Raw genomic sequence first — 144,179 nt, 5'->3', positions numbered from 1 at the left:
GTATTTAAGTTGTACATTTTTATATTATATTTATAAGAATCATAGGAAATATAATTTACTAGGTCGGTAGAGCAGTAGCCATATATTTATTAGAAGCGATTGCAAAAGGACTCAAAAAACATACCTTACACATCATCGGTCATTCTCTTGGCTGTCATGTAGCCGCATCAGTCGCAAGAACAACTCAAATTTATGGCTTAACATTGCCGAGGTAAATCTGACTTGACTCATCAAATTATATCTCATTGAATAATTATTGTATTATTTATTTCAGAATAACTGGCTTAGATTGTGCTTTTCCTGCATTTTATCCAGCTTTTTTAAGCAGAAGATTGAGTGTATCTCAAGCAGAATTCGTAGATACTATTCACACTGATTCAGGAGTGTACGGACAACCGGTTAGTTTTGCACATGTTGATTTTTGGCCTAACGGTGGCATCAGGCAGCAACCTGGGTGTACCAATGTTGATATTTTAAAAACTATTGGAGCGAATTCAATGAAGCAAGGTTTGTTAGTTGATATAAAAAAATTGTGTACAATGTTAAGTTGAAGAAATATTTTTGTAGAGTTTTGCAGTCATCAACGTTCATGCGAGTATTACGCAGAGTCTGTACTCAATCAAGATAGTTTTCCAGCAATGAAGTGCAGTAATTACGACTATTTTAAGAAAAATCGTTGTGATCAAAAAGCTGTTGCTAATATGGGATATGGTGCCACTAAAGAGTGTGTTTTTAACATTATTAATTTTATATTTTTTCTGCCACAAAGATAATATAAATTGATTCAAATGTGAATGTTGATTTAAAAATTTATTAGTTTTCTAGCGTGTCTACCAAACCTTGAGGCTTGTTTGCTTCATCAGAAATTTTACATTTAAATTTTAAATGTAAAATTTATTTGTTGCATGTTCTTTGAAAACCTTGACAACCTTGACAGCATCATGCATAACGACTTTCAGTGCATGTTCCAAATGTTTCACAAGTAGTGCCTGGTGATGCTATGAATTACTACTGTCATCCGTAGTCTCATCAAGCTGAATAGCAAAATATTTATTAAATTCTTTCATTTACAACTTTTGTAGACAAGGGCGCTGAATTTTGTGTCATGATTTCTTTCTGACAACACATAATCTTTACCATTTTCAAAGCTGCTGCTTAAACTAATTCCTCGTCAATAGTATATGGTTTCTTGTTTTAAGCAATCAACCAGGCCACTTCAAAACATTACCTTTGATGTAGCATGTTGATCGAATTTATTATTATTTAATATTAAGTTGCCGTCAGGTCTTTGCCTTTTGACAGACATTTCCATATTTACAAAGTATTTCTGCGATTTTAAAGACAGATGTGGGTGAAAATTATCTTAGTGTTTCTTCAATTGACTGCAGTCATTACTTTCAAGTAAACAACACACTATGGTTTCATTATTCCTTTGTCTTCTATTTTTGTAAACCCATAATTGAGGAACTCTTCCTGGTATATTATTTTTCTAGTTGATGTCATCTGAAGGGCAAATTTAACTTTTCACACCGCCATTTTCTAACTCAAGGCGGATTATTGCTCACAATATACGGGTCTGTTTCTCTATAGACTTGTTTAGTGATTCTAAACAATTTCCTTTAACTTTTTATGTAATTTTATTTATGGCCATTGAATCCTCATTACTCCCAAGAATTTAATTTTTACCCCATTTTGGGGTAATTTACACCGGTTCGCCGACCCCTGCGCTAAACTATACGTTAAGATAATTAAAAAAAAAACTTACAACAAAAAATATAACAATTTTGTAGTGATTTCTAATACATAAATAAATTTAGTATGTATTATACTAAATACAATTTAAAAACGAGACCTTATATTAAAAATAATTGGAAATCATAATGTACTTTTACATGTAATCCAAATTATCTTATCTTTAGGCTAAATAATTGCTGCAATTAATAATTATAAATTAAATATTTATTTTTAGTTTGAGAGGCAATTATTACCTTGTAACGAATGGTAAAACTCCATTTGGGAAAGGAAAAAATGGCATTAAAGGACCTAAATAAAATAAATGTGTATTATCTGAACATAAATTATCAAATTATGTAATAAAATTAGAATTTTCTTTCACTAATATTTGTATTTTTAAACAATTATTACATAATATACAGTCCTATCATATACAGTTTTTTTTGTACAATTTATAACGATAATATTATACTATAATAATAATACATAAAATTAAAATTTACAACTTCATTTATAATATTGCAATAAATATCATATTAAACTGAAAATAAAAAAAATATATATTTCATAGCAATATTGCAATAAGCTAAATAAGTACATACAATATAAAACAACCTCTAACAATATAATAAATGCCATTTAATCAATAAAAACAATTTAATAAATTAAAGTATAGCGATAAATAGTAAATGTTAAGAAAAGTATTGTCATTGGTGTACTTATTTATTTACAACTGTTTATATAAATATTTTACGTATTATTATCTATTACAATTAGTGATATATTATAATTCAATACACGATTTAATAGACTTGAACCGTTATACACATGTAAGTATGTCTATTAAACTATTGTAAAATTTATAGTCTTATCAGTCAATAGAGGCGTTCATATGACTATTATATTTTTAATAATAACAAAATGCTAAAAATTACAAAATTATATATAATACATTGAAAAAAATATAAATATAAAACATACATTATAATATATTATAAATGAAGTATTCATAATAATTTCTATTAACAAAATCTTTTTTTTATGTACAGTCAAAGCGTTTTCCATTCCCATTTATTAATTTTACAATTTTAATAAAGTTGCTCTTAAGTGCTCTATTGAACATAATATGATAAAAACATATTTATGTCGTTTATATTATACATACTTAAGTTATATGAAATTATATTCCATATGAAATCAACCAAAATATTGCTTTCAATCACAGTGAGTGCTTTGAGCAATAAAACATCAATAATTTATCAACTATGTTATTTCTATCATCAAGATATGAATATAAGTTTATTAGTAAGATTTACAGATGAAAAAGTTACAAGAGGAAGTAGAAAAATATTGTTAAATATACCCGACGTACGAAAATATAATGTTTATTGCATATAAAAACAATTTATATGTCTTAATGAGAATTAGCTTAATAAATAATCGATACTCGATGATTATTACGATTTGGAATATATAATGTACACACATATGTAAAGGATAAGGCATGAATATTGCTACACACATATTTTTTTTTAATTCAAGAATTGTAATATTTTTAACATAAAAATAATTGCTTTAGATGTGCTATACACATTTTTAAATGAAAGCCTTTCATCTAATCAAAAGCATTGTTAACGTGGTCTTAAGGTAGAGTATTGCTTAAGAATGGTGTTAGTAGTTAATGGATGTTAGGTTAGTATTTATTGCATTACTTTAAAATATATAGGTACACTTATTGCTTACAATGTCTCTGTATTTATTAATAGTCAAGAGCAGTAAGATCTGTCGATTTTAAGGACCAAATATGCAACAGAATTTCTTCTTGAGAAAGAGACTATAAGAACACATGAAAGTATTGTTCGGCCAATTGTTACACGTTGAATCACTTATAGTGAGAAGAGAGTAACACAAGATCCCATTTAAATTTTGAGTCATATTAAGAACCGATCTTAAGGATCTGTTTCAAAATCTTAGGGTTGCTTTGCGACAGTTTGATGTAATATAATTTTAATCTGTTCGTTGGAAGTACATAATACCGTATTTTGTAAATCTATGTTAATAGGAATATAATAATCAGTATGTAGTATATTGTATGATATTTCATCTATTACTCTGTTCTATGACATTTTATATGAAATACATATTGTGTTAAAAATGTATATTATTTATTTTTGCCACTAGGCGTCAATTTTCTATGACGGCCCTTGTATTTTTTTTAATCAAATGTATTATCTGTTTCTGGCGAACGAAGATAAATCTTGTTGAATTATAGCATTTGATTTTTGGAACATGTTTTAACAAGAACTATTGTTTATATATCAAATTTAATTTTGAGCACCGTAGAGACGAAGTAATTTACCTCATAGTAGATTTATTAATTTACTTTTTCACTTGGGTTCCAAAATCTTGAATTAATAAATCGTTTGGAACTATAAATAATAAAATATGTTTAATGAGCAACAACTCTCGTTTGGCGAGCACACAGTGTATTACAGTTTGCAGTTTCTAGTAAGTATTGAGATTTTTATGATTAAATATAAAATAATACACATTTATTTAATTAATGATGTTAACTATAAATATCTGTTTATTGAAGCAGCAAAAACACCCGTGAGGTGAGCTTTGGCGGCATGAATGTTGTTTGCGGCACGAATAATGTTTTAAAAATGTTAGGTTTTATTTTATTTTATATTTACTTGCAAACTATTTTATAATATTCATCTATTCAAGTCAAACAAAATATTTGGTTTCCTACTTTAAATTAATTAAGTTAATTTTTGCAAAAGGTGAATTTCAAATTTAAGATATTAACTAAAAATAAAACCAATGATAATTTATCGTCTTTAAAAATCTCAATTTAATAATAATCTACTAAACATATTTTTCCAGTTTTTCATATTTGTAGAATATAATCATCAATTTTTGGTAATGAATGTAGATTTAATATGGAGTGTTATGTAGTATTAAGATTAGCCACTAAATTGACTGTTAAGACCAAGATGTAAGTATGATTGTTAAGGTTAAGAAAGGAGATCAAATACCAAATAGCATGGCGGTCGGGATCGACCGCCTAAAATATATAAATATTTATACGACATCATTGACTTAGATTTCGTTGCCCTCGGGAGTGATTTGTTGATTTACTCACATATTATTTTTATCGACACTATAATGCTAGCGGTAATAAAAATGAAATTTAATATGGAGCATTTTCAACGAAAGAAAGTACTGCGATTTAATAAGTTTTATTATGAATTGAAATTTTAGTGTTTAAAAAAAGGTTTGGTACGTTTGGCCGCGTATCGCAAATTTTCGTGATGTTTCACCAATAAATTATCATTTTCTTAAGATAATGGATGTGTAATCGATTGGATAGAGTTTTGTGATATAGTATTTATTAATAATTATTATAATTTAAAATAAAATAAATTTATTTAGCTGCGTAGCAATAAATCTCAAATCATAATATATTAAAGTTATCATTAATTGTATCTAATATACTAAATATAATTTGGTTGTAGATCTTACTCTATGATATTATTAAAATACTGCAAATTGTGACGAATGCAGTTCGAACCATAACAGTCACTGATCCAAACCTTTCGAGGCTCGCCTAATTGTCCTCATAATCACATGGACCGAGCAGTTAGGGGTCAAACTAAGTGAAGTATTAGTAGAATTGATTGTGTAGGAAAAGATTATATTTAGGTTCATAACAACCAAAGGAATAAGAACTTATGGTATGTTGTAAAGTAAAGTTGTATTTTCACATTCATTGTTATTGAATAATCGCATGCGCGTACCTCCATGAGCCAGAAACGGCGCATGAGCCGCAGTTTGCCAACCACTAATCTAGGTCATTAGTTCTGTTGATTGAAAAATAACACGTATCACTAATTATTGTGAGAATAGATTAAAAAATAAATCACGGAACCTGACCACAATAACAATGATAATGAACGACTTGGTTATTTTATGATAAGAATAATAAAATTCGTACATTTAAAAACAATTACTTTGTATGTTCAACATTTTTTTTAAAATTATGTTTTTGTAGCAATATTCATGCCTAGCCTTTATAATTATCTATATTATATCATTTTTAAATACATATATACATTATTATTTATTTTATTAGAAGGTATGAAATATGAGCTTACTATCACAGAAGGTATTTTGAACATGAGGTGTATATGTGAACCACTAACTTTTGTGTTTCAGAGAGAGGAAAACCGTTTACTATATATCATGTCACAGAATAACGTCAGATGAAGTCTGATATCTCACTCGCTTTTTGGTGTTTGCGAATTTGCCACAAGCGCCCGGATGAAACGAGCCGTCTTGGCTTTTGTCGGAGGCGGTTCCGCATTCTCCGCCGTCGTCGTAGTACTCGTCGGTGCTGAGGATCGTCTCCTCGGTTATTGTCTTTATGGAAGATTTAGACGACGACGGGTGAAACTCGCACTGTTCGTGGGATCACGATATTTTCATTTGCCGACTTGTCTTTTTGCCACGACAGGACGTCTGAACCGGATGAGCGTGACGTCACATGCTGCACAGCTCGTGCTGTGACACTGATGTGTAGCTGACTGTTGAGCTGTTGTTGGATGCTGCCATCATTGTCGATACTGGATACTGAAACACAAACGGGCTCATTAATGATCTATATGTTTTGATATTGTACGATTACAAATTGGAATACAGAAGTAGGTATTATAGCATAATTGGATTAGGAAATGAGAGAAGATCAATTTACTACATAGGAGATAACAGTTTCCACATGTGCTTGAATAATATAATAGGTAAACAAACACAAAGCGTTATAGTTATTATATGATGTACACATATTTGATTTGATTATATATCCTTTTGCAGATGTTATTATAGATCAGTAAAATTGCTCGTCAACAATTCATCACTGCATTTTTTAATATATGGGGAAAAAAATTATTCGTGCAGGACTTTTAATGACATCGTAATTTATACCAGTGTTACCCAAAGTGTGGTCCATGGACCGGCACAAGTCCATGATTCAAAATAAAACGGTTATAACATTTAAAAGTTCTCGTTTGAGTAACTTTACGAATTATTTTCAAAGACATTTTATTATCATGTACTCAAAATATAATATTCACCTAAGTTTTATCATTTAAATAATACTTTAAGCATATTGTATTGTAAATTAACTATAAAAATAATTATATTCCTTGAGATGTATAATTGTTTGGATGGAATTTCCATAAATTAATGTAAGATACAATTTGCGGTTAGGTATTAGATTTTTATTTCCATTGCTTTTTTAATAAGACGTTTACTGACTACATTAATAAATTAACTTTTTTTTCAGAATTTCTGTTCCAAACTATAATATTGCTTATATACATATCTTTAACTGTCATTATATAATACCATTATAGCAAAATATAATGGTAAAAAATTAGGTTATATATTATTTTATCAAATAATCCATTTTTTGTTTTAAGAATTAATCAATTTAGCAAATGAACTCGTCATATGTAGGAATTCCCAGAATACCGTTATCATCGAGATAAAAACAGGCAATACCGGTATTACTGTTATTGTCATTATTATTATTATTTTAATTAATTGTTAATGAAAAAAAAAACGAAAAAATAATTTGGGTACCGCTCGCATGTTTCATAATGTTTACCGATTAGCAAAATCAAAGCATTCGAATACCTTGGCAATTATTGTTTCGATATATTAAATATTTTAATTCTGTCATTATTCCTTTTAATGTTTACAATGTTTACATCCATCAGGTATAATTATGTTTTATTGAAATATTTTTGTTTGATTTTGAATTGTTTTTATTACATAAAAATTAAATTGCAGCTAACACTACATTGTCATGTTTAGTATCTTTAAATGTTGTTTAGTCGGCTTATTTGAAAAAATGTCCATTCATTTACAGATAAACTAAATGCTTTGTTGCTAAGTTTATGATGTAATATATTTTTGAATTATATGCTTGAGAATTTTGCGAAAATATCCAAGGATTCAAGAGTCGGAACATTTTCTTTAAATATATTGAATACAGATGTAGTAATTATTTTCGTCTTCTTGTTTTTTTTAATATAATAAACACACAGGTTAAGTTTAGACTTTGGTTGCTTACATATATGACCAATTATCTGTCTGCCTATTTATAAATATTTTGTGTTTCAATCAATAAGAAGCGTTTAAACAATCTTCCTTACATTTAGGTACTTCTAAAAATACTTTATACTTTGATCCTTTATGGTTTTATGTACGAGTAACAATAAAAATCAATAAGATGACTCAGTACAAAAGTATTTTTGTCGCATTTACTTCTTCATTTCCATTCATTCATTCATTACATTGTCGAAAAAAAACATTCTCAAAAATGCGGTCGGCAAATCATTTATTTTTTTGACCGCGCCTCCAAAGTTTTTATACCAGAGGCCAGAGCACCACTAGCCAAATTATTGCAATAAAATATATTCCTATATCACTCATAATTTTTTTTCAGTTAAAATTATCCGAACGAATCATATGAGAAAAGAGTGCGTGCAAAGTAATATATCATATATAAAAATAAAAATAAATATATCATATATAAAAATAAATCATTAGTGATTGTAAAATCAATAATATTATATGATATGCTAACGGAAGTTCAAATGACACCTTTTATTAACTTGTTCAATTCATAAATAAATAATAGTATATTTTCAATTTCCTACCGGGAATAACTGACTATATATTTTAATAATATGTATAGTATAAATATTAGATAAAAAACTGATTTGTTTTATTTGACTCAATTTCGGTGAAAATTTATTTTAATACTGTTATGCAATTTTCTATTATAACAGCTTTGAAATACGCATGGTAGATATTTTAAATTCATAAGTATGGCTACTCAAGGATTTAGTTATATTAGCATTAAAATAATGGTCCGGTATTTTTTTTGTTAATCTTGTAGATTATAGACTAAGAATTTGCTTGTTAATTGAAATTTTCATCTAAAAATAAATTTTAATCAGATTTCGGGGGTAAGAATAATTTGCATATAAATTATACTTGTACTTTTAAAGCAGGCCTTTGTTTGACGTGATCGATTTTAATTTTGTAAAGTTCTATTAGTAAATATTTATAATCAAAACGAGTCATATCGAATCAAAATATTCTGATTTTTGATGTCATGTTTTATTCTTATTAAAAGGAATAAAATGCAAAATATCTTATGTTATGAATTAATTATATGAACTATTTTATTAACTATTGATTAAAAAGGTTGAAAATCATGGGTAAGGCGGAATAAAAAATCTATATTCTTTTATTGATACCGAATACTTTGCGCACAATTAAACAGAAGACCGAAAAGGTCAAATAAGAAGCTTAATGTGAGCCGGATTGACGAAACTAAGAAACGCCACTATGCTTGATTGGATTTATAGTTATATAGTATATAGGCGATACATATACAAACTATACATGAATATATACGCACGTCGATACAAAAGTTTTATAATTTTATTATGTATGTATACAAATTGATATGATGGCGGTCGTAAATAAAAATTTATGTATTCCGGTAGATTTAACCCCACCGCAATAAACTCATCGGGTATTTATGTAATGGCAATCCCACTTTGCTTAGAGTACACTTCCAACCGCCAGTGATTTATACATAATCGCCATAAAAATCACCGGATTCTTTTCAAGTTATTTGTTGAACGACCTGACCGCTGTTTACATATTTTTGTCAGAAAGGTTTGATTCAATTATAAATTAAACCAATAAAGTCAATTTAGCAACATCTATGTATAGAAAAATTCATTAATAAAATGTCGCCACACTTTTGACACGAATGCAAATATCATATATAAAAGACTAAAGTATGTAGCATATAATAGTAATATATTGCTGGAAACATTGGGTTTGATATAAAAAAAGCTCACAAAAATAGCTCATAGATATTAACCATATTTTTTTGTATTGCTGCTGCTAATTTTACAAGTAGTTTTTTGTAAATAACTACGATGAAATTTTAATTTTAGGAATACGCAATTATAGCAACTGACAGATTATTATTTTTGGTAGTAATTATGAGTAAAGAATTATTGACTAATATGTAGTGGTAAATAAAATTACCGAGGCATTTATTTATTTATTGTACATATTCCGTTGCAACATGACATACATTAAAGACAGACAGGTAAAGGCATTAACAACTATTAAATAAGTAGTGAGACATCTGATTACGATCTATATTATTTATTATAAACTATTATCATAGCTTACACTCAATAGATTGCACTATTTAATTTAATTATTCGTCATCCGTGAGAATATGAAAATCTAGAAAAACCTAATTTGTGATAATCGATTGAAATTAATAATATATAATAATCACTAATTTCGATCTTACAGATATGATAGAAATTAAAAAACATCAGAGTCTATATGAGATTCGAACCAAGGTCTTTCAGGTATTAGTTACCGTTTATCACGCTGGAATAAATAAGAGTTATTGAGAATTTTATTTGTTTAATAGATAGTTTAATATTAGAAGTCTATTCTTGATTTTTGAATTTCTAGATTTAACGAAGATTTACTGTATATATTTAGTGCGCATTAAATGAAAATAACGGAGAGGGAAAGTAGGAGGGGGCGAAATAGATAATTCAATTTAAAATTTATTAATAATTCGCTACCAGGGAATCCGCCCTAAGGGAATTTGCTCTTTGGGTGCTTCGCTATCGAGGAATCTGCCCTCCAGGTACTTTGCCTTTAAGGTCTACTCTCCATGGGCTTTTACCCTCATATATTGTCTACCCTTAGGACGTTTCTTTATTAAAAAGCATATTCGTTAAGTTTTTCAATAAAAAGTTTTTTGGCAATTTAATTACAATCACTAAATAATGTTCTTTGCAATATATGATATTTAATTTTTATGGCAATTATTGGGTACCAATAAATAATTTAAGACGTTCATTTAAAATAAAATACAATAATTGACCTTTTGTCAAATTTGTTTGAAAGGTATAAATAGGGTTAAAACTTAATATAAAAAAATATATTTTTCGAAAAATATTGTACCTAGAGGTTGGTAAATTTTGATATATTATAACTAAATATAAGTAGCACAAGACTACATGTTTTAATTTAATTTTTTACAACTAAGGGTAATTCAAAAATTATTTAGTATTTACTGTAACTGATAAACTATATATTATAACAGCTGACAACTACAACAGCAGTTTACACATACAAAAAAATTTTATTCCAAAAATAATTATTAACTACAGAAATTATACAAAAACTCGTTACGAATAGAAGCAAATGCTCCTAGATTTTTTTTGCAACTTAATTGAAAGCATTTGGAAATATTAAAATACCATTTTTGTTAATAGGCATTTTAAAAAAAAAATAGTATTAAATATATCAGCGTTCCGAGTGTTTGAGACAGAAGTTCTAGTTACTAGTGAGTAATATAAATGTCTAGACAAATAATAACTTATTTAATTATACGCGGTTTGATTTACCCATTCGGATTTTGTAGAAAAGGCTTACAAAGGGACTTATGACCACAATAAAGAAACAATGAACCACCTTTTTTGTTTGCGAGATAAATAAAGCGTTTCAATTACTATTGATCCTAATTGAAGTAGTATTAAAAAATGTGTGTGTATATATGTATATATAAATATACATATACATATATATGTACAAAAAAGGCAAATGCAGACTATACGTTGAAAACGATCGACTCGAAATTCTTGGAATTTTCACTCGTAACATAGAATTATCATTAGATATTTATGGTGGGCGATTCGCAGAATTTACGGCTATTGATTGATGTTTTGTATGGAATGAAGCTTGATTTCGTTATAATGAATTCATACCCAAGTATGCTCACTGCATGTCAGTGATTGTCTCTTAGGAGGCAGCATTCTAAAAAGAAAATAAAACATAGTTGTTTAAGGATTTATTGCAGGTTTTTTCAATAAATTATAATGGATCTGGATATTGTTTTAATATAAAATTTAAAACGTTAAAAATGAATTACTTTTAAACTATATTTCATAGAATTGAGTTTCCAATATGTGAAGTGTTTCGTATTGTCATGCACGATCGCATCGGGTTCACAATTCGATTAGGTTTGAGGTTGGAAATGTGTTTTCATTCTATTGGGTTATTATATAAATCTTGTTGTTTATTCAGTCAGCTGTAAAGTGATATATAAGTATATTAAATTATATTATTATAATCATATAAAATAAATATGATAAAATATTTTTGAAAATAATTTGAAAGCAAAAAATATTTGAAAAAACGAAATATTATGTTTATATATATTTATCGAATATATATTTATTTACAATGGAACAAACTCATTACATTTTTAAAATTTGAAGGAATCGCTAAGTTTTAATACATATGTATACTGTATAAACAATTACATATAGTGTTATTATATGGATAAAAATGAGCTGCTAGCTCAACTGTTTTTACTTCTGCGTTTCATTGGCAAAATACTACTTTTTTAAATTAAAAAAAAAAAAAAAAAAAAAAAAAATTGATTAAAAATTTTAGTTGGTTCAAAATTTTAAACAAAAAAAAACGATAAAAATTTAAATTTTCAAAAAAATTTTTTTTTTTAAAAATTAAAAAAAATTTTTGAACAAAACAAACGGCCAAAAATTATATTTGTAACAAAAATAACGGGCATTTTTTTTTAAATCTGTTAAAAGAGCCGCGTGTTTGCTATACCCAATGTAAGGAAAGCCGCATTTGTGACACAATGTTAGAAATTGAGCGCCACTTTCATAATTGCGTCTTGTTATTATGCGCAATTTAAACTTTCGCCCCTAAAGATTATTACCGTCGGCGCTGTGCAAACTTTTGCGCAAAATGCGCCGAGCAAGTTAATACGCTCGCGCTTCAATGATAAAAAATGTATTATCATCCCTAACTTTCCGGGTAACAAAATGTGATAATTTGCTTTTGGCTCGGTTTTGTTTATGCGCTACTAATGAAAAAATACATATTTATGAATGTTAAAATTGCTAATACCCACAGGCAAATAAATCAATACTAATTACACAAAATCTCAGAAAATATAAATTTATTAAATAATTAAAATAATTATAAAATATGTCTCTAGGGATTGTATTCGGTTTTAAATAATGTGTCATGATATACATAATATAAACAGCAATTTTACAATTTAACATTTAAAGACATAATCAAAAAACAGTAATGGCACACACCAAAAATGATCGAGCACCATCCCACATATTTTTCTCCAGCTTCCCATAGCTATTGTGCTTAGCAAGCTCGTTGATAAGCTGAATGGCTCGTGCAAGAAAAGCGTTCTCAAGTTCTGACGTCCTGACAGGACAAGAATAACATATAGGACATTCTAAAGCGTGCAGCCGAAAGTCAACAAACAGCGACACCGCAACTTTAAGAAGTGTTTCATTAAGTATACGCTTTGTACTCCCTCTTGTAGAGGTATTTCAGAAATTTTATTTGAATTATTTTTAACAACAAGGAGTACTTCACTTCACTCGGATCACAGACAGTGGAGCCGTATTCGAGGACGCAACGAATTAGCGTATCGTACAGAACACGAATCGTCAATAAATTATTGAAGTGACACGTGATGTGCATAAGACCCCCAAATCAGCGACGAAAGTATTTCTACTTAAAACACCTCCGCCTAAATTGTTAAAAAGAAGCTGGAAAATGTGACAACGTGACACTTGGCTATGTTAAACGGTAGTCGATTGTCTAATAACCACCTCCACAGCGGCTTCAGATCTATTTAAAAAGAGTGAATCTGAATTTGTGCGAATACTCTGAAACACTTTCAGGTCATCACCTTAAAATAAATATACCGAGTTATTAATTGGAAAATGTATGTCGTTAATAAAATGCAAAAAGAGCAAAGGACCTAGATTAGAACCCTGTTGTACTAGAAAATGAGCGAAATACTCATCAGAGCGATGATTGCCATAGCTCAATCATTGACGGCGGCGACTTAAATAACCTGAAAAAAAATCTAAGAACTTTAACTTTACTTTAACTTTCAAAGAACTAGCTGATGACAAATTTTGTAGAATGCTTTTTTGAATCTGGTATAGACTACATTGACCTGAATTCTACAATCAAGAGATTTTGTCACCGCCTTCGAAAAGCACAAGTGGTTAGTGACCGTGGAACGACGCGGACGAAACCCGTGTTGTTAATTTACTTGCGATTGACGACAGTGATTGCGAATTTATCTGTGAAAAATTATATCAAACAATTTTAGCAGGTGCCGAAAGAACGGTGACTGATCTGAAGTTTTTGATACAGGATTTATCATTCTAATGTGGATCAGGGTGGTTTCGCACATCTACATTTTAAGCGACAAACTGAAAACGAATCAAAGGGGAAAAAGAAGATTAACATGACAGCTCTTCACATTGTTAATGCATAGAAACAGTTTTTAACTAAATATTGTCACTTGAAAGTTCATAGTAGGTGTGGGTGAAAAAACGAAAAGTTTTAGAGAAAGGAGTTTTATATAGAAAAAAACAAATGCATGAAAACTATCTGCTGAATAAAAACATCACATTGTTGTTCTTAAAGATTAATATTTTCAGTTTCAGCTCAATAATAACTTTCACTTTACATTTAACTCATCTTTGATAATTGCTGCTAAGTTAAAAATGTACTTATTTGTTGTTCTGATATTTATATAAAGTCAATTATATATGTACATTTTAATTCCTAATTACGAATCATAGTTAAGCATTTTATAGTAACTTCTATGTAAAAAATAAGTTTGTAAAAGTGGTTTTGCAAACATAACTAGCGCTCCTGACAATTTAAAAAATAATAAATAAATCCTTGAAATGAATTCAAGTCTAGTATTTTTTTACTGAAAAGAACATGAAAACGACAATATAGAGCAGAGCCTTCCAAGCTTTCCAATTTGTGTATATGTGTTACGCACACTAACTTAGAACGCGGTAGATATTTAATTGTGTATAATTTAAATATCACATAATTCGTTGCAATATCGTTGCTCTTAAATCTCAAACACTATCGTCACTGATATTATTTTTTAAATTAATTCATATCAGGAGGTCCAATCCGCGGCTCGTATATCAATATTATTAAAATATAAATTAATATTAAGATTTCAAAAGTTTTCAATAATTTTTAATAAAACTAGTGAAATGAAAATCCAACAAAAGCGCGTTATATAAAAAAGACTAATCGATATTTTTGTTGTAAAAATCAAGCAATTTTTGCAATGTAATTAAACATAATTTTTAATTTATTTTCAACATTTAATAAGCTGCAATGTCGTACATTAAAAATAAGGAAAAATATTACGTTTTAACAACTATTTAAAAAAAAAATGTTTTATTCATTAGTAAAGGTAAGTTATGTGAGAGCAAATTTAATTTCTAAGCCAATTAAATCTGTTTACTGACAATGAATGTCTGAAAAGTGTAGCAGAAATAATTTACTTTCCAGGACAAGCGACCCAGAAGATTGAAAAGTATGTACACCCCTGGCTTAGTGAAAAAAATGTTTGTTGTAATTTCTAAGTCATTAATTATTAGTATGCAAAAAAATTACAGCTGTAATTTAAGCCATTGCTATAATAATTAAATACTTAACGTAAGGTTATCATTATTGGATACCTCTGAATTAAATCGTATTAAGATATTATGGGTAATAGATCCTATATACATTTTGCTTGTATACTGAAAAAGCAATCATAAAATTAAATACGTTATCAACCAACCTCTTACTTATGTGAATTATGTCTTTGAGACACGCCGAATTTAAAATAAAAAAACTATACCCTGATTAAACCCTGTAAAAAATTACATTTCTTTTCAAAGTAGATTTTTACAAAAAATGCTTAGACTCAATTCACCCGTGTTCGGATAACTTTATCTATTAGGCTTCCAAGTCGGGATTAATCAACTGATTTTTTAGCCCCCTAGTCGCACTACGGCTAGCGATGGGTCTAAAAATATGCTTTGAGGCCCGCTGAGGATCACTGTTCTAAAGGAACCATTTTTAATAAAAATGATGTGTAAATTGTTATTTTTTTGTTAATGCTAAACAGTAATGTTTTTGAGTTATGATGTTATTTAAATAGGGTGTCTTATCATAGCGGCGCAGGACAAAATTAGGCCGACAAAACAGTGCTGACTAAGTAGTGCAGGAACAAAACAGCGCAATAAAAAACATTGCAACGCATATATGTATATGTACAAACAAATAGAAAATAGAATTTTCTTTTGTCATAGAGCCGTTTATCCACATACAATTTATTTTATAATAATAAGTTGATTATCTAATATTTCAAACTGTGAGATTTTTGGCAAAAAGAGATGCCAATTTATACACAAGTATATGTTGCTTAGATACTCTATTCATGATTGTTTTTATATACCATTTTGTCATTCCACCCGTAAAGTGCTTTTACAACCAATCTCCTAATCTCAAATGAACTTATAGTATTAATACTAATCCGTCGATCAATATATTATATATCTGCGGGTAAGATATTGCAAAATTCCTAATCGATCAGCCCTTGTACGTGCAAAAATTTACACCTTTCGGCCACTTCCTTTTTATCATATTCATAAAGTGCGGGTTGGGTCAAAAGTGCGGCGATTGGATACGGACCGGACCTCTAAATCCATGGGTCCGGCAATTTTGCGAGTGGCCAGCCGTCACGTAGCGTAGAGGTCCAGGTGAAAATGATGGAGATTTGAAATATCTCCAGGGCAATATCCAGCCGGAGTCGGAGGAGGTTCGTGTCAGAGGGGGTCGTCATAATTCAGAAGCGCCGACGTGGAGCGCTGCCAGTTGCGCGCAAACTCTCTCTCTGCGGTCGACTTCTAAATTGCATTGCTGACATATCCTCTTTTAAAGTGCTCAATTTAATTGAAAACGTTCCTTACACACGTGCCATAAATCCAATTTCACTGAACTAACTCTCGGCTTGTGTGACTTTTTCCTTCCCACACCGATGCTGAACAAATCGACCGAATCGAATCGAATTTATTTATCCATACTTCCAAGTAAATTAACAGACTGTTTAATATTATTACTTGTTAACAAATTAATGGCCTAATATTTATATATAATAGTTATAAATTAACATTAAAAATAATATTCCGCGTTCGTATACAATTATATATACATACATATAGAGAAATCTCGGGTGATTTCTATAACAACAAGGCACTACTCTTGCGTGGCTTCTTTTCAACATGGCTCTCGAATAGGTCACCCAATATTCGAAAATAACTAGCGGGAAAAAAGTGAGTGCAATTACTGGTATATGTCGAGTGCCGATGCTATTTTCATACTTGGTAGTTCCAGGTCAGCAGCTGTAAATAATTCCAGGCCTTAGAAATGTGATATTAAATCAATACAATAAAATATACCATTAATAAAAAGAGATTTATATCAAAATGATTTACAAATCTACAGTATTCACATTGTCAGAGTTGACCAATTTTTATATATATATATACATAAATATATATGAAGATTTAAATAAATTAAAAATGTAATGTGAAACTGGTTCTAGCAAACGAGTGCAAGATATGAACATTAAGCACCAGCAAGGCAAGGTTCTGAGCAATGGTCTTAGATCAACTTGACGGTGTCAATATATTAACTAACTATATCAGTTTTATCGTAAATCGGGCGCTTTAAAATGTATACAATTGCTCTGATGAGCCGGACATTTGCCCCGCTTAAACGATTTGAAGCCGTTTAAGCGGTTAACTTTGAACGAGTTTGGGGATTGATCGCTACTGATTTGGTTGAACAGAGTTCCTCCGAACGCAACAGACACTAAGCTTAGCGTTTCATTTATTTAAAAAAATAAATAATACTTTACACGTATGTTTAGCCTTGTAAAATAAGAAAGCAGTTTATTGACTCAATAATTAGAGAAAATTTAAAATAAATAACTGACAACTGAAGCATTTTAAAAATTTTATTTTTTGAGTGCTTCAAACGGGAAAAAATAACGGCAAGTAACGTGTCGTTGTCAACTGAGAATAGAGTAGCAAATATATTGCAATACAGTTACTGTTTTTGATGATTTGATTTTCATCTTCAAAATGTATGTTTAAATAAACAGGGATATTTATATTAATATAAACAGGAGTATTGAATAACTTTCCTATAAGCACAGCTATCTGACTTTTTAACCATCTATCGGATAGTATTGATTTGCTCTCATCCAGATTCTCTCAGTGGATGGACGCATTGAGGTCTAGCCATTATTGTATAGAATTTAATCTTATTATTTCTGTGAAAATATTTATTTTATTAATATGAATGGGTTTTTTCTTTGCATTGCTGTATAGCTACCATTCCCTACACATATATTAAAATAAATTATTAAAAATGTTTATATAATTTGTAAATGTTTGCCGAATAATGTTCAAAACCGATGTATACTCTCACGCATCTCCAGATACACGTGTGAATCACGTTAAGAAGAATATTCCCGTTTTATCGGTTTCGTTCGGTGGAGGATGTCTTGGCGCGCTCAGGCAGCCAACTTGGTTTTCGTCCTTTTGGTTCTTCATCATCAAAGTGCCCATCCGAATGTATGCAAATTGGCTGAAATTCACGCTCGATCGTCTATCACACAAACCGCAGATGACGCCAGAGCCTACCCAAAGCCCTTGTATACGTGAGAGCCTCCGAATACATGTCCCGTCACGTGATGTTTGTGTATATTATAAACCTAATATATAAACTCCATTACGAACATTTACTAGCATATATATAAACACGTATGTTATGTAATTCATAGTGTAATGGGGCATTTGAAACAAGGGCATACCTTTCACTGATAAAACATGCAGGTTAAATACAAAATATGTTACGATACATCAATATTAAATTGATAGGATTTTTTTGCTTCATCCTGTATAACTAAAAGTGAAAATAAATCACTATAATTAAATCCACATGACATATATTTGTCATACAAGATTAGCCGGAATCTTTTTCTTTCTCTTCATCCTCAATCATTTAGGATTAGGCTCACAGCTGAACAGCTTAATCCAAACAAATCTAATAATAAATATCATTGTTACACATACAGCTATTAGAATGTTGTGCATAATCTGAACTAACATTTTATTAGATTTTTCTTATTTATTAATTTAAAACAACGTGTTTTCAGTGAATATGTACATACACTGAAATAAAAGCATTGTTTTAAAATTAACACAGGATTTTAATTTGCCGTCATTTGTGCAGTAAATGTTGCCAAACCTGAAAAAAAAAAACTTGACAGCTGAGAGTTTGGGGTTAGTAAAAATAGAGCGTTACACAATATCTCAAAAATAATGAAAGTTTGGCGGTCGCAATTCGAAAATTTAATACAAAATATGGTCGGAATAGTGTTTTAAGTTCGTCAACTGTGATAAGATTATTTGAAAAATTCAGAGAGACTGGATCAGTTAAAGACGCTAAACACACTGGTCGTCAAAAAACAAGTCGTTCAAATGTCAATATCGAAGCAGTGCGTGAGAGTGTTGGTGAAAATCCCGGAACATCAATTCAGCGTCGTGGACAAGAATTGAAAATTTCAAGAAGCTCTTTACAGCGTATACTCATAAAATATCTGTGTCTCCATGCTTACAAAATTCAATTAACGGAACAACTGAAGCCTAATTATCATGCACAGCGAAGAGAGCTCATTGAATTTAATTTCGTTCGTTAATTTTGGGACACCCTATACATACTACTGAAATGTGTTTTCAGAACTGTTTGGTACAATGTCTGCAAGCACATGCTAAAATATTATATTATCGGAAAATTCAGATCAAATACCTAATATTACAGTTACTAATATAAATTCATTAAATATTTTCTTTTATGTGTTGTATTTTTTAAAAGTTTAAAAAGTAATAAAGTCAACAATAATTTGCAAACAAATTTTAGCACAAAAAGAGCTGCGTCAAAAATAACAGTTCCTTTAAATAACAATGTTTACTGTCGAAGTACTTCATAGAAAGTGGGTGCTTTTGAAGGTAATGTTCCGCTCCTTTTATTTACTGTATGTATAAAAAAGGGCTAAAGGAACTTAGCCTGAAATTCATCAGTACATACACCTCAATCTAGTTTGGTTCAAATTTATTATTTGAGATCGGTTTTTACTTTTTTTATGAATATATTATTGATATGAATTTTTCCAGAGTCATGCCTCTTAAGAAGAACGGGCCCCAGGATTTTGGCTCGTATCCCTCCCGCTCTTGGCAGGCCTGACTTGAAGATGTGCTTTCACAAATACACTCGACTTGAGAGAATCATATTCCAGCATACCTTGTAGGACTTTTGTGGAAAATAAAAATGAATAATATTTATATTCCCTCATTTACAGGTGTCTCAAAAACCCTTTTGGATCTCTTCTGTCAAATATAAGTCGGTTGCATTATTTGGCAACCAGAATATGAGAAGCATGCTCGTGGTTATTGCGTACTAAGTGATTATACAAAATACACAGTGCCCTCGAGCTTCACAATTAATACGCGTATCGCCAGACAACTTTAAGGTTTTATTGCATGTATTTTTTATATGTTGATAAAATCTGTAGTTATTTTTAAATAGGACACCTAAATCCGTTAAAACTCCTGTGCAATTTAGTATACGGGTATGTAATTAAAAATCAAATTTTAGTACTATTTTTGCTCTAAAATATTTCATAGGATGACCACACATATTGAGTTTCAACATAAATATAGAGGTTTTTACAGTTCATAATGGAATATATTTTAAGAAATACTTTAAGGTCATCGGCAAAAAGTAAAAAAAATGAAAAAATGATCAAAAATAAACAGAATAAACATATATGTATTTTTGATGTAGAAATGTATTCAGACGACTTGTGTTGTCTATTTTAAACATATTGATTTGAGAGGTATAATATAAAATAAAAATTTAGTGGTAAGACTCAAACCTATTTATTAAAAAAAAAAAATTAAAATAAGAGTAGATAACATCTACTTGATTGCCTATATCAAGATTATTGTCACATAATTGAAAAAAATAGCAGATTCGTTGCTATCAATCTCGATACACAAAATCTATGCTGTTGATCTTCGATATAGCTTGAAACATATTTATAAAGAATGCTATAGAATACTTTGGGTGGTATAATCGATACAAGCCTATAATTCTCTATTATTGCTTTATTTATATTTTTATGTATAGGAGTCACATTCGTAATATTATTTGTTTTTAACAATACGTGCAAAACAAACAAAGCGGATGTGTGATAATGTCTTGTATTTTTTTAAGCATTAAGCATACAAGCTAAAACGAAATTAGCACCTGTCATTTTTTAATCAATTATGTATATAAACATCAGCTATTTTTTGGGTAAGAAACACTGAAATATATCTCACATTTTTAGCAATAACGCCACAAATATAAAAAGTATTTTTTTTGGATTAGCAATGAGTATATAATAGTTATATTACACAATAAAATAATGCATAATAATGTGATTATGCTGTTGTATCTGTTGTTTTAAATCAAAATAATTTTCAAAGAGCAGTAGTTTAACTATTTAGATGGGACAAAATGAGTCCTAAATTTAGAGCTATTTTAGCACCATTTAAACCTAGATTTTATTTAAAATATATAAACATAATATACGTTCATTCCAGTATACATACATACAGAGAATTTATTTTTCTGTTGACAACAGAAGTTATCCAAGAAACAGATTTTTATGACCTGTTATTTATACATATTTAAATACACATATTCTACCGTCGAAATTTCCCTCATGTATAGCAAAGTTATAATTGTAAAAATAAAATTTTAAGCTGGTAAAACTACTTGCTTGTTTTATTTATTTACATCAACTTTCGCTACATATTATAAGTTATATTATTTGTGGTTGATTCGGTTAAAAATTGCCGAAACTTTTGCGTCATGTTTTGCAGATACGGTTATATCGCTGTGTGGTTTTAGATTTAAATCTTGTTAATCAGAATATGGTATTAATTTAACACCGACGGGATTGTGGCTGAAGTGCGAAATGTTACTCGTTTTATTATATTTGCGAGATTTAGCTCTATATAGTACATATGAATATATTATTAGTTCATAAATATAAAATAAATATTAAATTTTAAAACCAGTCCAACTGATTAAAATAAAAAGGATATTCCAATTTGCTACACATGTATGAATACTTTCAGTTGGACAATAATGTATGGAAAATAGGCTCACATAAAGCTATCGCGGGACATGTACAACACACAAAAGGCAGATATAGTATAATACAATACAAACAGCACAATCAGGGAAGTCATAGATGTAAAGTTTATACGAGTATATTTATACTTGAGTTACAATAATAATAATTTTACACAAAACACAGAAGCGCTAAATTAATAATAGTATGAATAGAAGAGGGGTCTAACTATACAATGGTTTTCAAATCAGCCATACGACGGACGTCACAACCTAAACTGTCAAAATTTTAAGTTTTGTACATGCTCGCGAATAAAAAATCGTTTACCACATAAATATGAATATGTGTTGTTTTTATAGGCGAACGTTATACAGGATGGTACATTAGGAAGTTTACATTTAAAATTTCGATATCAAAAAGTCATTATTTAAAATTAATTTAATTGACATACTTTTTAGTAAAAATCTGAAAAATCAAGTAAAAATGTGTCGTTTAAATGTTATCATTGAAAATCTGTTTTTTGTTATATTATATTGTAGTATGATTTTAATTCTGTACACTGAGAGCTATTATTTTTTTCCAACAATGTTTGAGACGTTGCATTATTTGATTGAAATTATACCCATTTACAAAGTACTATAAACAAACATTCATTGTTTATTTATCGTCATAATTGAACGTTAGCGCACGGTCTTTCATTCCACACAGAAGTCCAGATTTAACAGCAGCATTATTGTCCCCAATTTCTTTGTATACATTTCGTATTTTTATAACAGGAGTAAGTAGTTATTATGGTATAAATATATACATTTATTACTGTGCTATACTGTATATTTTTTTGTATGGTTACTCGTTAACTTTTACTTTTAAACTCATATTCAGAATTTTTAAAGCCGGATAATCTTTTTTGGCCCCCAAAATCGACATGTTTCATTCATTTTCTTCAGACTACCTTTTTTTCAGCTCCCAAGTCGAAACATCTAAATGCGTGGATTTGCCTAATATATGTATATTTGGTGAGTCAATGTGCGCTTTTGGCATTGCTCCATTCTTTTTTTGCATTGAATTGTTATTCATCCATGAAACAGTACATACATATCTTTTTTATAGTAACTATATGTAATTTCTATACCAAATATGGTTCCATGTGTACGCTGTGTATCAATCGTAAGGCATGTTCCAGAGCAATTGAAGTAAAATCTACAATATATTAAACAGTTGATAATTTTTTTGTGTTATCATTGCATTTATCACTATATTAATAATATTATTTTAGGAAAATATTCTAGATTAATATATATGTAATTAGATGTTAATTTATTGTGACTGAAATATATTAATAAAATTTATTTCAATTGCTTTTATTTAATGCCAATAAATTTTCTAGCTTTATAACGATGGTTCTTAAACTGAAACAATTTTCTTAATACAATTTTGACGATATACACTTCTTATAATTCATGCCTACACTTTGGAGTGTGTTTGCATTTTTGTTTCAGTATTCACAGCGAGCTATTAGAATTATTCTGGCGTATTTTTGTGAATTGTTTGATGATTTTAAGGTTGAAGTCAAAGGGGTGTGACTTTGCAGCCAAATAGAAGCTGGAAAAGCTGGTAACAGTTGATTTTATAAACATATATAAATATATAATGTATATATGCCGTTATCTGGTGGTGGAGTTGAAACGGCATGTCTTGTAAATCAGATTCTTGTCTTTTTGAACGATCCGCTGATGTTTCTCGTGTCGATGCCGTCACCTGGCTCGTCTCTGTTGCTGTAACTCTGAGACGTTTCTCTACTCTGTGATCACATCTTTTATAGTTTTGGCGAATTGAATTCATCGCTTCTTTGACACATCCTGAAATGTATTCACACCTTAACGGTATAGATGAAATCCGACTATCAGAAATCAAAGAATCGAAGAACAATTGTAATGTGCGCAGAATGTATTATCTAGTGCGCGTCCTTTCCAAACAAAGAGTTGTTTTTTCAAGGTACTTGTGGAGAAAAACGTTTTGGTACAAATATGCTATTAGTCGGTCTGTGCAATATTTCCAATTATTAATATTTCTCATACATCGTATGTGTGGCCTCTGTTTAAATTTGTTCGAATCGTCGCGTCGTGAGAGTGATCTCTCAATTACAGGTGGTTAAAACATTTTTTTGCACTTGAAAGATCACTGAGCTTTTTCTATTCTATGTTTATTAGTAAGCACGTGAAAACGAATAATAATTAAATATCGCTGTACTTTATTTTCTTTTATATGTGCTTGTCTTCTTATATAAATACAAATGTAACAATTTATAATTCTCTCAGAGTTTGTCTATACCTCCGCTGAAAAAGCATAACCCGCGTATTAGGGATTCAGTGGGTACAATTCCAACACATGGTTTAACAAGATGGTGCAACATGTTACACATAGTGTATTTATCCGTTGTGATTACATGTCCAAAAAAATTGTTAGAAAAACATAATATAATTCTTAGAAGTACAGATTTAATACTACACGAATTGTGTTTTTAAAGAAATATATGATATGTCAATATAATTAATATAATAATATTTTTTACTATTGATTTTTAAAATGTAAACTAATAAATATATCATATTGTATTATACAAAATAAACAAATACATATACAATCAAAATAGGCATTTTGGTCCCAAAGAAAGGCATTGGATGAGGTACGATCGACATAACAGTTTGAAGACACGAGTGCTGGATAAATGCTGGTTATTTGGTGTTCAGGCAAGACTTTATAATTTGGTTTTGGTTTTAGTGCTCCGTGCTAGATCAAACACACCTATTGATAGAATGTATTTTTTGACTTGCCATAACACGTACCTTTCGTGGGTGATAAATTTTTAATTAAACATTGCCGCTCGTCGAGTGCCGTTCAAGATTAATACCTTCTTGGGATAATGGGGGAGAGAGCGACGCAACGCCACTCGATCGATATGCTTAAATTGATATTGCTACGTCGTTTGAAAAAAGTAAGCTGGGATTCTGCCGTAAACTGCTAGATGAAGGTTTGTTCGCAGGAATTATGTCGAATTTGCTGTATTCCGTGGAGGGAACAGTTCGAGTAGTAACGCGAAGAGAAGCGCTGAAAGTAACAACAGTAATAATTAAATAGAAAATTTGATCACTCGTCCAGACACGAGGAATGCGAGAGAGGTATTGTGATCGATTGTAAAATGACATCATCAGATTCTTTATTATAAAACATATACATTTATATCAGAAAAAAACATTTACATATTTGAAGTAACATATATTGTATAATTTTGAGTAATATATTTGTTCGAGCCATTTTAGGGTTTATTTATGTCAATACATAAATAATTTAAAACTTATGTGACTAGTTATGTAAACTAGTACGCATCCTAAACAATTGATATATTACTTCAAATATTTTAACTACAATGTTAACTATATTAACTGTTAAGTTTTATACTCTATTTGCGTTACCATAGTCAGTTCGAGAGCTATCCATTTCATCATTATTCATAATTTAGAAAGAGATGGGAAGTTTTAGTTTACGCCTCTACTATTAGCTCTAAAGCACAAGATATGGATATATGTTCTATATATTTATCATTACTCCGGCTCATTTTTTGAACACATTTATGAAAAATATTTTTTTTATAAATGTGTTCAAAAAATAAACCGGAGTAATAATAAATATATCCATGGTATATCCTTACTCCGAATTAATTTTTGAACAAATTTATAAAAAAAATTTTTTTTATAAATGTGTTAAAAAAATAAACCGGAGTAATGATAAGTATATCGAACGATTGTCCGTATAATGTGCTTTAGAGCTAATAGTATGGCGCATACTAAAATATGAATAATGATGAAATGGATAGCTTTCGAACTGACTGTGTTAACGCAAATTGAGTGTAGGTGTATTATTTTTACATACATGATTTACTGTTAGGTTAGTTTTCTGTATTATATATGCTCATAAAATAATTGCATTAAATGACAATATAAAAAAATACTGGTACTAAATATTTTTAACTTGTTTTTGTTACAAATATGAAGCTAATAAATTACTAAATATCTATCTATAGTTTACAATCAGACTTGTTTTTTTGATAAAGTCGATTGCATTTTTTAAGAACAGAAAAAAATATAATTTTATAGTTTGTCAAGCTAAATAATAATATTATATGATAGAAAAACACACTGAATTCATTTAAGTTTTAATTTTTCAGTTTTAAAATAATTTAAAAAAATATGTTACAGTGAATGTGTATTACCAGTGAAAATATTTATTCAATAGATTTTCACTAAAAACATTTTTATCAGTAGATAAAGATTTCTACTAGTGAAAATATATTTTTTTTTAAAATCATTTACTGCTCTTAATCAGACGTAAAACGCGTGAAGAAAGCGACTTATGTGGTGGTATTCACCTGACAGTTGCGAATGCCTCTTGTTCATTTCCTAATGTCATTAGCGAATTTTGTTTCAAGAAATAGCAAAAAAAAATAGCTAAAATGATCCGAACGCAAGTGTACAGGATCATCCACGTAGTGAATAAACATAGTTTCACTAATATTACCCAGTAAAATTAAGCATACATTTCAACTGGCCTAGTTAGTAAAATTATACTTATGCTAGTGAAAATGTAACTTGATTGAATAATACACATTCACTGTAACAGTTGCTGTTTAAACCCAAACCTAATGAAAGTTAAATTTGTAGCTAAAAATTCAAGTGCAAAATAAAATAATTTATCACTGCAATCAAACAAATTAAAATTTTGTACTACAAAATAAAAAGTGTAGCGATTTAGATACAAACAATCTAACTTTTTTTATTTTTCTATATTTTTTATCAAAATCAGCTTTAAACTTAAGCAAAGTAAAACAATACACTTTAACGAATGTAAAATGAACAATATAGATAATGATCAGCGTATAATTTTAAATATAAATTCACTAATGAGTGTTATTTGAGGCGCAATCAATATATCAAAATAAATTTACGGATAACTAACCAAACTGAAAATAAAACATCCATGAAAAAGTAATGTAACTTAACAGTTATTTGCTTCAGTTAAATATTATCCTGCTATATTAGGTAAAATCTGGCGAGTCATCACAATATCTCTCGTTATTAATGCTGTATTGAAATATGACGTTTTCGCACCATATATCAATAAAAAATATTTTTCGAAAACATAAAACAAACATTGCAAAAAAAGCGGCTGTAAAAAATGAAACATGAAATAGTAAATATAAATCGATTCTGTTGTATTTGCTGCAGCGTGACGATTGGAGCTGAAATTGATGAATTGCATTGAAGTTTCGCCGGATGTTCTGATGAATTGCAAAGCGGATTGAATCGATGAAATGATTCGATGTCCGAACGAACGACTTTTTGCTGCAAAACGTTGCCATTATTGTCAAACTTGGAAGGCGTGCTCGTGGAGTTGGAAATGTTGAATATTAAAGTAAATTTGTATCAAAATTCTCAAACGTACATATACATATTAATACTAAAAATATCTAAATATATATTAGCTATATTTATTCAGAATTTTTAATAAAAACGTTCTAGGAAATAATATTTTTAAATCATTTGAAATTTATTCACAGAAAGTATTATTTTTTTATTGTGCTTTTTAATAATTATTATTACTGTAGAAATTTATAAAAAATGTTTGAATGAATTCGTAATACGATATAAGACTTGTACAAAATAAAAGAGCTTTGTTTAATTCACGGAATTCACTAGGCTGTTATTATTAACGTAATTTACAAAGTAGGAGATTTTTTTATATCTAATAATACTAATGATATTGCTAATATTGAAGAATGTATAAAATAATACATTAATAAATATTGTGTTAATAAAAATCATATATTTCAAGGAAACGTTAAATTAGATATTAGCTCTCTATATTCTATTCTCAAAGAGTTTCTTAGCAATTTTTTTTAATAATATTATAGGAAACAAATAAACGAAAACTAATGAAGTTTTGTAAAATATTTTTGAAATTATCGCTTTAGTAAAAATACAACGATTATATTTGTTTAAGTGATTATTAGCTTTTGATTTTTACTCTAATTAGAAAAGATATAAAAACAATAAAATGGAATATCGTTTAAAAATAGCGCCGAAAATATTTAATAATAAAAAATAATACTAGGATTTATTTAACTTTTAGATAATAATATATTATTTCTGTCAGAAATATGAGACACAACTTCTAAAGGCTTGCATAGTAGTTAAAAAAATTTAAATGAGTAAAATATATATAGGCATTTTAAGTTTATTTTCTTTGTACATATAAATATAAGACAAAAACACATTCAGCACAAAAATTATATGAATATAAAGGGTTGAAAAGTGAGTCATGATTTCCGGAATTAAAAAATGTATAGAACATAATCCATATAATATATCTACAATATTGCAAAATTAATTTACTCAGTCAAAGCAATTATCATTTAAAAATAGCTTTTTAGTTACAGTACCAATAGAAAAAACATCCGCTGCTTCAGCACGGCGATGCACCGGCTTACACCGTATTTAAAAAACCAACTTAATAAAATAAAATTTCAGTTCATTAAAGAGTAAATCTTAGAGTATGAACCAAAGTTTTTATATAAATAATTTTATATTGCAGCATATGAGAGAATTTAAATTTTCCGACCCCATTTACGATCTTAACTACGACTAATTTCAAAACGAAACGACCTACGCGACAGATGATACCGTTCTTACTTCGGCTATAACTCTAGATAGTTAGTTCTGTTGGAACGTTTAATAATTACTACGGTAGAACATGTTATAATATATGTATATATACTATTTCGTATGTGAAAGCCATAAAATTAAGCTCAATCGGTTAGATTTAATTAAAACAACAGTCACTAACCACAAATATTTGGTGTCATGAATGGTTAAAATGATATAAATATAAATAACAAATTTATCAACACACCCAGACAAAATTATGCACGTATTTTTAATATATTCTGCAATTTCTTAAATATAAATTTGTATATGGGTTGATATTTATATTTTGTATACCGGCTGAAGCCATAAATCATGTCTTTTTGTGAGGTTGTCATTTGATAATCACTTATGTCACGTCGGTTGAACTAACGTGACATTTTTTCCCCTATATTCGTATACGGCATAATATGTCAATAATATATTCAATGAGAATATATATATATTGCTTATAAAACTATCTTTATATTTACTACTACAATTTAAAAAAACTGTGCTTATATTGTACAAACGATGGGCTAATATTTAACTAAATTATCTTTTTACTATCTATCACGGTCAATATTAAAAATCAATCACAAAATATTTTGTCAGGATAAAAAACATAATATCTTAATAAAAATATATTATTGGTGAATAAAATTACATATTATTTAAGTCACAGTCTGCAGCCTAAATATTATTGTATAGTATAATTTTATTTTTATACATATATTTTAAAGTTATTTTTTTAAAATATGATTAATTTTTTTTGATTTATTATATATTTAGCTATATTTATTAGATTTTTTGTTAGTTTTCCTAATTATTATATATTAAATAAGTTAGTATATAATTTGTAAGCCCATTTGACACTGACCTTGCAAATAAGCTTTATTGATACTATAATATAAAATATTATAGCAAACTTCGCCGAAGTAATAAAATTTTACGATTTTCTCAAATTTATAACCAGACGAAAATCGAGGGTTGAGAATGTTATTATACGTTCAACATTATAAAAAAATGATCACCAACATAATCTGCATTTCTCGGGAGTTAAATAATGCATACATGTAATTGTCAAGCAATACATGAATTTTGTTAAGGAAATAAATTATGTGGTTGATGTGTATGCAAATCTATGAAGTCTGAAATTAAATTTTGATTCGCCGTTTTGTTTGACGGAATGACAAATGGGATTTGGTATAGAACGCCTGGGCAAATATATAATACACATATGTGTATACTACATGTCTAAATCATAAAGTTTTAGCCTCTTTTTATGTATCACATACATACTTTTATGTTTTGGCATACGTTGAATTCTGTCAGCGAAAATTGCTCCAGTCGAACGACAAAACTTTGATTAGATTTATGATTTATGTTTCAGAATTGTCATTCAAATGCGTAGAAACGTAACTGTTTTTCTGCATTTATCTATTATTTTTCTTATGATGTACACAAGGAACATATTTTCACTGACCGTCACAAGATCGATGAGCGAAAACTAAAAGGCTCGTATGGAAATGGATTTATTGTATTAGTCAGCAGTTTGGCGATGGTTAGGGGTAGGTCTTGGGGTGAAACGTGCCTAGATATTTTTTATAAAAAATAAGAAGAGAAATACAATTTATTATTAATTTTCTTTTTATAATATGTTATTTTAAATAACTAATAAATAAATTAAGTATTGATAACTGAAATGATTTTATAATATTTTTACAATAACCAAACCACACGTAGTTATCATTCTAGATATATCTACAAAATATTGTGGTTTTTGAATAAAATATATATATATATCTTTTGGCACTTAAGAATACCTTAGTATAAACAAGCGTGTACAGATAATAGCATCTCACTAAATATAACACTATAAATAAGATGTTTTTATTTAAGGGACATTATATTTTGTCATTAATAGTGGTGTTTTATATCTCACTTGGAAATTCTGCGAATGCTAAATATATATCAAGAAAAATGGATTTAAATAGCAATGTTTTTATTGTAAATAGTATCAATGATAGTGTTAGAGATAAAATACCTAATCTGGAAGATAACATTGGAAATCTCAACAAAGAGGCGACTCGGGACGGCTTGATTGATACACATGAAATACTAAATAAAATGGATATTAATATCACTGTCTTCATACTTGTTAATTTGAATGATTCTGCCGTTAAATACAGCCGCGGAGATAAAACTAAGAGTGAACATGTACTTAGTTTTGTGGTTAACAATGATGGTGACTATGGACAAGCCTCTGATGATCAATATAGCGGTGAAGATTTCAAAAAAGATATTCGTAGTATTGATTTGATTGACTATGTTGGTGGCAGTGGGTACGATTCTGGCAATAATACTCATAAAGAAATTGGCAGTGGAGGTGGTCACGATTCTAGTCATGAATATGGCAGTGGTGATGTTAATATCGCATCGGCTAACTACGTTGGTGGCAGTGTATACTCTTCTGGTAATGAATTTATCAGTAAATATTTATACAAAGGGACAACTCGTGATATCTTGCTTGGCAATGATCGCGGCAGTGAATATGTATCTAGTGATATATGGCATCTCTTGGTAGACGATATAAGTGGCAGTGGGCACGACTTTGAAAAACTATATAGTAGTGGAGATTTCCTTGGAAGTGAGGATGATCTCAGTATTAAATATGTATGATATTTATATTAACAGTCCCCTTATATGAATGTTGAAAGTTCACGATTAATCTAAGCTCTTTCGTGTTGTATTTAATAATAAATAAAAATATATATCAATTAGCAATTATACGATACAATTTATTGAATCATTTAAATAAATATCCGCATTCATTCTATACGTCACGTATTATTCTTTAAACAACTTGTAAGCCATTTTAAATTTTAACTGTCAGTTAAAATATTTTACTATAGGGTTAGGATGTGTATAATATAATATGATATATTAGGGGTATTGTAAGCATGAGATCTTGATCACGTATTAAATTATTAAAGCATTACTACGGACCACATTATCAACAGCAAAGCTCAACCTGTTGATAAAATATTGCATCATTGAAAATGTAAGTGGTTGAAAACGACTTACATTTAAAATATTTTTTTAATATATATAATTTCAGATGTAAAATTAAAATAAAGTTAAAACTTTTTAACAATATTTAAAACCTTTTAGTTTAGATCTTTTATAATATTAATTTGACACAAATATCCTTCGAAATCATAAAACTGATTTATGCTTAGGATTTAATTAAGCTCAATCAGTGATACATTTTTTGATGAGAATAATGGTTAAAATCTTATTTTTTATTATAATCACACCAGCGCGATATTTTCTGCGGACTCATGGTCAAAGAAGGAAGGAAATTGGAATAGGGCTTTTGTTGCCGTGGCTATTGTTCCACGACGACTGGCTGCTTCTTGGAAAATGAGAAATTTTCGCAGATCGCACAGGCTTGTACTTTTTCCTTCGGTTATATAAATTACACGTCTCAGTGGGTTAACAAATCTGACGTAAATTGCTGTTTACAAATGGCCCCTAACGCTCGTTATAGGCAAATGGCTTGGCACTGCTGTGCCCAAGATATGTCGACGTTGCTGTTGTGTTCCGCCAAATAGCAAAGAAATCGATACTATGGTTTTATTTATTTATTTTGCCATATGTGTAGGTATGTAGATGCACGAATTTCGTTGCGAAATAGTATTGAATTTCATAGTAAAAATAAATTAAACAAATTTGTCATCCATAATCATAAAATGCAACGGCGTGTATATTACGTTATTATTCACTAATTATATTGTTTTATCACCCATAAAAAAACTAATGTCCACTTCCTTTACGTATATTATTTATCTTTCTCAATATATAATTTTTACAGGATATTGTGGTTTGCTAGGTATGGTACATATTTTGTTAGCAGTAAAATAAAATTCAGTAATTATCAAACGTGCTCATAAACACCTCGTTGATAAGTGTGATTTTAATATGTTTTTATTAAAAGCACATCATATTTTGTTATTAGTATTGCTTCTGTACTCTACAATTAGAACTTATGCGTACGTTGATCATTTACTGGAAGCATTGGGGATTGACATCGACACAATTAATGATAGCGGCAAATGGAACAGTAGTAGCACTGATAATAAAGATATTGAGTCGACTATTAATAAGAATGTCACTAGACATGGTTTTGATGATAAAGGCAGCAGTGGAGATTTCGGTGAAAAGAATATTAACAATACTTTCGTAAAGCACCAAAATAGTGATAGTAAACGTGGTGCTGATGATAAATTTGTCAGTAAAGATTATGGCGGCAAGACTAGTGCAAAAACTGGATTAGGATTTAATTATGTTGGTAGTGGTTATGGTCGCGATGACACTAATGATATTGGACGCGGACCAGATGATGAGGATAGTAGTAGATATTTTAGTGGGAAAACAATTATTAATAATGATATGGGAAGCGGTACTAATAGTGAAAATTTTAGTAAAAAGACTATCGAAAATACTGACATGAAAATTAATCAAGGAGGTAGTGGTTACGGTCGCGATGATACTAATGTGAGTGGAAACGGACCTGATGATAAAGATTTCAGTGAATACTCGGACGAAACGACTACATATAATAGTCAAAATGGAAACGGAGCCGATAAACATTTCAGTAAAAAACGTGTTGAAAATACTGACTTAAAAGTTAATCAAGGGGGCAGTGGTAACGGTCGGGACGATAGTAATGATAGTGGACGCGGACCTGACGATGAAGATAGCAGTGAAGATTTTGATAGAACGACTCTAGTTAATAATGACATTGGAAGAGGTGCTAAAGATGAAGAATCAAGTGGAGATTTCAGTAAAAAGAGTATCGTAAATACTGATATAGGAGTTAATCAAGGAGGGAGTGTTTACGGTCGCGAAGATACTAGTGATGGTGGACGCGGACCTGACAATGAAGATAGCAGTGAAGATTTTGATAAAACGACTCTTGTTAATAATGACATTGGAAGTGGTGCTAATGATGAAGAATCAAGTGGAGATTTAAGTAAAAAGAGTATCGCAAATACTGACATAGGAGATAATCAAGGAGGTAGTGGTTACGGTCGCGACGATACTAATGACATTGGACGTGGACCTGACGATGAAGATAGCAGTGAAGGTTTCAGTAGAACGACTACGTATGATAATGACATTGGAAGTGGTACTTATGATGAAGAATCAAGTGGAGATTTCGGTACAAAAAAAATTGCAAATACTAACGTAGGAGTTAATCAAGAAGGTAGTGGTTACGGTCGCGACGATACTAGTGATGGTGGACGCGGAACTGACGATGAAGATAGCAGTGAAGATTTTGATAGAACGACTCTAATTAATAATGACATTGGAAGTGGTGCTTATCATGAAGAATCAAGTGGAGATTTAAATAAAAAGAGTATCGTAAATACTGACATAGGAGTTAATCAAGAAGGGAGTGGTTACGGTCGCGACGATACTAGTGTTAGTGGACGCGGACCTGACCATGAAGATAGCAGTGAAGATTTTGATAGAACGACTCTTGTTAATATTGACATTGAAAACGGTGCTAATGATGGAGAATCAAGTGGAGATTTCAGTAAAAAGAGTATCACAAATACTGACACAGGAGACAATAAAGGAGGTAGTGGTTACGGTCGCGATGATACTAATGACATTGGACGCGGACCTGACGATGAAGATAGCAGTAAAGGTTTCGGTAGAACGACTACGTATGATAATGACATTGGAAGTGGTACTTATGATGAAGAATCAAGTGGAGATTTCAGTACAAAAAAAAATGCAAATACTAACGTAGGAGTAAATCAAGAAGGTAGTGGTAGTGATACTAATAATAGTGAACGTGGACCAGATGATGAGGATTGCAATGAAGATTTTGATGAAACGACTAACAATAAAAATGCATTAGGAAGTGGTTCAGATGGTGAAAATTTCAGTGAAGATTTAAAAAAAAGTATTAAATATCATGAAGGTAGTGGTTACGATCGCGACGACACTAATGATAGTGGACGCGGGCCTGATGATGAAGATAGCAGTGAAGATTTTAGTAGTATGACTACTTTTAATAATGATATTGGAAGTGGTGATAATGACGAAAAATCAATTGGAGATTTTAGTGCAAAGAGTATTGCAAATACTGATGTAGAAGTTAATCAAGGAGGTAGTGGTTACGGTCGCGACGATACTAATGACAATGGGCGCGGATCTGATGATGAAGATAGCGGTGAAGATTCTGATGAAACGACTGAAAGCGATGTCGACGGGGAAGAATTTAGTGGGAATTTTGGTGAAAAGAAAATAGCAAACACTGACGTAGAAATAAATGAAGAAGGTAGTGGTTACGATAGCGACGATTCTAATGATAGTGGACGCGGGCCTGATGATGAAGATTGCAGTGGAGATTTAGATAAAACGGACACATATAATGGTGGTGAAGAATTAAATGGAAATTTTGGTGAAAAGAATATCGCAAATACGGACGTAGAATTTAATCAAGAAGGTAGTGGGTACGCTCGCGATATTACTAATGCTAGTGGACGCGGACCTGACGATGAAGATAGCAATGAAGATTTTGGTAGATCGACTACTTTTAGTATTGAAAATGGAAGTGGTGCTAATGATAAAGAATCAAGTGAAGATTTTGCTAAAAAGAGTATTGCAAATATTGACATAGGAGTTAATCAAGGTGGTAGTGGTTATGGTTACGACGATACTAATGACAAAGGACGGGGACCTGATGATGAAGATTCAGATAAAATGAACAAATATAATAATATAATTGAAAACGGTGCCGATGGTGAAGAATTTAGTGGAAATTTTGGTGTAAAGAATATCGCAAATACGGACTTAGAATTTAAACAAGGTGGTAGTGGTTACGGTCGGGACAATACTAATGAAGATGGGCGCGGACACGATGATGAAGGTAGCAGTGAAAATTTTTTCATGACAACTACCGACAATAATGTTTACAAGCGTTTACGCGTTACAGGTGTTTCGGAAGATAAAGACAAAAGTGAATATTTTGGTGCAACGACTACTAATAAATATGAGTTTAGACATGATTCTGATTATGCTAAGGGCATAGTAAATTTGAATAAGACGTATATTGATTTTAATTTTTCTAACAAGACTGATGAAGATATGTATGACATAGACGATACTGTATTTAGAGTTGAAAAGATCGACATTGATTTGAATATAGAATTCAGAGAAATGGAGAATAATGTTAGTGCTGTAGAAAATAATGACAACGAAAACAGCAACAGTAAAGATTTTTATGTTGATGATACTGTGTTTATATTAGAAAATGATAATGGAAGTGGACAAGCGTAGAAATAATAATTAGGTTGGATATTATTCTGATGTTGATAATATTAGCAAAGCAAAAGCAATCTAAAAATTAACATTTATAATTAGGGCAACAAGAAAATAATGATATGATCCTGTAGCTTACGATAATATACTTTGTAATGTGTTTTCAACAAACAATTTTACTTACGTTTGTAATAAAATTTAGAAATAAATATTTAGAAACATGAAGGATTTTTTTAATTATAAGATATAAATTTCCTGGCGCACGTTGAACGTAATACATTGCTTATACTATTGCTATTGTATGTATTATCATGTTATATTTATTAAGATCATAAATATATAATAATAAAATTGTATTTGTATATATTAGCTTTTTAAATTTTTATCGCGATATACCTCAACTATATATAACTCAAGAGTTTCTGTCAAAATTACGCCCAGGTTAATGACCCCAACATAATGATAGATCTATATTAGATAGTAATTAGTTTACATATTATTTAAAAAAAAAGTATTATGCTGTTAAATTTTGTGATTAATCTACAATATAAGTACAGAGAACGTTTGAGAATGGCGATTTGTTGGACTATACAAGTAGTATTTATAACAATCTTAGTATTATAATAGGGCAAATAGCGTTGAGTACAGCTAATTGGAAATGGTATTTTTTATTCCTTAAATAAGATTTTAACTTATTAATTTATTTAAAATGTGCATCGGTATCGTCCGTCAAGTTTAAACAAAGCACTTCAAAGAAATACTCGTGTGTTAGTTCAGGCTTTATTTTTTGGCTAACATGAACACAAGTCCATACATTTGGTAAGTGAATTTTGGCACCTTCCAAGTTCAACGTTGGCAACGGGAAAATAATGCGTCGGTGGAATCTTTTCGCTAGACGGGGCGCCGAGTGCTAAACTTTCGTCCCATCCCGTCAACTATACAAATTGAATAAAAAAAAGTTGAAAATGTTACAAGCTCACCTGGGAGGCTTTCGAGCGCAGGGCTGGCTGATATTTTCTTCTCACCCTCCTGGGACAGCACACGCACAGGATCCGCACAAAAGCTCTGCAAGGAGACGTGAGAAAAGTTTTTAACAATTCAGAGACGAAAGTGAAAATGTAAAAAATATATACATTTTATATAATATATAAAGTGAACGACAGCCACCATAATGAGGGTACGGATTACGAATGTTAACCCTTTATTGAACATAACACGTAAACATATTTTTTTCTTATTTCCGTATAAAATGATTCTAAGACAATAACATGCATTTGTATTTTAGCGGTATATGAAAGTCTTTTAATTTTTTAAATAAAGTGAAAATCGGTAAGTTTTTAATTTTAAAGGTTTAAATATTACAGATAAATAAACAAAGTAATAATTATTGTACGGTAACAATACAAAAATCTCAAATTTAAAGTTATTTAATTTTATTTTATAATACTTTTTATTAAGAAAATTACAACGATGATTTTGCTATAATGGTATTTGGTATTTTAAAAATAAAGTTAAGCTATGTGGCTATTGCGTTGAAATTAGGAAAAGTCCTTATGGTTGTCTTGTAACTTAAAATATTTTTAAATTGAAAATAAAATAGTTGTGTAATAGAAAAAATAAACATATACCTATTAAAATATATATTTTACACTATTTAATACATAATTATATTAACAATATTATCATAATGAAAAAAAACCTTATTATATTATCAATAATTACACACAAATAAAGATCTATCAATTACATATCAAGTAACAAGCTTCCATTTTTATTTTTTGTTTAACATCTTTTAACTCTTTTTTGCATGTGAAATTTAAATCACTTTTCAATGACACTCAAGTTTTTGTTAGTTTAATTTAAATGGAATGTACTGTATTTTTACGACACATATAAAATAAATCAATGATAAATATTTTTATCCAATTTTATCCAACACATTCACATCAATATTTTATTAATATAAGTATATCTATCATTTCAAAATAAACCAATATAGAAATTCAATTTATTAATATTATTTTTATATACGACTAGGAATTTCGATAGGCTTCCCGCTTCAATGCTAAAAAAATCAAGTTGTGTATATATATATATTTATAAGGAATATCGTGTTGGTTAAAAAAATAATGGAAAATCTTTCAAAGTGGTCTTTCATGTTTAATAAACGAATATATTCTATTTTCCATATTCATAGTACTATGAAATATGGTTTATTTAGTTTATTTATTTAATGTTAAGGAATATAACTTAATTCTAAATATTAATTCACTGCCTATTAATTATTTATTGTCCGCCTAAAGACGCCTGAAAATAATATTCTTTATACACTGATATATAAATAATTTTTTTTTTATGTAATAATATATATGTATATAGATCTACTATCGTCTAACTACTTTATTATTTATAGATACATATATGTGGACATCTATGAACATAATAGAAAAATAATAATAATAAATTTAGTAAAGTTTAAAACCTCTAATTAAACACGTATTATTTCATACAAATCTGTATTTAAAAATAATATTATGTAGTGTTACTATACGTTGTATAAAAAATTGTTGCAAAATATTTTTTTAAACAACATGATGGATCAGTGGTATAAGCCAATGACTAATACCTAAAAGTTATGGGTTCAAATCCCATATAAAATCCAGGATTTTTCAATTTTTTATCGTGTCTAAGAGATCGAAAATAGTGATTATTATATAATTATAATTCCGATCGATCATAGTAAATTAGGTTTTTCTAGCTTTTACTAAGCTTACTTTTACTAAATATCCAATTAATTCTCTAATAATAGAGAATATCACATATGTATTATATATAATATGTATATAATATATTAGGTAATCCCAAATAAACATTCAGGTTTGCTTTGGCCGTTGATACAAGAGTACGTCTTTTATTATATCTGCATTGGTATACATTTGAAATCCACATTCCAATATTAAAAAAAAATGGGATCAAAATTTTACGATGGAAGAATTTCTACCAAGTAAACAATTTGTTATATGGATTTCTTAAAAAAATTGCAACTATTGCCATTTAAAACAAAATAGTTTGATTCTCTTTTGTATATTTAATATTTATATTATTGATTGGTGTATCGTTTTAAAAATTGATTAATTTTAGCTTTGACTGATGCAAATTTTAGTATGAAAAAAATCGCCAGATCGGAAACTTAACGCCAATATTTTTTATATCACATCATACAATGAATATCTATTAAGAAAAAAATATACTTTTACATATACATATACAGAAACTTTGAAAAGAATACTCGTTGCGTTCTCGTTTCAAGGATAAATCCTTGAAGAGAATGGGCAATATACATAGAAATCGCTCGAATCGATAAACTCTCTCAAGACACTACAAATGCATTAACATCTTATCCTTAGTGCGCTGTGTGCAGCTAAATTTTCAAACAACGGTTCGCAGCTTTTTGTGCATACTATAGAATTTCAAAGTGATACGTAAGTGTCGTATAACGTTTCAAGTGCAGTCATGCATACACATGTACGTGAATATACGTACAAAATAAAATATTTAAAATAAGTTAAAATTGTTTCTTCTGCTATTGTGTAAACATATTTTTGCGTGACAACTTTCATTTAGATAAGTTTTAACAAAAATCTGAGTGTCAAACTATTCTAAAACTTATATTTGGTATATTTTAAAGAGCATAAAATATATTTTTAGCATTTAATTTTAAAATTTACTTTCACCAAAAATTAACTTTTTGATTCAAACGTAATAGAAGTTTCAGGCCTACATTTTTTACATATGATGTGTGCCAATCGGTGCAACTTGACATTGCTCATAAACATAATTTCATCAGCATTGCTTGCTTATAAAATTATTGCCATGAACAGTTTGAACGATTGGAAATTAATTCAAGTAGTAAATTATTCTTGCGTACATGAATTCACAATTCACGGGTCACTAATAGAATCTTGCACTTAATAAGATTATGACTAAAAGTATTGCTTTGACTGAGACCATGAAAACTGCACGTCACGTGGACTCTAGCGGAAGTAGTAGTGGTATCGAACGAGTAAAAATAATGCTTTTTTGTAACAGTAATGCATGTTAATTTCCCAAGTAGTAATTTAATATAGCAAAAAGCAGACATAAAAATTTTTGAATATACAATAACAATAACTTGATAAATTTAATTGTTCCAATACACAAAAGCATACATTAGTAGTAAGTTTTTGATGTATTATTATTGATGAAAAATATAATTTTAGTTAAATCTTTAAAAACTGCTCAAAAATATTGTTGTATTTTATAAAAATCTAATTAAAAATTTACGAGATGAGACGAGATAAGACGAGATTGAGAAAGCAGCCGCTTCCCTCTTTACGTCAATCCTGGTACATCTCGACATCTACAATCTAGAGTGCAACTAGTAGTTGCTAAATTTTATCGGTAACATGCTTTTTTAAGAAATTGTTATTTGACGTTATTGAAAATAAAAGAAGGGAGAAGTCATCATTGCCACTTATAAACATGAAAATCGTTTTGATAGGCGTTTAATGAATTTTATGAATACTATCTGAACTTTCTAGACTTATATTCAATAAAAAATAATATTATATTTAATTTATATAAAATAAATTAAAATCAAGAAGCATTATGAATCATGATTTAACGCATCTTCAATCTAATTTAGTATACAAAATTTGCTTCTTAGGTTTTTCTGTTATTTTATTATGGAATACAAGTAACATGTATTTATATAACACAACATAAACTGTACCAAGTTGTTTGAATTTATGATGTCACTTGAAAATGTGAAATTACCTGAATTATGTATAATATAAATATATATATACATTTGCAACAGCACGTAGAAAACTTTTCTGGTCATATAGCAGAAGTTTGTACGTTTTTTGCTTATTGATATTTATGCCTCTGCATACGGCTGTAAATGTGTTAAAATAAAATTTATATATACATGATATACAATTTCATCCAAATGCATTTTCCATGGCAGAATTTCATATTGCATTATTTGGAGGTTGCACTTGAGACCCAATACTTTGGCGCTCTCCCAAATTGAAACACTTGTTTTTCTTGTAAATATATACTTAGATAATTTTACTTATCGCTTTTTAGATATTGTCTGACGTAGATTTATCACTGCGGCCAAAATTTAATCAACTTCGCTAATTAATTCTCCCGGAGATAATGAAAGATTATCGTTCAGTTAAGGTACGTTTTGTTTTACTTTAATATATCACACAAACTGTTTGGAAATCTAATACACTTTAAAAATCGCCTTTATGATGCAGAAATATATATTTTATATTTCATACAGTAATTTACAGAGCTTTTTAATCGGATATTATTTTTTTTATTTGTATTTATTAAAATTATGTGTTATATTAAACATTATCGTTAAGCTTTTAGGTTTTGCGCATGTAAAATAAATATTGTTAGAATTTTAATATTTTTTCTAGCGTACGATCTATGAAAACGTATTGGATCTGTCAAAAAATTGACATTAGCTGTCACTATGGCATTAATCGCGTTCTCATAGTTTTTACGAAGACGTATACTTGAATGTCTGTCACAAATTTTTGTGATCGTGATTTTAATGAAAACTTTCAGTGAGGATTATGAAATATAACTTTTGAATATGCGTCTAACCCGAAATATTTAATGAAAATAAAATAATGCTAGAATGTAATTATATGTTTTAGAACGAAATGATATCGAAAAGCGATATTGTAGATATATGTATTGATTTGTAACATGCATCACAATATTCGTGAATATTATACTAATAATATTCCCTGTAGTAGCACGAAGAGAGCTGGCACGCATGTTAATAAAAACAGTATCTGTTGTGTTATCACATATAAAGCACTGAACTGCATGTATACAAACAATACGTCAATACTTTTATTAAAATTTAATTAAATTTTAAGATTATGCAAGATTGCAAGCACGAAGCGCGAGATAATCGCAGCTTTAATGCGGTGCGAGCGACAGCAAGCACCGACATCTAGTTTATAATAAAAACGTCAAATATACCGATCAGAATAAATATTTGAATACATTAAAAAAGCTATTACGAATCCAATTAAAAGTTTTTATTCCGATTTCAATATAAGCAAGTAAAAGCTGTACCTACGTCGAATACCAAATACCATCAACAAATAAAAATCGGGATTGAATTTAATTGAAAAATGCCATCGACGGTGAACATAATTATATTATTGTGACTGCTCGAGAAACGTGAAAAAGCTTAAATATAGGATGGCTAAAAACATCAATGATATATTAACTGTCTTTTTTAAATTTGTGTAGTTCATTAATTAAGTACAAACTGTTTTTCATTAAGCAGTTATATATTATTTTAACTATAGTAATTTTCAAAATTGTTTTTAGCACTAAATTAATAAAACAATTTAAAAAGTCATGATAGCAAATTGTTTTAAATAAAAAAAATGTATTCCACTACTATTTACTCATGATCGAAGTTACATACGGAATGGTGCAGATAGTAAGAAACAATATTGAGCGGAAAGGCGCGTTCTCTATGTTCTTACATCTATAGGCAAATACACTAAAAGGCTTAAAAAACCCTCATGAGATTCAATAACAGTATATCCTCTGGTAGCGATGGAATTACGGCAAAGATATTTAGGTATAGCGGATCTGAACTTCTTCATTGCAAGCATAATATAAAGAAGTACTGGCATATGTCCGATACTTATTCTTTATCTTAAAGCAACTATCAATGAATTACATTAATACATATTATAAGGAACGCAATAGACTGTAGCGCTAATAATATTATTAAATACTGCAAATAAATTACTCTATTACGTGGTTTACTAGTAGTAGTGAATATCACCTTACAATTGACTGAATACACTCAATGTGACAGTTATTTCGACACATACTCTATATTCATAAACTACAAGACGGCAAACGATAGCGCGTATTGAGGAAAATTTATTACAATGAAGTTATGGAGGAGTTCAGAATTACACAAGATCATAAACTTTGTTATATACGCAAAGAAAACTCGTAGATGATTACTATACTTGCAAATGAAAAATTGCAAAGCAATTAAGGTTTATTTCTAATGTAACGTGAATTTCACGCCTAGTCATACGGTCGATAATATTGCACTTGTGCGGCAAAGTGTCGAGAAAGAACCGGAGATGCATCTGCAACGTATTTTTAGAATATTTCCGTATAAGATTTAAAAATCTCCTAGCCCATTTGCTGTACAGTCAAAGCACTAAAAAATTATGGTATTTTTTAACAAAAATCATCATGTTATTCTTATTAATTAATCCTAATTTTTTTTGTGTAACCATTAAAATGTGATTAAGGTCTACTTTTTCTACGAAGCAAATCTTGTAATAATTTTTACGTCTTTAATTAATTTTAATTAATGTCAATTTTTCAACTTACAGATTTTGAAAAAAGTTTTTGTGTTTACACCAATGTTCATTTAGTTTAAATACAAAAAAACACCTTTTATCTGAACTGGTAATAATGGAAGAAATTTTTTGTTCAAAACAATATCTACAGAACTGCATATTGTATGAATTTCATATGAAAACGATTACAACGGTTGCCACAAAAATATTTGTAGAATTTAAAACAATACATTGTATGTCGGACATTGCCAAAAATCACTTAAAAAATGAAATCTAGTGTTTTCAATTTCATGGAGGATTCTTAAAGTGGACACTACTTGAATGAAATATTCATATGCGCTGAAATTAAAGAATATATAATGATTACCATCGAATAATTATTAAACTACGTCTGTACTTCATAGTCGTCTTTCTAAAGATGTTTTAAAAATATTGACCATTACAAAATAACAAGAATAAACACATTTGTGGCAAATATAATAATTACAGCCATTTCTCTAAAAGAAAATCAATTGGGCCGAAAAATGGGTTCTTTATTCAAATGTGACGAAAAAAATCGCAGAAAAAACAATTTTAACAACTAAATCCGCGTCACACCCAAAAATACTCTTACTTGTATATGGTGGAACTACAAAGAAATTATTTATTTTAAAACAATGACGACAGAAGTAAATAGTGAACCTTTAATTAGATATAGTGTTCCATTGAATGAAAATACAGCTATAGTGAACAGACAAAAACTATTCTCAAACATGGCAACACACTGATAAATCTGCAACTTTAATTGAGTAGTTTTATTTATATAAGAAAAATCAAAAATGCTATAAAAGTTTTATTGATGAAAAATGTATTACTTTTGGGCACCCCAATGCAATACGGCAGGAAAATTTGTCTGCAAAAATCTTAATTAGGCTGGAGAAGATAATAAGAAGATAAACTGTGCTGGTTAATTGGAATACAGAGAGACATTCGAACGCTTGGCATCAGCAACATCACGACAGAGCGAAGTGAAGAATAATCATAGATGAGATCAAGACTCACATCTAAGTTAGACTAACACGTGTTTGGCCAGCTAGTTGTACGTAAGTCATCCATCCACAATCTTTATAGATTGTTTTTAGTTTAATTTAAAACCATTGTTATTATTCTTATTTTAAAAAAAATTCTGCCCTGCTCTACGAATACATTTGTTGTATTTCTAAAACATCGTCTTCCTAATTTTATACGTCATCTATGTTAATAAATAATGTGTTGTATTGCTTTTGACAGTCGACATTACAAGATTTTCTCGTGCTTTCTATTTATAGTAGATCCCTCTAGTAAAAAAGTTATTTTTGTGTTTATTTAAGTTTGTAAATGAATATCTTAGAAAAGAAAAACGGCCACGCTTTCTGGCAATTAAGCCGCATTCAGCTCCGACAACTAATTTACGACCAACGGACAAAGTCAACGGTCGCATTCGTCAGGCAAAGGCCCCTTTAAATTAAAATTTTGCACTTTTTTAATGAGAAAACTTTACGTACATCATTCCTCGGACTGTATTTGCGTCGTCTTACTAATAATCTCGCCTTCGCATCGGATATCCCAGACCAGAGAGAAAAAAGAAAAAGATGGAGCGAAACGTTTAAAGCGAATAACAGTTTTACCGAGATTAAAATGAAAATCGTCCACTATGAGTGCCATATTTTAACCAGATTACTAATTGCGTTTTCTTTTGAATGGGAATATACCGAGCTTTAAGCCTTTAAAACGTGCCATGTCGTGAAATTTTATATCTAGCTGAAACTGTATGATTTATGAATTAATTAGAGAAATGTATTACATATGCACATATATATATTCATATTTAAAGTGCACTGATTAACTAGTTGTGTAGTACCAGAATATATTTTAACTTTAAGAATATAGAAAATTATTAATGAAATAAACTAGTCGTATAAGTACTCTTTATAATCAAATATAACTATAATATTAGGCAATCTTTTTGACCCTGAACCTAGCTTGGTGATGCAGTCAATTACGTATATGTATTATTGATAATTAATATGTATGTATGTATGTACGAAGAATATTTGGAATATAAAAAATGCAAGAGTAATATTTTTTTTATACGATCCACAGAAATACGAGTCTCGCTCAGTGAATTACGGGTGAAACTTGTTTTTGTTGATCGATATAGTGTAATTTCAATTTAAAGTAGTAGGTAAAATTTCACCGCTGTTACTGGTAAATATATTTAAAACATTAGGAAAAAATATTTTTTAATAAGTGTCTAATAGTCGATAAATTTTAATTAACTTGTATGAAACGGATATTAAAAAACTATGGTATCAGAAATTGTGTTTTTTTTTGAGAGATGAAGAATTCTCATTTCTTAATTTTTATAAAGACTTTTATTGTTAAAAATTTGTACAAAATTAAAAAAAAATTACAACCACTTCATAGAAAGAGTGGGTCCGTACCAGATGTTTGAAAATGAATATTCTTTCTTCAAAACTTATAATAAAGTTTTGAATGGCAACTTTTTTTTACTACTCTAATTGGCGAAATAGTTTTTGCTAATCTAAGAACTATATTAGCAATCAGATAAGAAAAAAATCGCTCTGCTTGGGAATTAACAGATTGCAAAAAATTATGGGACCTTTCTAGAAGGTTTTTTTTCATCGTAAATTTCAATTAATATGTTATATTAAATATTAATCATTTCTTATATTTTAATTAATATAAATAATATAATTTATTTATATATTTTAATTACTATGATTAATATAATCAACAACAGACATTATTACAAGCATAAAAACAGTACTTTTATGAAGCTATCTACATTCATATTGTGTATTATTATAATCACATATAATACATATATGTTTTTTATTTATCAAAATTAAAAGTAAGAATTATCAATTCTCGAGTTTGTCTAACTATGATACTAGAAGCATTGGACTTGTTTAAAAATAATAAAGGACTGTTCTATAGGTATTTAATATAAGTCGATACTAATTTAGAATGTTTTATAAATATTTTATGTACTTCACTTTCTGAAGAGGCTTTGTACATACATTTGTTATTTATAAAACACAATTCAAACATTTTTTTCTAATCTTAGTTTTAAGTTATTTTGAGTGATTTCAAATAAAATTTATAATTTACAATCAATGAGACATTTTCCAATTACCAGCTTGACACAACTATTTTAAGTTACTTTTATATCGGTTAAAAAAATATAAAAATTGTAATTTGTACTTTTTTATTAATAAAATGCAATCTGTCTACTTAGACAATTAGTAATTCTTATATTATATATATTTCCTTTTTTCTCCTTTTCTCATAGCATATAGGCACATGGGAAAGGAAAAATAAAAATAATAAGGGAAATATCTCACTGAAGGTTTGATTTTTTTAATAGTTATTTTTGACATAACTGATAATATACTTATCAGTGTGTAGGAGGCACTATCGTCTGGTTTTATTTCTGGTTTCAGTTAAATTATAATTCGAGCAACCTTCCATTGGGTTGAAAAGTAGTATAATGTAATTACTGAGTTTTAAAAATGATTATTATAAATTTAATCGGAATAAAAACTTATCAACACAATTATATTTTGGTTCATTACATTGACACATTTAGTGGCTGTAAATAAATAATTTATAATACAACTTCATGCGTATTATATGTATGTTGTTTTCAACTTGTGTTATGCATACATTGTAAACAAAAAAACAAAGGTGAAAACAAAGTTGACAAAGCAAATAAGCCATTCACGGATTAGCGTAGGTAAAAGGTATTTTAAATATATTAATGCTAATAATTATTAATCATATCTTAAAGTAAACTGATTTACTTTATAATAATTGATTAAGGACGTATAGTTTTTATCCTTACGGCACAGATTTATTAAATTGTAAAATTTATTATAATAAATAGTAAAATATTTCAATACTTTTGAATAAATTTGCTCCTTATTTTGAAATAGAATACAAATAGTATTAGGAATTTTGGACCGCAAAACTCCTGACTTTCTAAAAATAATATGTGTTAAAGTGCAGAAATATATATTTAATATTTAAATTATTTTTCTCTGTTTGTTGACAGAATATATCATAATAAACAATTTAGTAAAGTACAAGAGCAATTCGTGACTTTTTACGCCCACGTTTATGGGTGGAAAATTAAATATTTGCAAGGTTAGTTGCTACTTCAGCGGCAGAGCTTCGGAAAATAATTCGCTTATGGTAACTCCATTTTCTTAATGTTTGCTCCTGTTCTCGAGGAAGTATGTGCAAATACACACACACATGAGCTTTCTTCCGTTTCCATTCAGGACACCGCGTTCTATTTTTAACTTCACGAGAGAAGGAAAAATCACATGCATATCAAATTACATAAAGGATAGTAAATAACAATTTATTTGTTAAAATATTAAATAAACAAATTTAATAAACCTTTACGTTAATATAATTGTAATATAGCTTTGTGTTTAATAGTTATGAACAATTAAATTACACTTTAATTCGAAGTGTAATTGTTTTGTAAAATTAATTTTTGTCACTGTGATTAGATAAATTATATTATGAATATTTATAAAACACTTACAAGTTAAAATATTATATTAATACACAACACATTATATTTAACTTTGTCGGTAAGTCACGGAGAGATTCCATCGTTTATTATTCATAATGACGAAATTTTGAATACCAAACACGTAAAACAGTGAGACACAAAATAAGCCACGTAATAATATTAAAACCACTTTTAGTGAATGGTTGACTGGATCGTAAATTAAGTATGATCACGTATTAATTTCTTGTTATTAGCTATTGCTAATAATACATAATCTCCTGTTTAATCCAAAACCTTCCTTAATAATGTTTTTTATTATCATAAAAAAAATGTATTATATTAAAGGCGTATCACGGAATGAAAGGACTACACTTGGGAAATGTCTTACATTTTGCAATTTGTTTTCGACTGTTGAATATCTTCAGGGAAAATAAGCTCAATGTTGTGTTTAAAATAAGTGTTTTTAAAAATTAATGTTTTACACAAAAAGCAAAAATAAAGTTGGTAATTAATATTGAAATCTGTCTGTTGTATTTCCTAATTTATTTTACGTATTTTTATATATCATATTTGCGAAAAGCAATAACGGGAAGTTTAAATAATCTCAAATGGTAATACAAATTAATAAAAGGTTCAAGTAATATTATTATTAACTTTCAACCTATAAATGTAATATTATAATATTGTTATTAACCTTTAACCTATAACACGTATCGCTTTTATTATTTGCACGATCAAATGATAACCCCTTTAGAAAATTAGCTTTCACCAAGCTCTGGTGGAGTTTAATCGAGTTTAACATGACGTTTAGCCGCGAACGTTTCCAGGCAAAAATGTATTAAAAACTTTCCATCCACCATGTAGCGCGCTATGTGATGAAAATTTCATCGTCGATAGAAAAAGCATCGGCCAATTAGTTCAAATTGACTGTATCTCCCTCTCTCGATTGCTATTATTATTATGATAAAGAAATGTATGTATATTGAACTATCGCTAAAATTTACGCTACGGTAGGTTTTTCTACACTTTCCCGAGACACAATAACGACACTTTTTCTTGGCCCAGTAACAGTTTCCTGATAAAACTTTTGCCAAATCTGTCGCAATAAAATATGAAGAAAAATATAATACCTCCGAGGGTCAAAGCTACGCGAAAATTCCATTAAATTTTATTCAATATAAATGTATTTATATCTCGATGTTTCAACTAAAATTAAATTGCCTAAGTTGTATACGTATTTGCATCAGGAGTTAAAGTTGCGCCTAGGACTAGGAGATTGCGGCATAGAGGATTTGCTTTGCAAAATCAGGCTAAATCCATACTGGTTTATTTCAAAGATGAGAAATTTCCAACTTTGAGACTCTGAGACCTTTGATAGCGAGCATATAAATCCGTATGAAGGTGTTATGCGCTGTAATTATACTTTTGAATATGCTAACTGTTTAAAAGTTTCTTAAGAAAATTATGAATTTATATTGGTAGTATTAAAATAAAGTACTCCTTTCTGATGTTATATTATACAGTTATGCTATATGATTATTACTGCAATTAAATTTTTTTAAAGAAAAATTGAAAATAATATATATAATAAAAAACGAATTAATAATTTGTAGTAAAATATAAGGTAATCTAGAAATGAATTTCACTTTTTTTAAATTTAGTTTTTTTTATACAGTCGTGTTTTAGCCATTGTTATATTTGGTTTCTACACACATGGACTCCATATTACATTATTTAAAAAAATAATTATGCCCCAAAATTTACGATGGCTGAGATTTTACCGAGTAAACAATTTATACTAAATTACAAATCATACAAAAATTTGCCAACTACGACAATTCGTTTTTAAAGTGGTAGATTATTTATTAAATATCCGTAAATGGTAAAGACGTTTAAAAAAATATAAAATCAAGAATAGTCCTGGATGTACATGACCAGCAAAGATAAACAGTGATGTCCTTCTTTGTAGAAATTAAATTAAATGCTACTCAAACTATTTATTTGCTGGCAGAGAGACCAAACCAGTCCGGATTTACAGTGATAATTAAAACGCTTGGAAGACAAGCTATATGACTTTCAGACAAATTGAACAAAAAAACAAGTCAATCCCAAGAGCTTCCGAGTCTTAAAGTTGAGCTCGGTCATTTGATAACCAGAGTTAAAAAATAGGTGTTGTATAATTAAAATTGTCGTAGAAGACAGTAGTTATCTAAAGGTATAGAAACAAAATCTACGTTGAAGCTCGGGTCATTGTGAAAAAAGTTATTTTGTGTGGCCAAACAATAATGGCAAGCTTTTATTGAGATTAGATGAAATGTTTGCACGAGAAATAAAAACAGACCTTTACTTGTCAATAGAAGAATAGTTCTACAACACGACAATGCCCGTCTCCATATGGCGAAATGGACTCTCGATAGAATCAAGCAATTGGTTGGAATGTTTTATCTCATCCACCCTATTCTTCAGACTTTGCTCCTTCTGAATACAATTTGTTTTGATCGATGCAACAAGAAGCAAAATACAGACGATGTAAAATAATTAATAATATAATTAAGTTGCTTATAGAAAAAAAGGTCTGATATGTAGGAGAAGGTTATACCTTTAAAAGATAATTATATTTTAAATCAATAAATTTACAAAATATTTTTAAGTTTCATTAAAAAATTGAATTCATTTCGGGATTACCTAATATTATAAATATGCTCTTAAATTAAGTGTATATTCAGAAATAGTATATATTTTTATATTAAATATTCATATAATATTTTACATTAAAAATTGCCATATTTCAACATCCATCAAACATCAGTTATATTTATATAGATTTGATTTAACAGAAGTCGTCTTACAAATTTTGATGATCTACTGGTTATTAATATAAACGCTATAATAAAGCAGTTATATTTATAATTGATCAAAGAATAATAATTAATTTATCGCTATATTTTTATTATATGTACCTAGATAGTGAAATATTTATTATAGATAAAGTAATAATACATCGATAATGTAAACAAAAATACGTAATTTAATATATAATATAGATGTTACTTTCATAATAAAGAAATTATCTCTATATGTGTCAGCGAAAATGTCGCACAAAATTTGTCATTTTTAATAGCCTCATCTCGTCGAGAAATAAAGAGATTTTTCAGAAAGAGATTCATAAAAACGCCAACGTTTTACACATTAATTTTAAACCAAAAATATAAGTCTGCTTTTTATTACTCCTAAAAAGTAAGGTGTTAGTAAAAATACTATATTTTTGTTATTTAAGTATAATATACATATAATGTAGTTTATTAATAAATTATTTACTGTATATGCTATCAGTTAAATACAATGTATATACTATCTACATATACCTAATCTAAAAATATACTATAGGTGTACAATTTTAATATTTTTTAATATTTCCAACGTGTTACTTAATGCAACAATCTCAGCAATTCTTACGTTAATGGAAACAATACCTAAATTCTTCTTCCGGAATTCAGTTAAGGGCTGTAGCGATTCTCATTTAAACTGGCCGTTTGGAGTAAACGGGTGAGTAAAAGTTAACTGTACATTGCCACATATGTATGTATAACACATTGTCTTGATGTAAGAACTAATTATTCTTTAATTTTTTTGGCGTTTTCATCATGATATTTTAAACAAACAAATAGCATATAAAAAATTCTGCAGACCAGCGATAGCCACACAACTAAACGTTTAGCATTATTATGCTTAATGTGTTATAATATATTCTACGCACCACATTCGCTAAATAATTTCGTGTTTTGATTATACTTTTATCTAGATGCTTTAAAAGAGAATTAATTTTAATGAAAAAAAACTCCAATTATGATATTATTTTACAGTCAAATAATTATAAAATACTTATATAATGATTTTTTATTACTAAGAAATATATTTATGTAACTATAGCAGAAGAGTTTAATTTTAAGTACGTATTAAAGAGAGAAAAATATATTATATGAAGTGTACTAGGTACTTCACTAAACTGATAAATGAACGAACTGAACTAATAAGTGGTGAAAAGCTCTGACTTAAAAGCTCTGCTTGAAGCTAAAATCGATTGGAGGAAAAAAAACTCCATCAATTATATTTTCCCAACGTCAAAGGAGAACATAATCGTTGATAAAAGTAAAGAAGGAAACTGCAATATTTTATTTTGTTTAACGAAAACATTATGGTTAATAAAAGTGAGCCACCAGTTCCGAGCCACAAATGAAAAAATATGCATGTTTTTTTAAAGCTTTTAATAGAGGTCAAAAGTATAAGAAATGCAAAAAAATATTTTTGATTTTCTCTGATATTGCTTTAAAAAATAAAACTATCAAACTCAGTATCTAGCTTATGTGGATTACTCCACTGAGCCTTACAGGTGTTTTTTTCGTTTTAATTCATTGGCATGAACCAGATTTTTTACTCCAAAATTACACAAATATGCACTTATAGCTCTCCATAGTAAAAAATACATGTAAAAATTTACAAGATTTTTTAGATATATTTTAGATCAATAGTAAGTGTCTTATTTTGTGTATATACATATATGTAAGCATTAATTCAATTATTTTAATTTTATATTTTTTTCTTATTTAATTGGCAAGACAATTCATTATGAAACGATACTCTACGCCACAATTATAGTAATATAACACAAATTTGATATCGCCCCTCAGTTGATAATTGCAACAACGTTCATAAATCACGACAAAACAGACATCCAACCCTCGTTCTTGTCCCTGCCGCTGCGAATATAACAAACAGCCACTTTATCAATGATAAATATAAACGTTTGTATCTATATCTATTTTAAAACATAATAGAGTCTCTAATGCCGCTCGGGACTTTTGGCATATCCCTGGACCAAGCGAGAGATCTCGAGGAGTACAGAGCGTCAATTATTTTCCAGATCCATTTGCATATTTGAGTTATCTCTCAGGATTCGCGTATAGACCGATATACCATGGAAAATTTCATCTGCCTCAACAAGACTATGCCCCGAAGGGGTTAATTACGCCCTGTTTTGGTGAATCTTGTTTATCGCATTATGCATACGAATTAATCGACAGGGTTCTGTTTATATAATAATATACACAGACTGACAAAGATCTGGTGTGATATTTCTTAATAGTGTAACTGATGGGTTATAAAAATAACTCAATTGTGTTTTTGCTAGTTTTAATTATTGGTGAAGATCTAAGACGGAGCCGGTAAAATAATTATTTGCTATTCATAGTTAAGATATCAAGCTATTAGTTCTGTATGATTTGACAGAACATATTCAGGGCTTGGAAATACCTTTGTCTTTGTTGCATTATTGAAAAATCAAATACCAGATTTGCTATCTATCCATTGCTCTCTTATAAAAGAAGCATTGAAAAACGATAACTTATTTTATCTGTGGCGAAAAATAATTAACACAGTGTTATTTATGTTAATTTTATTGGCTCGTTTTTCAAGTATTTGAAGGTTTTATGTGTGACCGTAACATAGTTAAAGTTTAATTGTGGGATCGTGTATCAAGTTTAACGTAAACCATTTCGTTTTGAGATGCTACCGGATATTATGAGGTCTAGTCTTGGTATGATGTTGTAAGTAGGAAACAATCCTTTATTATATTATACATACATTATTCGTATCAACATTAATTTAATTGGATTACGTAATATGTATTTATCTACAATATATTACAAAACGATGCTTAATTTTAGACTGTAATATTAAATTTGGTGCAAAAATTGACATTTTAATTCCAATAATGTATTAATTGTACCGATAGCTCAAATATTGTTTATACGCAAATATTCGAGTGATCGTATAAAATTATATGCTCACAGGTGTGTGTAATATAATGTTCATTGAAAATTCATGGTGATGTGATTGATATTCAGATACGAATTTGCATATTTCGCTTTTATTCCACGTACAATATGTACGTATTATATATAGAATATAAATATATGTAAAACGAGCGCCGATAACTGTTTTTATTAAAATAATTATAACGATAACTAAAGTAGCATTTAAATGCACTTAATAAAAAAAGATCATTGTAAATAGGATCAGTAAAATAGCAAAAAAAGTTAATTTTAAATACACGGATAAACGATAGTTTGATTTATGATTCACAGCGTGATTATGGGTGTTTTTTTTTAATATAATCGATGGAATTCATCTAAGAATCGAAGAAGAAAAACAGGAAATAAATATTTAAAATAGTTTGTGCAATCAGGTTAAATATGCTGATGATATTGTATAGCAATTAAATTTTTTATCGCAAATCGTCAGCTGAAGGTTTATATGCAACACAGCACATAGCAGCGACATTTACAATTCGTTTCGCACTGTCTTAGATCGCGAGAAGAAATTTTGTCTAATGACGAATTTATGCATCTAATAAATAATAAGACTAATAGCTTATACAAACACGACCTTGTAGTAGATAATGTGAAACTCATTACATCATATTTATTTTTTCTAATGATCTTTCTTGTGACAAATGATTATTTTATTTTTTGTGATACACAAATATATGTAAATACTTATACATATATTAATTTTATTGGATTTAGAAAGCTTATATCTTGAGTCAATCTTAAAAATATTTGCATGTTCTAATTAACGTTCCACTTAATTCAATAACTAAACTGATTCACACGCCTCTCTATTATTAAAGGCAACGGATTAAATACAATTTTATCCGCGAAGCTAAAATTAAATAAATTATATACTCAAATTGAAAAGAAAACGGTTTATTATCACCGTGTGGGTGTGCAAAAAAAACTGGCGCACAAAATTTGATTTGCACAATCCTACGCACGCCGTGGGTGATATTATTCGTTATACGCTATACGCTGACAGAACGTTATTCGTTCAGAAAATCACGCTTTGTGATCAACACCGATCCCATATCCTCGAGGTATAAATAAATCGATTATCCTTTGCGTATAACGGCTTTTACGAGCGCCGATTAAGACTGCAAAATTGCTATAAGAGTTTGGACGCCGTAATAAATGCGCACAAAACAAAATTGCGTCATCAAAAGCGCGCGGCGAAAGAAGAGCCCCGATATAATCGCGCAAAAAATATTTTTCACAAAAATTATTATTCTGTTATATATCTTGAAAAAAAATCGCAATTCATCAAATTCATAAATTTAAAAATGCAATGTAAACTAACCTTGCTTGACACAACTTTTAACCCTTTCGCCGCCAACCTGTTTTTTCTTGAGAGCACGCTGTCCGCCAAGCGTTTAAGTGAGATTAAAAATTTCAAGCATTCCATGTGATTAAATCTTGATCACGGCTGAAATATGGGATTTAAACATTTAAAAATTATAAACTTACAATAACGAGAGTTTGAGTAATCTATATATATATATTTATATATATATATATAAACAAATAATATTGTTCTTATGTATTTACTGTAATATAATATGAATAAAAAACGGTATATCACGCGCGCGGATTTGGTACATAGACACACATCACTCTGGCGTTCATAGCACACATACAAAATACGCATAGCATTTCTGATATCAAAGTCTGTTACAATAACTGTCAAATTTATAAGCATGAAATATTTTTTTTGTTACATATATTCTACAATATATTGAAAAAATGTATTATTTAGAAAAACTAAAAACTACTGCAGCTCTAAAAGTAAAGATATTTTTATAATGAAAAATAAATATACTTGTGAAAACTCAACGTTTTTGTGTAATTCAAAAAATTTCAAAGCTCCCTTTTCTCTGCGCAAACACAAGTGTAATTTATTTCCCCTGACACATAAAGAATTTTGTCGTGCGAGCACGAAACACATACACAACATCTACATATAGTTAGAGTTTGTTCCGTCTTGAATTTGCCTTGTTGCGTCTCGTAGACGCGTTTTATCGTGGTTCGATAATGATTTCTTTTCCCGCCTGCCCTCAAAAGCTCCTTTTAGTGTCTCTTCTTTTGCACAGTACAAAAACATTTTCGCTACACAGATTTCCATTTCATTCTTAGCCGTCTTTAGCCAGGAGAAGAGAGACACGCTCAACTTTCAAATTGAACACAATATTCAACTCTGACTTGGGAATTTCAATTGGGTTCAACGATTACCTAGTTTATTTTTGGTGTATTAAATAATGCGCCGACTTAGAGCGGTCCAAGATTTACTCATTTCACACGTGTGAAAGAGTTAAATATAACGTTTAAATATACATGATATAAATTATTTCTTAAAAATTGTAAAGGGTTGTAATTAAGAAACATTGTATACGTACGTGTTCGAATGAAGAGGAAAAACACATGTATACGTACGTATTCGAATAAAGAGAAAAAACAAAAGAAAATTACAAAATAAATTTAATAAATTTGTTTTATTAACTTTTATAATATTTTAAACATATGTATATAATACTTGTTATTTTTAATTAAATGCTATTTTATCAACCCAAAGCAATAAACTATTAGCGTGCCATTCAGATAGTGATTGATTTATTGTGAAAGTTAATTATAATAATATACACATTACTTTAAACATTACTGACACATTAAAATATATATTTAAAATACATTTTTGTCAATACAAAATCTTTTTACTAATTTAATTTACAACAATTTGGGTCCAAATGTATGCATGTAAATTATGATAAGGTTAATAATTAAAATATAAATGAACGCTAAGAATAATGAAACATTTATAAAAAAATACATGAGCACATAAATATTACATTATTAATTTATAGCAAATTTTTGTATGAGATATAATTATACTTCTGAATAAAATAATAATATATGTTTAATTAAGAGACACTTTTATTATATAATATTTTCCTTCCCATTTTACTACATCTTATTGTTTGATTTATAGCATTTAAATGAAAACATTGACTTTAATTTCATTCAGCCGGCGGATAAATCCTTGCTAAAGATAAAATTAATGTTATCATTTTGTAGTCCTTGCATTATTATTTTTAATTATTTCATTATTATTTATTTTGTTGACTTCAAGAAAGTCGATATGTAAGTTTTGCCAATCGTAATTCCTATTGTCGGTCATAAAATTTGTGCGAGTGTTTGTATTCAAAATTAAAAACATTTAAAAATGTTTGTATGTGTTTTTTTAAATAAACTTTTAATAAAAAACTCTCATGATATTAGAAAACATTATTTTATATTTTATTTGGGTTATTCTAAAATATAGTTACAACCCATTAAAATAACTACATATAATATGTTTAAGCTGAAAATATTTTCAATCGTGGAATATACGATGATTTTGTTCTTAAAAAAATATAAAATATAATAATTTTGAGGGTTTGAGGTTAAAGCGGTGAAAATTTGCAGCCATATATTAATAAATAATTGTAGATGACACTATTTAGTGGTCAATTTAAAATATCTGATCTTGGAAGTCAGAGCTTTTGCTGGAGTGTCGACTTGAATTATTGTCGGCGGTGATTTTCTGTGTAAAAACGCTTCACGACAAATCACCACCAGCGATAATTTGAATAATAATGTTTAGAGCTGTGACTCAAAAGTATGATTAAGCACCGCTTCTTGAACACACCCACAAAATATCTTTACGCCTTTAAATAAAATGGTAGATAAAATCCAGCATTTGCTAACAAAATAATTAACAAAGGGGTAGAAAACAACCATATTATGTTCAGAGTAGAACGTATTGTCTATCGCGTATCCTTTCCACATAAAAAGTAGTTTTTCGGCGGGTGATTAACGTTATGGTACGGATAGTCCATGAAATATTTCCATTTATTACTGAAATCTCTCTTACACTTTTACGTTTACTTTTGAGATGTGTTAGATTCTCTTTTCATTTGTTATAAAAGGTATTTGTAGCTTCTAATTAAAATTAAATATAAATTAAGTAAAAGAATAATAAATACTATCATATAGTCTTATATATTCCATTAAAACAGTTGTGTACTTAGTTATCAAGACAGATATGCCTTTCTATGCTGATATTGAGATTGTTTCTTTTTCGAGCAGGCAAAATACTTTCTATTTAATTAAAAATTAACATAATATGGAAAAAAATAATTAATATAATTTTTTTTCTTACAGATTAATTATATTTATTTATAAAAGAAGACTTAAAAGAATCAATCTTCGAAAATAATGGCGAGGTTAAATATTGTGCTTAAAGAGTTTATTATACTCAAAACAACTTTAACTAGCGGAATTTTTCAGACGCGACCAATTTTTTTTAATGAACGTTTATTATAATAATATTATTAATTTTACAAACATACCTTTATAGAATATACATGTAACCTGTTATAACCATTTTTATTTTTACATTTTGTTTAAGCTACAATTTTATAAAAATGTAAGAAAATAAATTAAAACGCGTGTGACTATAATTAAAGGAAAAAACTAAACCTCTTTTACGATTTAAGTAGACGAAAAATATAGATTTAAAATAAATAAATAAAATAAAGGCTTATTCAAGTATATTTAACTGAATATCTGGAACCATTATTATGTCTCTAAAACAATATCTGCTTTTGCATTTTGTACTTATATTAAAATTTAAGGATGCTTTTACCGTAGTCATTGATACACGAGATTTGTGTGGTAACGTAAAATATTTTTATAATCTTAAATAATAAAAGTCGTATATAAAAAGCCAACTTAACGTTATTTTTTAATATATAGAAGATATAGAATACCTTAAAATTATATTTTTTTTTGTATATTAAGAATACTATATATTGTAATTACATATTTAACTAAGTTGTAATAATATGTAATACATAAATTATATATATGTATATATTTTTTGTTGTCATTTATAATTATTTTGAGGATATACATATAAGATAAACAATGACTTTCTGAAGAATTCTCTAAAACTTTTTATTTATCAAATTGTGTTAAGATATGCTACATAATAATAATAATTTATTATAATACTAACATATTTATTTCAAGCTTAGTTTTGGTTCCCAGATTATCTATAATATATCATAAGTATTTCATTGTAGCCTATTTCCCTAAATTGTAATTCTTATATTAGATTTTTTTGCAATTTATAAAGCTGCTGTTATTTGAGACTTATATTATTAAAGTAAATAAATGGCAGTAGCGTGACAAGAAGTGTACAAGCACAAACTCCAAAATAGGCGCCACGTTTAGTTTATATATAATATAATAAATAAATATTAAAATTATCTATAAAATAACTAGAAAATAATATATTAATACATTATTTAAAAATGATTTATAGTCATATAAATGAGTAAATATAATAAATATTTTAAAATTATTTTTGTTTATTTAATCTGTAATATATAAATATTTATTTTTTATGTAGAAAATGAAAAATTAATTTTATTTATTAAATTAGCAAAATAATTGTGATATTAAGAATATCACACTAATTATAAGATGCTAATTTAATAAATTTACAGTAATATATTTATGTATTTAATATTCACATATTTTATATAAAATTTATAAGCAGGATATTACATAATGTACTACAAAAAGACATTTATTATCAAAATTGCGGTTATAGGTTACTTTTCATTTGTAGTTATAGCCCAAGTTTGGCCGTTAGGTTAAATGTAAAAACGAGTCTCAAAGTTTTACTTGCAAAAAATAAAATAAAATTTAACATAAGTAATCTAATTGTTTTATTGAGTTTTCGACCGTGTAATATCAGAAAAACGATTAAATATGTGTGTGTTCATATTTAATACACTACTAGATCTAGTATATGATTATTTATTTATCAATAATATTAATTCTAATATGTTAAAAATAATTAAAAAAAAACATTGAATAATCTATGTATTTTAGGTAATGTATTTGTATTGTTATTCAACGGTTTCATTGTTTTTCTTAAAGGCAAAGCGTAAAATATAATAGCATATTGTATTTCAATGGAAGTCGACTTCTGAAAGGTCTTAATTTAAGATAAACAATTATTCTAAGTATCTAGATTTTCAGATGAATTTGATAGTAGTAAAATGTTTTTAATATAATTAATTTTAATCTATATGTGTGCAGGTAATATGTTACGTGTAAGAAAAGAGTAAGATGTTTGAAAGTTTTCCTATAAAAAAATAAGTTGTAATTCGTCACTAGAGATGCTATTTATTTATGCTTCGCAAATCGTTTTTGCAAAAAATTGACAGTTACGATATCAATGTATATACGCATTTTGTTGTAAAAATGATACAAAACATGAGATTATTACAAAACAAAATGTTAAGCTGCAAAGTTGCGAGTGAAAAAAAACCGTAATGTTCCGTTAGGCGTAATGTTTTACGACAGTTTTATCTTGTTGGCGATATGCGTAAATTTATGATTCGGTTTCGATTTTGAGTGCTTTACGTGAGCAAGAAGTAAAACAAACGTGATCGCGAAAAGTTTTACAAGCTAAAAAGCAATATAAACTTGCGCGTGTCGATAGAACTTCTGAGTGATTCAGAACGTTAACTAAGTCAAAACTTCATTGTGATTCGACTGTTGAAATCGTTGATTTACAACCCGACATAAAGGCAATACTAACAAGCCACGAATATGAATGATCATTTACAATAAATAAATAAATTAGTCTCTGCTATTATGAAACGCACAATGCACTAACAAGAAAATTATTTTTTTACTATTGTATAATAATAAAAAATGTTATATTTTAACTCTCATAGCACACATGTTGTAAAATTTTGGTTCCATCATCGAATCTTTGGTGATGATTTGATACGTTTCTTTTCTTCAATATGATATACAATTTTACTTTACTTAATTTTTCCTATATCAAAACGAAACACTTACTTGCTAAGCTAAGTGTGCTAAATAATAAAATCTCATTTTTTGACTTATCCTTGTTGCTGTTTCCCCTATATTTCAACAATGTTGATTTAGTTGTATTTTACGACGAATTTGATTTATGACACCGTAATAACACAACAATGCAGCCTCTCAATCTGCGGTGCAAAACTCGATTCTATTTTCGCCAACAATAAAAACGTATTACGCGTGTAATTTGTACCGGAGATGCGAGCTTTTTCTTGGATGGCGGATTTTGCGCCCCGAATCACACGGCACATTTGTAAAACCAACACAGTCGTAACACGAGCACTTTGAGGGTAGATAGCATCTATAAGTTAATATAATATATTTTAAATATTTTAAAATAATCATATTATTTATAAATATCTATTTACAATGCTTTAAAAACAATGAAAATATATTTTCTGTTCCTATTGATTCTTATTTGGTCTCAAAGTGAATAAATAGCACATACCCCAGTATACGCGGAATAAAAAATAATATTATGATTTAGGTATTGTAAATATTTTGTTGTAACATGACAGGCGTTAGCCCAATGCGTTACAATGGTCTACACAAAATATCATAAAACTAAGAAATAAGCAGTGAAATACTAGACTAAAATCAGTCCGTAAATCAGTGACGTATTTTTTATTAATTATATCTATTATTACAGCTTACAATCGATATATACGTATCACTATAAACGACCTTACAATATTTTATTTTAATTATTTATCACAATATCGAGATCAATAAACTTTAGGAAAACCTAGTTTTTAACGTTCGGAATTATATTCTTACAGACGTGATAGAAATTGAAAAACACTAAGGTGCATGTATAATTCAAATCCCAGTCTTTCATGTATTAGTCACCGACTTATACCACTAATTTATTGTAGCTGGTAAATAATTTTAAAAAGTATCACATAAATAATAATAAAATCAGAATTAAATATGGCCGATTTGAGTAGTTGGAAAAATCATAAGCAAATTTTTGGCAATATTTTTAAGCATCTAACACTGACCTACAATTTCATATTCAGCGGTTGTAAAACATTTAAAAATATTTGTACAAATTTGATTTTTAATAAAAAAAAGTTTATTTGGAATATCTCGATTTAGATTTTTTTTGAGAATTTCTCGAAAACTAATTCTTGAGAAGAAAAACTAATTATGTATATTTTCTTCAAACGTTATTCCAAAATTTTACTTGAATGCTACCTACAAGAGTTTGTATAAATATGTATATTATTTTCCCCCATTTCTAAAGTGTCTAATACAATCATTAAAATCGATTATTTTTATTTTGATTTTGTTGATTATTTTGACAATTTTCTTGTAATTCTATTTTTTCTACTATTGTTGTTCATATTGTAATGACTTCCTAATGTATTTTTGCATAATATTTTTTAATAACCCATGACATATGTATATTACTTATGGAACTGGTTATTGGAAACATTTATATTTGCGCATTTAATTTTTACCCTTGTATATACATACATCTTTACATATGTATATGATAATAAATGTCTTTTCATAAATCAGAATTTTTAGCATATATCGATATTAATTAATCTACATTAATATTTTTTCGTCGATTTTTCAATGTGCTGTTTTACTTTCTAAAATGTGTAAATGTTTTTGGGCATATTGATCAAATGTTAAGGCTTAAAATTATTTTTATTAATTTCTAAAACGTAATATGATTATTAAGCATTGTATTTATTTGTAAACGAAAACGATAAAAAATTATGTCGACAGTTTTAAATTAAATGTTACATCAGGTTTATTACGATAAAAGCTAGTGTTGTGTAATCAGTAAGGTTCATTGGTTCCAATAATCATGATCAAGGGTTTAAACGGTCATTTTAAAATAGAATTGTGAATAGAGAATTAGATTGAAAGTGAAAAAAATAGCATAGTTATACGGAAAGCTTAAGGTTGATTTATATTGTATAAATATGACTTTTGACATTTAAAATGTTTTTTTGTTGCATAAAAATGTATTGTTTATATAATATGAAGATATGTAGAGAAAATACGCAAGTAGAGCAAATATTAAATTGTATAAACTAGAATTGTGTGAATGTTGAATTTATTTATAAATACATATTTTTTAAATATTCTTTCTATCAAAACTTGGACGTTAAGCCATTAGAGAATTGTTCAAACGGTAAGTTCGATTGAAAAAAGTAAGATTTCACGTTTTCCGCGAGAAAGGCAAACATTTTTTTTTCTGAAAAGGGTTCGTGTAACGATTTTTGGCCTTGTACGTGTTATGAGCGCAAATCAGAGTTTTCTATCGGCGGTAGTATTTTTAAACGCCTTCTCCCGGTCTTCTTGGCTCATAAATATTCTCGCGAAGCACGTCCGCAGTCGTGTGGAATTTGATATAGGGGACCTTAAATGTCGTCTTCGGTTCCAGTTACACGTTTTTCAAAAATAAAATAATGGGGGCCCCGTCCAAATAGATGTTTTGCGCACGCGTTATACTACTATTATTTTTCGAAACGACACCAACTTTATTACCGAAGATCCAAAGCCGTTGAAAAACTAGTGTAATTGAAAGGTAAATAAAACAATAATTCAATCTGATATACAGGTTGTAAAAAACATTATGAACGGTTAATGTTACAGAAAAAATATCAATGGTTTGGATTGTAACGCAGTTATCCAAAAGTTGTATATAATTAAAACGATTGTCTTGTAGCAATGGAAAGAGTTAAAAGTTTTTTTGGAGCAATAATAGATTAAAATTATTATATTTTAGCCCACTTTATACATGAAATTTAATTAGTTAAATATAATACTATGTATAAATATAATTCAGTCAATGACAAACGTTAAGTATAAAAATAAAAATTACATAATAAAATATGAAATTGACTCATAATCAAAATGTCAAAAGCCTATGATTTATTGTTGAATGGAAATGTAAAAAAATATTTGATGTGACTTTTATTGTAATATACTCATATTATAATAAAATGTGAATATACTGGTTTCGTATTCGCTTAAAAGTCAACGGATAATCCATAAAACTAGTATAAATAATTAAATTTATAAAAATTTAATTTATTCTGCCAGAACTGTTTCTTTAGCGTGACTAAATTTATCGCAATTACTTGCTAAAGCGTAACAAAACGAATAGTATTTAAGACTTACAGAACAAGTTTATTCGTCACATCGCCGTTATAAAATCGTACGTGCTGTTAGTATAATTTGGGTGAATAAAGGTTACTTTCAAATAAACTAGAAGAAGTGACAGTCAGTGTTTATACAAATACAGAAAAATGCACTCTTGTCAAATGGATCAATAAAAGTAGCTACAAAATGGGTGGGATGCGCATAGAAAGCTCCCTGACTACAAATGCCTAGTGATAGGAAAAAGTGAAGCATTTCATAAGATAAGTGATAAAAATCCACAAGAAAAATATATAAGCGCGACTGTTACAAATATTTTAAGACCAAGATAACAGCCGCTATTTACTTTACATCAAACTATAAGTCCAGCTATAAGAGTTCAACCCAATCTTAGGAAACTACTGGAAGACTACGCGTGACGTAGAAGAAGCTACACGTACAATACGTATTTATATTTTGCACAATGAACTCTTTGTGAATAAATTATAAATTAATAAGTTTCGCTCAGCTTAATTTAATTTAAAAAGTAATTTAAAATCTATATATTAACTGCTTAATTTTATAGTTGATTTTATAAATTATTATTATTATGTCTACGTTATCTATAAAGCATAAATACATAATTAGTGAATATTTCTAAACTAATATTAGAGTATGTAATATTTGACAAAAAGATAAAATTACATAGTAAAAATTACAAGTGATAAAACATAAACAGGGAACGAATAAATATTACTGTGTCAGAATGAAAAAAATATACGTAATAAAATAAAACGAGGAATAAATTACACTTGGAGAGAATTACACAGAGAAATATTCACACATGAGGAAATTAAATTACGCAAGGAAGAATCTACATATGAAATAAATTACACACCTAATACATTTCACACTACTGTAATTTAATATTCTTCAATAACAAAATTAACCCTTTCAGTGGCATACAAAATATCGAATATAAAATATTGTTTAATAAAAAGAAATAATATTTAAAAAATAATAAAACATAAAATAAGTAATTAAGATTAGTATAAAAAACATTTTTATTAAACCTTATGTATCAAAAAACTGGTCTATTTTATTAAGCCGTTATAAAAATAAGAATTAACATGTAACTTTATTAGAAATTAATTTTAATTTATTTAAAGCTCCCTTGTAATTTTTAAATTTTTCAAATTGTTTTTTTGTAATTAAAATAAAGTGTACTATATAAATTTAAATTATTAATATAATGATAAAATATTCATAAAACATATTTTTTATGTTTAAAATATTTTTTTAGCAATACAATTAATATATGAAAAAACACAGATTTTGGTTCCGCTTTGATTTTTTATATGCACACCAAAATGGTTAAATATGATACCTGAAAATATTAAATTTATTATGTATGATATTTTCTTTCAATGTGTAATTTTTTCTGTATATTTATATTACGTGTTATATTTTCCTTGTTTAATTTTTTTATGCGTAATTCCTTCCTTATATAATTTTATTACGTGTAATTTTCTATTATATGATTTTTATCTTAATGCCTTAATATTTTACTTACGACTAACTTTATATAAGAGTCGTCGTTTGTAATGTCGTATAAAACTCGTTTGTAATATATAATAGTAAAAAACCTTTTTTTTATTTTGTGTGATTTTATTATTACAGTTTTTTTAAATTTACTGAAATAAAAAAAATATGAACTATGATAATTTTAAATCACAGAACTAATAAAATAATTACATATTATGGCAATCAATATTGCTAGACTCAAGCAACACAACACATAAAGCTGTTATGTTGATTGCAACCCAATCATATTTTAATTAAACATGATTTTAGTAAACCAGAAAATTCAATACGTAACTAATCAAAATTTAAAATACTAAAGATAGAGTGAGTGAAATTTGGGTATCGTGTATTTTCTTATTATATCGAAGCTGTTACATATTAAATCAGAATATATTGTCCCATTGTTATCGACATAATACAAGCGGGTTGATATGTTAACTATTCGTTGTCATAAATTAACGAATAGCAAAATACTATGAACTATAAATTTAAATCTGATATTCTATTGAATATATTTGTCATGTATAAAATAGGGCTGCATTCTAATTCATGTCTTGTTTTTTTGATAGAATGTAAACGCAAACACAATTTCAGTTTTTGCATAATTTATTTTTAGCATATATTGAATATTCAGTATCCCTCTTTGACCTTACAGCTGCAAAACATTTTGGCAAATTTATATTTATATAATATATCTTCAAAAACTCAATCAGTCAATTTGATTAGGATTACGAATTAAATTTACTCGTTATATATGTATGTATATGCGTTATAAATGAAGTTATTGTTTTACTCGTATAAATAAAATTTCACTAATTTTGCCAGTGAAAATGTATTAAATAATTGTTTTACAATTACACTATTCAGTTTCAGTAAAACTGTATTTGTTCACAGACTATTTGATTTTCCATATGATTAGATATTTAGGGAATATAATATTTAATATTAATTTAATACAATACAAACCTAGCATAAATAAATTATCCTATCTATCAGTAAATTATATTTTTGCTATTAAAAAAATATATATTTTTCAGTGATAATAAAAAAAGTTGTGTAATATGTTTTAAATACTGCACTCATAATTATTGCAGGTTATTAAAGTACGAACCACATTTACATTATAAAAGATCAAAATTTAAGCTAATTACATTCAATGACACAATTTCTGCCATGATCGATGATTTATGCGTTCTCCATTTGCAGCTTTCGCGCTTAGTGTTTTCAACGCGTTTCATACGTGAAATGAATATTATACCTATTTCTGAAGTGAAAATTCATATTTTTATGAAACGCGTAGAAGGGATAAATGAATGGAAGAAAGAAAGCATTTTATGTATCGCTGTTATCATCCTCCATGATACGATACCGATTTGTCAGCACAACCGAGCGATACGTTACGCAGAATTGAACTGATCTAATATGATTACGTCGCAAGATAAAAATACAAAATTGATGGCTCTACATAGCGAATTTTCTTTTTATTTATATTAATATGTTTTGGTGCGACTGGTTTAGTGTGGTCTGGGCGCCCTTATGGCGCGTTTTTGGAACAACTTTCCAAATTACCGTCGTCTTAACTGCTCCAGAGAAAGACAATGACACGGAGAAGACATTGAAATTTTTCCAATAAAATATTCTACTCTCGTATGCGCTATTTTTCATGACAATATGATGTGTGGGTTATTTAATTATTGTGCAGCGCAAAATGAAAACATGAATATGAAAGCGAAGTGGGTCGAGCTTTTGGCTCCCGTACAAAATGTATGAGCTTTTATGAAAAATATTTTTGTTGAAGTAATGTATTTCAAAAGATTGTTTGCCATTGTTAAAAAATATACGGCAAATTAATACATTAATTATATATTAATAATTGACTTTTTATATTTAGTGACTATTAAATATTTTAAAATTTAATACATAAAATATTAAAAATATTTACAGGCAAGATTGCTGTTATACGTGTGGGATTATTTTACGGCACACTTTCGACATCAGTATGTTTTTGTAAAGCTCAAATTGCACCTCTCTACAGCGTTGCTTTGTGAAAAATTCAAAATGTCAGCGCTCTAGAATTTATCCAACTTTTTATCGAAAAGGCCAAATATGCATAGCATATACATTGTACATAGCATTAGTCGACAAAGAATACCGGTTGGTCTTATTAATTGCTTAATTTAAATAATACATTCTGATTTGGTTGCCGGGATACGAACTCTAGTCCCTCGGGTTAAAAGTCCGGCGCCTTACTGATTGCGCTATAACGGCCACCGATTTATTCATTAATAAATCATACATATTTTACTCCAATATTAAACAAATATATTTTTGTGAAATTTTAGCATCTGGAAGGCACATTTATTGTTTTTCTATACTGCTCTAGGTATAACTCTTCCACCGCGTTTCCAAGCATTTAATCTTTAACGGCCCGACCTCTTAATGGACAATTTATCACAGACAGTTAAGAAACAACAATTTAACATTGTAGATTACGTTAAAGTAAAGTTTGAATTTCCGTTAAATTGTAAAATGGAAAATTTATACACGATGTTTTTCGAATTACTTACATTGTATTATTTAGTTATACTGATATAATCGGCATTGTACTATTTAATTAAGAATATTTATTTCATAAGCACTCTAGATTATATTAAATATACAATATATAGTATAATTTAACTATTATTAAGAAAGGATTTACTGAAAAAAATTATTATGATATTAAAAGCATTATTAAATCAGAAACTTTCTAAAAGAAAAATATAATATTTTATTATACTAGTAACATACACATCTAAAAAAAAGTATTTGAAATATGACTTTTTTGATATATTATATTAAAGTCTGGAAGTATACTTAAATTTGCCACTCAATCTTTGTTTCCTTGTTTGCTTTAAAAGTTGAAAATAAGCATTGTCAATTTTTATTTTCATTTTTCATAAATGTTTGTTATTATATAGAAAAGATTTTCGTAATTTAATTTCTGTTGATATCGATGTTTCATTACCAGCTTTAACCATTCAGGTATAAGTGTTTATTTTCAGATATAATTAAGGCTTTATATCTAAATAAATTTAGCCGCCGTGTTTACTATGACATTTTTTATATCAAACATCAATAATTATGTGCTTTAATTTTTAAATAATGGCACCTCCGATTGCTTGTTCTATATTTGAAGTAACGTATAATTTTGTAGGAACTATGAATGTCTGAATTTCTTATAAAAGATTTGTATAAATAAATGGTATAGACTATATATAAAAAATACACGTTCTACATTAATTCAAGACACAAATGCAACTACGCTAAAATATTTCTTATTGCTTGTTTTTAAAGCTGCTATATATTTTGCCAATAAACAAGTTTAATTTGTAACGGGTGCAATCAGTGTTCTAAGATGGCAGGTGCAACAAATGTATAAGCACAAGGCCCACGACAAAAGGGGCCCTAAAGAAAATATATATTTAAATATATTTAAATTTTTAGTGTAAGACCTCATATTTTGCAAAATATAAAACTCAGAAGTAAGCAATTTTATTAGTACCTACTGCAAAAAGTACTCGATTTGAAAAACGGAAGGTTTCATGTGAACAGTTAACGTAAACAGCAAAAGCAAATGCACTGAAGTTTCTATGTTAACAATTGTCTAAAGTTAAGATAGTAAACAAGTTACAAATATTATAAATTAGTTGTGTATCTATTGGTATTGTTTATAAATATTTTTTTATAATTTATTGGATGAATAAATAGAGAATTATAACTAAAAAATGTGTCGATAGAATATGTAGTAAACACATATATGGACTACGAGAAATAGGTTTCGAATAAAATATTATTTTAAAAAAGGCTAAAGCAATAAACATAGATATTGAATTTAATAATGATCAATAAATCAAAATGGTAATAGACAAAGCTTTGGTTGAAATTAGTAGCATAACACTTAAAACTTTTTAACGTTTTTGTTACTCTGTTCTAAATAGATTATTAATCAATTGTATATCTGTAAAATTATCATCATGAATCAAAATAATAAAACAGCAGCTCTATATTTTATAACTACGGGATATGGAATATATAAATAGTATATATGTCGATCTTTGCTCTTCTTATTTTCACTGCTTCGTGCAAATTTTGTTTTGACAATAAAAAGTTTATCAAGAATTGTTTAAGATAGACTAACAGACTTCCAACTTTTCATAATTAAAATTGATTATTATATTTATAACATATCTATAGATATGTTATAAATATATTTTCTAAATCAAAAGTACAAAAAAATATTTATTTTAATTTTTTCATGTGAATAATATATTTCTTGTACATATAAGGCCAATATAATTATTCTCCCCAAAAGCTAAAATAGCGCAATTTAAAAGCTAGTTACGATACTGCTACGATGTGAGCTTTAAATTGTTTGCAATTTCCCTATTTGACTGTTTATCTGATTTTATTATCACTTTTCATTAATCGGTGTTTAATGGATATATAAAAGCAATACGTACATGTACTATGTATATGTATATATGTCATTTGATTGTTTGTTTACTTTAGATCAAATCAAAGTGAAGTATATCATAAATATATCAAAACGCAACGTAATTGTGACAAATTGCATACCGAGTATGAATTAAAAATGTTTGTACCCAAGTACTGTACACAAATTTTAATTATTCGCTTTTAACAACATTCGCAAATGAATTTTACCAAATCACATGTAATTATAACATTGCGGCTAACGCGGGATTCCAGGGTTGTGAGTTTAGTGTTAAATAAAATTTCCCATAGCGACTTCGGCGGTGATTTATATGTGCAGTAAAGGGATACAAATAAAATTCGTTAGTTAATAACACAAATAATAGTTTAAAATGATCAGACATTTCCCTGTGGAATTTGCGTTTCTTTTTCAATTGCGTATACAACAAAAACTTGATATGTCGTTATCGAAAAATAATTGTTAAAATTTTGATCGTTAAAATCTGGAAACTTTCAACATTAATCTCTCAGGCACAAAAGTGTGGCGATCGTCGCTCAGGCTAAGCGCGGTTAAGCTTGTCACAAATTGGAATAAATCTTAAAAGTTTAAGAAATTAATCACCTAATAAAAGGTCTGTCTGAAATGTAAATAATAAAAAAAAGTATGTTAACACCGTTGAATTTACCGTTATTAAATTATGTATTATAGAATTTTTTCAATTTATTATAATATACGCAGCTCGAATAATGGAATTAAATAAGAAACAGTGAATCAACAGTAGTCATGTACATTAAATACAGTATATGACTTTCTCACACATTTTTTCAACGGATTTTACAAATTTTAAACGTAACTTTTAAATATATTATGTTTGGTCCACGTGAACTTAAACTTTAAATATTAATAATTTTGAGGCCTTTGTCTATTTTTATTAAAAAATATTTTGATTTTCATATTTTTTTTTAATAATTAATAAGTACAAAAAGTTTTCACTTTATTTAAAATTAATAATAAACTAAACATATTTAAAATCTTAAGTAAAATAAGAATATTTAAAATCCATAATAAAATAAAAAATATTTTTAAGGTTAAAAAAAATATTTTGAATAAATCTCGAAATTCTATTCTGAAACTATATAATATTTTTTTTAAATTAGTGTTATACAATTTTGTGTAGTTTCTTTTCAAAGGCAGTAAGAGAGATTTTTGCAACACTATGTGTTTAGTAGTTGGTTAGTAATGAATAGTACTTATTTTGAAAATTTCCCTTTTTTGTTGAAAATGTTTTTTCAAGCGAAATTTTAAAAATTCTCTAAAAACTATAGTTTTTAATTGCCAACGCTTGCCAAAATTTAAGTACACATTTTTTATATACAAAGAAGCTAATACAAATCTACATAATTTATATAATATTTTAAATCGTGTTTAATCCTCTACAGTAACTTCCGTCCATTTTGTTCTTTGGTTGTCGTTTAAATTTAATTTATGTATTATATTAGTAGTAATAATGTATTCAATGTTTACTCTTAATAAAGTCTTATTGTTTTTAATTATTTTTCAGAAGCAATGATTAAACAATTTGATGACCTATATGGCTACAGCGTAGAATCGGTATATATAAACAAAGAGTGAATCTTCTCATGTTGAAGTCACTGTCAGCAAGTATTATCTTTTTATAAAGAACATACTACATAAGTTTGATGTAACTGAATATCTTGAATTTGGCTATTCCGAAAGAGGAATAATAGCACAGAACAAAAATAGAATAAAAACCATGACATATACATATTTACCACATCGGAATTAAAAATAACCCACTATTCCAGGTATGCAATCACATATTTATAATCATTGTAAAATGTAATTTATTAGATAACATCCAAGAAACTACACATTTATAAGCTGTCCGTTGGCTGATATATAATATATAGCGTTTTCACTGCGACAGCGCCGATTTGATCGACATTAACTTTCAATCCTCATACATACTATGGATATATTACACGTTCACGCTTAAACCTGGTTTATTTGAAATTATTAAAATTTAACGTATATGTGCATTAAATCGGAAGCAATGATAATGTTTATGTAATATAAAAAAAAAACTCACTTTTCGACCTCGGATCCCGGCGACGGAAATTCAAAATTAGAAGATTTCATTACGAAGATTGTTTTATGATTGTTTATCTAATTTAATCAATGTATTCTTCTTATCCTAAACACATTATTTATATATTTAATTTTCATAGCTATAACACACCTAGTTAATTTGCAATCCAATTATTTATAAAAGGAAAAACTCACTTTTCGGCCTCGGAGTCCGTCGCAGGGAATTCAAAATTTAAAGATTACATTACGAAGATTGTTTTATGATCGTTTTTCTAGTTTAATCAATGCATTTTTCTAATACTCAACACATTATGTATATATTTCATTTTAATAGTTATAACACACCTAGGTAAATTGCAATCCGATTATTTATGTACAGTCAAATGACGAATTAATGAAAATTATTGTCACGTAGCAAAATTTTATTATTAAATAATAATTATTTAAAACCGTTGTCACGGTACTGTCGGCCATCTTGTTTTATATTTTAATGCTTATTTTTCATTGGTCGAAACAACAGAACGGCATTCAATTTTTATTTTTATTATTATTTATAAAAATTAAATATATTTCCTTTGTTTACGTGCATACACCATTCATACAAAGCGATTCGATTTACAGAGTAGAGAATTTAACGAAGAATGAGAAGACGACTTAGAACAATTATATTATAGATAAATAAATGTGAGAAAATTTTGAGAATAAATATAATAATATAAAAACGCAAATGTGAGTAATGTTAATTTTAATAGTAAATTAAGAAATGATTAACTTAATAAAATCTCTGAAACATATTTAAAGATTTTAAGCCTGAAAATTTATATAGAAATTTGAATATCAGACATTTATATTAAATCAAATAATTTGTATGATATTGTATTTGATATAGAAATGTCTTGAATTTGTTTAGTAAGCTGTTTATTATTCACCGCGTGTTGATAAATCAAGGCAGGTCATACTAAGTAAATTTACCATTTAAGCCAACTAATCCTCTTAAACTAACCGCCTTCTCGAGAAATTTCAGTAAAGGTCTGTCGTCCTTTAAGATCAGGTAATTACACTATACATTGAAGCTTTGAGTGTAAACGTAATGGGAAATACTAAACAAATAAATGGCAAATAAGGATTTGAGTTTTATGTACAATATCGTACTAAGTTAATAGCAATTAATGGCTTATTATTTTAAGTAGGTAACGATTGTAAAATAAATAATTATACTCTCACATAATTTTTATTAGAATGTTATGATTTACAATATATATATGTATATATAAATATGTTCATGGGTTAATAATAAAAAATGCTGGACCTCGGTTGTACGGATGATTTAACTCGGTTATTTGAGCGATCGTAGACAATTTATAACCTATGGCGGCCGATTGTTAAAAAAGTATTTTAACCAGTCGATGTTTTTTCAAGGTTCCATCCAAAGCAAAAATATAGCAAATTTGAGTTTAATTTTTTTTTCTTTATTTAGATAATTGTAAACTGTTTAAATGCATTAAATCTGTTTCAGACTTCTCCTATATAAATATGAAGATGGACTTTTGTAAACCGCTTGCCTTTACGTGTCATAAAGTATCATACTGTGTCATTTTCTTGATTATGTTTGGCATCAGATTATTCCTACGACATTCGTGAGAATATTTTGTCTAGAGAACTTCTACTAAAGATCTCAGAACCACTTTTAATACGAAAACGACTTCTGCGATAAATCTTTCAATTTGCTCAACTTTGGTGTAGGTACGTATTTCATTTTGACGAACCGTGAGTTATTCGCGTCCTATATAACAGTCTATTTTGCAGCATTCTTTAACGGGGGTAATCTACGAATAACAAAATACTTTCAGAAAAGATTATTGAGATATTTTTATAAGAGAATATTTGTTTATTAGTTCTTGTATCCAAGCACCTTTATCTTAGGAGCGTTGGGATACGATTCACTAAGTTTTCACAAAAAGTTGTATGTGTAAGTGTCATAATTTAATTTTAATAAATAAATATTTCAATTAAAATAAATAAATTATTCTGCATTGTTTTAAAATCAAATTATATTTATCTATAACAAAAAATACTACCGCACATGCTTGAAAAATACTTCTTAAATCTATTTCAATATTTGCTCGCGCATAAGTATATGTACCATTTACCTGTTCGTGAGTAATTAACCATTGTTGAGCTGGAAAATTTAATAAAGCCCTTGGGTAATTGTGCAGTGTTTAAGAAAGTGCGTTCGCACGCGTTGTCGTAAAATCGATCGACCACGTTTTGGAAAATGGAAATCTCATGCTTATAATTCGACGTCGGCGGAGCGTGTAGGATTCGAGCTAACAAATGTCGGATTAGGCCAAGTTAAATCCCATGGATCGGGTTGACCCTTATCCCGTTTAACGGGCAAATGTGTATATTGCGTGTATGCATAAGGTACAGGGCGCCGCGTGTGTGTTTTATTGGAAACGTTTACCAAATACTCAATGCAGCTTGAATTTTAGGGATACATTTTGATAATTAAGAGAAAGTATTAATTTATATTACACAAGTATAATTTAATTATTATAAACACCTGACATTGTTGCGATTTCATTACAATAGTGCATAGTTCTGGAAATATCGTATGTAATATTATATTGGTTTACAGTTAAACTAAACAACACAAATTCTAAAATTTTACCAGGACACCTCGTATATTTTGTATAGTAGATAATACTACGTTATCAAAATTAGAATTTATGTAAAAAAACAATTATTTACTTGCTGAATAGGAGCGAATACAATTCTTTTTGATTTCGATGTATTTTGGGTCCTTGAATTTCAAATCTTCTTAAAATTATGTACAATATTATATCTGGCGTGTTCTTGGAATCTCGGTTCCTAATAGCATAATATTTCTTTTTTGCTTAAATATATCATAGTTAATGAAAATAAAACAATCATAAATTGTTAGTATTTTTTTTTAAATTCGCCCAGAAATCATTTATTGGTTGATCCTACTTTTGTTTAAAATCAGAGCACTTATTAAACCAAGTAGGTTTAATCTCTCACGGAAAAGGGATTCCGTACCCAGGAATCATCCTCACTAGTTTTCGATAAATATATATATATATATATATATATATATATATATATATATATATATATATATATATATATATATATACAATATAATATCTTATATACAATATTAAATACGAATATGACGGCAGTCAAAATTATGATTTAGTATTAACCATTATATTTCTGTATTTGTGCGGCAAAATACCTTTTAAAAAATCGATACATTAAGCGTAGTATCTGAGAGTCTGCATCTATTTTTGTAATAAATATCCATGCCGTTGAAAATATACGTTTACTCTCAGTAGATGTAGGGTTAATCGTTAATAATGCTTTATGCAAAAGATTCATATTCAATGTGTGTTATATATTTGTTTCCAATATCCGTATTTTCCTCTTAATATATTTTTTCTTGCCCTTTCGGCGTAGTAGTATATTTACCTTAAATTTAAATTTTATTTAAATTGAGAGATTTTTTCTGAAAAGATGTTGACTTAGGTCTATTATCTAACAGTAGCAGTTACACAATACTGTATTGATAATAACGTAGTGGATTTTATTAGGCTCTTAAAAATATTTGGTAGCGAGCTTTTTAATTCTTACATATACTCTCGTATACATAAAAAATATATTTCTGTATATAGTTCAGTCTTGAGCGATCTTAACAAGTTATTTTTATTTCTTAAAGTCATGGAAAATTGATACCAATTTAAAAGGAATAAAAAACTCCTATACTAAGCTTTATTGCATGGTGATTATTAAGTTGCTCTTTACCAACCTAAATGTAGCTGAAAACCTCAAAGCCTATTTTTTTTCTTCTTTACAAAGTAACATAGTCAAAAATTGATCACAGAATATATCTAAAAAGTAATCGTGTAAGAAATCCCTTAAAGGAGTAGTTTTTTTCAATTGATCAACATTTAAAATAAAATAAAAACTGGATCCATGTACATAACTTTGTTGGATGGTGGTATGATGATGTTTTCAGTATAATAATAATATAAATATAGTCAAAAACTTTAAAGTATATTTTGCGACGGGAGGTGACGGGTGGCAATTAGACACAAATTAAGCCGCTGCAGTAGTATTTACAATTGAAAGGGGCGCGGGCCCGCAACCGCGCTAGCGCGCCGGAGGTTGCTAGTCGAGAGAATCGTCAAGTTTTGGTCATAATAAACCTGAATAAATACATATACAAATAAGCCCCCTAAACATACATTAGGTTTATTTCACCTTAAATATTTTTATCTATCGTAGAACAAGGACGATTCTCTTGTTACAAATAAAAATTAACGGTGAAGCAATTTCCTGGGCAAAATATGTCAAATATCTCGGGTTGCATCCGGATTGCCATCTAAATTAGAAAAAACTTAAAACCATTAAACAAAAATGAATCGCAACCATTTCAACTACTGCTTCAATTTTACGAAGAAGAAGCAGTCTCAGTAGCAAAAATAAACTATTGTTATATAAAGCTAAGATACGGCTGCTGATGTAATTTAAAGCTCCTGTATGGTCCAGCATATCCCATAGCTCCTTCATTAAAATAAGTATTTTGCAAAACAAATGCTTAAGAATCGCCTTAAATGCCCACCCTAGTACTAACGGCAAAGAACTTTATTTGCAAAGTGGAAGTTAACGAAGATAAAGAACTTTTGTCATTGACAGACACTTAATTTTTACAAAAGTATAAAAAACAGAATGATAAATAACATAAATCACTGAGCTTGGCAAATACAACTTTAATATTTTACTATTTAAGTATAAGCATAAGCTACCTAAATAAATATTAAGAAACGAACCGCTCGAGAAGTTTAATGATCTGCATTCAGGTGCTTACTTCTGTGACACATGCAAGTCCGGGGCGGGAAATGTTCGGTTTAAAATTCGCTTAAGAGAATTGAGCTAATTCGTGCGAGGTCATCCATTAGTATAATTGTAGAAACTGTTAATTAGTTATAAGTTGAAATTGTATTTAAAATATTTTTCGATGATTCGCCAAAATTGGTATGAAAATTATTAGCTATTTATAAAAATCTTTAAATTATAAATAACAAATCCGCAAAGAGGTTTTTGTCAACTTTTTCACTATAAATAATTAGCATAGTAATCTAGACTAAGATAATAAATTTAAAAACTGATTAGGTACTTAATATTATATTATAAATAATGTATCACATATAAAAATTAGGTAAATTGATCAACAAATAAAGAACTTTTAAATTTAAAAAAAATTAATTTGATGTGTGCAAATGTTTTAAAATATTTTTTTAAATCCAATGTTTCATTTCAAAATTTAAAAATAATTTAAATAAATAATATGCTTGATATGATGTTATCTACTTGCTCCATTTTTTATGTTCTTTTTTAATAGCAAGTATATTAAAATTTTTATTTCTTACGGCGCTATGAGATTTTGACAGGCATCAACACAGCTATTTACTTGCAAAATGGCTTTGCAAAGAAAAGGAAATTGCAATATTTTTTCACAAAAGCTCACATAAATTAATCTGTTATACAAAAAATCTCATAATTTAATTCGTACTGCTTTAGATACAGTCACGAAGTTAATACTGGGATGTAAAAAACGGGTCACAGTTTGAGATTTTTATTTATTCTGTAACGTTTCGACTCCATATAGTATTTATTTTATCAGAAACCCAAATCTTATTATACGACCGTGTGTTCCATTTATTGGACTGGTGCCTTTATTATTCCTTTTTATCGGCATTTCATTAACGGGATATTTATTATGTATGTATGCACAAATAACATGGTAAGCGTTAGCTTGTAGAATATTATCAGTGATTTACAATTACATTAAAAGATATAGTGATAATGAATTATTGTTACTTTATTATTTAAAAATAATAAAAAATGTTTTTATCTTAATGTTCAATTTACAGTTCAATTTAATTAGGAAATAAAATTAAATATATTAAAAAAAATTATATTTCAATGTATTTAGTAAAACTAGGATCAAGTTGATTTTAACATCATCGAAGTTTCATGTAGTTTTTTTTTCTGCGGAAATTTCTGGTATCAAATAACCATAATCGATTGATGGTTAAACGACTACTGAATCTTTTTTTATCAGTGACAACAGATAGCGTTTGCCGCTTTATTTTGTTTTACATTAACAATAGCAATAGAACAATTTGTGCCTATTTTATGTAATCATCGTTTATACAAAAGTTATGATTGAGTTTCAGCAGCAGATTCTTTTTTTGCGCCAAAAGAAGATATATAAACATATTTATTTATACAGTGAATTAATAATAAGTTTTTTAAATTATTAAATCAATAATATCTACCATGATTTGTAAAAAAATCACAATTTGCATTATTAAATTTAAAAAATCCATAAATATCATATTGCTATCAATAAAATAACACTTATGATGTTAACTAGTGGTTTCATATATATGTATATTAAACTTACATATATAAATATGTGTATTATATATCTTAATTAACTAAGCTTGCGTGTTACCTGGACAAAACAACTCCAGATTAGGTTAACGAGACTAACTAATCTAATGGACTTAAATTTTAGTTTGGATCTTCAATTTCAAATATCACTTGTCTATGTAATTACAAATTAGTAAACTTTAAAGCTCAACGATTGAATTTCGCCCCGTTCGAGGCAGCTAGCATGTAATTGTTTAATTCTATTTGCCTCCTGCCATCCTCACTTATCGTGACCCGATAATCTAGACAGCAGTGGGTTGAATTCCGACTATTTGGAAAGCATTTTCATGCTGACTTATCGTGACCTATTCGCGTTTCCATGTTCGTTTTGTCAGTTGGGTCAGCATTAAACAAAGTATCCTTGCTACTATTCAAATGAATTTTACTGAATATTCAAAATTTGATTAATCTAAGATACACATGTATAAATAATTACTGATTTTTAGCCTTATAATTTATAGTAATTTTATTACTAGTTATATACGTATGTATGTTGCCATTTATAATTAAATATACCCTCAAAAAAAAATTCACAAAAACATATATTCTAACAATAAATAAGCACTAATATAATAAATTAACTCTTTTAAACTAAATCAATCAAAGTATCGATCTAATATTATTTATTCTGTAACAGTTTTTATTATTTTGACCAAGTAATATTTTTTTGTATAAAAACGTTCAAAATAATTATAAACAATTATTTTAGTTTATTTACACTAATGTTTTATTTGCATTCATTTTTTGAACATTAAATCTTAACTGTATTTTTTTCACAATAGACTTGTATTTAAATTTATAAACATATTTCTTGTTTTAAATAGATGCCGTTGTGCAAAAAATAGTCTAAATTAGTTTCTTTGAATTATTTTTCTGAATTTTGTGATACGTACCATTGTTGTTATATTCAGGTTATATTGTTCACAAAGAAAATAAGCACGAAAAAATATATACTTAGTTTAAAAATTACTAAAAAATACATAAGAGTATAAATACAACTATAAATTTTATAAATGCTTTGAAAATATCAAGAAGTGGTTTGATCCTGATTATAGTAATCCGGGTGTTTTATATATCGGATTTCAAATATATACTGTCGGTTCAACAAAATAAAAACAGAGTAATACAAATTAAAACTTTATTAACAATTATACAATATTAACACAGTCAGTTGGAGAGCTATCTATTTAATCATTATTCATAATTGAAAAATAGAAGTTTGGGTTTATGCCCCTACAGCTCTAAAGCACAATACAATATATTTTTATAGACATTTATCTATATTAAATTAAAAATATTTTTCACAAATTTAAATGTACTTAAAAGAGATTTATTAGACTTTAAAATTAATTATACAATCTTCGATATAACTTAAGGATTTTTGGTAATAAAAATTATTCGTATGTTACACTTTAGGCTAAAAATTTATATTTATCTATTATATAATATATAAATACAGTGACTTGCATGTGCTCCAGTTAAAACGCAGTAGCCTTATATTTATTGAAATGTTTCAAAATTTAATCAAAAACTTTTAATTGTACACTTACTTAAATAAAATAGGAGCTTTCAAACGATTTGTGGAAAGTAAATTTTGAATATCACGCTCTGAAAATAGCCATAAGTACGTTTTAATTAAATTATTCCCCTTTCTGTTCCCGGTCCTGAATGATCGCAATAATCGTATTTTTATTCGAAACGTTTACGCTTTGATTTGTTTACTTATTTAGAATAGTCGACTAGTTTATTTTCGGTTTCGTTTGCGATTGTAATAAAAATATAGGTCAACCGTGAATAATTTCTTGAATTAACCCCCCACTGCGACAGCGACGAATGTTCGATATGAATTGGCAGCGAAAACTTTGTAATTTAGGATGTTGGAATTGTGTCCGAGTTAGATGGGGGAAAGTTGCAGATTCTGTTCGGAAAATTTAACAATATCGTAATACGAATAAGAGGAAAAGGCGTATGGTTTGCCGAAGGGCAAAATAGTTTGAATTTTACCAGTGGCATGGATCTATTCCTTTAGTTCTATGTCGAAAAACGAGTTTTGCGATAAAGGAGCATTGATATTATTGTACTTTTGACATTTGGCGACAAACAGAAATAGTATGAGCGTATAGGGAGAAAATGGTATACTTTTACTTGTGTCAAAAATGGAACGAAGTTGTCTGATAAAGAATGAGTAATGTGATTTCATTCGTGCTCGGTTGCTTTTGTTATATAATGAAAAATAAAATATCACACGCAAATAGAAAAAGATTAAAAACCAAAACATGATGAATTATTTCATATTAAAAAATATCTAGAGATCGTTATATTTATCACACTTAATTATTATTACATAATTACGTTTGTATTCGATACAACATAGTTGTTTTTAACACATTTCCCACCGTACTTTTTGAGACTCATTTTTAATTAAATAAAATGTGATTGTGCTTAAATATTGCTAAGTAAGTTTGAGACCTTGAATGGGCGTGTTTCACTGCAAAAAGCGAAAGTTTGATAGACATCAGTAATTTCAGGGCAAAGATGCATTAAAAGTTCTTCCAGCAGTCAACCGTCAGTACTGAACGGATATTAAAACCATCGATAATAATATTTATTTTTTATAAATCGTAATCGAACAAGTTAAAATATCGACAGTACCGACGCAAAAAAATATAGCTAATTATATTGAATTTAATCCATCGATTACTAAATTAAATAAAGTGAGAAAGAAGTGCCAAATGACTGAGTATCTTTAATTAAAAACTTTACTAAGCAAGCTGACTTTATACTGAATTATATTTGCGATAAAATTCAGATCAGTAAAAATAGGGTAAATTAAAAACAAGACAAAACAGAAGCGTTTAAGTATTTTGACAAAATAGTAATGTTGATTCATAATAACGTTTCTTTTCTATTCAATAGTCTAAGCTTTGGGTCATTCTCTATATTCATATGACCTTGCTATTTTTTTTCCAAATATTTGACTACAAAAAATTGACACGACATTCTAAAAATATTATTTCAAGATACCGAAACATTTAAAAATAGGTACAAAATACAATGTAAGATATACTTTGTGATTTAAAAAGTTGTTTTTCGAATAGTTTAGAGTAAATTGTGTAATAAAATTAATTTATATTATATATTTTTGTATATAAAAAAATATTTAAAAATTAAATGAGGATATAAACTATAAGTAATAAATTTTAAAAAAGCATTAAAAACAATATTATATTTTTTTATTGAATTTTATTTATTCAATGTTTAAGTCAAAATTAATTTTAAAAGTAGCAATTTATAATTTATATTGAATAAAATATATAAAATAAATTTAAAACCGACTTATTTCTAATTTTATGCAAAATATTGTTTCTTGCATTATTTATTTAGAATTCAAGTAGTATATAATAGTTTTTTACAGTGCATTTTATGTAAAAAATAATCCTATAGTATATATGTATACACATGTGTATGAATATATATTATAGAACGGAATAGTGTAGTCCGTAATATCTCAGACAAGTAATTCTGAGGTTGCGGGATCGTGCCCCGGCAGCGGAACTCGAATTTTTATTTATAAAAAATGCGCTTTTACCTCGTTATGACGCATTGGGCTTACGACTGTCAGGTTGCAACAGAAATATTGGACATAACCAAACAGGTATTTATGATTGATCGATAATTAAAAACAAAAGTATGAAGTATTTGAGCAGTTTAAATTTGTAAAACTAGTACTGTACATGTATCATATATATAATAGATACAATAATTACTATGAAATAATAATATATATATAATAGCTATAATATTTACTATGAAATAAATATAAAATATGAAAATAAGAAATGTATGTAGACTTAGAAATATGTATCTTTAATTTATTTAAGCATCCTTATATGGTGCGACAATATTATTTCTAATGCATAATTTACAAATAAATGTATTTTACAAATGCAAATTTTAATAACCTTTAAAATTTTGTGATGCATTAGGTGTACTAATATATACTGATTTTTTAATTATAATATAAATAAAAGAGTATTGAAAAATTAAAAACAAATTTTACTAAGGTAGAAAAAAAACAAGTTTATCATTACAGCTTTATTTGTATCATAAAAATATTATTATTATGCGAAGCTATATGGCATATATACATATCAAATATAAAAAATGTTTATGACCATATCTTTTGGACTGCAGTAATTTATTTTATAGATTCCAAGTCAAATACGGTCTACATATTTAAGGAACACCGAAATTAATTTTTAATAAACCAATTTTATTCTTCCACTTAAAATATTTATAGAGAGAAATCTGAATTGGATCAATTCGAAATATTACGTTTTCGGGATCGTAAAATAAGCATTTAAGAGCTTTTTTCGAGTGACGTAAAAAAATAAAATAAACACTTCATGTTAAGTAATTCACAACTATATATCAAAGCTTTTCCGTAGGACTTAACTAATGCCGCGTAGGAAATGACCTACAATATATTTTCGTGTTATAGTAGACAACGGAACAGCGAATTAAAGCTTATTGCCAGCGTCGCGTGTTTCAAGCTATATTGGAAAGCTTAAGGATTGATGGTTTAGAGTAGAAGGATTGAATTCAAGAGTTATCGGGTAATTGACTTTTCATCCTCTGCAGATCTATTATTGATTTTTTTTATTTGTACGTATGAAATTACTTTAGAGTTTTTTTTATATATGTTCTATATTGCTATTGAACATCCAGATCCAGATCGTACATATTAAGTTTTTAAAATGATTTAATAATAAGCTACTTTAGCTCATAGAGAATATTTTATATGTATAGGTACAACAAATAAAAGCAAAAATGTGTTAATTAATACACCTGTTTATTGCAGTGTTTTTTACCAGTTAGCTTTCTTGTAGTATACGGGTTTAAATATTATATTAGGAATAGTTCTTTATAAATTAATATATTGCAAAATTATTTTAATTCAGTGTATGCATCTTATTTAATGTTCTAATGTAATAATAATGTTTTATTTAATATGTACCGTTATGAAAATGCTTGACATTATGGTTAAGTAAACGGAAAATTGAATCAAGTCATATGCCGGAATAAAATGATTTTCTCATTTACTTAAAATGAAAAAGTGTACCGTTATAAAAAAATAAAATATTTTATTATATTTAACAAAGCATGGTATGTCAAGCATTATAATATACAATAAATGTTTTTATAACTAAAAGTAAATGTAAATATATATTATATTGTTTGTTATAAATATAGTAATTATAATCTGTAATTATTGACTATCTTAAATAGCAGTGTAGGTAAAAAACATAAAAGTGAAATAACTTAATTATATTAAATCAAAATAGTATTAATTTTTAAATTAAAAAACGTTTATTATCTAAAAGATTTACAACCGAAAACATCAAAATTTCTATCAAGTAAAAAGAGATTATTACAAAGTGAACAATCATACGATTTACATATGAAACAAATAAATATTTATTATCAATGTATTGTATTATATGCAAATGTTTGTATTTTTGTGGACCAAAGTAATCACAAAGATTATTCACACAACGGTCGCGAAATAATAACGTTTTTGTATTGTGAGTCATACTTTAATTCAGCAAACATAACAGTGATGTTATTGTGTACAAAAATAAAAATTGTAAATTTCACAATTTTTCAGATAATCAGAGAAAATATTTAACGAAGAATCAACCTTGAAAGCTGCTGTAATAAAATTTTATCATCAAAAGCCTTTGACGACATGTCCACGCAGCCCTGAGTATATGTATGTATATACGAGAATTCTCTTTAGGAGTTGGAAAATCACATCGCCATCTATCATTCGTTTTCAGGAATGATCCTTTTTGCCAGATTTGCTAAAAATTCACCTATACATATATTTGATCAATCAGACCGGTATTTCAAAGTGCGGATGTGACCACAGTTCGACCTTCTCAAGAAATCGGAACTGTGATTTATAGTTGAATAGTTTATCATAAAATAAAGGTGAAGTAGATTTGAAGATTTGATATAGATAAAAAATATTATGTTATTTAAGAGAGGTTGTAAAGATAGGTTAGGGCAAAAATTCTCATTTTTACCTCTTTAATATAAAATAAAAAATTTGGACTTATTTTTTATTGTATTTTTCCAAAGCATTTTATATGATTAACTTTGAATTCCTTATATTTTATTTTTGTTTTGCAACTATTTTATAGTGAACTTATATGTAGAATTATAGCAAAAATAAATATATTAAATTTAAGTAGTGAAAGATTTCTATAAATAATTATGTTATTATTGAACGAATTTTCAAAATTATATCTAAAATCCTTTATAATTATTTCAGGATTTTGCTAAAAAATATTCACTCAAACAGATTCGTGATTAATATAAATATTATGATAACATTTATTTAAATTTAAAATACACTTGAATTACTTAATCTTGTTAACTGTGTAATATTTCGAAAACAGAAATTGTTTTAAGGTTAAAAGCCAAATGGTTATGAGCTCATATATGTAAAATATTTTATACAATTTAAAATTAAAAACCTGATTATTCAATGTGTAACGTACCAGAATTATTTGGATGGTTTGTGCTTGGTTTAGAGGAGGGATTGAAAAATTATTTGAGGTGTATTTAGCTATCTTATAAATAAAATATATATATAAGCTATAGAGATGGGAGTTGAAAAAAAATTATAATGTTTAATTATGATAATTTTTGATATATTATCAGAAAACGAATCGAGCTAATATACAATACATATATTTTTCTGGCAAAAAGATACATAATTTGTACAATAAAATGTAAGTCAAAGCAAAAATAGCTATTATATTTATGTATACATATATGACTGCTAAAAAGAAATATTATTAAATTTAATTTAGGGGAATTATGTACAGAGCTGTGAATTTGTAATATAATAATATTTCTAAAACAATCCTAAATTAAATAAAAAACACCTTAGTGCATTGAGAAATAAATTATAATATCAAGTCTATTTTATTTTCTATTTACGTTATATATTATATGTGTGTTTAGTTAAAATTTGTTTATTGTAAAAATTAGCTATTAAGCTAAAGAAATTTATAAAATAATATTAATTTAAATTTGTAATTAACCCACTGACACATTTCCTTCTCTTTCCAAATGAGCAGAATATCGTTGGTTTTGGCAAAATATCATAAATATCTGTAAAATTGTTTTCATAATAAATATCTTACAAAAGCATACGATATAATTGTACACCCTCATGAAAAAAAATACAAAAAACGCTTGAAATAAAATATAATTGCAATAACACATAGCCAGAATTGGAGAGAGGAGAAACGCTTTGATCTGCGCTTTGGAATTTATCGCTTGTATACGTAACACACTTTATAATTACTAGTCGATTTCATGTCAGTCTGATTTTTTAAAGTATTTTATATATTCAATACTATTTTAAAAATATCATAAAAGTAACTAATTATTTATTACTTTTCGTGGAATTATAGTTGGAAAACATTATGTAAATGTATACATTTGATAAAATTACTATTACTTATTAAAAAATAATAGTTCAATCACATATGTATATGATATTTATGTATAATTAAAAGTATTTTTTTTATGTATTTTAATATTAATATCACAGATAATCCGACTAGTTCACATTAAATGAAAATTACACACAAATATTATCTTCACGTAAGATCGCGAGGGAGTGGCTTTAACATACTTTACAAACGCGCGACGAAAAATGGAAAATTATATGTTATATAATATTTTTTTCTGCTTCTCCAGATTCCATAAACAATTTCACAAAGTGTTTCATATTAATAAGACGAGACTTTCGTATGCAAACCGTTTCATCCGGCGATATTTCGTCGTATGCCACATTTTCCCGCAAGCTCTTAACCCCCGAGCGGCTCCCGAATTATTCTCCGCATATGAGAAAAAATTGCTTAAGGTTAAACCTAAACTACTTTTTCTTCATTCTCCGCCCCTAGCATACCATTAATCACATTTTATATACACTATTTATCCCGCGTGTAGTATTTATTGCCAAAAGTCGATGGTAATTGAGTCGGACTAGAACGTCCTCGCTAAGTTATTGCAGTCTAGGCAGTGGAGAAAATTTCACGATTTTATATAAATATAGGCGCTTCTTGGATACATACAAATGCGCACTTATTAAATAATACATGAGAAAAGATAAATAATTATTTGAAACATAGTAATTAAAATACTGTTTAAGTTAGTTAGTTGAGTCGGACTAGAATGTCCTCGCTAAGTTGCTGCAGTCTAGGCAATGGAGAAAATTTCACGATTTTATATAAATATAGGCGCTTCTTTGATACATGCAAATGCGCACTTATTAAATAATCCATGAGAAAAGATAAATAATTAATTGAAACATAGTAATTAAAATACTGTTTAAGTTAGTTAAAAAAACAAATAAACTTCGGTTTTTTTATTACTAGATAATATAGAATTGTGCCTTTATTAAAAGATTGTTTATTTATTCAAAATATTTATTTGATTTATATGATACACCTATATGATGATTATATTCAGCCTCATACAAACTAATAATATCTATTATAATCCTGTCATAAGAAACTTTGCACATTTAAAAAGATTAAATTATCTAGTGACAAAGTGAAAAACTTTTATTTGTAAAAGTTTTTATATATTAATCCACCATTTATAAAAGTTAAAATCGCTTTCTATCAAATTGTCTATACTGACCGTTTCTATATCATTTTTAATTATATGTAACATATAAGTTATTTAAATACTTTTTCAATAGTAATACAGTTAGTACACTAAATGAAGATAAATGACTCAAGTAAACTTCCGAGAGGAACTCCTGTTGAAATATTTCGCAATGACGAGAGTTCATTATTCAGCGAAACAACATTTCATCGACCTTTTAGGTATGTAAGAAAGATAATCGGAACAGTCAAATTTGTTACGTTAGTGTTACGTTCTTTATTGTATGTATTGTATAATATATATAAATGCAATAATATACAGATTTGATTTGCACACGCGAATTTAAAAAATACAGCATATTGAGAAAATCGTTTCGCATATGCAAATACCGCATATAAATATTTTTTCTACGGTCACATTTGCCACCCTTCGGATTACACGCCCGTAGCCCACCCTTGTCTCTGCCGCTGTTGCTGAGCTTTATACGGTTTTTTGAACCGGCTCTACGCAAAGGCGTATAAATTCCAAAAGTGCGGTTGGCATATTCATGCGTTTCGCTTTTCGGTCTCTGATAATATCTCTGATTTGCCCCATGATTCTATCCTTGTTACAATAAACATTCGCTTGCATGGATTTGATAATGTTGTAGAGTGCGCCGGCTATAATTTAAAGTTTATCTAAAACTAACAAATCGGCCGGACTCATAACTTTATGGCCGGTGCGTGACGGTTAATTATACAAAACCATCTAGAAAATGGTTAGATACACCACTGCTAATAAACACGCATTAACTATTGTATTGTAACTAAAAAAAACACACACACAAAAAAATTGTTATATCCAATGTACGGTGCATGGATTTTTTGCGTTTTTGCATTTTTTTCACGACGAAAAAAAATATGCATTAGATAAAATTCAATTTGATTACTACATTGAACTCCGAAATTGAAAATTCAACAATACAAATGTTTGTGTTGAATTTTTTTTTAATTAACTATTAAAAATATTTTTTCTAGAAATATTAGTGTCTAGAATTGTGTCCGTAAAAATCTGTCCGCATCCGCAAAATTCATGTACAGAAAAATCACTAACCATTATGTACTGTTTTAGACTAAGGAGCGAAATGTTCGAATCGATGATGAACGAAACGATAAAAAAATATATTATCGATTAGATCGAAAAATGAAATTTATCGTTTGATCGATATTACCGTTCGTGTAAACAACGTTAGTTATCGATTATTATCCTTTAATATAAATAATATCGTTTAATTTTACTATAAATATTGTTTAATTTTGTACAACCTCAAAAATTAACGATAAATTTAGTAACTTTCGTTTGTAGTAAAAAAAAATTATTAACAATATTTTATTAAATTATTATTATTACAAAATTATCTTAAATTACCAGTTTTAAATTAAAATGACCAGAACTTTAAATAATAAAAATATTACTATATTTTTAAAGCCAAAAAATCAAAGTTTCAAAAAATTCACCTTATTTTAATCACTTTTCAAGAAGCATTGATGCATTCACAGCAAGATAAGTCTTTAATCAGTTTCTGTATCTGCCTCTGATTCTGTGTAGCTTGTACTGATAGTCTCTGAAGGACCAATGCTGACAACATCATCTTTTGAGTCTGAATCTAGAGCATACACAATTCTTTGTAACTTTTTTTAAGTTTTCGGTAACTGTCTTTGAGCTTTTCTTGGAGTCCTTACTTGATGCACTCGATGCAGAACCAGCACGACTTCTTGAAGTTAAAAATAATGATCCACTCTCCTCATCATCCATCTCTCCTACATGTAATTCTTCAATAATAGGAATTCCAATGTTGTATTTAGTGATACAGTCTCTACTGTGATTCAGTTGTACGTAGAGAATCTTTTCAACATTTGACGGGTCAAACCTTATACTCTGAGATGTTACAAAGTTTCCTCTAGCAGAAAAAACCCGTTCACTTTTCTGGCCATTTTCTGGCTTCAGCCGCCAACAACGGGAAAATCCCGTTGTAGTCTTTCCACCAGGTCAATACATCAATTTTATAAGGTCCGGGATAAATCTTGAAGGAGTCCCACTACTTTTCCACTGCCGATTCAGAGTCTCATGCTGAGTATTTTCAGCGACCAACTGATCCATGAAATCCATGTCGTCGAGGGCAGGAGTTGATGCTAATCCGATATGCTGCCTTGTTGTAGATTCCTGTTCAACCTCTTGAGACGATGGATGTGAGTCAAGAAATGGACTCTTCCTTGTTGTACTGAGTAAGAGGTAATCCCTTATAATACGGATAAAGTTGATTGGCCATACGTACATGTTGCTCTCAGTATTAGGTTTCGGCAAAACTTGTTTCATTTGCCTCTGAAATTTAGTGATGAATTCTTTCGTGAGTTGTTGTGTCAGCAGCAAGCACTTTTCCAAGATAAGATAAATAGGAATATTTTTTGAGCGGTCAGTGAATCATCAGTAGAAAGTCCCTCATTCACATCTTTAACTTTTTCTAGTACCAGGACTAGTTCGGCCATAAACGTGACGTCAAAGGGCACATAATTTCGCGCGCCATTGGTTAACATTGTTTTATTTTATACTTTCCCGCCAAATATCGCTTAAACAAACGATAATATCGAGCACTATCGTTTGAGATCGATAATCGAAAAATTCATTATCGTTCATGATCGATATCGAACGATAATCGATAATGAAAAATTATCGTTACTATCGATTTTGGTAATTTAAACTACTATATAAGTGGTACTGAGGCATTAATAGCGCTTTTTAATTGAATATAACAAAATCTTTCGAAATTGCGAAGGCACATACCTCAGGGTTAGAAATATGTAAAAGTCTAATACAGACACATAAATAAATAATTATTAAAATTGCGTATTAAATCTATATATTATATAAATTTTAAATCACATACGCAGAATCTGTTTTTTATTTTGTATAGATGTAAATTTAAGCTTAGCAATAAAAATAATAGAAACATATTCATGTATACAAAAATATTTTTAGTAATGCTCGTATAATTTTCATTTTAAGTTCTTCCCTCAAGGGCACTTAAGTTTCGAGCTATTGAAGTATTTTTTAAATCCCTAATGTACAACAACGTAATTTTATTGTATATGTATATTAAATTATTATATTTAATTTTTAAAAAATATTAAATAATTAAATTTATTTTATATTTTTACAATTCGCGGAGACCTATAAATTACACTTTCATAAAATGTACATTCGGGGATTGGAAAACTAACTAGTCGCGCCTGTCGTAGTCCTCATCTGGCACGAAGTTTCGTTATTATTTCATTTTGCTATATTATTTTAGAATATATCGAACAAATATTGTTTTATGTAGATATGAGAAATGTTATGTTTACACTATATAGATAATACTATTTTATCATTTTTCTTGCGGAAATCGACTGATTGGATATTTATTCTGATATAAACCGCTCTGATATTTTGTGACTGTTTATTTATTCATGGAGTCAGCACAAACCATATTAAAAATTAAGCAAGATGAGTTGCACGATTTATTCTAAAAAACATTGTTAATAACTCATTCATTCATCATAATCTCTATGCATTTAAAAATTTAATTTATTTTGCCACTTTGTTTTTACAGATTCGACTTTACTAGACTTTCAAAGAGCGATATACACATTTACGAGACCATCACCGAGACAAACTTGTGTGATGCGATTTCACAACACGGTGGTTTAATTCAGAATTAAACGTCCGTTTATAAGCATCTTCATACGCAAGTCAACAGTTATGTATTTGAGTTCCTCGCGAGTTGTTGACTCGTCTGAGTATGCGAATGGAGGCATAAGTTCTCTCCTCCAGTACCTCACATTCAAACACCGACCCAACCGCATATCCTCGCTTACCTACGGTTCAATAGTCTCGCTGGAATATTAGCAATTTTTCATCCTCAAGGGTTGACTGAAATCGACTAGAATTTCAGTATAAAAAACCTAATGGCATTCGCTAGTTTGCGTCAGTTGCGGCGGTCATTAAAGGCCTTCCCATTGTTTCCATTTCTCCGCCGAGATTTTTTATTTCGTTGCTTAATAAATAATGTACAACAATGAAAAGGTTATTGTTCTGTGCATGTTTTGTTGGCAAACTTTTCCTTTCAATTACTACTGTCAACTGGCCAGAGTTATTCATAAATATGTATATCTTCACCATATGGGTATTTATTAAATATATATTAAATAATAATATATAAGATATTTATGATGACCCGTTTTTTGCTTCGCTGCTTTATTTAATAATGTTATAATGCATAATGCTCCTATAAAAACTAATTATTGGTATGGATTTTTGCAAAATATAAACATTTGTTTGTAAAAAGAGAAAGCGAGAATAAATTCATTTATGTATCTTAAATAAAAAAATTGTTAAATAAGTAAAAGATTTACTTGTAATTTTTTTATAAATTTGTAAATATTTAACGCAGGAGTCATTTAAAGTTTTGTGAATACTCCTCGATTACAACTTATGTAAAACACATTGGAATGTTTAATAAAGTATTTTTTCGTAGACTATTTGAGTTCGCGTTACGCTTAAATTAATATTTCAGATGTATGATACTATTTTAGTAGAAATGCGTTTTGTTAAATTTTATAAAAATATAAATAATAATACATTTATATTATATATACAAGAGTGCGAATTTACTTTTTGGGTCAAACAAATAATATTTTATGGTACCATAAAGCAACAACAAAAAAAGGTAAATCTAAACGTAATTTATGTGAAATTTATTTAATCCTGATTTAAAAAGTTAAAAATCAGAAAATATAGTCTGTCACTTGCAAAATTATAAATTCAAGAAATAACATAAAAAACAAATAAAATTAGTAATAAATACTAAGCTTAAGTTTTAAAATCACAATTATTTTATTAAAAGCACGTTTTTGTATGAATTGTTAATAAATCAAATGCTTTTAGGGAATACAATTATATATAATATATTAAAATCATATTATATTGTAAATAAATTAATATTATAAAAATAACTAATAGCAGCAAAATAAATTAGAAACTACATTGAAAGTGAATTTATTCTAATAAAAATATTTTTTAATAAATAAAAAAAAAATATTTATAAATAAGTACGTTCTTAAAAAAAGTATATCTGTAGGGAATTAACAATTCAACATAAAAACGTCATTTAAACAAAGCCGTTTTATAAGTTAACCCTTGAGAGAAATCGTCATATAAACAAACGCGACATGAGAATTTATAGATCCCCACAGACTATTGGACACGAGAACAAAAGACGTTTACGTGACTATTAAAAAACGTAGCCATAAATAGAAATCATACTATTTCTGCAACCGTTTGTTATCACTTAACAGTATAGTTGTACGCATTTAATTGCGTGGTTAAGAAACTTTGCCACTATCATGATAGCATTTTTTATCAATCTTACGCGTGAAACATTGTAGAGGAATTGTATTAGGTGTAGAGTCTCCAATTCGAGTAATCGAGTACTTGATACTCGAGTATACTTGTCTATTTTTCAAGTACTTGATAATCGAGTATTTTGAAAATTACTCGATTAATACTCGAAATTAAAAAAAATTGAAATATCTTAGAAACAAAATTAACTTTAACTCGGTCCGGTAAAGGTTAACGTCTTGCTTTTATTTGGCGTTTATGCCCGAAGTCTCGAGTTAGAGCGGTTACTATCAGGTATAATTTTTTCATAGTTCCATAGTTCCGGTCGTCGGCTATTTTAGTGGGTACGACGGAGAAATTTCTTTTGTGTTTTCTGTTCGAAAGTCCCGACTTATCTAATTTATGGCGATGAACAATATGAAATATCAACAAAAAAATTTTTAGGTTTTATGACTATGCAGTTGTAGCGTAAAGTGTTGTAAATTGTTTATACTGATCCCTCAGCTTAAAATATAAATCAAAACAATTGTGTGTTTTAAAGGCATTTAAAGTAAAGTCAGTTCTTTGCGAACCGTTTAGCTCTAGAGTGAAAGGGATTCACCCAAATACATCTTCGAAGGATATAGATTTAAATTCTTCGCATTAATCAGAAGGAGTAGAATATTGTATATTGTTAGGAAAAAAATCTATTCAAGAAGAATTACAAAATGCTATTTTGTCAATAGTCGAAGGAAATAAGAGAAAAGCAGAAAAGGGAATGAAAGAAGAGAACATAAAAAGAGAGTTCAAAAAATGTTATATCTATAAAAAGCGAACAGATATAAATTAGAAGCCTTATCCAACGCGTTAATGACAATAAGACCAACATCAACAGCAACGGAAAGGGTTTTTTCCATAACGGGAATAATAAAACCAAAGGTTAGCAGTAATATTAAATTCGAGACACTTTTTGCATTATTGTTTTTAAAAAGTATGTTCGTGAAGTTAAAATAATTGTAAAAATTAACATACTAAGTATTTTATTTATTTATTTATATGTGCACGAATTTGAATAATAGCTATTTTGGTACATTTGGTAAATACTCGAAAGTACTCGAGTACTCGAGTATTTTAAAATTTTAATATTCGATACTCGAGTAGTTGATGGTTCGAGTAATTGGAGACTCTAATTAGGTGTTAGTCCCCTTGAAATTGGACACCCAAAATTCGGTGCTCTTTTGCATGATAGAGCACATTGTTATTATATTAAAACCACATTCCAGCAGTGTTTTTACTATGAAATACATCATGAAGTAAATTTGTTTGACGCTGAATGGTAATCTATTATCAGATAGGCACGTTTATATATTTTCAAAATTAAATGAAAGTTTTTTACAATCCTCGATGGAATCTATTTCAAGGAATACTTCAAGGTCATCAATGAAAACTAAGAATTGTAGATTACAATTCACTTTATAAATATCATTATTAAGCAGAAGATATAATAATCGGCAAGAATTTCTGATGTAAAAATGTGTTCAGACCTTCAGACCATGTTGAACATATTAACGACGATTTGAAAAGTATGATTAAAAAAATTAAGCATTTTGTGGGAAAACCCAAACATATTCATTAAAAAAAAAGTATGCAAAACTTTATCAAAATCAGTGTATCGAGATTTTTCGTCGCAAATTAAAAAAAAAATAGAAAAGATTCATCTTTATACACGAAAGCCATGCTGTTGAGTATTCAAAAATCTTTCAATATTATTTATAAGTATGATTTAAAATACTGCTGATGCTGATAAAATTGTTACTGTTCTATCATTGATTCGTTTCCTTTTTTATGTACTTTCGTATTTTTTCATACATCTAGAAAAGTATTTGTTTTCAAAGATAGATTTAAAACAATTAATGAATCACAATGTCAAATAAATCAATTTGGGATAATTCGAGGATAATATAAAAATGAGTTCATGAATCACGATCTATAAATCATTTCACTCACGGTTGAGTTGATATGTTATTCAAGCTTGTAAAAATTTTACGAAACATTTTTCATGCTTGTTATTAAACGTGCGTTGACTGAGACCGCGTGACTTGCTTTTATTTTTTCTTCTTTTTAGGAAACGGACACATTTATCAAAGTGTTTATATATGTATCTATATATAAATACGCATTTCTGTCGGAGAAAAAAAATAAAGGGTCTCCTTGTGCGAAACCTTCGGTTCGAAACTTAGTCTTGTGGACATTGATGGAGTCGCACAGGGCGTACTTTTTGATGTAACGTTTTTTACGGGTTACTTTATCAGGGTCAAAACTTTTGGCACGCATAAATTATATTCCACGAAATGCAACGAGAAAGTTGAGACGACTTTAATTTTGTGGAATGTGTTTTTTATGTGTTTATTTACGAAATTTATACGCGCTAAAAGCAGCGCTGAAGACGTAGATTTCGAAAGTGGCTCAATGGTTTTTCGCCAAGTGCAATGTGTAAGATGGCGAAGTGTTTTCTTATATAAAAGTTTGCAAAGTCGTATTATAGGTTAGTGAATTTAATACTGTGATGTTGTTTTTGTTCCAAATTTTGCGCTTATACGAAGCGTGTTCGCAAATAAAATTAAGCGTGACAGCTTATGGCCGTTTTGCTTTATTAAACAATTATTTATGTCCTTCAAAGTTTATTATTTTATTTTGTAAACCAACACAAACTCGTCTATTATTATTAAATTAATTAGCTTTTAGCTTCAACTTTATATATTTATAGTATTTAACCTATTTTTACCTTATAATATTTTAATTAGATTTTTAAAAATAATAATATATTGATCAAAAATTATTTTCTAAATCAAATACATAAAACAATAAATAATACTTTAATTTATTTATTGATTGATTGTTAAAATCACAAATTTTCAACATGTCTGCAAATTATCATAAATCAACACGATTTAAGCAATTGTGTTACTGTTGATCGATTTATAATTGAGGGTTTATTTGAAGTTGGTCATTCGATGGGGGTGATGTATTTAATTTTTTTTTATATAGTGTACAATATATACTTTATTTAAACGTATTAAATTATGTTGTTATTTTGAATCGATAAACCAATTTGTCAGATTTGAACGTTATTGACCCAACTCTGCCTCAAGAGCGACATTTAAATTTCACGATTGAGTATAATTACGTACAGGCACATACATTTTGCTAAAGTAAACGTAAGCATTTACCTACAAATTGATACGGTTAAATTGATCGTATGTAATACGATACGCCTCTCGCGTATGTAACAAACCGTGAAACATCTTGGAGTATCATAATTATAATTACCCAATTGAATTAACGTGAGTTTGCTCTTGGCGGGTGAGTTATTATTAATAAACCCAAAGTTGCGAGTATAAAAAATAATCATTTTCGACACCGAGACTATTAATGGAATGAAGAAGTAAGGTATAAACATTTTACACGGTGAAAAGTCTAGGGAGAATTTTTCGTCTTTCATAAATCACCTGTCGGAGCCCCGACGTCCTTTTTTCCCACCCGCCGGACAGAAAAAAAGCGTCGACATCCTTTGGGTCCAAAGGAAAACACCTTTTAGGGGCCAAAATAAATTTTCACGCCGATGATGTCCCTTTATGCATTCACGGATGTTTTAATTCTGTTTTTCCAGCGGAAGAGTTGCGAACACATTCAGTTTACAATCCTTTTCCGGAGGTCAGCCCTTTCATATTTTTAATCTGGAAAATTGGTACAGCGTGCTGAATAATGTATTTATACCATGTCAAAAAAAAATGCATTACGCGAATGAAAATTGTGAATACCGTGAAAAAACACTCATGCCTTAAATTCGTGACTCTACGTACTAATACACTTTTTTTTATTATACTACAGTACTCTCGTGAGTTACGTTTATCTCATTATTAGAGCACTTAAAATCATACATGACGACCCGGCTGGACTTTATTATATACATAAAAGTGACTTAAATTATCAACAACACACGAATGTTAGTGCTTTTGTGCTCTGGAGATTTTATAAAAAAGTTTCTCAGAATTATTTGCTTTTGTCTTACTGGGTGTAATTTGTGTTCGAAAGATAATACAGACATGTTGTTTTCAACACAATAGAATTTATTATTTCTGTAGTTGAAGCAAATTAAATTGTCTGTGCAACAATAAATTTTATTATTGAATGTTAAGCGTAGCTTTAAGCTACATTCGAATAAATTAATTAGAAAATATATTAAATTTAAATAATAATTTGAAACATTGATTATTTTATATTTATATTAATTAAGTACATTACTAAAAATAATATTTTATAATTAAACATATCCTTGTTATTATTTTACTATTTTTTAAAATATTTTATAATGTAATTAAACAATAACAGTTCAGCTTAAATAAGTTGCTGATAAATAAATGTCCAAGAATATAGTAACAAATAGTGTTTATATTTTTTATTTAAAATACATATAAAAAGTGCGTTGATATTATATTATAATGTGGCTACCATTCTTATAAAAAACATAAAACCACATATTTAATATGGTAAAACATTTTTTAGGTATGCCATAATAAAAAAAGGGACGAAATAAATATATTCAAAAATATTGTCAGTTATAAAAATACGGTAAAGTATAAGTAATTAAATATTAGGTAAAGTTTTATATCCATACATTTTGCATTATTTATTTTATTATCGGAATATAAGCTGAGGAACAATATTAGTGAGTTTTCGATTACTATTAGTTATATTATATCTTTAAAGATAATATTTTTAATTCATATTTATGATCAAAAGATGTCACTTTGCAGCTGGGGCCGGTTTTATTAACAGGATTTTTTTAAATAAAATTTCGAGGCTGCTGCTATGGCTCAAATTCGCTCGGACTATTTAGACCATAACAACCTAAACGACCTTTTCGTTTGGTCCCTCTTGTCAGTTATGTTGACACTGGTGCACTTGCGATGAAGTGGGAATAATAAGCTAACCCTTATTTTGGGTTGGTATTACCAATTAATACCGCTCTTCTCACAATATAGCGATACAAATTCTGTACAAATTTTATTTTTATGTAATAGCATATAGCATAAAAATCACATACCAAAAAAATAAGGTATACTTGAATTGATTTTTTCTGTAAAAAGATCAAGTTACGTCATTTTGATAAATTAAAATTTAAAAATAACCATTTTACGATACAGTATGTATACGTTTATGATGATAGATTATTTTTTATATAATTCATTATTAACTAATAAATAGTAAAACTTGATAAATTTTTAATAAAATATATAATACAAACGTTTTATATATATTACCAAAATCCTGTAACTCTGCGTTTGAATTAAAATCTATTTAGCAAAACTCAACGGTCAGGGGTTTACGGGTATACGGTTCGGTTGAGATGTATTCCGAATTTACGGTCTGCCAATCAAAGTGACGCCGGAACTCATGCAAATATTTATTTTCATAATCTAGTTTCGCGATTTGCGGGCACACGAGTGTGTGGGAGATAAAAAAAATGTCTTTGACTCCATCTCGAAATACAAATAGGTCAATAAATAAAACTGTGAAACGGAAGTGGCTTTGATGTCGACTTCCTCGCGTCGGGGCGGTCATCTTTACTGGTTCGGAAGTAATACAAAATACTTTGGCGCCGGGTTACAAAGTGCCGACGTAAAATTCGGAGGCCCAAAGATAATGGGCCTGCGCTCGTAAAGGGGATGATGAAAATTTTCCGAAGAGAGCCCCGGCGAAAAACTTAGGCCAAACAGTCGCTCCGTAATTATGTCGGTGAGGTTCTTTGGGTTGGAACTAGGAATTTGAAATTAAGTTTATATACTTACGCATATATACACAAGAGGAATGCCACGAAAATGCATACATTAATTTATATATTTTACTTCAGAATTTAACTATTTTACGTTACCAACTATAAAAAGTAATGTTTAAAAAAAAGAATTAAATAAATATACGTATATATTTGCGCTTTATATATTACTAAACTAAAGGCTTATAAGTTTACACGTCAGTCGAAGACCCAAAAACTAGTACGCTAAAGTGCATTTAAAAATAAAAAAATAAAAAAAATTAAGTACCCTTTTTTCAGTAAATATATAACTAAAATATTTAGGACATCAAAGTGATGTCTTATATACAATCAGCGATTTATACGATCAGAACATCTATAAAATTTTCTTTTACAAGCGATGCAATTGGCCCGCCAACATCCTCATTTGGGATTCGCCAGAGATGTGACATTTGGTCACAAAGGGGCAGATGAAGAGAGAAACACAGACATGGCAGAGAGAGACGACAAGGAAACACACCAGCGGATTGTCACAAAAACACATCATGCCGATAATAATTCAACTCGACTCTAAAAGCTGGCATCTCAACTTTAGCACCGGATAGCGGCAGCTACATTTTTATATACATATACATATGCTTATAAAATAAACTGTTATCAGTTTTATGGGTCTATTTTGTCTGTAAAGTCACTCCCCATCAGTTTAAACAGCGAAAGTAAATATTAATATTATATAATTATTAAAACCAAAAAAGTTTAGCCCTATATTTGCTTTGAATACTAATAATATTAATAATAGCTCTTTGATTTAATGGCAAATATTATTTTTGGCCCTTGAATATTTAAACTGTCCAATATTTATTTCAAGTGACATACAACCGATAAATTTAGAGGTCAAATGTCAAAGTAAAATTGCTTGTTACATAAATAGATACTGCTACTTATATTTTATTTACAATGTAAAAAAATATTATTTACTTTAATATACATATGTAATAAAATAAAGAGATTACAATATCAAATTACGAAGACTTCTAATGAATATTATGCATATTTATCTGCTAAACGAAGGTTTTGTTTTCACAACCCTTTCAAATAAATATAGAGGCTTAGCTTCGTAGTCGTTGAAGGGATTTTCAGATGTTTTCCGGAAAATTTTGCAAAGAGTGTTTCGTGAGACGATTACAGTTTATTTTATGAATAGTATAAACCATCATTATATTTAATAAATACTAATTAATTTATTTACTGCATCATCTAAATACAAATTAGTGCTTCGACGTTCTTTCATTAATGATTTTACAGGCTTATTTACATTCATTTTTGATATTCAGGCAAAATTATAATCTTTCAAAGCAATAAAATCTTTCAGGATGTTGGTTTTGGAAAGAATTCATTCTAAAATATGAAAATTGATTTCTGCAAGATTTATTTGATGGTGGAATATTATTTGAAAATTATAGCATTTATAAATTATCTTATTTATTTTGAAGTTTTTCTAAAGCGCCTACTTGTCTAGTGGTATGTAGCTAGGATCGTTCATATTTCAAAATAAAAAAATGTAATAAAACATTTAATATCACGACGTTAAAATTCATGAATAATATAAAACAAGAAAAAAGTCGAATCTGTCGGGTAATTGAATTTAGGCGCAAAAATGTCGCTGTCCGAGAATTGCGCAAGATAATTAATGTTTCGGTTACGCTTAATAGTCCTTTGTCCCGATTGATATATATTAGGGTCAGGTCGTAAAAAATTGTCAATCTTTCGACCCTTCATTTACATACCGTCAAGTTGTGTAATAGTAGTATGGAAATGAGCTTTTTTTAATACCGCTTGACAGCTAGCAGAAAAGCAAATACAAAAGGCTAATGGCTGAAAGCGTATACCATCGTCGATGCTACAATATTGTGCTTTAAAAGCTACGTACTGCGTAACTTAACTCGTAAATAACGTTCTAAGTTAAATCGCTGTACAAATATAATATATTTAATAAAATTAAAATAAAAACATGTATGTATGTAGGTATATGCCAGTAAGAGTTGTAAACCATGTAAATAAAACTTTGTATCAGACTTATTCTTAGCCGTTTTTTGCCGTTACTTTTACTATAAATATATCTTAGAATTGGTAGTAGAGCAAAAAATAATGATAGCTCGTTATTTTTTGGTTATTCACCTTTTTGTGTTTATTTTAACGAATTAAAATGCTTTATCATGGGCTAAACTATTTTTTATTGTTATTTAAGAGCGTGAGTAAATCTCTTAAATTGTGAAAAAAAGAGTAGTTCAATTAATGAACTTAAAAGACTTTTAAGCTACCTAGTATAAAGTAGTCTTAACAAATAATTAACGTAATTTTTATTGCAATATAAATTACACTAGAATATCATAAAGAAAAATATTTTGAAACAATGCACTACAAAAAATATCAATAGCATTATAATATATTTTAAGTTAAGCGCAAATAAATCGTTTTTATATTTTTGGAATATTTTAATTATTATCTGTTTTATTTATTATGGTAAAATCGTTTTTTTAACAGATGATACACGAATAACTTTATTATAAAATTATATATCATTGCTTATAGCCAGAGTTTCAATGATAGAAAAGTAGAAATTAAAATATTTATATATAATATATTTAAAAAAAAATCAGCGGTTATTGCAAAGACAAAGATGTCATGTAGTGCTTTTCATGCATTTTATTAGCACCTTCTGCCTACAAAAAAAAATATTTCGTAATTTTGAAGGATATATATAGACTTTATACCGAACTTACTCTTAACAATACTTAATAAAAAGCGACTGTTTAGTTGATAATGTTTTGTGAATTGCATTGATTTTCACAGTGAAAAAATAAAGAACTATTTTTAACAACATTTTAAAATGTATAGTTATTTGTGCTGAAAATATAATAATTAAAATTACGTGGGATCAGTTACTAAATTTATGAAAACGATTGTTCGCATAAAAAAATTCTATCTTGAAAAAATCGATAAAAGTCCATATTAAACGCTAAAATAAAATATAAATTCATAATAAATTTATAAATTTATTGGATTTAAAGTTACACCATGAAATAATAAAATGAATTATGCAGTCTAAATATTGTAGTATATTTTTTATAATATTTTAAATATTCTACACAGAATTAATACGAAATGAAAATTAATATTATAGGAAAATGTATGGTAAAAAAGCTTCATAGATTACTGAATAGAACTGTTCCTTTGAAACTTAATAAATTAAACAAGATCAGCATAGTACTTTGAAATAGAGAGCGTGACATTTTATTATCATTAAAATTATCAAAAGATTTAAAGATTTTCGAAAAAAAATTTAAAATAAATTTATTGTGGTTTTTGTTTATCGCAATACATTTAACATAAATTAGTAAAATAAATTTAACGGAAAAAAATTCAGGAGAACTCATTGAAGATAAATCACTATGCTTAGATTATATATTATATTATGTTACTGTGTTAAAAATTTTATTATAATGCAGTTAAAAGAACGATTTCACCACCTTCAACAGACTGCGTAAAAACATTTTTTTGCGCAAGACTGTATATTAAATTAAATTTTATATAAAAGGAATAAAAGTTTTTATTATATTAATAACAATATAACATTTGAGAAGTATTCAATATTTTTAAAATACTATGTGATTTTCTAATTTTACAATATTTGTATAATTATTCCTTAAAAAAGAAATAACATTATTGATGTATTGAGACGTAGCTTATTTTAGAAGTGTAGGAAATTCTCAAACAATTTTTATTATCATATACAACTACGCCTAATTTATTGTTTCCATGCATACAATAATAAAATTCGAGTGTGAGGGAAATTTGTCCAAACGACTCTGAGCCGAGCGGCTTTAGCGTAAACACGGCCGCTTACATAAATAAATTGTTGTACCGAAAACGGTAACGGATAGATACGAACACAACGCAGAGGATATGATAGGATAAGATAGCAATAAAAAAGTTATGTTCGCTTTTATCTGATGATACACAATGTGCCAGTGGCGGTGTTTATTCCAGCAATTTTTGATACACTTCAGTTACTCTGCGAATACTAATTACCTTTGCATGACCGAGAAAACAAAGGTTAAAGAACTATGCATTAAAATTTTGCATAACGAAAACACATTTGAAAGCGCGACCATAAGAGCCTAAAAGACAAATGGATACATTGTTTACACGCTGTTTACGTTTAGGGAGGAGCGGATATTGATGGAAGTGTTCTTCTTACCTACCGAAAAGGAAGTGGAAATAGCATTAAATAAATCGAAAGGGCATAAATTGACAGAAATCGACAATATTACAACAAAACTGTATAAGTAGGGTAGCTGTAAACTTTTTTGAGCCTTACATTCCATAATTGAAAAGGAAAACGGAAACTGCGACATCGGATTGGTGCTGATTTAATATATTCTATGCATAAAAAAGCAACGTCCTTGTATGCAAATATGTATAAAGAAGAACGAAAAATTCTATTATTACACTTTTGCACTGCAAGGATTTTTTCAAAACTTTTTTAGTAACTCAAAGCAATAATTATGATTAACGTAATACTTAAGTTTTTAATAAACAGTTATTAAAATAAAAGGGGGCTTAAATTATGATTTCTTTAAATGTGTTTGACAAATTATTTTTTAAAATTAAGTAGAGAGTAATACTTTTTCAAACAGATCCATAAAAGAAAGCCAGATATATTTTATACAAGCTTCGCAAAAATTAAGCGTTACTTATATTCCTTCACGACTCTCACGATAAATAATTCTCATATTTATGATTAATTAAAGAAATACTGGCAATTCGTCTTTGGTGACATCTATCCAATTATGCCAGATATAATATTTATTTAATTGTTTTTAGCTATTAATTGATTTCTTTAAAAAAAAACTGCTTCCATAAAATGGCTCATAACATTTGTGTCAGTTGAAATATTTATACCAGGTTTACAATTGTTCTTATTTGTTACATCTAGGCATTAAGTTTTTTATTTCTCAATAAGTAATAATAATTTTTAACTTCTGAATTTTCTCGAGAATTTTTGAGACATTTTGATTTATTCAAAAAAATATATAAAATGTGACTAAAATAATACATTATATTAAAACAGATATTTTTATATTATTATTATTATACAGAAAACTGGATACTCGTTAAAGAGAACAAACTTAAATAGGACGATGATTTGTTATAACGGACGCGAATAACCAAAGGATCAAAACGGATCGATTTATTTATTCATTTTATAAAAAGAAATTTTGTACTACAAAAAGAAAATTGTCAATAACAGCTGTTGCTACTTTACATTTTTCATATTTTAAACAAGATAAAGATGTAAAACCTCTTTAATTTATTAAAAAAAATCTAGGTGTAAATTTATTCAATAGAAAATTTTATAGCGTAACTCTATGGAAAGTCCCTATTCATTTTTATAATCTGACAGTTTTCACTCAAAGTGATTTTTTATTTGATTATTAATGTAGTTCTTAGAAAAGCAAAGTAAAGATGATGTATTCAAAGCTTTTAAGAAAGCACGCATATTTTCAAACATCTGGCACGGACCATATCTTTGTTATAAAAAATGCAGTGAATGCAAAATATTTGTACAATATTACTTTTAAGCAAAAAAATATGATAAAAATTGAATTTATCGATTTAGCGTTTTTCTCGAAAAAAATCGTAAAAACAGATTTTTAAAAGGAAATTTTAGTTACATATACCAACAAAGGTGAAATAAGATAAATTTAAGTTAAAGCGGGTTAATTATAATTTTCACTGTCGTTTGGAATATCCCCATAACTCATCGCAATCGATTCTTGGAAAGAACCCTTTCTTCGGATTAAAATCCATAATAAATGGTATGGATAATGTAAAGTCAGTTTCATCAAGAACATTTTCCAATAATTTCTAATTATCAAAACTTTAGACAATTAGTATTGTTAGAAAACGAGCTATATGTGTGGTTTAAAGATTGTTATTAATATGAAAAAATGTACATTTTATTCCAAAATCCATTTGAAGTAGATTATAATGAGGTTAATGTAAATATGCAATTAGAATTGATAGATTTTCAATCTAACAATACTCTTTGTTAAAAAATGAAAATTTTGTTCAGTTTTATTCTTTGTTACCAGAAAATAATTATTGAAATATGATAAATGATTTTTATTTTTGGAACAACTTATATCTGTAAACAAAGTTTTTCCAGATTCCATCTAATAACTTCTATTTTACATCTTATAACTATAGATTCGCCCAAGTGAAAAAATAGTGACAACATACATATTTTCGTAACGAACTCATCGGACACAATGATCTTTTCAGTTAATTCAGGATCGTGAACATATTGCGCTAATCAACAAAATGCAGGATCACAAATAAAAAAATAAATAAATTATTGCTGCAATTAAAAAAAATAAGGGGATAGATTGAATGGGACAAAAAAGAGGAATACCCTAATTTAGGTGTACGGATGATCGGATTTTCTAATTATGAGACAATCTGTATAAATATAGTGGAGTCAACACGCTATATGTAGAATCTTAGGGATGAATAGCCTATGATTATTGAAATATAATTTTATTCATTACGAAAAATAATCGCAGGTAAGGGTTAAAAGTTAATCCATGCCATGAGTTCACGTGAGTTTAATTAAAAATATACATAAGGTCATTTTAAGGAAGGTTCGGCGGTGCTTGTTAAGTCCATTCGAATACATCGCAGGGTGTGACGAGTCACGCAATCCGATCGGAGTGACGTTTTAATGAGATAAAATGTATGCCCAAAGAAATGAGGTTGTTGGTATCGATTTTTATGTTTCATAAATACAGTTGCATACTTTTGTCGCCTTAAACAGAATATGTTTTGCGTGACTTCACATTTTTAGTAACATGTATAGTTAAACATTTTTACTAATGGTGGTTTTGGGGTCTCCTATAATAAATTGCATTGAAATTGCGTTATTTACAGTGGCATAATAGACTATAAAATACCATTTAAGCGTATTGCATACGCTAAGAATTATATATATATAATTTAATTTATGAAAAGCTCGATTCTGCTTACCACCGATCAATTCCATTTCGAATGATATATTATAATGGATTCCCGTTACAAACATTTAACAAGTAAATGTTCATAAAAAGTGCCCAATGTGTTCTCAGTAATTTATCGTCGCGGCAGTATTAATACTCACAGCCAAATTATGCACAATGGGCTTTAAAGGGTTATATATGCCTTTCGGTTGTCGGAGTGCGAAAGAAAATTTATTTCGAATGTGATATATGCAAAGTGTTTCCCTATGTCAACGTGGTTGGATTTAACGTATCTCCACTATATCGTCATTTCAAATTATTTTTTCAACACCTCGAAAAGGACCTGTCAAACGCAAACGAATGTTTATTTATGGATTGCTTTAGAAATAGTGGAAGGAAAAAATATACGTCTCCTGAACCCTCAAAAGATATCGAATATGACGTGGATACAAATGGAATAGGAATTTATTTGAATTGATAAATCCTTGTGAGTGATGTGTGATATAAGTATTTTACAAAAAATATATATCATTTAATAAAAACATTTTTTTTTTATTATAGATAGGTATGATTCGAAGTAAAAGTTGGTAAAACTAAGAAGGAAACATCTTGGACAAAAAAATTACAGCACCTGTTGTACCTGTATTGCTCTTCATAACTTTATCTATATTACCATATTCAAATTTAAACTTCTCTATTTTACATCTTTGAAATTAAAAAATATATTTCCGTGGCTTTGCGATTCTTTGAGGATAATTTTTTTGACAAGAAAATGTAAAGTTTTCATTATAATTGAAATATTAAAACTTGTTTAATATAATCATTAAATTAAAACGATTATTTTTATATTTTATTACAAATCCGGATTTTATGACTCGAAAAGTTTTCTCAATTCGTTATTTAATATTAAATAAAGAATTAAAAAAAGTAATGATGCACACCTAAAATAGATAAGCACCATCCTACATTTTTTTCCAGCTCCTCATTTCCATCGCCGAAAAACATTATTGTATTTGGCAAGCTTGTTGAGAGGCTGAATGGATCGCGCATGAGGAGCGTTGACAAGCTGGCCGCAACGACAGCAATAACGGACGCGATCGCGACTCTCAACACCACCCCTTAGCTACTTTAAACTCACTCCAAAGTCATTGACGTAAGTAAAACTGCTTAAAACACTTCCGCCTAAGCTGTAAGAGAAATCCATGGGTATAGGAATCTATAAAATATGACAACATGACACTTGGCGATGCTAAAAGGTAGTCGATTATTGGTCGACCACTTTCATAGTAATTGCATGTCTTTTAGTAAAGAGAGGGAATACGAATTCTTGCGAATTAGCAAAAACAATAAAAATATATTTATGTATATTGAGATTAATTATTCACAAATTAATCTCAATATACATAAAAAATAAATAAGAGAAATATACATTAGCCTTTTCTTTAATTTTATGTTGCTGATAATTTATATTTTTCTATCCATAATGGCACTTAAAATGTAGTGTGGGTAATATGCCTTTAAAAGCCACTAAATTTATAAAACATAATTTAGAAAAAAACATAAATAGATTAACTAACGATTTGCTTAGTTTATAACTTATTAGTTAATATATTTAATTAAGAAAGAATTATCATTGAATACACTTTGTTTATTTTAATTAACGTATATTTGTATGTGTTCTGAAGGATAAATAAATAAAAACAGTACGCCCTAAAAAAACACTATTGCATAAAGATCTAATATATATCAAATATAATAATAATATATATATATATATAATAATACTTTTTATCCAAAATGTAAATCATTTCTAAGATAAATTATTTTATTTATTGACATTTAATAAAATAATTTATCTTACTTGACTTCCATGATAAACAGTTATTTAAAGTAAAATAATTAGATTGAATTTAAAATTATTCATTCAATTAGCGCATTATTAATTAAATATTAACATAAAAAGTAAACCATTACGGCCCGGTTCACGCGTTTTGGCGTGATAGCGAAATATCGCAGGATAAAAATAATTTAATTTAAGTTTGTAAAAAATATCGTAAAAACGTATTAAATATATTTATAATTTTATCAAGAGTTGGCAATATATACAATACATTGTTAATTATTTTAGTAGCGTGAGAAAAAGGTTACTTTATGTCAAAACATTATAAAAAATAGCAGACTGTAAAATGTTAAGATTGAACTATATTTTATACTAAGTAACTAAAAAGTTGTTATGCATGCGTTATAAATATAAAGCAATGTTGGTTTTTACAACCATAAAAACCATTTATTATAGCCTATTCGTTTACCCATTTGTAAAATTACTGCGACGATACAGAATCACGTATTCATACAAAATAATATATAATGTATATAAAACATAGTAAGCTCTATACACAGGTTTTAGTGAAACGTACAATTCATGAAATATATTTAAAATAGCTATAATTTTTTTATTAAGTGTTTTATTACTAAAATGAGTTGTTACCGTATTTTTATTTAACCATAATACGTAACAACACAATAATGCTTTTGCGAAAGAATGTATTCGATATTAAGATAAAAGTTTAGTGCGATCTGAGCGTAGGATTGGCTCCTCTCCAATGTCTTACATATAAAATCAATTGTGGTATTACAATTGAAATTTGTAGTAAGATATATGCCCCATTTAGATATAATGTATTAGTTGTTATTGTGTTTAATATATTAAATATTAAAATTAAATATAAATCTGAAGCTTTTATGCATAGCGCGCAACGGGAGATGAAATCAATTTATATTAATGAAAGCCTGACAACAAAAACGTTTTTGAGAATATTATAGAATTGAATGAAAATATTAAAACGAGAGACATGGATTTTTATTCTGAATATTCTTAGAGCGAAACTCACTCTCATCTCGAACTTATCTGCTCCATCAGACGATCACGCTTATAAATACGTATATTGATAAAGAATTACGCCGAGCGTGAAATCGCGTTTTCCAGTCGGTATGTTATTTTGCATTTTTGAGGTGTTAAAATAAAAAGCAATTTTCTTCTTTAAAACGGCGTGTGCATTTGATAAATTTTTCTGTCAGTCATGATCCTGGGGCATTAACTTCAGACCTTGTCTTTGCTCTCTCCCTTAATCGCCGGTTATATATCGGTTTTGTGCTATTCCTTTCAAGCCTATCGAGTGGAAATTCTTTTGTCGTTTTCAGCTTTATGTCTAAAAAAGATCCATAAATATCTACTTGTGCGTTATTATTATACAATGTATAAAGAGACCTGCCAAAGGGAGGGCAACTTAAAGTAGTAAAATTTCAATCGAAGGTCCATGCAGGGATAATAATTTCAATGGTTTGATTGAATATTAATAAAAAATCAATATATAGTTAAAATACAATATTGAAGATAGGTTAACTATAAAATATAAACGACTTGGGAAAGGGGATTTCTTGTCGCAAGTTTTGTTTATTATGGCTCTGAAAAAATAATCTAATATGATAATAACCAAGAATTTACTGATTCATCAAAAATTTTTTTGTATATTTGCGGAATTTTTTAACCATTTTTTTCTGCACTTTTGTGGATCATTATCTATTATTATAACAGAGCAGATGACTCTTATTTATCTACAAATAGATAGGGACTTTTGTGGGCAACCAATATGTAGTGTGAAACTGGTGGGTAGGGACAATCTGTTTTTATCTACAAAGATAGATTTTTTGTCTATTTACTTCTAGTGATCGATAAACAATTTCAAGTACCGCCACTCATCATCGTTATCAGATGATCTAAAATATGAATATTAAATATTCTTAAGTAACGCCTAAAAGTATTAGGTTGTTCTCATTTAGTAAAATATGTTAAATAAAATGACAATTAGCTTATTTATACACATGTCAGTAGAACGGAGACTCAAATATTAATGAAGCTCCTTTCTTCATTGGGTAACTCCCCAAGTAAGTATAGGGCTATTGTGGTAATCCTATATACATACACTAGCTTTCTGAATGTTCTAAGAAACGATGTGAAACAGTCAGTAAATGCAATTTTTAATTTAAAAATTGCGTATTTCGTCCTAAATAACCATAAGCATTTATGCATTTTTATACAATAAACATAACGCTTTTTTATTAAAATATTATCACATATCACAAGCGCCACACAATGCATAGCAATAAGGGCAGATTTATGCAAAAATTAAATAAGCTCAGATTTTATTAATTTGAGTAAGTGGTTTGTTTCTAAAGTCAATAAATATATGTTTAAAAATAATATTAATTAAGGACTTTGAACAAAAACATTGTAATGTTTATAATTTAAAAATAATACATAAGCACAAAATATAAATATACGATTCTCGGATCCATCAAGTTACCACTCTTTAATTCTCAATTAAAAGGAACAACTATTAAATCATAAAAAGTCCAGTTCCGCTTATGATTAAGCGTTTAAACTGTCTAAAAAATAATTTTCTGTATTAAAATAGGACACCACCGTGAGAGAAATTTAAGCAGATTAAGTCACAAAGTACTTTAAGCACAAATCGTATTGACTTGTTTTGAGAAAAGATAATACGAGCACTCGAAATATCATTCGAAACAACCGTTCGTAATATGTTTTAGCGGGCAATTTTATTTTACAAAATCGCCACCTTTCTATAATTAGTCATCGCAGCAAAATGGAGTAGCATGAATGTAAACATGAAAATGCAGACAAACGAGAATCACTACTATTCAGGCATTTCAGCTAAGATTTTATTTGAGACTTCCTTCATACTTAAAATTCTAACTCGGAGTTCAAGGCATCTACAATTTGAACTCCAAGCTGAACTTTAACAAAAAACATGTCAACCAAACTTCAGCCCAACGAAGATCACAGAAGACGCCGCTTCTCTCTTCGCTTCATTAGTCCATGTCGACGTCCGGAATCCAGAGTGTATCCACTTCAGAGACGCAAATGGATACGCCCACGGAAAACATTTCTTAATTGTCAGGACATAATAAACAAAAAAAATGTGTTTTATACCATACACGTAGGACCAAGCTTGATTATTTATTTGAAAACTCAATATCTATATATTATGAAAGTTTGATAACTATATCAATAAGTAAATATTATCCTAATTCAAGTGTATTAAAACTAATTAAAAAAAAAAATAATCAATAATTTATTGCGTCATTAAATTATTATTATTTATAATATTATTATATTTTAATATGAGCTTCAAGAAAAAAATTAAGCTTTACAAACTTGTACATGGATATATTATAGGATATATTTACATAAACCAAAATTTATGTACATAAATCATCTAAATAGGCAATTGTGGGCTTAATGTCTCTAAAGCAATGTCAACCATACATAAATGTAAAACTATGTATAATAACTAATTAAAATTGGGTAATGAGAGCTAAGAAATATGATAGATCTTTGAAATAATATAAAAAAATATTCATTAAAAAGCACACCATACATAACTTAGTTAGTATTTTTATTTTGTCAAGAAAAATATGTACGTTTGTGGTAAACTATAGGAAGGATTGTGTATATGCGATATTATATTACTGAAACTATGTTCTATAAATATATTATGCGTATAATATATGTACATTTAATAAGACGTTGAAAGGAAACGTGTTAGACAATAGAGTAAAGCAAATCTTCTCGAGGTATTGTATAAACGAAAACACGGCGAGAAATTAGTTGGAAACGAAATGTTTTTTTGACAGGAAAGCAGACAGAGAAACGGACTTGTAGACTATTAATCACTACTATCGTTATTCAAACTGTTTGCTGAAACGTGAGATGTTCGTAAAATAAATTTAATTTGTATTTAGGTATTTTCTGCATTAATTAAACTTTAATAATATATTTTAATCTAAATTTATAAGCCCTTTCATGCCTTTCTTAATACTAACACCAGGTGGTACTTTCTAAATAATTAAATTATTATCGATTATGGAGAAAGCCCCTTGTATTTAAAATGTCACCCCTTTCTCTATCATAATCGTCTATTATCAAAATCAGCCTTTGTTCTCGGCACCTGTGTTAGAATTTGTTTTTAACCACTTTAGTTTATAATCATGATACTTTAAAACTTTAGATTATATAAATGCGATATAAACCGTTACCAGCGATCCGAGAAAAATGTTCATGAATCACAAAAGTAGCGAAGTCCATTATGTAAGTTTATTATATTCGATCGCTAGGAAAACAATCTCACTTTCGATACCCACTACTGTATTATATATTTGTTATTAATATGTGGAGCTTTGTTGAAAGTTTACGACGAAATTACCCTAGAAAACGGGCAAGTTTTGGGAAGAAACAAGAGGCGTCGCGCCAAAATTCCGACGCCCTAAATTAAAAGTTTGTCTTCTGTGTAAACACGCTTTAGAAGTTCGGATAGGTCGTCAGCCTTATCTAAAAAATGTATAACTTGAAATTATGCTTTTAAAGCTCTCGATGGAGATGCAGGGCTTTTTAATTAACACTCATAGAAACTGAGGTTGCAATTTTTCGTCCGCCTAATCTAAGATCTAATTTCCTGAATGCTAGTATTATATAATTATTTTTATCGTAGAATATCAAATTATGATAAAATAATAATTGGAACACCGAAAAGTAATCAAAAGTTTTCTAGTTACCATGGTTTATATAATATAAATTCTGTAACATGATTTTTTAAATTATTATGAAGTACATTTTTATTTGTTACCGTAAGAGATGATATTTGTTCAATATTGTTTTTAAAAATATTAATCGTTATACAATTAGCATTTTATATTATATATTACACAATAGCAATCACTTGTTGGGCATAAATCATACATAATTAGAATAATACGCAAAAATAATAAAACAAAACAAAAAATCATTAGAAATCAAAATTAAATGATACGAACTGGACCAGCTCCTCATAGCTAACATTAAACAGGTCAATGTGTAATGCCAGCGTATTAAGCAGCCGGATGACCACAGTCCTAGATCCAACGGACATCAAAACTGATATTCCTCGAGAATAGCTCCTTTCAGTAATTTGAAGAAATGCTTAGCGACATACAACTTTCTGCGAGAATTCAGCGAATCGTATCCATACGCTCCCAAAAGAAAGGCACTGGGATATATTAAAATAATATATATAAAAGTGGAACAGCCTACATAAAACTAGCATGCCAAAAATAAATTCATATTAAAAATAATATGATTTTTTTACGAAAAATATTGGCAGAAGTCTTATGCTCTGAATTCACTTAAATAAGTACCAAGATGAGAAGTGGAAGGATTGCTTCATGAAAAATTTAATGAATAACCTACATTTGGACGTTATGAGAATTTTTATTGTACTGTTTTATTTATATAAAAATATTATATTTTCATTCATTATACAGATAAAATCTATACGTAACCACATATAAAAAATGGCCTATAAAAAACAGCGCCATTGTGAATTTTTCCTCACGCGTTCAAATAATGGTTATTGATACAGAAAAAAGGATACAGAAAAGGTACATCGGCGTTATCTATTCTCGGCTCTATAATGATGTCTCAGATCAGATGGGAAAAGTGGCGAGGACTACCTGCAAATACGTGGATATAAATCTTTCCCTATTATTACGGTACATAATACGTACATAGAGCAATTTATCTCTTTACCCGCACGTCTTCGGCTGGACCGTTTAAATATTTTCTCATACATCATTACGCTCTTTGTCTCGTGATATCATTATGCAAATACCGTATTCGAAGCTTCATAACTCACCGACAAAAGAGTACATACTTTATGAAAACGATTAAAATACCTATATTCTTATAATAAATAAATTAAAATTAATATCATATCGAAAATCGATCGCTTTTGTGTTATTTAGAACTATGCCATATATGTTGTTTTGTAGCAGTTGTAATACTGCTAATTTAACATTCTATCAAATGTCATAAATTGTTTCAAATTTGTCGTTTGAGTTTCTCATTCTGCCTATTCCCGGGTCGCCTACAAGTGAAGGCAAGGAAGAAAATACAATTTTCCGTATCGCTTTATTGCCGCGCATACACAAACAGGCTTTATGAGCTGTAAAATGACTAAATGGCCGGAGGTGAAGAATAATTTCGGAAAGAATATCATAAACGAGTGAATATTTTCACTCTGCTTTTTCTTTCGGCTTTGTTCGCGACACTGATTTTTTTATTCACCTTTATAATGTAATATAATATATTTTCTATTGTGTTTTTAACATTTAAATCACTTTTATGCTGTATAAATGAAATGTAATATAATATATTATCATACGAACAGAAAATTTATTTTAGAATATATTAAATTCAGACACACGTCGCTAAAAAGTTCAGGATCAAAAATTTTTTACACAATTGAAATGTCAGTAAGTTTATTCAATTAAATTTAATTAATAATTAACTAACCTAACCCCTAAATATTATTAAAATATGTGGATATGCCTTCATTTATTCAATAAAAATAAAATCATGTTTAATTCAAAGTATATCAATGCTAATTAAACGCCGCGTGAAATTATTAATATGAGTAAATAACGACTAAACCAATACGTCTATATCAAATAAAAATATAAAAATTAAATTATTTGCTTTGCAATAAAAATATTTTTCCATTTAAAGATTTTTTTAATACCTACTACATATTAAGTTAGGAATATTTTGTTTCCAAATACAGTTAATAATTTTGAAAAGAAAACTGATTCAAACTGTCGAGATATTCAAAGAAAATTATATTCACCCCAAGTTGTAAGCAAGCTATGTATATTATATACGTAAATGGTAATACTTTAGTATAACATCAGATTGTTAAAGGTAAACGAATAATATAAAAGTTTATGTATCATAAGATAATTTCATTTTTAAGATCAAATATGGATTTATTAGAACTTTATATATTTATTATGGTCATGTATTCAATATGGAAAAATTAATACATTGATGCGTATTGTTAGCACTGATCTAAATGTTCAGACAGGTGTGCGACCGTCGCGTTTTAATTTGCATTAATCTGCCATTAATATAATTCATCAAATAAACACTAAACGGGTTAACGCGACACACCATGCGGTCGCAAAGGGGTTAATCCGTTCGCTCGCTGTAGCGAAGGCCCACTGAATATGCATGGCGAAATAAAGTTGAGAGTCTCCCGAGCTTTTCTCGCTAGATTTCGGGGTTGTGCATAAATCGCACAATAAGCGACCTGGAAGTGTGTTCGCCTTGCCGGGGGTTAATACGCGGCCGGGATTTATTTTAATGTGTCTTCTTCCATTGCCTGGGAGGAGCGGCCCTAGTACTTGTGTTTTTTGACGGCTTTGCTTAAAAGCACGACTCGGTCGAGTCTTAAAGAACGTGGCTGCTTAAAAGTGGTTACAATATTTTTAATTTTGTGCTAAAACGTCTGCCCATGTATATTTCATTGTCTTGCTAAAGGGAGAAAATCCCTTTAGCTAATACTGGTGGGTTCAAAAGTCATCTGTTTTATTGACTTGAATTTTTATAATTATACGCTTTATCACTTTAAAAGCTCTATTAATCTAACATACCAGTATTAAGCAAAAATAAAATCAATATTTCGCTATTTGAGTTTTTTTCACAAATAAAATTTTTCACAAATAATATATACCTAACTAGAATAGTTTAATGGAAACAAAATTCATTCAGATTAGTCAAAGTATTAGGGAAATGTAGAGATGTTAAGCTCCTCCCCTTTCCTCGATCGTATATTACCCGTAACATTGCTATGGAAAATCATTATCATCTAAACTTTAACTTGAACTAATGCGTCCAACTTGGATTACATGAGAGTTCATTCTAAATTCACATATAAACAGAGCTTTTGCTGAATGACGTAAATGTCAACCTTCAAAAGCAAATCAATAGTTATAAATTAAGAGCAAAATATGTGTCATTATCTATACATTAATGATGAATACACAAAATCATAAAAAAACGTGTGTGACCCTTAATCAAAAACAATCAAAGATTAAGCACATACGTAAATGAAAGGACTAGAATATTCGAAGTATGTGTTTATGTTTTATTAAATTATATATCCAATTTGTCATGGCAATAAATAAAAATACAGTCATTTAAAGTGACTGAAATTAAAAAAAAAAGCAAGTAGCGAATTTACTTATTTAATATTATTTTTAAACTGGTGCGACACTAGTTTTATACACCGACTGGTTTTCTTCGCTGATTGCGTTATTTAATAAATTATGATAATTAAAGTAGGAATTCAACTCACGTAGAAGATATCGCGTTTTGAAGTAATCGTCGTAAAAAGTTATAGCTGAATTAATTAGCAACCTTTCGGCGAAACGTTCTCGTTGAGCCTTTCAAGCGTCTGATTGCGCTTTTTTCGCAAATGGAAGGGAGTGTTGAAAATCGAAAGAATGGGTCACACCTAAATCTACTTTATTTTCTTATATGTATCCATTATATATGTATGTACATACTTTATAAAAGCTGACTATATTTGAATTTTCTTTCGCCCTAGAGAGGTGACTTTTGCAAGCACTGCAATATATTAAGCAAAAAATATACAAAAGCTGCGCAAGCACGTGTGGTGATTATATTTTAGTTTTTATTATGTAAGAAAGGTTTTTTTATATATAAAATAAAATATGTTGCGTACTGTGTTTATTATTTTATATAAAATAATACAGTACTCAATTTATATGTTGATAGCAATTTTTTTTATCTATAAGTATTTAATATTAGAATCATATTGTAAGCTACTATAGCCATAGCACATAGCGTAACATAAAACTCTTCTATCAAAGGATTTATATCACTAGAACCGAACGGGAGTGTCCTTGATAGTTGTGTAAATCATATTGATGCGAGGTCTGCGCGAGAAAGAAAATCTGACCTGGGGGTCAGATTTTTCCCGTAAATATTTTTGAAAAATCATTTTCAATTTTCCACAGCTGCCGGAAAAAAATCGGATTAATGTTTTTAATTTATACAACGTCACTCGGATATTTGCCTTTTGGTCGGAGGTTTTCGTCACTTATCGAGTTTTAAACGAGTTTGGTAAACTTTCCGCCGCAGAGCAATATTGTATCGAATAAAACGGTAGCTGTTTTTGATGCTTCTGCTTAATCATTTTAACTTTTAAGGAAGGCAAAAATTTCACAATTCTGAAGCAATTTTAAATTAATTAATTCGATTTAATAGAAAAACATGCATAAGCATAACTCTTGCAAGATTTATTAATAAGTTAAAATTCGGTAATTCTAATTAGTATTAATTAATTTTTTTAAGTCAAAATATGTACAAGTCCTAAACTATGATTTTTTACTCTAAGAAAACATAAGTATAATATTTAAGGTTTGATTAAATGTGGCCCACTCTAAAAAAATTATCAATATCAAGTCAGTGAAAAATAAACTATTCCCTAGTCATGTTTTGATTTTGATATATATTTATCTTATGGAAGTAAATTTCTTAATATCAATTATTTTTTGGGGATAAATCAAATGTAAACTATATTGCTTATTGTAAAAGTAAATAAAATTATCTTAGCTTTGTCGCAAAAATAATCAAACTTGTATTGAATTATTATTTTGTTTGTTTATCTCATATTATTTTCTTAACTTTTTCTTTATGTAAAAATATAATAATTAACTAAAGTTAAGCTAAGCTAAGTAGAAAATATTCTATACCGAATATATACTTTTTTATCTGAATACTACTCTTGCACAATAAATCGCAAAAGATTATTTATATTGAATGTCTCTAGATCACCTTACAACAAAACCAAATTAAATAAATTAACAAAAGCACTAATAAAAACAATCACTGTAGAAAAAAAGAGGCAATCCAAGAATAATTTAAAAGCATTACTGCTACACAGTTCACAGAAAGCTCGCTTTGGAAGGTAACAAAAGGAATAAGAAACCACCAACAATTCTCTCCCCTAATCGGACTTAATAACGAAAAATGGATAAGAGACAATAGAGAAGAAGCTGAAGCTTTCAGCGATTACTTACTTAATACTTGTGAAAATGATCAGTTAAGTGACAATGAAATTTATGACCTTTTAAATGCATCTCTTCAGATGAAAAAACAATTTTAAACATTCTCAATAAAATTAGTTAAATAAATAATAATAAAAAAATATAAATTATAATAGAACACCGGAACTTAGCTTACTCTACAACTCTATGGAATTTTTTTTAAATTATTTTTTTATTAAAACCATGAAAAGAACCAAACGATATTGCTATTTACAGATCGATAAGTATCTGACAAGTTATAGCAAAAACATTAGAAAAATTACTAATAAAAATATTTAAACCGGTAATAGAGGATTTAATCTTTAACTAAATTAGGAATTTGGATAAATACATAACTAACTAGATCCGTTATCTTTTTAAGATACCGCTAGGAAACTCCGTCGAATATTTAAAAATTCCTCTCGACAGAAGATATACCTGGGAAATTCATACTTCAAACAAAAATAAACAATTCAGACTTCAACTTCGCAGGCTGTACTAGTTCACTAGACCAAATTCAGGCTTATCATTGAAAAATTAATGATAATATTATATGTAACTTTATCATAAAAATGCTTTGATATAATAAAGATCAGATTTGGGGTTTGCCCTCCATATTTAATATCAATATTCCTTAGGTTGATGACCGGTACTTCTTTCTCTGTGCTTAACAATAATATGTTAAATGACAGCAACTGTGTCAGTATGAAACAGACAATTAAAACGATAAGTAAACAATATTTGAAAAGATTAAAAACCTACCCTAACATACTGACAAGTAATCTGCTAAAATATAAATGTTGCAAAAAAACTTAGATTTAACCATTTAAATATTTTTAAACTAACTAATAGATTTAAATAACCACTAACAAAAGTACTACCAGCTAACTTATAATAAGGTAATATAATTATATAGAAATAATTCAACTTAATTATACATATTATAATTTTTTTAATTGATGTCTCTAGTGGGTGACTTCGAACACTATATATTATTTTACTTTTCCAGGTGCCTGGTTGCTGGAAGAAATGAGAAAGAATAAAATATATAATATTAAAATTAATTATGTAAAGCGATACATTCTTCAGATTGACGCATTCTTATTTATTAGTTAGCCTACAATACGCAAACAATAATAGAAATGTAAAATCTTTGATTCTATCCCTAAAAAAATATATAATATTCAACGTGCAATTTTGAGATTTGATAGGATGTTGATTTAAAATATAAGCGTTAAAGTATGTTGATAGATTAATACATACACGAAAAAGTCAAGTGGCCCGTTTTATTAAGACAAGGTATTACTAAAAATTATGGTAATTCTTTCTAGTGGCGTACCGTTTTCAATATTACTGCCGTAATTTATTGGATTTTTATGTAGATTTCCGTTTTTGAGACCACCCTCACGATTTTGCCGATATGCAAAACCGATATATAGAAATATACGAATATTTCTCAGATTCCAAAAAGTGCTGTAGAATAATGCGATTGACAAATCAAGCACGAAACCAGGGCCAGTGGTATTTTTTTTATTTCGCCATATGTTTGCAGCTACCCTTCAGATTTAATAGATTAATAAATGGAATTTTTAGGTATGTTATACATGGAGTATATTGGAAAATTAAATCATATTTAACACTACAATTTAATAAAAATAATTTAAGGGTAGCTAAATAATTGATATGGTATTTTTCTAGGACAATCTGCAAAAATAAAAATTAAGCAGGTTTTATTTATGGAATAAAGAAATACTTTTACTACTATATTTGTTTATTGTATTATACAATTTACTTTAAGCTAAGTAAATTACCGAAACTAAAAAATCATACCAAACTATTTTAATTATAGAATACAATCTAGATTGTTAAAATGATTTTTATTTATGTATTAATTATATTACTTCTTAGAGAAAATGTTCAGCTCGTTATTAAGTGACTGTAAAATAGTGATTTTTTTAGGTATTATCTGACTGTAATGATTTGCAAAATCTATAATAATTCGTCAGGGAACATGAGTGATCGAACGAATAATAATATACAATATTTTTATATTTTTTGCCACACCGAAAGATCAACACTTTTTTTACATTATAGCAAAATTCTACAAGACCAGTAAAAACCAGTAATAAGACTAAGACAGATTTTGTAACAACAAAAAATTAAATAAGAAATTTATTAATGAACTTAAACAGTGGGGGTAGACTATTTCAATGTGTGTTATTTATGTTATATTACAATCAATTACTAAAATGCTTTTAAGAAATTTGTCAAAGAAAAATGCTGAAAATATATATCAACGATATGTTCAAAGTGAGTCTCATAGAAAAACACATAAAAGGGCTCATAAAAATCTCACGAAAAACCAATTACATATTAATCGAGTATTTTTTTTATGTATTATTTTACAGTGTACAATATTATTTATAATTAACATCTTTAATATACAATGTAACTTAATTAATATTTAAACGCACAACAATTTAATTGTGCAGCAGAAATTTATTTGTATTACTAAATATTATTTTTACATTTACACCACAAGTAAGATTGGTAAAATAATATATTTTAATAAAATACTCAAAAATAGTTAATTGTAAAACATACTGATTAACATCTCTATTTTATAACCCACTAAACTATAAACATGCCACATCGATCACTCTCCCCATGTGTAAAAAGCTATGTATCACATAATATATATGTTCTATATTTATGACTCAAATTTCTTGGAAAATATCTGGTTCATAAAATTATTCATTACATACGTCATCTTATCTGACTTTCTACTTTAAGCATTGGATTGTATATTTTCTGATATTTTATCATTTATATAGTATTTTTTCTATTTTTGTACACGCATTAGCATTATTATGTGTTAACGCTTTATTTATATATGTGTACTAAATTTATTAATAAAGCAAATAAAAAAATTATCTATTGTATATACTGAAATATCTATTTTATATTTTTTTAGAATAATAAAATAGACTAAATAAATAAGACTAAGAATTAAAAAAAAGGTTAAAGCGTGGGCAATCCTCATTTTCTATATATTGCTAATAACGAAGAGTAAATATTAGCGATTTATTTTAAATATAAATTATAAAGTTTTATAATCTAAAAAAACATGTTTTTTAATAATGCGGTATTAGGAAATTTTAGATCTGAATAATAATCCTACATATACAAGCTATCTATCTGATGTTTCACTTCAACCACAAGATTATTTATTTTTTTATTTAAATAATTTATTTCTTTTTATTCGGACGTTTACTTAAATCATGGTATATTTTCGTTCCGCATGATTAATCGCGCTTTCACTAAGAATAATACGATTACACACAACGTAATTTCGCGGCCGTAAATCAAGATTAATAGCAAATAATATTTACCTTCTAAAGTCTCTGCTCCAGCACGCGTATATGACGGGGTTCATGGACGAATTGACCCATCCCAGCCACGTGACGATGGCACTAACGATCTCCTCGTGAGCTATGCACTGTGCACAAAAACCCGATAGTAAATTCACAACAAAAAACGGCAACCAACACACGATAAAAACACCCATCACGATGCCCAGTGTCTTGGCGGCCTTTTTCTCCTTGGCGAACTTGGCCAACTTTCTGCTCAACGAAAAGTTTTTGGGCAAGTGTTTGGTGTGGGTGGTGTTCATCATTCTGTTGGAGGCAGTCCTGGACAGGCCGTTGTTCTGCAGAGCGGTAAGCGGCTCGTGCAAATCTGAGTGCTCCTCCGGCGTGGAGTTCGAAGTGTTCGAATGATAAATGGTGCCTGGCCTCTCGCGAGTGGTGCCACCCCTATGTATTCGAAGCGTCAGCTCCAGCTCGCCAGACGCTCTCATCACTTGCTTTGTTCCCATTTTCAACGAGCGCGTTTGTATAGTGGCAGCTCTGTAGATGCGGTAGTATGTGAAGACCATGACGAACAACGGCAGATAGAACGATATAGTCGACGAGAATATCAAATAACCCAAATGTTCCGTAAAAGGGCATTTGAAGTCTGGAACGTCCTCGTCTCTCACGGCCCTCCACCAAGCGATCGCAGGGAAGGATATCGTCCCCGAGCACACCCAAACTGCAGCTATGAGAAAAGCTGCTCTCCTGCCGCTCATTCTCATAGGATACGTAATGGGATCGGTGATCGCCCAATACCTATCTAGAGATATAACGCAGAGGTTCAATATCGACGCCGTGCTGAATAACACGTCCAAAGACCTCCAGATATCGCACCAGTCCATACCGAAAAACCACATGTGTTCTAAAACTTCATACATAGCCGAAAAAGGCATCACGACTAATCCAACTAAACAATCGGCCACCGCTAATGACGTCACGAAATAATTTGTAGCCGTATGCAAATATCTCTCCCTAACAACAGCCATTATCACCAACATATTTCCGAACACAGTAGTCAGTGAAAACAGTAACAGAAAGCTCACTAGAGCCGCTCGTTCTTGCACTAGCGTTATATAAATTTCCCATTGGTCTATTTCAGATTTAGTTGTGTTCAACAGCACTTCACTGTCGTTTCCGAAGGTCCAATTCGTGTCAAACATATTGAACCCGTAATCGGTCGGGTTTTGATTCGAGTCACCGAATCCTTTACTGAACGGATCCAGTGCGAAATACAGATCACTCTCTCTGGGAGGGTTGCCTTGGCTGTCAGCCAAGAGGAAAAACGCTTCTGTAGTATTCATTTTTTTTTATCAACTCATTTCCGAGAAGAACAATAGCAGTAAGCACTTCCGAGGATATTTTGCTGCATCCTTATTTTATTGTATTTTTTATGTCACTGACATTGCGAAAACTTTATATTTAAGTTTGGCTAGAGATTGAGTTTTTATAATACGCGGAAGCGGAGTGGAGTACATTCTTCCAAGCGATGGCAGCTAGATCGTCAATGCACAGTTGCTCCACCTATAAAAAATAATAATAATGAAATTGCGTTATAAGCACACAAATAAACAGAATACGTACGTATACATTATACGTATCAGTCACATCCTGAAGGGACACATTATAGGGGCAAAAGTTAGCGAAACTGCCGGTGTAGAAAGTTTTTTCGTTTTTGCAATGTGAATTGCTAGCTTGACTTTTTATCGAACTTTCGTGAAAAAAGTGCAAATCTCGCTTCTATATAAAGTGGCGTTTTATATTAGTGCTCTTAAAAACTTATTCATAATAAAATGTTATTATTATAGAAATAGAAAAAGTATATTTTTAGGATAAAAAATAATGGATTCTGGCAATTTTATATAAATCATTTTAAAACAGTCATAAAATTATGTATTAAATATACATATTTATTTATTCTTGCATTTATTAAATTTATCACCAATTTTTAAAACGTAAAGCTTTTAATAGCTTGAATTTTTGTGAAAAGTACAAATATCACTTTTACTACATGATATTTTATAATAAAAGTAATTATCGCACATCCGATGTTATTTGATTTTAACCTATCGTTTAAAATGAATAGTTTCACCGTTGTATGAAAAATAACAAAAGCGATTTTCATACATAATAAAATTAACAAAGCAATGATAAATAAAAATAAACCTGTATCGATTGAGAAATCATTATTTATAAATATGCTTCAAACCATATCGAAGGATACTTGATTGATCAATAGAATCATGTATCGATATCAGTAGTAACGAATCTGTTCTATATTACCAATTTTATGGCGAAAGTGGATAGGCGTTTTCCAATAAAATGATTCATTTGTTAAATCATACTTTTAAAATCGTCGTCAATGTTTGATATGGCCAACAAAAGTTGTCTAAATATGTATATAAATCTCGGCTTATTAATGTTTAATGTTAAAATAAATCTCTTAACGGATTGTAAAATACTGCAATTTGATGTTAAAAATCTATATGCGTGGTTATTCGCTAGTAGATTACAATTTAGCATAGAAATGTCGTTCCATTATATATTCTAAAATAAAACACTACTTAAATTTGATTATAAAATGTATAACAATATGCTTGATCGCACATAAGTAGTATCCAATTTGGGTGTACTATTTCTATAGATTCTGCTTTTCGTTGTGCGATGCGTTTATTCGATTACCCTACTCCTTTGCTACATTGTGCATCAGGATTCATTTTTAATTTGATCTTTTCTGTTGTGAATAAAAAATTAATCGCAATGGGTGTATAAAATCTCGTGTGCAGATTGCGATAGTTTATATAGGACAGTAGAATAGACACATCGCTCATTTAGAATGCGGTAAAAATGTTTAACGGTAACTTCGCTGTATCTGAACATAGTTTGAATAAAAACCACAAAATTTACTTTAGCAGCACAAAGACTAGCTAATGTTAAAAATCCGTTTGCTCGTACAGAACGCGTAGCACTAAAAAATTACGCAATAAACGAGATGACAGCAGCATGATATCAATGCCTTGGCTTCAGGTTTAACAAAATCACATATAATTGTCTCCGACCTAATAAACAATCACATTAACATGAGCACAAATGACGCAGCTTCAGCGAATGGACAATTAAGGAATATCATAAATACTGACCCACCGCAAGTGTGTTTATATATGACAACGTCAAAGGGCAGTAGTTGCTAAAAAAATGTGACTATGACTGGAGTATCACAGTCGAAATATCAAGTAATTCGAAGGTGCGAATTATAAAACTATCTGTGCGTTGTAAAAAAAGTGTAAATAAAAAATAAAAATCTCCTGATGATGCCAAAAATATTTTGGCGAAATATAGAGACGGAAACTCCAAGGAAAAACGCGATTTAAATCACGTAAGCACAAGCGATCGATTAAAAAATTTTTCAGTATGCTCCTATCGGTGGAGCAGTGGGGGTAATAATATTCAAGCTAACGTGTTTTTAACATTAAAACCAATAAAAAAAGTGCGAATAAAAATTATTCCCTGTGCAATGTAAAAAAAGTGTACTAAAAAAAATGTGGAAACTCCTGATGATGCTGGGACAATCTTGGCGAAATATAGAGACTCATTCAAAAAAGAGGAACGCGAAAAAAACACGTAAATATATTTTTTAATATATATATATATATATATATATATATATATATATATATATATATATATATATATATATATATATATATATATATATATATATATATATATATATATATATATATTTAAAAAAAAATATTTACGTGTTTTATTTTGCATTCATCTTTTTTTGAGTTAGTCTCTATATTTCGCCAAGATTGTCTCAGCATCATCAGGAGTTTCCCCATTTTTTTTTTACATCGCGCAGGGATGCATTTTTTATTCGCACTTTTTTTATTGGTTTTGATGTCAAAAACATGTTAGTTTACTAGGGAGTGGATTACAAAGTGTTTTTCTATATTATTTTTACACAAGAAAAAATAAATTCACCACTTCTAAATATAATAAATTCTTATACTAATAATCATAAAATGCAATTTTTAATTCAATATTTTTTTATGGAATTATTACGATTAAGATATAAAAAACAAGTTTTCTTAAGGTTTGATTAAGTTTCTAGGTACATAAATTAATACATGGAATCTATTTTATATCATAATTAATTAAGTTGCATATGGGTGTTTATCATTGATGTCTGACATAACAAGCTGTTTGTGATTGGCGTTCCATTTACATTATATACACGCCCTATTTAAGGTATATCTGTAGCATATTAATAAGTATCAAAGCGTTTGTGTGTTGTTCATATAGTATAGATATTACTACACTATGCTTTGACTAAGATTTCCTGTAATATTACCGTTGAGCTTCAGATTGCATGTTGAAATTAACAGTTTGGCCAATAAACCGATTAACGATATTGTATCGAACACAATAAAGCTTTCTAATCGTTTTGTATCTCGGTGGTGTCGTGATGCGGTATAATAATCATTGCAGTAACTTACGTGGTACGGATTAAATATAATAGGTGTTTTAATAAAAAAATAAATAATAATAATCTTTCTACATATGTATTAAGTGAATATTGTTGTGCTCTATAAGGGCGATAAATAAAAAGCATATACTTTTATGCAGCATGATTTTTTTCATATTGAATTGAGACTAGACACACTTATAACTAAGTAATCGGCGACAAAATAGTAAGCAGCTGTTTATATTAATATCCAACAAAACCTAAATTGTAACTTGTAGCTTACATATAATATATAAAATATATGTACTTATTTGCGCTCTATCCGTACTACTAATACGTACTGCAATATATTACGGAACACAGAGATTGTTTATCAGAAAGTATAAGATCATTTAGTGTTAAAAAATCAAAACTAAAAACTTTTTGTGATCGACAATGAGTCAGGGGTAAATAAATTGACAAAACTCAACATTAATTACCAGATAGCACGTATTTCAAAATATTCTGTAATAATAACCAAATTTGCCAATAGAAAAGCTCGCAAAGCTTCTATGAAATAATTATATGTTATAATCAAATAAATATATATTTTATCTATTTAATTTTATTGTTTTGGCAATATTTTTTAATTTGGAAGAGCCTCTAAAATATAATTTTATTTATTATGTATATAATTTATTTATATTGTATTTTTTTATATAGGTAAATTTCAGTGGAATTTTAGGGTAAAACTGTTTTTTAATATCCTTCAGGTTAAATTAAATATTTATGTCATATGTCAATGCGTTTTAAAGACAGAGTTCGTCATCGATTCGCGATCACGTTTCTAATTTTTTTAATGTAAATATTGTATATTTTATAATTTATATATTATTATATAAATTATGTTGGCTAAGAAATATAATAATAAATTACCAGATTTAGCAATTAGCCATATATCCCATTTCGGATTAAGTTTTGAAAACTTCCTTCCGTAGTCTGCGTCGTAACTTCGGCACTATTGGTAATTCATCGTCATGTGCGAAATCAATGCACAATAATAACATTATAGCCAATTTCCAGGGTATGTACCAATTCGATTCGAGTCGCGACATCGGTTCGTAATTAAAATGATTCAAAATTGGCAGAATACGTAATGAATCAACAAACCCGAGGCGACAAATCAAATAACAAAGCATACAAGTTGATTGACCTATTTTTTCCAAATCAAATATATCCTGTAGATTTATTAGAAAAATACTAGTATCATACTTATTGAAAAATCTACAATTGGAATAATGTAATATATTAAAGCAAAAAAAATAAGCAAGTCTTATTTTTATTAGGCACGAAAAACATAATTTAAAAATAAGGGATTTTAATACAACGTATTTTAATCACATTAAATATTTAAGTATTTAATATTATGTATTGATAATCTATTTAGAAATATATAATAATAATCCAGTAAAAATGTGCTTCTTTAACCCTTAGAAGTTCAAAGGTACGTCATGCCCAAAGTGGTTTTACTGTTGCAGTCCAAAGATTGTCTCAATATAATTTATATTTTCTGAAGCCATTTTAAGTGACTTCATGATAAAACTTCCAATTGTAAATATTACATATTAAACATGTTTAATATTTATTATTTAAACATATTTATAATTTATATTAATAATATTATACATATTGATTAAGCAACGAGTAATATATAAATTAACGACTACATATTAGCTGTATCATTTTTTTATATATTTCATTTGCTACACATAGTTAAATTTACCGTATTTTAAATCATATAATACACTTAACTTAATAAATTGGATTAAATTAATTACCATATTATAATATTTAAATTTTATTATTATTTTTAATTTCTTTAGTAGAATATAATTATTTAGTATAATATTAAAACACTTTAATACCCTAGTCTTATTTTTAACATACTATCTGACTTTATAAAATAAAACAATATTTTTCTCACACGTCATACTTTATTTAGGTAGGATTTGTCTTTATTTATAAAGCACAACAATAAATATGTTGTATAAGTTTGATACTTTTTACATCTTGCGTATTAGAAATAGATTATTCTTCTCATTTGTATTACATTTAGAAAGCTTTTGGATTATTTATGTATTCTCCGTTGATTTTTAAACGAATACGACGGTACGTTATTTAATGAAACGCTAATGCTTCTATGGAATAATTAATTTTGATGGATGAGAGTGTGTTTGCGTCGTTATGTAAAATTATTATATATTTAGTGATATCGATAGAGCGAAAACTACTTAGGCTTAGTGTTTATTATAAGCTTAACAAACTATTTAATGATACAGCTTTGTTATCACGAAACTTAGAATTATTAATATATTTTTAATTTTTAATTAAAATTAGATTCTGCTCGACTTGTATTTAGTCACGAGTTTATCTCAAAACAAACCTTATACGCAACGGCCTCATGGGTATGGGAACACGACAGAAATAATATGATCTGAACGTATATTCACGGTTATCTCGATACGAGCTTGCCAGCTAATAAAAAACTGATAAAAGTTGTACATGTCATAAATAAATAACACTTGAGTTTATCTGTCTATATGAAAACCTGTCGTTTCATTTTTGTGTCAATTTTTTTCGCTATAAAACACATATATAATCCAATCATAAAAAACAAGCTGAAGTCGATGAGTTTATGCAAAAACTTATCAACCAAAAAGTATTTTTTAAGTAGAAAATAATGAAAGCAAACTGATTTACAGTATACTTTCGATTAAATGGGCAATCGGGGAACGATAGTTAAAAATACATATTCCAAGTGATATAACACATTATTCCATGGGTTGAATTTAACTCGTAACATTATGCGGTAAAAAAATTTAACAATAAGATTGTCGTTCGTTTTCTATATGCTTTTATTTGGATAAAAAAAATCAAAATCTAATTACAGTGGCAAATCTTTATTTTTAAGCCTCTTACTTTAGGAACCCATTTGCTTTTCAACCAGTCGATCTCTGCTTATATTTATTGATCTATTTTTATGGCTTTTTCAATAACGAGTTTAGGGTGAATTTAATAGCTTTTTAAAAGATTTAAAATTAATTAAAATTAATTATAAAAAATTAAATTGATTTCAAGAACTGTGGTCTGAACATAATTAATTAATAAATTGTGTTAAGCAATTATTTATTGTTTCATACAAGAGAAAACTGCATTACACGATATTTTTAGATTTATATATACCTGTTATACTCTTTCAATATACATTTTTCAAATTACGGTAAATTAAAAGGTTAGTAAGAGGTCCAGTTTATAACTATGTTTTTATATAGTAAATGTAGTAAATTATAAAGAATACGTCAATAAGAAAAAAATTGACATAATTATAATTTTTTTGTTGTAGTAGTTTATATAAAAACAATTTTTAATTTTTATTTTATGTAAATAATATATAATGTTTTTCATCTATATTATATTATTAATTTCATATACATATGTAAAATTATGTGCTAATTTAAAATCTACTCGATGCATACTATATACTTCTAAAACAAAAATAAAACAGCAAGAAAAAACTAAAAACAGTTATGGATTAGCATATAATTTTACATTAAAATATTTGGGGTTAATAGCTTAATAATAAAGACACTAGTTCATGTCCAAAAATAAAAATGTATTTTTATTTATTTTTTATTAAATTTTCCATTGTAACTTGACAGACGCAGGTGGAAACCAGTAAGAATATATTGCGACAGACTATGATGGGCGAGATGTTTTCTTCGAACAGTGGTGGAGATGCTGGCGGAGGGATGATGTCAGTGAAAGATCCTCAGAGGTCTTGTAGGTAGTGTGGCAGCGATAGTGTAGCAGAGGTTATTTTCTCGCTGCCATGGTACTCATATTTTTGTTGATCCCTTTCTGGTGCGAGCGTCCATGATAGTATGTTGTCCGCGGGCAGACGGGCTTCTGCTGATCTCTTCGAGTGTTTGCCAGAGTCTGCCAGGTGACTGCATGTTACTCCCCTTTTGTATTCAAGGCTGTAAAGCTTGCTCATCTATCACAATCATGCAGCGACCATCCAGTCAACGTTGCACTTGCTTTTTAGAACACGAAATAAGCATCCGCCTTTAGAAAGCGACATTTGCTTGATAGATGTCTCCGAGGCGAATTGAGTAACAGAAATATTGTGGCCTTACGGTGCTATTTGTCTTCTGGTGATATATTGTTTCCCGTGACTGTTTCATAACATATAAATATTCATTCAATGCTCCGGAGAATCCTTGCGTGTTATTTATGAGCGAATTCAAGAACAAGGTCCTTTACAAACGATAGCCTGTGTGATCCATACAGCTCTATAACTTGGATTTCAATCAAAAGATGGCCGACTGAACTTCAGATCATCGAAAATGCCGCCGCTTCTCTCTTTGCGTCCATCGGTCTCGCTCGACGTCTAGAGTTCAACACACGATATCATCAAAAATAGTAAGACGAATTTAAAAAAAATATTTCCTGAAATTCTACTTATAAAACCATGTTGTAAAGTATGATTAACATACATCTATGTACATGTACATCTCAAAAAAAACTAAGGAAGATTAAAATTTTCGAATCGAGGGTTTTCCGAGCTGTGATTAAAACGTACCAATTTCGCGAGCCACGTCAAAATTGTTTTCGTCGCTCATTCAATAAACGTCGCCCGAAGCGGGAATATATTTAGGATTTCGAAAATCCTTTTCGGTGCGCGTGGGCGTGTTAATATCACAATAAATTGTTATGGCATCGTTTATATTTTCCATATATTTCATTGCAAATCCGCATATTCGCGATGTTTGCACTCCTATTACAATCGTGGAGTTTTGGCAAATCGTCGCACAATTCTCGGCTGTTTAGTCAAATAATAAAATTATTTAATAAACAAATATATCTGATAATATATAATATTCCTTCTCCTCTAATTGTAAAGGTTATGTCTACAGAAAAGCGGATATAATCCCAAAATTATTTAATAATACCCTAAACAAATATTTGTCTAATTCGATGAATTCAAAACAACACTATTGTAATGCTATAGAACCTGTAAAATTGATTATAAATAGTGTCAAAATTAAAACCTCAGGAGACATGAAAGCCTATTTATATATAAATAAATTTACCCAAAAATTAATATTTGATAGCAAAATTTAAATATCAAAGTTAACAAAGTCAAAGGAAAACATAATAGTATATAGAGCTTGAGGGATTGGCAAAGGCTGTGTTTAAGCTTCGCTGCAACAATGAAATACGCATTCAATTTCCTAACAAAGCAGACCTTTCATTTTTAAATGACAAGAGCTGTATAAGCTTGAAAGGACTGCACAAGAGGAAGTTATATAAATTCAATTTGCCATCATATATCAATATATGATATAATACAACATATATAAAACAATGACATAAGAAGCCTTAATTTTATGTTGTTTTAGCAAAATTAAAAAACATCTTAAAATGATATATAGACTAGGTTCTTATTTCATGCAATTTATTAAATTTTTTTCCACGTACTCTACATTTCATTATTACATAATACATGCAATCTAAATCTTTCTGATTCATGCAGTAAATTACGGAATAATTTTATTTTATTATAGTTTTTTGCATGAAGTATATATATATAGATATATGTGTTGTAATTACACGAGTCGACAACCTGTAGCGAACAAAACTCCAATCAAGTGCTCGAATCTGTTGCACACGCAACAATCGAAAAAAACAATTAGAGCGCTGAACAAATCGATTTGAACCGCCATTTTGCAGCACGTGCACCAAATACCGCCGCGGGTATAAACCATAGTCACACATATTAAATGAACAACCAAAGCCATAAAACTGTACATGATAATTCTGGTAGTCGCACACAAAAACCACACATACGCTTTCGAGCGCGGGATTCGGCCACACGTGCGCGTTTTAGCGGAAAGCTGTGGTTCGCACCAAAACGTAATCGTGTAATTTTCTATGAAGCGTTCATCTTGTGTGGCGAGAATGCAATTATGTTTTAAACGCATTTTAAGAGTAGAAGAAAAGTCTTGTAAAAAATCCAGATCCAGTTTTAGAGCTAGTCTAGTATTCAATATTCCTTTTAGCCAGGCTGCTTAAACGCGGTTTTTTTCAATTTTTTTAGCAAAATATCGTATTTGGTCTATCTGTAATTGCTTGCTAGGAATGCTATAAAATATATTCTGCTTAAGAATTACTCATTTTTTTGTAACCATTTAGTGCGTTTTCCTACAAAGGCAAAAAATGTATATTATTATTTAAATAGCCATGTCAATATAATGACTTTAAACAAAGAATTCTGAAGTTTTAACGAAAATTATTATTTTTTCAGAAAATATTTAATTTTTTGGCAATTCATATTTACAACATATCTAGAATAAAAAAATGAGGACATTATATTTTTATTTAACAAGCTAAAAAGTTGAATATTATTAATTTATTTTAAATACTAAAAAACGACTTTTAAGCTTGCGTATTTATAAAAGCTCATTATAATATTTACTGCAGCATAAACATATTTATATTTAGAAGAAATATTTTATATCCAAAAAATTTTATATCGAGAGTTGGTGCAGTACAATACTATTATATAATCATTTTGCAATATTTTATGATATAATAATCTTTTTAAGGCACTTGAATTAGGTTTTAATTTCAGTATATATACGTAATACGTATATATTAAATTATTTCTTATGTAATTATTGAGGTTAATTTAAATATCTTTATAAATTACCTAGAGCAGTATACTCAACTATTTCTTCCTCTGGGGCAAATAAAAATATATGCTATGTTACGTGGACCACAGCAAAATATAATGATGTTTTAAAATTTGTAAGCCTGAAGGGTGTGACTTCGCAGCCAGTAAGACGCAGGTGGAAACAAGTGAGAATTTTATTAAATTATATAACAAACTGCAACATACTATGATGGGCGAGATGTTTTCTCTGAACAGCGGTGGAGAAGCTGGCGCAGGGATGTTGTGCGTGAAAGATCCTTAGTTAAAGTTGGTGTGGGAGCGACAGTTTTGCGGAGGTTGATCCCTCTCTGTTGCGGTGCTCGTGTGCTGGGGTTCCTCTCAGGGTGTGAGCGTCCATGGTTAGTCTCTTAGAGTGTATGCCAAGTGACTGCCTTCTCTCTATTGGAGTCTAGGCTTAAGTATTCAGGGCTTGCTCACCAATCCCAATCATGCAGCGCTCATCCAGCCAATCGTTGCATTCGCTTCTTAGAACAACGAAATAAGTACACACCTTTAGAAAGTGTCATTTGCTTGATGGATATCTCGAGGACGAATTGTGTAACGGGAATATTATGGCCTTACTGTGCTATTTTGTCTTCTGGTGATATATTATTTCCCGTGATCGTTTCATAACAAAGAAATATTCATTCAATGCACCGAAGAATCATTGCTTGTTATTTATGAGGGCACCCTTCAGTTCTAGTTCTAACGAGAGCTTTGTTTTTTGTTGGTCACAGATTTTAACGCAAGTTTCAAGAATATTACTTCCCCACAAACGTGGGAACCCGGGTGATCCCTCACAATGTAAAAATAAACGTATTTACCGTTATCGGGGGCCAAATTTACTCAAACTTATTCTTTCATAAATACATTATTTATTTAAAACGGTCGTGGTTCGACTTTAAAATTTATTTGGAGACAACAAGTCAGAAACAATGACGATATATTCACTTCACTTATAAAATCTATAAAAGTGTTATGCCTTTGACATGTTATTGATAATTGTATATAAATAAATAATAAATGAATAAAATGTGTGTGCAAATGAATAAATATTTTTTAAAAGGCCAAGAACGTTTTGCTACATAAATATGTTTTAAAATTTAAACGGCGTGCGAAAAAGTGGCAGTGAGTGAGCGTTGGTCAGAATAGTGCACACCCCATGAATAACACTCTACAACGAATCTACTTAAAAAAGGATTATATAAATTCTTACTTGCCTCCGTCATTTATAATTGTATGTAAATAAATTAAATGTATAAACAAATTAATACATATTTCTTGAAATAAATTTGGCCCTCAAAACTAGAAAAAGTATCAAAATAAAACTCAAATAATCATTATTTTACGTTATTTTATTTTTATTTGTCACATAGATACACCTGTGCAGCTCTACAGTTTAAAAACGTATAATTTAAAATTAATTATCCAGTAGACCCCCCAATAACACGGTAAATTTCGGACGTACGTATTGCAAAAAATTGTAATAATATTTTCTAGTCTCCCAACTACACGCATCCAAATAGCACGTCCTTAATTTACCATGTTATTGGGGATCTACTGTATTGAGACAAACTTTTGCATTAGCAAAAGTTTTTTTAAATTGATTCCATATTCGTATTGTTTTTAAGTATTCGTCAAATAACGTTGGATAGTCAAAAGTTGTTCAATATTTTCTGTTTTTAAGTGCCAGAGATTTTCCATAAGCAACAAATATTTCTTAATTCTTCTTAAATTTTAAAACCTGGTGTTAAATTCTTTGGATTAGGCAGCTAAATAGTTTGAAAAGGTTTTTAGAAAACGTCAACACCATATTGTTTTGCTTTTAGAGTTGAAAATTACGCACCATTTGGATTTATATTTCTTTCCGATGTATATTTAATTTTTGTTCAAAAGCAAATAATTTATCTGTTTTTGCGAAATGATTTTGCATTCAAGTTTTTCTGTGACGTTATAAAAAAAAATTAAAAAACACAATCCATCATTCTTCTGTTCTATGTAAATTTTATTGTTCTTTTGTCAAAACAAAATAATTTCTTGCCGTCTAGAAATTAATCGTTTTAGATATTTTCTCCTACTTAAACATCGCACCGAGGTATGTAAAATAACATAATTTTAATTACTGTCCATTTCTTCTAAAAGACTTTTAAGTTTTTAGTGGTTCAGTTCTTGTGCATGGATAAAATTCACAATATTTAAGATGGGTTTCATCACAGCATCTACTTTGCCGATGGAAAAACGTGCTGCCGAATTTTCTCGATGTAATATGCAGTGAAGCGACAAAAGGTTAGTTAAATTGTATTTCTTTTATAATCGCGAAATGATCCGGTCATTTATCGGTGTATACACAAACTATTTTTTTGTATCAATATTATTGTCTTCTAGAAAAGTATAATACAAACTAAACTTTCATAAATTAAATTTTGTTGAGTGTAGTGCAGTATCTAACGAGAACGGAACACTAATATTTCTGAAATCCAAAGGTAAACTAAAATATTTACAATATTGCAAATCTTTTATGATGCGATCAAAAATGTATTATTCAATATCTTCGATGCTAGATGCATTGAAAATACGTATGTAGAATCAGAGAGTTCCATTTTTTTTTAATTTATGATGATATTTGGAGGCATTAGTAAAACATTTCTTTACAATCTCTGCGTCAGTAAATGCCTACTTATGTACCAAATTTCTTATGATACTTTTGTTTCCTACATCTTGTGATGTAGGCCACTGACATAATATTTTCTTGTAGTTACAATGACTTCTTAAGGAAAGGTAACTTTTCACATCTTAAAGGCCCGCGATTTGTGTTTCATGATATGGTGACAAAAATGCTATATTTTTTTATATGACATTTTCACGGCAAATCCGTGTTTATTTGGCACAACAAAATATTTTTATTCCTAATTGTTTGGAACACTATTTTCGTCAGGTGATTTTTTTTGTGTTTTGAAGACAATCTTGCGATTGTCAAATATATAGATAACAGTGCCGAACAACAACTTATAGAATTTATTTGTTTCGTGAACAATGGTGCAATAACTGAACAATTTTTGTTGTTGTATAGAGCTGTTGTCTATAGCCATGGGCCAAGATGTGTTTATCATATCAGTTAACATGGAGTTTCTGTAATGGAATTTGCACTGATGGTTTATCTATCATGATTGGAAAAAAATTGGATAAAACAAATAGATTTTTACACAAAAAAACTTTAGTTGGCAAAACAATAGGTCAAGATTTAAAATGGTTTTAGATTAGGTTGTGCGAATGGTATCTCATGTTAAACAAAAGCCCTCGAGCATGGATTCTGCAACTGTAACACTTAATTTAGACACGGAATTTAGATGACTTTTGAGAGTATGATTATTCAATCGTGTGTACGAGTATTTAATATTTCATTAATAAATCTGTACCATATGTTAATCGAAATTGCTTTAAAATTGCTTAATGTTTTAGGGGTTTCTCAGTCGAAATCAATTCAATTCAATCAAAAGTTTGGGGAACACTGACCTAGAGATTCATTTTCGATGAACATTTTGATTCGTGTAATATTCTATATTACTGATTTTTCCACTCTCAAGCTGCTAACATCGTTATATTGTTTTCGTTTTGTTTCTGTACTCATCCTTGACAAAGGTGAATCAAAAAGTTGAGAGTCGATAGTTTTCAACACGGAAGGTTTTGTACAGCTTTTTATCGATTTCAACATCGACTATCGACTTCATTAAAAAGCTTTGACTATGTAGAATTCCTGGATTTATTTGAATTTTATATATCAAAATAACGTATTTATTTATACCACGATAGGGTGTTGTTCTAATTACGTTTATTACCCTATCTGATATTTGCAATCAAGTGGCATCTTCTTGCGTTATTTAAATATTAAAATATATATTTTATTTATATTCTAATATTATTTAATAGACTAATAAGTATTTGTAATTAAGATCGCTTTCTCATAATAAAAAAATCAATACCTTAACGTGGTCGAATATTCTAGATGTTCAAAATGCAAGGTCCATTTAACAGCTGTATAAGCTTTGTTATTTTCATTTTATAACTTACTTTTTAGTATAACATTCAGTATCGAGCAAATTATGATCTTTTAGTTAAAATTTTTTATGAAAAGTACATATGTTTTGCGACTAGAAGGAAAAATATTCTGTTTAACGGGGTTTTATTATTATATTCAATAAGTGTTGTATGTTCAATTAATGTTGAGAGAATAACAAGATTTTAAATACGTGTATGTTTAAATAATATTAAATTTCATATAGCGTATTCATATTCTTAAACATATGTCGCTGTGACATATGGCTACGCCGGGAACAGTCCGTAAAAAGGAATTCATTAGTGAATAAGTATAACAGAAATTCCGTCGCTGATTGCTTACTGCTGAAAGCGCCGGCATTTGATTTCATAACGCAAAATCTTGAGAATGTTTTAGTAGTTCAAATACGCGACATTCTTTCCCTTAAAAGCCGAGTGCGTGTCTGGATTTTTTTGCACATTGGGGGGCTACGGTTTTGCAGGTTTTCCCCGACCGTCGTCCCATCTGAGTCTGTAAATAAGACCAGGGCCTCTCGTAATCCTGTTAGGGTCTCCTCTAGAGCGATTACCAGAAACTGTTAGCTCTGCGGAGCGGAAGCGATTTCTTAACCCTCGGTTCCACGGAAACCGGAATAAAAACGAGGACCGGGGTTAATCTACTTAGACACTTGACGAAATAGGTGACGTTTCCCTCATACGCGGCGCCAGATTATCCCTTTTTGCAATATTATCAGAAAGTGGAAAAAGGTTTTTGGCTCAATTCGTTTCTGCTCCGTATCTAGTATGAGATTCTTTTTTATTGCTTACCCACTTTTTATTAAAATAAACAAATATATTTGTAGTAATCTGATATAATTTTTTATAGTAATTATGTGAAATTTCAAAAGTTAAATATGAAATTATCTATTAGTTGAAAGGTCATTCACTATTAATTGAACAAGCTTATATTAAATTTTGCGCGTCATTCATAGAGAGATTATTAGCAATTAATTAGATTAATTAACCATTATATTGTGTACATTGAAAAAATAGTTTTGTCTCTACAAACAATTTTTTGATGTTTAATAAAAAGTATTGTTTCCATATTTTATTTTAACACTTAATATTTATTTTAAAATAAAACATACATATATTTTATATTATAGTATAAATAATAAAAATTATTTAATTTAAATCGAATGTAATTTTTATCCAATGAAAGTATTTTTTATTATATTTAATTTACATTTTTACTTCTTATATAAAAATTAATATAACAATTGGTTGGTCCAAAAATGTCACAAAATATTTTTTTTTGTGTATTTAATTAATTTATAAATCTAGTCCTTCGTGAATAGACAAAAAATCATACCGTATTGTGGAATTTTTTGCTTCTATTTTATATTTTTCGACCATCGTGGCGCATTGGTGTAACCTGTTAGGCCACGATGGTCTTAATTTAATCTAAAAAATAAATAATAAATAAATAAATATTTAAGTTATGTCTGTGGTTTTTTGTGGCCAGTTTAGTTATAACGCAGATTTGACTTTAAGAAAAATAAAAAAAATATTAGAGAACAGTGAAATGACTTTGGAATAATTTTTTATTATATGTTATGGATTAATTTTTGAAATAAGTGTATGGCATTATTGTAAACAGTTTATTTGCTGCAAACTAATATGTTTTGGTATCAAAGCATATTGTTTTAATACAGACTATGACTACCTAATCAGTTTTGATATTATCAAGTCAAAAGTTTTTGGAGAGTAACTGCTTACGAAAATTGAAAAATATGCGACTTCCATGAACAGACATTTCAACTCCACTGCCTAAAAACAGCATTTATATTTTTCTATGTGTTAATTTATATGTTTATAAAACAAACCATTTATTTATATGTTTATAAAATATTCTGTTTATAAAACAAACAGATTTTCTGACGTCTATTTGGCTATATATTCACACCTCTTTGCCCTCAAAACCCAAATATTTATTTACTTAATTAAATTTAATCATATAATTACTAATTGAAACTAATATTTATGTTTCTAAAAGTTTTAATAACTAGAAAATTCTGAATATTATAGTATTGTGTTATTTGTTTATTAAATAAATTTAATATTAAATCAGTAACCCAAATTTTTTTAAATAATGAATATTTTTATCTTTAAAATTAAGTTACTCATTTTACAATATTTCTTAATTTTATAAACCATACTATTAATTATTTAACCGAATATTCATAGCGTTTTTCTTGTTATAAATTATTTAATTTTTAATACCACTGCATAAAAAAGGTTGAGTCAGTTCCAGATGTTTGAAAAATATGCATATTTTCTTAGAAGCTTTTATTGGACTTAAAATATTCAAATAGCAAAAAATTGTACCATTAAAAAGTGTCAGCATTATCTTTGCTTTGGTAAGCTAAGAACTACATTAATAATCAAATAAGAAATAACCGCTCCCCATAGGACTTAGCAGATTGCAAAATGTATGAGCTGGGTTCAAATCCCACATGTAACTCAGTGTTTTTAAATTCTTATCGTGTGTGTAATATCGGAATTATTAATTATTATAGTTTTAATAATTGCCATCGATCATCACAGATTGGACCCAGATATTATTATACTTGTACCTAGATTCCCTAGTCTCACGGATAAATATTAAAATGATTAATTAAAATGTAACTAGGTCGTACATAGTAGGTACTGAAAACTCTCTAATAATAAGCTATTTCAGCTCACAGGGAATATCTTATATGTATTTAAAAAAATAAATAAGTGAAATTAGAATTCTTGTTTCTCGATAAATAAAAAGCAACTAGGAATCAGATATCTACTAAAAAGTTATATAAATAAATATCATTTTTACTTACAAAAAAAATCTGTACAAATCCTATATAATTATGTAAGCCTGTTCTTTAACATAATATCGATTTTCAGCATTAATTTATCTTTCATATAATCTTGAAACACATTCTCATAATATGTTTATGGATAGCCAAAAAGATAGTAAAAATTTAAAACTTGCATATCAGCGAAAATTACTCAGACTTTTAAGAAAATATTTAAAGCATCCAATGTAAGTTTACACATAATATAATTTTAAGGGTGTCATTACGAAAATTTATACAACCATTTAAACATCGCCATGAATACGCTCAAAGCGCTTGCCCTTTACCACCAAATTGTAAATCGATTTCCATTGTCTTCTCGACTACTCTAATAATGACATTAATTGCTATAATTACGATCAATAAATGATATCCATGGGTGATTATGGTCAACTATACCCAGATGTGTGGGGGTTTATGTGTGTATTTGTTTTATACCCAAATTGTTATTCCCCGCAAGCTTCGCCGGAGTTTTACCTCCATAAAGTTATGATGTGTATAAAACTTGGTACAGTGGGGTCAACGCGAACGGTTGTGCCGATTTATGGAAACAAGAAAATCCCGCGACCCTCGTATAACTAAATGTCAGGTAACAGTTGTTATCCTTATAAAGGAAACATTCGGCGACCCTCCAGGTCATGTTCTTTTTTTAAATGATTCACCTTTCTTTCATTAGCTATTCACGCTCGGCTTTTTCAAACACGAAAAGTAAACTTATTTCAGTATTTTTTTATCTGTGAGAGTTGTTTATTATAAGCAGGTCGTTAAAAGGAGGTTATATGAAAAAGGTTACGCATGAGAAATATTTACCCAGACCCGGTATTACCGTTATACACATGGAGCCATTTTTTAATACTTATGCCTTTATATACATAGGGACGTAGTTTTATTTGACTCATTCAGAAATACCTAGAAGGGATTTTATTTAATATTAATTATCATGTCAAATATATGGTATTATGTTTTTTTGCGTCTTAAAGACGATGGCTAACTCTTTTTTCTGACGTTTCAAAAATTAGCCAATGGTTATAAACTGAATAATGTGTTAAAAGAAACCTTTTTTTATATTAAACAAAACCAAAATTTAAAGGGAAAAAAATTAATCTTTCTTGATTTTTAATCATCTATCAATACTTTTTCATTAAAGATTATCTTCACATAAACTAAGATTAATAAAAAAAAATATTTATTTATAATTACTATTATATGATATACTTTTGGTAGCTTTATCTCCAATATGTACCAGACAACGATTTTATCCTTTCAGTCAAAACACTGTCTTTCGCAAAGGGAATTTGCCATCCGATCTTAACAAAGGCTATTTTTTGAACTGATCCTTTCTCATACGATTTTTATGTCGGCTTCACTGGAGATGCTGTATTATTGCGAATCCTGTCAAAGCTATATCCCGGCGTTTATGGGTGATTTGTTTCTTGGGTTTCGATGACCATCGGAGATTCTGTTGCATATTTTTTTATTAGTTTTTTTTTTATGGAAATTGTGTATATGTGAACATATTTAAATGCAAATTATATTGTTTATTTTTTCTGGATTGTAAATATAATTTACGATGTTCATCCGCATAGTTCGTGTACGTTTAAGTATGAATTTGTCAACACAAGTTGTCATAGCATATAAAATATGAACACACAATATTGATCCACTTTTATTGTAATGTGCGTATGAAGTAGCTATGAAAGCACATTAATTTCAACAACAGTCAAAAATACTACGCATAAAATAGCTCAAGTTACAAAAAATAAAATAATATACATGAAATGAATGTCACGACATCCTACCTGATTTATTTTTTACAAGTTACAGCCGTCCATTTCACTTTCTATTTTGGCGAACTTGATTTTTAGATATGAAACGTTATACTTGAGGTTTGTCACAGAACGATTTATAAAATAATGCTTAGATTTTTTTTTCTTTGAAAACGTGATTCTTACCCGATTAAAGCTATTCATCATTATAAATTTCACAATCATCGTGTCCCATTTTCGCCGAATTACACAGCATTTTTGTGTATCTATATATTTTCTTATATATTCATAATCGATTTAATCAGAAGTTTTAAACGTGAAATGATAGAAGCGATTTTTAAATTTGTATCAATGATCAGTGTATTAGTTAAGTATGAATGTATCTATCTAATAATTAAAATAAGAGAGATACAGTTTACATATATCAATAATGTTCTTTGTGTAAAACAAATTACATATTTAAATATTCAATTTTCTAATAATGTCTGATATTTTCTTAAAGGACCCAGTGGATAGTTTCAAAAAAGTAAGAAGTTCAAAATACACGTAGTATTATATTATCAACGCGTGTTCAGATGGTATCGAACGTCAAATTTGCATTTTCATCACATTGCGAATTTATTAGTTTTTTTGCTAACGACCTGAATTTCATATCGGCGTCGCTTTGAAAACATTAAACTGTATTTAAAGGTTAATTCATTAAAAATAATGGCCCGTAAATAAAACGCAAGTCGTATTTTGCAGACAGAGAGTAAGGGTATTTGTATATTTTTTCAAGTTCAATTAACCGTCCAGGGACGGTGGGTGCTAAGGGTAGAGGGTTGAGGTTGTCATCGGTAAGTATTAATAGAACAGTTAGGGCAGCCGGGTGAACTGTAAACTCCTTTTGATGTGTTTCGCTGTGGTCATGAGCCGCATTAGGAGCAGTGAACCAAATGCGGTTCGCGCCCTACAAAACGGCTATTAGGCGATCGCTTTACGATCATCCACCGATACCTGCACGATTTGGAATGAAACCTTCGGGTTGAGGACTGAAAATTTGATTAGCAACAAAACTAATGGATTAAATAGTACTAGTGATACAATTTTAAAAAGCATGACGACTAATTTGCCAAAGCCGAAACATTTCTGAGTACGTTTAGATATAAAATAATAGTGATATTTTTATTTTTAATTTATACAGGTGAAAAGAAATATTAAATATTTTCAGTAATAAAATTGGAAGCATGTTTCATAGAAAAACCTTTAATTTATTAATATATGATTTAGAGTATAATTTACTGCATATTCTGTATTAGCTTTTAAATCGTATAGAGTACGCTCGGGATAAGGATGCCGGTTTGTTATTGTGTGCGTGTACATGTACATATATGAGAGAGAGAAGCGATGTAGCGTGTACTTCGTTGTCTCGCTTTCTCTTTTAAGGACAGTCGCTGATTCGTCAACGCTGGTATTCGTCATTAAAGTGCAGTGTGGCACAAAAGTTCGATCTTCTCTAGTGATTTATTTTAAATAATTTTGTGTTGATATTGGTTTAACCCAGATATGCCCACTGTCCCATGGGTAGACTAAACTCGTGCCACTGTTTTTTTATTTATAAATGAAATTTTAAGAGAATAAAATTTATTGGGCATATCTGGGTTAATTGATATCAAGGCTTCAAATATACACTGTAAGTTATTCGTTCTCCTACCCGTGGATTGAAATATTTTAATTATTTTTCCATTAATCCGTACGTTGTTGGTTTTTTTACATTATTCTCTGTAAGGCTTAAAAAGTTATTATTCTTATCGTTGCACCAATGATATTTTTTTAATTTATTCAATGGATTCTAATGATTTAATAGAGTTGTCGAGCCATTAAACAATCTGCGAATAATTTTTTCCCCCATTTTATATTTTTTTGCTTTTGAAGAATAGCTAAAGACTTTATTATTTTTTTGACTAGTGAAAGATTTTGAATTTTGCAAATATTTAATTAATGACATCAATGTCTGGTTTCTACGATTATATAATATATTTTTAATTGTCCGTTGAAATTTCCAACTAAGCTCAGATGTATGTATGTTAAATAAACATATATTTTCTTTTAAAATAAAAAATATAAATATTCTGAGCTAAGCTGGAATCCTTATCCCGAGCGTACTCTACCTATTTCACTAAAAAGTTGTTATTTAAAAAAGTAATATAACTACTTTACTATGTATTTTTATTTCTATTCAAAATATAGGTACAACCACATATACATAATATATATTATATTGATAGAACTCTTCTTTTTACATCCTTTTTTGGTTGTTTTACGATTATCCTCTAATTCACAGGGGAAGTAAATTCGAGTCCTTCGGGTAAAATAGGACTCATTTGAAAAATTTACGATCTCAAGTTATAAATTTTTATTGACATCGTATCCCTTTCGTATAACTAGTGTAAAAACCCAATTGGTATGCTATAACTCGCATTCGCGATCGTCAAACTTGCGTAATGTGTAGTGAGTGATGATGCGAAAATAAAAATAAAAAGAACACCGCCCTAAGTGTTTGTCGACGTAACTGCCATTTTACGAGATCTTTAAAACCCTCCAATGCGGAAAATTGGGGGTGTATATTTATATGAAGCTTAAGCTGGGTTTTTAATAGGACAAAATAAGTAATAGATTGACGATTAAAAATAAATAACATATACTCCATACAAAAAAATTGTTATTATAAAATTAATTATGCAAAAGTGTTCTAATCACATTGACTGGTATAGAGAGGCCAGTATCAGTTTATATTGTATTGTATATACATCTTTGATATCGCATTATACAAAAAAAAGCAAAATATTATCAAAAAAAAAACTTTTATAAAGTAAAATTATTAAATATAAAAAATAAAATATGGTTGTGAAACATAAGTATCATTCTATAAAGTAATATGTTAAGCGTATGAATACGAGAAAAAATGCGTATAGCTAAGTGCTTTGCATATGGGCAGGGTTTAAACGATGTAATAACACGAGCATATTTTTACAGTAAGCTTGTGAAAGAGTGAAAAGGAAGGTATAAAATGCAATATTGAACCCCAGAGAGTTTTCAATTCGACGATGATTTTCAAAAGTAGATTGAAAATGTTTTTCGAAGCTTATAATCGATCCTTATTGAAACGCATAAAAATATATGTATTCAGTAAAAGCCTTAACATATAGAGAGATCAAAGCGACGATGTTT

At 28.6% G+C, this 144,179-nt stretch overlaps 3 protein-coding genes across 4 annotated transcripts in view; 2 read left to right on the top strand and 1 right to left on the bottom strand.

Annotated features, from left to right (window-relative positions):
- Nucleotides 1–2,116, top strand: part of LOC148231987 (pancreatic triacylglycerol lipase-like) — a 3,020-nt gene extending 904 nt beyond the window's left edge. The window contains exons 2-5 of the mRNA XM_088191204.1: nt 63–211; nt 275–507; nt 568–724; nt 1,970–2,116. Coding sequence (XP_088047330.1) covers nt 63–211; nt 275–507; nt 568–724; nt 1,970–2,051 — 621 coding nt within the window. The 3' untranslated portion in view covers nt 2,052–2,116. The remainder of the gene's footprint in view (nt 1–62; nt 212–274; nt 508–567; nt 725–1,969) is intronic.
- A 22,863-nt stretch (nt 2,117–24,979) lies between these two features.
- Nucleotides 24,980–121,912, bottom strand: Dop1R2 (dopamine receptor 2). 2 transcript variants are annotated; one of them, XM_088191539.1, is made up of 4 exons: nt 121,035–121,912; nt 37,050–37,134; nt 28,552–28,554; nt 25,013–25,099 (listed from the first exon to the last, which is right to left on the bottom strand). In XM_088191539.1, the coding sequence occupies exons 1-4, from the start codon at nt 121,910–121,912 to the stop codon at nt 25,013–25,015; spliced, it is 1,053 nt and encodes a 350-aa protein (XP_088047665.1). The 2 variants fall into 2 exon arrangements, with proteins under 2 accessions (XP_088047664.1, XP_088047665.1); XM_088191538.1 differs by lacking the exon at nt 28,552–28,554 and having other exon boundaries at nt 24,980–25,099.
- Nucleotides 32,654–36,294, top strand: LOC148231986 (uncharacterized). Its single transcript, XM_088193149.1, has one exon. The coding sequence runs from the start codon at nt 32,713–32,715 to the stop codon at nt 36,085–36,087; it is 3,375 nt and encodes a 1,124-aa protein (XP_088049275.1). The 5' UTR covers nt 32,654–32,712; the 3' UTR covers nt 36,088–36,294.
- Nucleotides 121,913–144,179: the final 22,267 nt, after the last annotated feature.

Source organism: Plectrocnemia conspersa, unplaced genomic scaffold, assembly GCF_051122295.1.
Source record: "Plectrocnemia conspersa isolate PC_06_02 unplaced genomic scaffold, ASM5112229v1 ptg000009l, whole genome shotgun sequence".
Taxonomy (NCBI): Eukaryota; Metazoa; Arthropoda; class Insecta; order Trichoptera; family Polycentropodidae; genus Plectrocnemia; species Plectrocnemia conspersa.
The sequence above is the reverse complement of the archived record's forward strand: the minus strand, read 5'-3'. Positions and strand labels throughout refer to the sequence as shown.

Coding starts and splice junctions, on each gene's coding strand:
- Dop1R2 (XM_088191539.1), bottom strand. CDS start 121,912: ATGTGGTTTTTCGGTATGGACTGGTGCGATATCTGGAGGTCTTTGGAC. Junction 37,135..121,034: donor TGGAGCAGAGACTTTAGAAG/GTAAATATTATT, acceptor GTCTCCTTGCAG/AGCTTTTGTGCGGATCCTGT.
- LOC148231986 (XM_088193149.1), top strand. CDS start 32,713: ATGTTTTTATTAAAAGCACATCATATTTTGTTATTAGTATTGCTTCTG.